This window comes from Monodelphis domestica, chromosome 3 (assembly GCF_027887165.1).
Source record: "Monodelphis domestica isolate mMonDom1 chromosome 3, mMonDom1.pri, whole genome shotgun sequence".
Lineage (NCBI taxonomy): Eukaryota > Metazoa > Chordata > Mammalia > Didelphimorphia > Didelphidae > Monodelphis > Monodelphis domestica.
This window is the reverse complement of record NC_077229.1, coordinates 47775245-47918974: the sequence shown is the minus strand read 5'-3', so window position 1 is coordinate 47918974 and position 143730 is coordinate 47775245. Positions and strand designations below refer to the sequence as shown.

The 143730-nt window shown below is 40.5% G+C and overlaps 4 protein-coding genes and 1 long non-coding RNA gene across 17 annotated transcripts in view; 2 read left to right on the top strand and 3 right to left on the bottom strand.

Annotated features, from left to right (window-relative positions):
- Positions 1-6132, bottom strand: part of SNRNP35 (small nuclear ribonucleoprotein U11/U12 subunit 35) — a 19060-nt gene extending 12928 nt beyond the window's left edge. The window contains exon 1 of one of the 3 annotated variants that reach the window (XM_001375218.4): positions 5941-6132. The gene's annotated coding sequence lies outside the window, so the exon portion shown is untranslated. Of the gene's footprint in view, positions 1-5840 lie in introns of all 3 variants that reach the window. The other 2 variants (XM_056821882.1, XM_056821881.1) reach the window with 2 other exon arrangements.
- Positions 6133-6233: 101 nt separating this feature from the next.
- On the top strand, positions 6234-16857 carry RILPL2 (Rab interacting lysosomal protein like 2). The gene is made up of 4 exons (XM_001375171.4): positions 6234-6763; positions 12431-12582; positions 14295-14408; positions 15404-16857. The coding sequence occupies exons 1-4, from the start codon at positions 6383-6385 to the stop codon at positions 15432-15434; spliced, it is 678 nt and encodes a 225-aa protein (XP_001375208.2). The 5' UTR covers positions 6234-6382; the 3' UTR covers positions 15435-16857.
- An 11909-nt stretch (positions 16858-28766) lies between these two features.
- On the bottom strand, positions 28767-57334 carry KMT5A (lysine methyltransferase 5A). Of its 4 annotated transcripts, XM_007489921.3 has the most exons (8): positions 57209-57334; positions 51553-51704; positions 49314-49470; positions 45748-45967; positions 42383-42470; positions 39789-39848; positions 35338-35528; positions 28767-34891 (listed from the first exon to the last, which is right to left on the bottom strand). In XM_007489921.3, exons 1-8 carry the CDS (start codon positions 57216-57218, stop codon positions 34681-34683), a joined length of 1089 nt encoding a protein of 362 aa, XP_007489983.2. In that variant the 5' UTR covers positions 57219-57334; the 3' UTR covers positions 28767-34680. The 4 variants fall into 4 exon arrangements, with proteins under 4 accessions (XP_007489983.2, XP_007489984.1, XP_016287923.1 ...); XM_007489922.3 differs by lacking the exons at positions 51553-51704; positions 57209-57334 and adding an exon at positions 50162-51336; XM_016432437.2 differs by lacking the exons at positions 51553-51704; positions 57209-57334 and adding an exon at positions 51038-51286.
- Positions 57335-57446: 112 nt separating this feature from the next.
- On the top strand, positions 57447-139923 carry SBNO1 (strawberry notch homolog 1). 8 transcript variants are annotated; one of them, XM_056821870.1, is made up of 34 exons: positions 85404-85546; positions 85862-85926; positions 88513-88573; positions 96745-96876; positions 97544-97648; positions 98623-98935; positions 105459-105559; positions 107353-107449; positions 108806-108966; positions 109148-109281; positions 109424-109514; positions 111173-111334; positions 113440-113575; positions 113689-113794; positions 113909-114062; positions 114572-114754; positions 115080-115177; positions 116113-116264; positions 117761-117958; positions 118223-118387; positions 118486-118658; positions 119024-119155; positions 121800-121935; positions 122360-122472; positions 122593-122664; positions 123205-123304; positions 126982-127056; positions 127422-127568; positions 127654-127748; positions 127887-127979; positions 129853-129990; positions 130715-130791; positions 131899-132092; positions 133428-139923. In XM_056821870.1, exons 4-34 carry the CDS (start codon positions 96745-96747, stop codon positions 133568-133570), a joined length of 4176 nt encoding a protein of 1391 aa, XP_056677848.1. In that variant the 5' UTR covers positions 85404-85546; positions 85862-85926; positions 88513-88573; the 3' UTR covers positions 133571-139923. The 8 variants fall into 8 exon arrangements, with proteins under 8 accessions (XP_001364848.1, XP_007489986.1, XP_007489985.1 ...); XM_007489923.3 differs by lacking the exon at positions 88513-88573 and having other exon boundaries at positions 85380-85546; XM_001364811.5 differs by lacking the exons at positions 85404-85546; positions 85862-85926; positions 88513-88573 and adding an exon at positions 57447-57845.
- On the bottom strand, positions 74041-85421 carry LOC130458227 (uncharacterized). The gene is made up of 2 exons (XR_008917342.1): positions 84397-85421; positions 74041-81551 (listed from the first exon to the last, which is right to left on the bottom strand). It is a non-coding gene; the product is annotated as an uncharacterized LOC130458227 (long non-coding RNA).
- Positions 139924-143730: the final 3807 nt, after the last annotated feature.

Genomic DNA, 143730 nt, shown 5'->3' with positions numbered 1-143730 from the left:
CACACAGTATTGATTCTAAGGCAGAAACTAAGGATGGGTTTTTTTTTAATGTTTAAATAGGAGCAACTAGGTAGCACCTGGGTTGAGAGCTCCAGGCCTGGAGTTGTAGACACTTCCTAGATGTGTGATCCTAGGCAAATCACTTAACCTCCATTGTCTATCCCTTATCACCTCGTATTAATTCCAAGACAGAAGGTAACAATTTAAAAAAGAAAAAGAAAAGATTTAGAGTTAAAAGGAAACTCACAACTCCTTAAAAATCTTGACCCTAAAACTAACGAGATCTGTGAACTTGGGCCTCTCCCTTGAGAGTCAATGTAGCCTAGTGGACAGAGTGTGTCTAGTTTCTGATCCTACTACAGGCATTTGAACTGGGCCCCCTAATTCTGGCTTAGAGCCAACTAGTGTTCTCAGTGGTGGCATCTGCCTTTATGCCTTCACCAATTCACTCACTCAATGCTTCCTCAGTCACTAGGACTTGCCTTCCCTTTTCTGTGCTATATGATGGCCACCATTCAATGGCTTCTACTCAGAAGGAGGCATCAGGATGTGCTGAGTCAAATACTTCTATATGCCCAGCTTAGCAGGGCACTGGTTGGAGATCCTTTGAAACTACTACAAGGCAGAACCTTCCATGATGAATGGAGCAATCATAATTGACATAATCAATCTGATAGTAATCAATGATTAATTAGCTTCATACAGACGATGTCATGGAAAAAATACTGGATTTGGTGTTAGAGGGTCTGCTTTTCATGATGACCTTTCTGGAGCACCAAAGACCTTTGGGCCTTTCCATTCTCTGTGAAGCTGAACCGACTTGTAGCTGTATTATCTCCGTTGTTAAGCAGGATTAGTTCCTCACGCAGGGGCATCTAGGTGGTGCAGTGGATAGAGTATTGGGCATGAAGTTAATAAGACTCATCTTCATAAGTTCAAACCTGAACCCAGACACTTCCTAGCAAGTCACTTCACCCTGTTTGCCTCAGTTTCCTCATCTGTAGAAAATGACCTGAAGAAAGAAATGACAAACTATTCTAGGATCTTTGCCCAAAAAGCCCCAAATGGAACCAGAGTTGGCCACAACTGAACAACAAAACTGCAGTATAAGAATAGGGACTGGCTTGCTGGGTGTATCCATTAACCCCGGGTTAAAGACTACACATCCCTCTTAGTATTATGCCCTTAACTAGTAAATGCTCCTTCATTCATTTATAGATAGGTGATATTGTGGAAATTACATTCTCACTCCGGCCTTCCCTCCACCTCCTTATAAAATAAGGGAGTTTCAAGGCATGATCTCTAGTAGGCCCTCTAGATTCATCAAAGCCAAAAAAAGTAGTAGGCTCTTGTCAATTAATCAATCAGAATTTATTAGGTTCTGTGCCAGGTACTTTAAGGCCCTGGAAATGCAAAGGCAGAAATTAAACAGTCCTACATTTAATGGGGTTACAAATTCAATTAGCATTAGAAAACATGTATGAAAAAATGTAGTCCCTCTTTCACAATAATTAGATTATTTTAAGCTTAGTGGGGCAATATAATGGCCCCAGAGTTCCACTGGATTCCCTCCTCTTTGGTTCTAGGGAGTTTATTTTAGATGAAAAACTAAAAGTGATTGACACAGCTACTCTGAACTCCCCTCACCTTCAAATAAAGGATATAAAAATAAATGATCATTTTGAGTGAGAAGACATATAGAACTGGAGGGATGAAGACTTCATATAGGAGGTGATACTTGAGCTGCAGTTTGAAGGAACCTAAGGATTTCTAGAGGCTTGAGGTGAGGAAAAACATTCCTGGCAAAGGGGACAGCCTTGGCAAAGGCATAGTGGTGAGTAAGGGATTAGGAATAACATTTCTCTATTTTCCCTCTTTTTTTAAAGCTGCTAAAAAAGTCATTTTGATTTGAGCAGTATTGATTTTAAGGTAAAGAGAGGTTAAGTGACTTGCCCAGGGTCACACAGTTAATATCTGAGATTAGATTTTAACCCAGGTCTTCTAGGCTCTAGGTTGAGGCTTTATCTATTGTCCACATCCCTGCCTTTATTTAGTCTAGAAAGGTATTTGGGGGGTATTTAGAGACTAGGTCCAGTGCTCTAAGTCCAGAGCTGAACACTGGAATTTGAATCCTGCTGGAGACACTACCTAGTTCTTTGACCCTTTTAAAATATTTTATTATTATTATTATTATTATTATTATTATTATTATTATTATTATATTCTCTCAGCCTTAGTTAGGGAATAGCAGCTGGGTGGGGCAGCTAGGTGGCAAAGTGGATAGAATTGCTGGGAGCCATCAGACCATGACGCCTTGACAGTCACATGTGGTAGCTGGGGAGACCACAGAGTGATCCTTGGTGAGATGTGACTGCCCACCCAACCCCCTTTTACATGACTTCTTTCATCAATGCCCCTTACCTATGAATTGACATGATTCCCCCTAGTCTCAAAAGAAATAATGCAAGAGCAAAACACCTGTACCCTAATTCCCCAAAGCATCACCAAAAGATAAGACCCTTAAACCCAATCCCCAAAAGACTATCATGGGTTAACTTTTATTTAGGTGCATAATTCCCAGTGAAACTGCAGCTATAGGCCAAGCCCAAAACTTTCTCATGAAGCCAGCACACAAATCAATCATAGAGGCCCATACAATACGTACAGGTACAGTACAGGTACACTAAGCTTCAATATGCTTCAGTAACTCAATTACACAAATCAGTAAGTCAAACTCCCTAGTAAGCCACCTGTGATGAAATCATTTATCTTGTGTGCAACCTTTATTCTGTCTGTAATTACAATACAAAAATATAGAATGTTAATCAAGTGATTTGTTAAAAGTTAATGAATCGGGGGCAGCTGGGTAGCTCAGTGGATTGAGAGCCAGGCCTAGAGATGGGAGGTCCTAGGTTCAAATCTGGCCTCAGCCACTTCCTAGCTGTGTGACCCTGGGCAAGTCACTTGACCCCCATTGCCTAGCCCTTACCACTCTTCTGCCTTGGAGCCAATATACAGTATTGACTCCAAGACGGAAGGTAAGGGTTTAAAAAAAAAAAGTTAATGTATCACTTTTCCAATTACCTCTCTTTGATTTTGTGTATCTGCATGCCAAGAAAATGGATATAAAAATAAATCCCAGGCCTGGGAATGTGGAGCAGCTCGGAGATGCAAATCAGTCCCATGGCTGTAATGATTAAGCTTTCTTCCATTTGTTATTTATTTTATGTTATCCATTTTGACTTATTGTTCATCACCTGCCGGGAACCCTGGAGTCCCGAGTGGGGCTGGACTCTGACCACGGCATAGAATGCTAGCCCTGGAATAGGAAGGACTTGATTTAAAATCAAGCCTTAGACACTTACTAGCTGTGTGACTGTGGACAAGTCACTTAACCTTATTTACCTCAGTTTCCTCAAATGAGCTGGAGAAGGAAATGACAAACAATTTCAGTCTCTTTGCCAAGAAATAGGGTCAAGAAGAGTCAGACAGAACTGAACAGAGGGGAAGCAATCTCAGAAGGGAGGCTTGGACAGTTGGGGGTAGCAGCTTCCAGAGCAGTTCTCTGTACCCCTGCTTTCCACCTTGAAATGTCCTGGCACTAGCAGTTTGTCCACTGCTTTGACTTGCCTCTATGTCTTCTTAAGGGACTTCAGAATAATTTCTTCTAGAGACTCCAAGTTCTCCTGTCTTAGGCAAGGTGACTCATTGCTAGTCATCGTCTTAATTTGCAGCCTGGACTTTAGCCAGGAGTGACATCTTGCTTCTATAAGACAGCCTGGTCCACTTTGTCCACCCAAAAGGGATGGCCACCCTTTCACCCTGGTAATGCTCAACAGAGCCCATGACTGACCCTGTCATGTTCCTGACTCCTGCTGCAACTATAAATCAGACAGAATCACATCTGGAATCAACACAGCTGGAAGTCTGACCTCCCAGGCCACCGGGTCCAACCCATACCTGAATGAGATCTCCCCTAGGTACACCCTTTGCCCAAGGTCTTCTGGTACCTCCCAAGGGAGCCCATTCCAGCTCTTCTACTTAGGGAATTTTCCCCTTACAATAAAGTCTCAGTTGTTTTTTTTTTTTTACAATTTTTACTCACTGTTCCTAGTTCTCCGCCCTCTAGGATCCCAGATTTAGAACTTGAAGAGTTCTAGAGGCTTTCTAGTACAACCCCTTCATTAATCTGGTGAGGAAAGGGAAACCCAGACATCTGAGGGGATTTACGCACCCTTAAATAGATAGGAAGTGGCACAAATAAACCCACTTCTTCTGACGTCAGGCCCAGAGGTCTTTCCACTGCCCTAGGGCCAAGTAGCACCTTCTTACATTTCAAAGATTTTGACAATTGTTATGTCTTTGATCCAAACAACCCCATGAGGTAGCACTACCTCCATTTTACAGATGGGGAAACTGAGGTTCAAAGAGGTCTTCATGTGCAGGCTAAAGGAGCACTTATTGGAGATATACTAGAAGGATCTGAGCAGTATAGAGGCAATGGTGTTGCTCAATGGATAGAGCACTGGACTTAGAGTTAGGAAGACCTGAAGTAAAATACAGCCTCAGACACTCACTGGGTGTGATAAGTCACTTAACTTGTCTGCCTCAATTTTCTCATCAGTAAAATGAAGATTAGGATACCTATCAGGATTGGTGTGAGGGTCAAATGAGATAATATTTGCAACTATCTAAAATAACAACTATCTCAAACTCATGCAAACTGCATCTTGTAAATCCTATTTGAACAATTCAAACAAAACTTTTTACTCTCCTATCGCTAATACAGAAAACCAAAACTAACTACATTAAAACTCAAAATCAATTTGCTATATACTAAATCTAAAGCTAGGAAAGGCCCTAGAAGTCATCTAAACCAATCCTGTCCTCTTATGGACTACCCTGCTTTGACTGATCCCTCTTCAGATATTCCCCTCCTCATCTAGCCCACACCATATCCCCAAAACATCCCCACTATAACTCATTAAGAAATCGCTGTATTCAGCATGGGTTGGACTCCATGGTCTGTGAGAGCTCTGATAACTCAAGAAATTCTGGGATTTCTGGCCAACAAACACCACTTATCCAGTCTTCTCTTTCCTGTTTTTTAAAATGGGGCCTTTAGCCTAGACTGGGGTTCCCACCGACTATCAAGGGGCCTAATGATAGATTTTGGGGGTCTGTGAACTTGGTTGGGAAAAAAAAGGCATCTTTCTTTTCTCTAACCTCCAAGTGAAATTTAGCATTTCCTTCAATTCTGATTAAAAATAAAAACGTGATTCTGAGAAGGGGTTCATGTGCTTCACTTGGACCAAGGTGTCCAGGACCCAAACCGCTAAAGACCTGTCTTCTCTGTGGACTCTGAAGATCTCTTATTCTGTATGCCCAAGCTTAGCACAAAGCAAAACCCTCAGAGTTTGCTTATGCACTGACCACAGATCCTCTGACGCTGAGAGGTGGCAATGAGCCTGGCTTCCCATCAGAGGAGAGACCAGAGCCCTCGACTCCTGGTCCTGGAAGCCTGGATGGGGGCCGTAGCAAAATCCAGAGAGGAAAGGGTAAACTTTAGGGGCCATCTAGCCCAACCCTCCCATTTAACAGATGAGAAAACTGAGGCCAGGGACATTCTCAGGTTTGCTCCCTCACTCAGCTAGTGCATAACAAAGCAAAGCCTTTATTTTCCAAATCCGGCCCATTTTTCCACCGCCCCAGGTGTTCTCGTGACCCCAGAGGATACACAGGAACCCAGATGTACACGCATATTTGAAAATAAGAGTTCTGTGGCTGGTCAGGCTGAATCTGGGAAGGAAAAAGTTAGGCGTCCTCCTCCACCCCCTCACCATGGGAACCTGGAGCCGCGTCCCGGTTACTAGGCGAGGAGCTGCTCCTCCCAGTCCGTTTCCGCTATTCCGAAGCGCCCCCCCTCCCCCACATCCTTACAGAGGTCACCCAGACTGGCAGGGGCGTCCTCTGCTCGGGTCTCACTTCCTTTAAGCCTCCAGTCACCCACATCCTCCAGACTTTTCCTTTCCACCCAGGAGGCCGGCTTGGAATCCCCTCCTCCTTCCGCCCAGGACCTCAGCCTTAACGGTTCTCAAGTCTCAGCCGGCCTTCCCCACTTCGGATCAGTTACCTTTGCCAGTCTAACTTTGCAGTAATCCCCTCTAGTTCCACCCCTCCGGCCTGCCCTGATTGGTCACTCCTCAGACACCTCCCCGCCCCGCCCCGCCCCGCCGCCTCCGGCCGCGTACATTGTTGCAAGATTCTAAAGCCGGAGAGAGGAAGTTGAGTGTTATTGACTGGAAGGAAGGGGCTGTCACAAGTGGAGGAGTCCGTAAGCTGGGGGGACAGGGGAACCTGGGGGACCAACACCTGGAGAGCCATGGAGAAAAAACCTCCTCCCGAGAAAGAAGAGGGAAAAGAGGAAGAGGAGGAGGAGGAGGAGGAGGGGGGGGAGGAGGAAGAGGAGGAGAGCGGTCCCGAGGGGGCCCTGGGGAAGAATCCATTCCAGCTGACCGCCGACGACGTCTATGACATCTCCTACGTGGTGGGCAGGGACCTGATGGCCATCACTGGGGAATCCAGGGATGTGTCGGCCAGGGTGACCCAGCTCCAGTTTAAAATCGTGCGGGTCCTGGAGATGCTGGAGGCCCTGGTGAATGATTGCAATGTGACCATGGAGGAACTCCGGATGGAGAGAGACAGCCTCAGGAAGGAGGTGGAGGGGCTCAGGAGCGAGGAGCAGCCCTCGACCACGGGGGAGGTATGTACATCCCGCTGAATTCAACCTGGGCCGCCGTCCGGGCACAAGCAGGGGGCCTGCCGTGGGATTCGGGCGCCAGATCAGACAAGGATTTGTTGAAGAAACTGGGCAAGCTTGGTCTGGAGAATACTTAGAGACGGGTGAGTGGAGCCAAAGGCGCCCTTTTATCATCCCCTTTCCAGAAGCAGTGGTAGTATTGATGGAGGTAGGGCAAAGCAATGAGCATTCACAGTTGATGGGGAGATGGATAGATGGATGTATACATGGATGGATGTGGAAAAACGGGAAAAAACAACAACTATTAAATAGCCAGAAAAAGGACTCTTTAATTAAGGAGAAGGGTTTGGCAAATTCCTCTCAGGCCTCCACACAATCCCACCCAGAGCCCCCAAACTCTGGTCACCCTGGCCAGGACCCTCCAAACACCAACCCCGGGAGATTGGGCAGTTCCGAAGCCCCACCGAATTTGGCCAATTTATTTCCCCTTTTAGGGGAACTGGGGTCTGAGGATGGGAAGAGTATAGTTGATTGGCTTTATAATGTCTACAAAGAAAATTAGGAGCCCCAGATTATCAGAGAGAGACTGATGCTTTACAATGGGCACAAAAGGGAAAGATCCAGGCTATTTTGGTAAAGGATGTTGACCTAGGGGGAAGAAATCATCTGGACCAAAAGGGTGCTTAACACTGATGGGAATAGCCATCCCCACTTAAAGTACTTTTTCTTTTTTTATACCCTTACCTTCTGTCTAGGAATCAATGCTGGGTATTGGTTCCAAGGCAGAAGAGTGGTAGTAAGGATAAAGGCAATGGGGGTTAAGTGACTTGCCCAGGGTCACGCAGCTGGGAAGGGTCTGAGGTCAGATTTGAACCCAGGACCTCCTGTCCCTAGGCCTGGCTCTCCATCCACTGAGATACCCAGCTGCCACACACCCCCTCCCCCCACTTAAACTACTTTAAAGTCTGTTGTTAATCTGAGACTTTTGAAGTTGAGCTTTCCCTCAGGGAGAAACTCTTGTGACTAGTCAAACTCAGGTCTTCATCGCCAAGCTAACTAGCCTGGGGGGTTCATCAGATCTTCTAGGCTACAAGTTTGGGGGTTTCTAGATTCCACATCAACGGATGCATGGAGGGATGGATGCATGAATAGATGGATGTATCTATTGTAAAGATTAAATTTAATGTTTGGATGTAGTTTATTTACCAAAATAGAGGGGAAATAATAAAGTAGAGAAATGTGAAAGCCTATACTAGTCCTCAGCCAGGAGGGCCTGTGGTGAGTAACCACATAGCCTCTTCCAATATGGAAGCTAGTCTCTTAAGAAACTAGGAAAGGAGTCAGCCTTTTCACTCTCCCAACCAAGTAGTCCAGGAGTCAGAGGCTAAGTTGAAGTCAGGATCCATGCTACAGTCTTCAGTGAAGTTCCCTTGAAGACTATCTCCAGGAGACTCAACTTTACCAGCTCTGCCAGCCCAAGGACATGTAGCTTTTATGGTGGTTTCCTATCCCCATCCCTCTTCACAGGGGCCAATTGCAGTTTCCAAAATTGTCACATCTCTCATCCTCTGAAGGTAGTGTTAACTGGGAAAAATCACAGAACTATTAAATAGTCAAAATCACTCTTTAATCAAGGGCAAAAAGGGGTTCAGCGCTAGTAGGCCTCGACAACCGAGCTGCATGACACACACAACTGCACAGAGTCCGAGGATTGAACTCTGGCCTCTCTGGCCACTGACCCCTGGGGGTGCCACCAATCTAGATGCTGACTTCAGGGAACAAAAGAATTTGGGGAAACTGTACACCATTTGGGGAGTCCTGGGGCAGGGAAAGATGACTGACATCATTATAGCTACAAAGAAAATGAGAGTGTTTAAACTACATTGACAGGATATAATCAAGTTTGGGAAAGGAATCCTAGCTAGAGGCTGGGGTGTAAGAGAAGGGGTTACTTACAATGAATACTAAAGGATGGTTCCTGCCCAGGTGTGGATCTTCTTGGGAAGGATCTCTGATACTATGGGGGTAGACTACCTAAAACAAAGAGGGTCCTTAGTATATGCTTATCTCACCCAACTAGGATTGTCATTCCCCTGAGGGTCTCCCACTCAGTCTGAAACTGCTAGCCTGAGATTCCCATGGGAACAAGGAACAAGCACAAACTTTGGGGTCTCCAACCTATAAGCTAGTCCTGAAACTTGGAGTTCACCAGATCCCACTAGGCCACAAGTTTGGGGTTCCTAGAGTCCATATTGACAGTAGCAACTCTCTTCCTAGGAGTCATACCTTTGGATTCACACATTTCTGAGTGTGAATCCTCTTAAAAGAATTCAAAAGTTTCTGGCTGAGTTAGAAAAAAGAGTGGAGCTCTCCAAGTATCTTGCTGGCTTCTCACTTCTAAGGGTGCTAACTTTCCTCCTAGGAGTAAGAGTTTGTGGACTTCCCTTACTTTAGGGTTAAGTATGGGTGTATCCACAAAAGAGTTAATCCTGTCTTCAGTCTAGTGAGGTACTTTAAGTTATTGTTATTCCAAAGTGTTAACTCCAACTAGGCACAAAGGATTTCCTTTTCACAAGTGCAAACTCAGAATAGAGGAAGAGAACCAAGAATTTCCTTTCACAATATACATGGATGGATAAATGGATGCATGAATAGATGGAAGGATGCATGGATGGGAAGCATAGTTGTCCTCCAATCTATGAAGAGCTGTTATGTGGAAAAGGAATTAGACTACTCTGCTTGGCCCCAGAGGGCAGAGCTAAGATTTTTTTGGGGGGAAATTAAAAGGGAGGGAGATTTCCATTCAGCATGAGGGAGAGCTTCCCCTTTCATTGAAGACCTTCAAACAGAGCTTGCACAACTACTTAGTACGCATGTAACCTTGGGCAATTCATTATGAGAGGGTAGGGGGTGGGGAGGGACACAGTGTCTTCTCTGCCTGGGTAGCTATCATGCTCCTTCTGTGTCTTCTCTTCTCAAGGCCAAACACTCACCCTCCCCTCCTCTCATTCCTTTAACTCATCTTTGCTCAGCAGGGAGGATCTCCACACTCCTACCACATTCATTAACCCTCCAGGTTTCCCAACATCCTTCCAAAAATACCCTATCCAGAACTGAGCCCAGAACCCCAGAGTATTCTGAAGAAGGTATAATTTTACGTCTCATACAGTCCTGATCAACTTCATTGTTCAGAAACACCCTGGACTTTGAAGAGCCTGTATGTCTCAGCAGAGCTCAAACTAGTCATTTTTCTGCCCAGGGTCAGGAGTTTCAAGATTCTGTCCAATAGTGCTAGGAAAGGCAACGAGGGGCTGATAGAACACACTTAGATTTTGGCAGTTAATCTTTTATTAATTCTTGTTTTTTTTAATAAAGGCAAAGACTGTCTGGCTTTTGTATTTATATCCTCAATACCCTGCCTAGCACCTGGCACATAAGTAAGTACTTAATAAATAAATGCCTTTTCATTCATTTATTGCTAATTAGATGCTAAGATAAGTTGTTTCCGTGAGCTGAAGGATCTGATATTGGCACATTCTTAAGTCCAGAGCCCTGAGAGAAAGCCCTGGTTGTCCTACCCTAGTTAAATCTCAACGGGGCAAGTCCTGAGACAGAGTACTTTGTGTAGGTAGAAGAGCTGTGCTAGCTATGTAGCCAGCACAGTGATGGGCTCTCAAATATCCATTCTACCACTGGGACTCCCATGACACAGCAGATGAGGCGCATGTTTTGTATCATCATATATTCATCTGAGGATGCCTGTCAGGAATAGGCAGGAAATTAGGGTCAGAGCGAGCAGCTCTGTTTATCTGAGCTTTCTGGACAGCTCATCAAGAGGTTATTTTTGCCTAGAAGAGTCTTAAGAGGGTCAGCTGGGTAGCTCAGTGGATTGAGAGTCAAACCTAGAGACAGGAGGTCCTGGGTTCAAATCTGACCTCAGACATTTCCCAGCCGTGTGACCCTGGGCAAGTCACTTGATCCCCATTGCCTAGCCCTTACCACTCTTTTGCCTTGGAGCCAATACACAGTATTGACTCCAATAAGGAAGGTAAGGGTTAAAAAAAAAAGTCTTAAGGTAAAGCCCCTTGGGCAGTCTTGTCATTCCTGAATGTACCTAAGCTAGACAATTTAGCCCAGGTAACTGGTATAAATGCCAGGCCTGGGGGCAAATTCCCAGAACTCAGAACTCTCTACTCCTTTCCTCTTAAAAAAGTATAAAGTGTATATTTATTATTTTTTTAAAAAACCCTTACATTCTATCTGAGAATCAATACTGTGCATTGGTTCTAAGGCAGAAGAGTGGTAAGGACTAGGCAGTTGGGGTCAAGTGACTTGCCCAGGGTCACACGGCTGGGAAATGTCTGAGGTCAGATTTGAACCCAGGACCTCCTGTCTCTAGGTTTGACTCTCAATCCACTGAGCTACCCAGCTGACTACATGTAGTCTGGATTGGGTCACCTGGTCCAGTCCCTGATTTCACAGATGAGGAAACTGAGGCATACAATCATGAAGCGATTTGTCTAAAGTCACATGGGAGAGTTGGGATTGGAATCTAGATCCTGGGACTCCCTAGACAGGATTCCGCTGAAGACTACCTGCCTCCAGTGTCTACCTGAAGCCTTTCTCCATCCCCTCAGCAGCCTGCCTGCCTGCCTTCCAAATGATTGAGTTTGTTAATATTTTTCAAATGCCTCTATACGTTTGTCTTCTCTACCATCCACCTGCCCCAATTACTGTTATCTCTCCTTTTAGAATGTCATCTCCCTGAAGGCAGGCCTTGCTTCCTTTTTCTGTCTTTGTACTCCCAATGTGTAGCACTGTGGGGCCTTCAAAATGAGCCTTCTAAATGCTTGGAGGTTGGTCCATTCTGTATCGAATGCAGAGAATGTTCTGTCCTGCTATCAGAGTAGAGTTAAAGGAACACTCCAAAGAGCCTTGTACCCCTCACCTCCATAAAGCCTGCAGATTTGGGGCTCCTGGAATCCCTCAGACCACAGAATGAAGACATCTTGGGGGATCTCAAAAACGGGACCCCTCTTATGAAAAAGATGCTTTCCGTCTCCAAAGAAAGAACTGTGGGAGTAGAAATGCAGAAGAGAACATATGATTTAGCACTCGGTTCTATGGGTGTATGACTTGGGGTTTTGGTTTTAAAAGATGACTCTGTGAGGGCAGCTGGGTAGCTCAGTGGATTGAGAGTCAGGCCTAGAGATGGGAGGTTCTAGGTTCAAATCTGGCCTCAGACACTTCCCAGCTGTGTGACCCTGGGCAAGTCACTTGACCCCCATTGCCTAGCCCTTACCTTCTTCCTTGGAGCCAATACACAGTATTGACTTCAAGACGGAAGATAAGGGTTAATTAAAAAAAAGAAAAAAAAAGATGACTCTGTTACAAAAATGAATAATATGGAAAGGTTTTGAGTGATAATGTATGTATAACCCAGTGGAATTGCTTGTCAACTCTGGGAAAGGGGTAAGGAAGAAGGGAGAGAGAAAACAAGAATCATGTAAACATGGGGAAAATTTTAAAATACATTTTTAAATTTTAAAAATAAAATAAAAATAAAGCAAAAAAATGGGGTCCTTTCCTGCCCTCCCTTTCTTCTTTCCCCTCATCATTTCTCTCCTCCCTCTTCCTCTTCAGTCAGACCTTCCTCTTCCTATTTTACAGGTGAAATCTGGGACCAACAAAATTATAGTGGATCTGACAGACCCCAACCGCCCCAGATTCACAATGCATGAACTCCGGGAGGTGCTGCAGGAGCGAAACAAGCTAAAATCCCAGTTGCTGGTGGCCCAGGAGGAGCTCCAATGCTATAAGAGGTGGGACTAGTCCAGTTTAAAAGGGGAGAGTGTTCAGTCAGCGTCCAAGGACTTAATATCCATGCCTTTCTACAGAGTTAGAACTAGGACTCTGTGACTGGGACTAAGGCCTAGGGCACTGAAATTGAGAGGGAGTCTTGATAGAAGCTTCAGTCTTTTAGCAATATTGGAGTATAGAATTGCTTAGTACCTAATTAGCCAGAATTATTCATTAAAATAGGATACTAAGAAGCCTAGCTTCTTCTCCTCCAATGCCCATCTCCAGCAGCTCTCCCCAAAATGATGGCATCCCTAATCCTGCTCTCCTCTGACTCTACCCCAGAATTAATTGCAGAAACATTTAGTGCCTCTGACCACAGACACAAGAATGTTTAATGATGGCCTCTGTCTTGAAATATTTAAAGGGCTGTCATATGGAAGGGAGAAGGTTTAGATTTGACCTGTTCAGCTCCAGAATTTTTTTAGTAATAGGCAGGCAAGCCACAAATATTTACGAAGTCTTGTGTGCTGTTTATTTATTTATTTTAAACCCTCACCTTCCATCTTAGGATCAATACTCTGTATTGATTCCAGGGAAGAAGAGTGGTAAGGGCTAGGCAATAGAGGTCAAGTGACTTGCCCAGGGTCACACAGCTGGGAAGTATCTGAGGCCAGATTTGAACCCAGGACCTCCTGTCTCTAGGCCTGGCTCTCCATCCACTGAATCACCCAGCTGCCCCACTGTGTGCTATTTATTAAGACAATACCAGCCAAAAGGATTATAAGATCCATAACAGAAAGGCAACAGAAAACAATTCTCCTTTCCAAGGCACAGAGACACATATTTGGAGGGAATGGGGCCGAGCCAGTTACCCATGATTCCGGCCCAGAATTCTTATCATTTTGGAGCCATAACCCACAGAGCCTGAGAAAGGGACATCAGCTTCCTGGCTGGGTGACTGCGAGGGGGCGATAAGGCAGGGCGTCAGGCCAGGCCTCCATGCTTGGTGGGGTCCCCTAGGCCTGAACAAAGAGGAGCAGGGGGCTGAGGAAGAGGCGGGAGAAATATTTCCCTCCCCGCCAGCCACCCACATTTTTAAGCTGGGCTTGGTTTGTTGAAGTGTCCTCAGTGTGAGCCACGTCCTGGGCGGGGGTGGAAAGGCTGGACGAGGACAGGGTGAAACTGCTTTTGAAGTTGGTCAATGAGTAATAGGTCTGCTGAGTGTGTGCCAGCCACATAGGAAGGAGCCGTAGCTACTGCCCTCGCAGATCTTCTAGACTCGCTTCAACGAGCATTGTTGTTTTTTAAATTTTGTCTTTTTTTTTGAATAGCATTTTTTCCAATTTCATGTAAAAACAATTTTTAACATTGTTTTTAAAATTCTGAGCTCCAGAATCTCTCCCTCTCCCCTCCTTGAGATAGCAAGCAATTTTATATAGCTGTCAAGCATTCATTATTGATACATTCATTAGTAATTCTTATCATTAATATAATTCTTTAGTACCACTACTCCAATTTGCAAAGCGTTTTACAAATAGTATCTTATCTGATTCACACAATTCCATGAGGGAGCTGCTATTCTCATTCCCACTGGACAGATGAGGAACCTGAGGCAGGATTTGAACTCAAGCCTTCTGACTCCAGGTCTAACACTACCCATTGAGCTGCCTGCCTGCCTCATTAGAGTATAGACCAAATGAAAAGTCACCCGTTTCTTTTCTCCCTCCTCTAGTGGGCTTGTCTCCCCAAGTAACAACCAGTTGGCCAGAAGAGACCCCAAAGCCCCCGTGACTGGCAGCACCACCTCCAAAGGAGCCAAACAGGAGAAAACCATCATCCGGAAGCTGTGAGTGGCGCTTGGGGGAAGTCATGGGCCAACCTGGGAAGCTCAGAGGGGACCCTCCACCCTGACGAAGAGGGTTTGGGCCAAGAGAGAGAGCAGGGAGAGGTTTCCAGTTCCTCCAAGTTGAGAGACCCATATGGATGGGGAAGGACCTCTTTGGGGCTAAGGATTCCTGGGGAGGGGACGGGGAACAAACTGCTTACGACTTAGAGGCAAGAGTTGGGGGGAGGCACTGAGCCTGTCAGTGAGCTGCCATGGCTTTTCCGATCCTATCCATGATACTCCACAACCTTGCTATAGAAAGAGCTAATCCTCTCTCCCTGCTTTTTTAGGCAAACAGGGTTCAATGACTTGTCCAGCTAGGAAGTTGCTGAGGCTAGACCCAAACTCCAATCCTAGCCCGCTATCTCCCGCACCAACTAGCTGCCCCAAAAGAGCTCATTCCCAAAATTGAGTGTATGAGCAAGAGGATGGGAAGGATTCCATAGTCTCAGAGCTGATGGGCACTTTCTTGCCCTCCTCAAATTCAGAGACCCCCCCAGGGCTGGCCTCTCTGCTGTCCTTCAAGCGCCACCAGCCATCTGCCAACTCTCCCTCCTCCCCCTGCCTCCTCCTGGCCTCCTTTAAGGGGAGAGAATGGGCATTTGGACGGGCAGGAAGACTTGGGTTCAGTTCCCACCCCGGACACCTGGCTCTGGGAATCCTGGGGAAATCCCATGTTCTCTGAGCCGAGAAGTAGAAGAGAAGGTGCCCCCTGCATCTGCCGCCTCCTCATCCTGGAGTGCTGTTTGCCTGGGCCATCCCTGGGCGGAAGCCCCTTCAGCTTGGCAAGAAGAGTGAGGACATTCAGTGGGAAGGGTCCGAGGGCCGAAGCCTGGAGAAAAGTCACCTGGACGAGGCAGCCAAAGCAGCAGAGAGGCCTTGGGCCCTGCTCTGATGCATCCTTCTGCCCAGGGCCCTGCTTTGGATGAGGCCTGACCACTGCTTTTCTGTCTCAGCTTCTCTTTCAGGTCAGGGAAGCGGACCTAATCCTGCGTGGGTGACCCGTAGTGGCCAGCAATGAAGACCTGGAAAGCCTTTCTTGTGCCATCTGTAGATAATGATATTTTTGACTCGTCTATTTTTCCCTAAAAAAATAGTTCAAGAAGGAAATATACAATTTGGTTTTTCCTTCTCCTTCATTTCTCCTTGCCTCTCAGTGAAGAGAAATGAGTAGAAGGAAAACACTAGATTTTGAGTCCAAGGACTTGGGTTCGACTTTGATCGTGTTACTTACTACCTCAGTGATGGTGGGCAAGGCCGTTCCCTTCTCTCAACCTCAGTTTCCCCAACTCTAAGGAAGGGGACTTGGACTAAGTGATCTTTGCGGTCTCCTTCCACATTAAAGGCCTAGAAGCCTATCTCACTAGAGCCTGAAGTCCCATGGGGGGGGGGGGGTGTTGGAGCAGTTAAAATTGAGAAGGCAGCTTTAGAGGACCTGGATTCAAATCCCACCTTGTGGCGTCAGAAGAGCTGGGTCGAAAGCCCACCCCTCCAGTTCTTTCTACTTGGGTGACCTCAGTCACTTCCCTTCCTTGGGCTTCAGTTTCCTCAGTGGTCAAAATGAAAGGCTGGGGCTCCAGAGCTGGCTAAAATGCTCCTCAGAGGTTTTTGGCTGCTTTGACCAAGTCTTATGGGGTTCCACTGGGAGACAGCCTAGTGCCACCCCCCCCCCCCCGAGAACTGACCCTTTACTTCCACACTCAATAAAGAAGCAAATTAAAATCAACAGATGCTTTTTAACCTTGTGGAATGTGCAGAGGCTTGTGCTGGGCATTGAAAAGACCTGGACCACATTCTCATGGTGCCAGCAGGGAAAACTATCAGCTAAAAGGAGAAAAGAAAAAGTTTACATGTAACGTGTCCATAAATATCTTCATATATAGTTACAGCCTCATAGAACCTCAGGCTGGAAGGAGCCACAGAAGTTGTCTAATTCACTAATTAAAAAAAAAAGTATTTGTCCATCAGTCATCTTCAGTCATGTCCGATTCTCCATGACCCCATTTGGGGTTTCCTTGGCAAAGATACTGGAGTGTTTTGTCATTTCCTTCTCCGACTCATTTGACAGATGAGGAAACTGAGGCAAACAGGGTGAAGTGACTTGCCCAGGGTCACACAGCTAGAAAGTATCAGAGGCCAGATTTGAATTCCAATCTTTCTGACTCCAGATCCAAGGATCTATCCGTTGGCTCATCTAGCAGCTAGAGGAGGAAACCAGAGCCGCAAAGATTGAACTGAGTTGCCCGGGGTTACGGAAGCAGTGAGTGTTAGAGGAAGGTTCGAACCCAGGCCTTTGGATTTGAGAACCTGTGCCCTTCCTTCTTCACCACCATAGGATTGACTGTTCTAATAACTTTCTTTGTAACATTTTGTACTGAGACAAATAAAATGACTTTTCTACTTTCTGTAACTCATTTTAAAGGTGGCATTTGTGTCGGGTTAAAGGGTAGGAAGAGGGCAAGTGATGCCCGGTGGCATCAGGAGGGAGAGCCTCTCCTCTTAGACTCTGCACAGATTCCCCTTACCCAGGCCTAATCCAGCACTGCCACAATTTACCTAACCCTGTTGTTCAGTCATTCAGTTTGGCTCTTCTTGACCCCCAGACCACACTATCCGTGGAACTTTCTTGGCAAAGATGCTGGAATGGTTTACCATTTCCTTCTCCAGTGGATTAAGGCAAACAGAAGTTAAGTAACTTGTCCAGGGTGTTAAGATAAAGATTCTCTGGAGATTAGGTCTTAATTTATATGTATTTATTAAATAATTTTAAAAGTGGGTCAAAGAAAGAAAAGGTGCCAACCATGTGTGGCTGGCTGTTCCCTTGGTAAGCCTCTTCAGTTGTGAGGGTCACAATAGCAGACTTTCTCTCGCTATGATCCCCCGAGTCCAACTTTGTACTCCTTATGATATCACTTTTCCTAGTCCCTCTTATTTGGTGGATTTCACCCCAATCCAAGTGGTCTTCCAGATGCCAGGAGTCACGTGGAACAAGAGATGTGTGTTCTGTGTGCCATAATTTGTTGACAGATAATGTAAAGCATCAGTCTTTTGTTAATATTAAAATTCTCTTGAGACTATATCCTAATTTTTAATTATTTCTAAGTATTCAAATTATTAATTATAATTAATTATAAATATTATATAATAATTATATAAATTATTATTATTATTAAATTAATTCAAAGTGGATCAGAGAAAGGGAAGGCACCACACGCCACACTTTAAAATCCAAGGCTGATCTTAGGGTACCAAGAGAAAGAAAAGGGGTACAGGCTAGAGTTAAATCCTCACGCTACAAGTATCTGAGGTCTGATTTGAACTCATGTCTTCCTGACTGCAGGTCCAGTCGGTGCTCTAACCACTTAGCTAGCCTGCCTAACTTGAGCTGTGTCTCAATCCCTTAATAAGACTGGAGAAGACTTCTTCAAAGAAAAGCATCCTTAGAGTTAGGACAACTGAGCCTAAGTTATAACTGTGTCTCCTCCTAGCTGTGGGTTCCTGGCCAAGCCAGCTTGGTTTCTTACCTCTCAAATGGGCATAGCCTTATTTATCACTACCTACCTCACTGGGCAAGTTGTGGGGGAAGTGATACTATAGAAATATGGGCTGTTATTATTGAGAAGTCCCTCAAAGGGGGACTTTTTATATCTTACTCCAGAATCTTGAAATTTCCCCACCATATGTTTTCTAAAGGTTTCATTTTTTGTTTTTGTAAACCCTTCTCTTCAGTCTTAAAGTCAATACTGCCTATTGATACCAGGGCAGAAGAGCAGGAAGGACTAGGCAATGGGGATTAAATGACTTGCCCAGGGTCACACAGCTCAGAAGTATCTGAGGCCAGATTTGAGAAACATCTCATTTTAATGGGCAGAGAATACATTTAGAAGTTATATTTTCTACAGAAGTCCTTCTGTGAATGTTAAAAACTGTAAAGGATAATTTTTAGTGTTTTGACTTAAAATCTAAAATAAGTGGTCACCATGGGAAATTTCCAAATATGTAAATACCCAAGTCAGTTGGGATTATGGAGATTTTAATTAATAAAGAGAGAAGGAATTAAGGGAAGGAGAGAGAGAGAATTAATTTAAATTGCTCTGGCTCAGGCTGAGCCAAGCAGTAGAAAAAGGCCTAGGCCAAAATGGCCTAGGCCTGAGCCTAAGGGAGAGCTAGTCAGTCTTTATCACTCACCATAAAACCTTCTCCAAGCTGGGTTCTTTCACTCTGAACTGAAATCCTCTCCAAACTGAATTCAATTGCAAACCCAATTCAAATGTTCCTGAATTCCTCTTACCCCTTCTTTTTGAAGAAATTTTCTCTTACTTCACCTCCCCTAAATTTTCACATCTACCAATCATAGTAGACGTTTTTTCCCCAGGACTGACCATTCTTAGTTCTCACCACTCTTTAGTTCTCACCTTCTCTGGTTAAATTAAATCTTCTGAGTATTTCACACCTCTTTGTTAAGCTTGCCTTTTGTAAATTACTTGACCTTTTTGTGATTAATTTAACCTTTATAGGTACTTAGCACCTTTTTGTATTAGATCTAAAAATAGACCACCTAGCTTAAGCTTCTAGCTTTACTATAAGGTATGAGTTGGGGACTTTCATTGTTCAATCAGGAGTTTACAACTTTATCTTCCCTGAAGGCACTATCTGAGTAGGGTGGAGTAATTTTAAAAAGTGCCCAATACATTCCTGATCAAGTATCTCCATTGTTAAAATAGGGGAATAGCTTAACCAAATCTTCTAAGGTACAGTCTGAGTAGTTTTAAGATTCACACTTCTCTGTTGATGATGCCTTTCTGTAGTGTGGTGATGAGCCTGTGTTTGTTAAAGGTTCTTCCAGAAGGGTGAAAACAATGTGTAAATTTTAAAGATTAATATCAATACTCTAAGTATTATATTTAATAATATTTAACTTGAAGCAAAGGGAAAGTAAAAGGCTAGAGAAACTGATAGCTCACCAGCCTTCTGAGTGGAAAAGAGAGTGGGAGGAGTTACAGCAAACTTAAATACAAATATGACCATTCAAAGGAAACTAGCTTTAAAAATCTTAACTATCTGTGAATTGATCCAACCATTCTGAAAGACAATTTGGAATTATGCCCAAAGGACGGTAAAAGACTGTCTACCCTTTGATCCAGCCATAGCACTGCTGGGTTTGTACCCCAAAGAGATAATAAGGAAAAAAGACCTGTACAAGAATATTCATAGCTGCACTCTTTGTGGTGGCAAAAAATTGGAAAATGAGGGGATGCCCTTCCATTGGAGAATGGCTGAACAAATTGTGGTGTATGTTGGTGATGGAATACTATTGTGCTCAAAGGAATAATAAACTGGAGGGATTCCATGTTAACTGGGATGACCTCCATTAATTGATGCAGAGTGAAAGGAGCAGAACCAGGAGAACATTATACACAGAGACAGATACACTGTTGCACAATCAAATGTCTTTTCTACTGGCAGCAATGCAATGACCCAGAACAATTCTGAGGGACTTATGAGAAAGATGCTATCCACATTCAGAGAAAGAACGGTGGGAGCAGAAACATAGAAGAAAAACAACTGCTTGATCACATGGGTAGATGGGAATATGATTGGAGTTATAGACCCTAAATGATCACCCTGGTGCAAATATCAATAATATGGAAATAGGTCCTGACCAAAGACATACATTCCAGTGGAATTGTACATTGGATATGGGAGGAGGTGGGGGGGGGAGGGAGAAGAGGGAAAGAACATGGTTTTTGTAATCATGGAAAAATGCTCTAAATTAATCAATTAAATAAAATTTTTGAAAAATTGAAAAAAAAATCTTAGCTACCACAGATATTTCTGGAATTTTGTTGGAAGATGAATTTACCTTTCCTTTTAAAAATTCACTTAAATCCTCTTATTTATCACTTTCAAGCTTGTGTATAAGGAAGACTAATTCTGTTATGCTTGTGATTTTGGTCTGTTGAGTCAATATATCTCAAAATGACTTCTTGTATTCATCAAATAAATGAAAGGACTTTATTTGAATATAGGCCAGATAATTTAAAATGCTCTTAAAAGCATCAGTTTTGGGGTCATGCCATTGCTTTGGGATGTAGGTTTTAGAATGAAAAATGATAAAATAGGGATGTAACCTTCCCTTCCTTTGTTTTCTGCCATACATAAGGTAAATTTGTCCATCACAAAAATGATACTTAAATAAATGTATTAGATTCAAGTGTTTAAACATAATTAGAGAAGCATCAGACAAAAATACTTGGCCCCAAAATTACCCTTATTCGAAACTATATTTTCCTCTGATTTTCTACTTTCTGGTTCTTAGCACTTTACATTGAATACCTTTCAGTCCTGGGGGAAGAGGAAGTGATGGTAGAGATGACAGTCTATTGTACTCTTCTGGTGGAATTGGAAAATTAAGCATTCAGGGTGACTTGGCTGTATTGTAATAGCTATGGGGTAGTGGTAGTGATGATGCTCATTGTGAATTATAGGGAGAACTACCTCTGAAGCAACCTGACCTCTTTGTTTAAGAGTACATCCTTTTCCTTCTGTAATCAAAATTCCACTTAAACAGATGGCAGGTCCTATCAAGGGCTGTCAATGGACTGACACTATGTGTGTGTGAGCTTTGCAGTGGCTTGACCTCACGGCCTCACCCTGGCACTTTCCTTGGCTCCTGGGCCTTCTAATCCTGAGACTCCCTCCACGAGGCTGACTACCTCCTCTCCCATTGGCAAGTTCCCTCCAGAGTCACCATTTTGGCAATAGGGTTCCTTTGAAATCCAGTCAATTTTACTTTGTGAATTGAAAAACATTTTTCTGAGAATAGGGCCACTGGATTCACCAGACTGCTCAATGGGTCTGTAGTGCCCCCTCTCCAAAAAAAGACTAAGAACCATTGATCTACTGAATTATAAAGGACTTGTAGGGAACCAACACCCATCAGGATTGTGGGAAAAAATCATCCTAAAGCAAATCCACACTACATTTTTTCCCCTTTAAACCAACAACATATGGTCTTACCCATTACATAAGGAAATAACAATTTATTAAGCACTTTCTATGGGCTACGCACTACGTTTAGTGTTTTTAATATATTACTTTATTTAATCATCTTAACAACCCTGGGAGATAAGTGCTAATGTGACTCCCATTTTATAGTTGGGGAAACTGAGGCACACAGGTTGAGCAACTTGTTCAGGGTCACACAGTAAAGTATCTCAGGCCAGATTTGAACTTTAGTCTTCCTAACTCCAAGCCCAGAGCTGTATCCATTGTGCCAAGTGAGATGCCACATAGGATCTGAGGTGGAAAAACAGAATGGTAGATTCTGCCACTTCATAGATGTGTGATCTTGGACAAATCACTTCCCCTCTCAATTTCTGTTTTCCAATTTATGATATGAAGGAGCTGGATTAAAAGTAGAAAAAAGGAAACGCAAGGATCTGGAAACAAAGGGAACAAGCATCAATTGTGAAATGGCTAAACAAATTATGGTACATTATTCAATAGAATATTGTTATATTCTGTTACCATAATAATCTTTTTCTTTAAGCCTTGGGGCAATCGAAGGGCCCTTAAAGTCCACTCTGTTCCCTCATCTATAAACTCAGGAAATTTGCTTCATGTGAAAAGTTGTGATTGAGGATTTTGTTTTATATGAAATGTTCTCTAAGGCAGAGTGACAGAAACCTAGTAAATGCTTAATAAATGCTGCTTGACTTGAGTCATCTCAATCACCTCCCATTCCCAGTTAGGAAAATTCTTTCTTCTTTCTTTTTCTTTCTCTCTCTTTCTTTCTTTTCCTTCCTTCCTTCCTTCCTTCCTTCCTTCCTTCCTTCCTTCCTTCCTTCCTTCCTTCCTTCCTTCCTTCCTTCCTTCCTTCCTTCCTTCCTTCCTTCCTTCCTTCTTTCTCTCTCTCTCTCCCTTCCTTCCTTCCTTCCTCCCTCCCTTCCTTTCTTTTTCTTTCTTTCTTTCTTTCTTTCTTTCTTTCTTTCTTTCTTTCTTTCTTTCTTTCTTTCTTTCTTTCTTTCTTTCTTTCTTTCTTTCTTTCTTTCTTTCTTTCTTTCTTTCTTTCTTTCTTTCTTTCTTTCTTTCTTTCTTTCTTTCTTTCTTTCTTCTTTCTTTCTTTCTTTCTTTCTTTCTTTCTTTCTTTCTTTCTTTCTTTCTTTCTTTCTTTCTTTCTTTCTTTCTTTCTTTCTTTCTTTCTTTCTGTCTTAGAATCAACACTCTGTATTGTAAACATTAAATTTTAATGGTTTGACTAAAATATATATGAAGATTATAATAATGTTGGTTACCGATTCAAAGTAGTATTGCTCAAAGTTGAAATGACTTTAATAGCTTTTATTCAGTGGTGGAAAGAGTGGAAAAAGTAAAAGCAGAGAAATACAAAAGGGTAGAGAAGACATTAGCCTATCTAACTAAAAATATTGCTCTGGTGCTTGACTCAGCCAGGGTTTGTTGACCTTCAGTTGGAATGAAGGAATTAAACTCTCTCCAGAAGACAGGAAGGGAAAGCCAGCTATCCACTCACTCAAGTTCCCTCCATGAGACAGGTCAAGACGATGACTTGACCAACTTTCTTCCTTGAGTTGACCTTCTTCTTGAAGCTGACTTCCTTCTTTAAGCCAACTTCTTAGCCCCAGAAATTCAGGGCTTTTTATATTGATTTCTTGATCCTTCCCCTTTTCACAGGAGGCAAACACAGCTTCCAAATTACTCAGCACTGCCCAGGGGGCAGTGTTTGTGGGAACCACTTTTTACCTTCTGGAGAGGTGACTACTCATCAAAGGAGTTCACAGATTCTTGGCTGATTGAGGTGTGAATTCTCATTTCCTGGCTGATTGAGTTGAACCAGTAGAGAGCTCCTCCACCTAGTGCTAAGTGGGGGTGTTCAAGCTTTTGTTGATTCAATTCAAAAGTAGAGAAAGGAGAGTTAATCCTGTCTTCACAATCTGGTGGATGTAGGGGTACTTAAATTAATGTTAACCAAAGTGTTAACTCTAAACATACAAAGGGAATAAAAGATTCCTTTTCACAAGTATAAACTCAGAGAGAACAAAGAATTCCCTTTTACAGTATTGGTTGTAAGGCTGAGGAGCAGTAAGGGCTAGGCAGTGGGGGTTAAGTGGCTTGTCCAGGGTCACATAGCTAAGAAGTGTCTCAGGTCACATTTGAATCCAGGACCTCCAGTCTCTAAGCCTGGTTCTCTGTCCACTAGAATAATTTTAATACCACTGCTGAAATTGGGTTCCCTTGCTTGACCTCACATTTCTATTTATCTATTATACTCAGAGAACCCTAGGGAATCAACTAAAAACTAACTGAAACAATGAATGACTGTAGGAAAGTTGGAGGACAAACCGACACAAATACTCAGCATGTCCATATATTGCCAACAAAGCCCAGCAGGAAGAAAGGGAGGGAGAAACCCCATTTAAAGTAACCACAAAGAGCAGAAACACAGAAGAAAAACAACTGCTTGATCACATGAGTCTAGGGGGATATGACTGGGGATGTAGACTCTAAATCAGTGGTTCTCAATCTCTCAATTTGTAGCAATGAGAATACATAATGCATATCAGGTATTTACATTCCGAATCACACCTGTAGCAAAATGACAGTTTTGAAGTAGCCAACAAAATAATTTTTTGGTTTGGGGTCACTGCAACATGAGCAACTGTATTGTGGGGTCACGGCATTACAAAGGTTGAGAACCACTGCTCTAAATGATCATCCTAGTGCAAGTATCAACAATATGGAAATAGATTCTGATCAAGGATACATGTAAAACCCAGTGGAATTGCTCATGGATTATGGGAAGGGGTAGGGGGAAGGGAGGGAGGGAAAGAATATGATTCTTGTAACCAAGGAATAATGTTCTAAATTGACTAAATTAAAAAAAAAAAAGTAACCACAGATATGATCACAAATGTATAACCTAGATCAAATTGCTTGCTGTTTCAGGAATTGGGGAGGGGAAATGAGGAAGGGAAGGAGAACGTTTGGAACTCAAAATTTTGGAAAGCAAATGTTCAAAATTGTTATGTGTAATTGGGAAAAATTAAATATATTAATAAAAATAAATAAGTGCAGATAAAGTAAAATACCCGGGAGTCTACCTGCCAAAACAAGGTAGGATTATATCTATAGTTGTATGACCCTGGGCAAGTCACTTAACTGCTACCTGCCTCAGTTTCCTCATCTGTAAAACAGGGATAATGATAGCACCTACCACACAGGGTTGTTGTGAGGATCTGATGTGATAGTATTTGTGAAGAGCTTTATATACTTTAAAGGACTATATAACAGCTAGCATTTATATAGTGCTTTAAGGTTTGCAAATATTATCCTGGAGAGGAAAGGGCGCTATCATCCCCATGTTATAGTTGAGGAAACTGAGGCAGACAGAAGTTAAGTGACTTGCCCAGGGTCACATAGCTAGTAAATATCTGAGGCTGGATGTGAACTCAGGACTCCTTGACTCTGTCCAGCGCCCCACCTAAGCTGCCATATTAATGTTCTCTCTTATGAATGCTTGGGTTTCTTTGTGGTTGAGGCAAAATTCAGTTTACTGCAAACATTTCGGTAAGGAAAGGGCAGCTTATAGTGACTTGCCTAGAGTCACATAGCTAGTATGTGTCTGAGGCCAGATTTGAACTCAGGAAGATGTCTTCCTGTCCCCAGACCCCGTGCTTTATCCACTGTGCCTCCTAGCTGTCTATGCCATCAACGTAAGAGAATATTTAATCATAAGAAAATAAGGAACACATTTACTTCCTTGCCATTACCCAAGAGAGAGGGTTCCTTTTTCTTAGAAATCTTCAAGCAGAGACTGGATGACCACTGGTTGAGTATCTGATAGTGGCTTGGACTGAATGGCTGCTGAGCTGCTCTTTCAATGGGTAACCCTTATTTTATTTTTATTTATTTATTTAAAAATAGTTTTCTATGTCGACATGATTCATTTTCTCTCCCTCCCAGAGCCAACAAGCAATTCCACTGGGTTATACAAATGTTATTGCTTGATACCTATCTCCATGTTGTTCATTTTTGCTATGGAGCGAACTTTTAAAGCCGAAACCCCAAACCACTTACCCAGCCGGTAACTTTTAGAATAAGCTCTGGAGAGCCTTATTCCAACTCATACTCACTTGGAAAGTCAAGTACCCTAGAGAACGGACACAACTACTTTTCTTGTTCAAAGGCGTGTGTGGGAGATTTCTCTAATGCTCTCAGTTCAATCTCCTATGCTGGTGTGTGCACTCCAGCATCAATGGTCAGTGATTGTCCTAGTTGGTCCTTAGCACAGTTCCTGGCACATAAAAAGCATTAAAAAAAAAAAAAGCCTGATCTTCCATCTTAGAAGCAATACTGTATTTTGGTTCCAAGGCAGAAGAGTGGTAAGGGCTAGGCAGTGGGGGGTTAAGTGACTGGACCAAGGTCACACAGCTGGGAAGTGTCTGAGGCCATATTTGAACCTAGGACCACCCCTCTCTAGGTCTGTTTCTCTATCCACCGAGCCACCTAGTTGTTCCACCTTATATCAGTAGTATAGAACATTGTCCCCCCAGTTCCACTTGTGAATGTGGCTTAGCCAATGCTCTTTTAGCTTCCCTCTGCCCACTACAGAGCAGGCCATTTGGGACTTTGCTTCTCTGTGGGCTGTACACAAGATCTTTCATGGACTTTAGTTTCCAGAGCCCCAACGGGGCTCCCCTGACATTTCAAAGCTCACAAGAGTGTAGCTTAGACCTAAAGGAAAAACCAAATGCATCAAAGCCAAGAACAGGCTCCCCTACTCACAGGGCACTTCTTGACCAAGCCCAAGGTTTCTCTCCCTGCCCAGAAACTTAGAGCCTGGCTTCTCTTGGTCACAGCCAGGGAGGAAAAAGAGGGACTGAATTACCTGGGTAGAGTCTTTAGTAAGGATTCTCAGCCAAAGAAAAGGCTCTTTTCAGTCCCATGGTAAGCAATCCTGAAACTATACCTGCACAGGGCTGCATACTTGCCTTCTCTTTGGGCTCGCTTTGGCCAATCTCTTTCTCTTGTCCCTCATTCCCCATTACAAGGAGCTGACACCCTTTTGGGCCTGGCAACTGGAAGTCATCAAAAGCAGAGAAGTGAGGTAGTTCAGTGGATTGAGAGCCAGGTCTAGAGACAGGAGGTCTTGGGTTTAAATTTGACCTCAGGCACGTCCTAGCTGTGTGACCCTGGACAAGTCACTTAGCCCCCATTGCCTAGCCCTTACCACTCTTCTCTCTTGGAACCAATACATATAGAGCCTAAGGTGGAAGACAAGGGTTTAAAAAAAAGAATAGATGTCATCTTGCAGTAGTTAGAATCATAAAAAGCAGTAGTAAAAGGCTTTTTTACTTACTTTGGCTATCCATTGCCCAAGCGCCATTTTGGTTTCATCCTTTCTAGTCCAAAGCTCATTCTACTTATCAGAGAAAAAAGAAGCAAAATAAGAGTTGGGAAGCTCTACCTTTCTTCTACCAAACATTAGCAGTTTTCCATTTAAGAGGCTTAGAATATCTACCTCTGGACCCTGGGCAAGTCATTTAACCCTGATTGTCATGCCCTTACTACTTTTGCTTTAGAACTAATACTTAGTATCAGTTCCAAGACAAGGAAAGGTTTAAAATAAAACAAAAACAATTGGCTTTCATGAACTGGCTCTAGTATAATCTTGGCTTTAGACCTTCTGACACTATTCTTAAAGGGCTATTCCATACTTTTATAGCCTTTAGCTATAAAAACTAGTGGTATAGTTGATAGAGGGCTGGGCCTGGAATCATGAAGACTCATCTGAACTTCCTGGATTAAAATCTGGCTTCAGACATTTCCAAGTTGTGTGAACTTGGTCAATTGATTGCTCAATAATCATTTAACTCTGTTTGCCTCAGTTTCCACATCTATAAAATGAGCTGGAGAAGGACGTGGCAAACCACTTCAGTATCTTTGTCAAGAACACCTCAAATGTTTCTGGTTAAGTCATTGCACCCTATTTGCCTCAATTTTCTCATATGTAAAAAGAGCTGGAGAAGGAAATGGCAAACTAGCTCTGGCCTTGGGCAAGTCACTTAACCCTGTTTCTTCAGTTTCCTCATCTGTAAAATGAGTTGGAGAAGGAAATGGCAAATGATTCTAGAATCTCTGCCAAGGAAACCCCAAATGGGGTCACAAAGTGCAGGACAAGCCTAAAATGACTCAGCAACAACAATCTGCTATCTGCCTGCCCTTGCTTCTATCTTCTATACATGTCTTTAAGAAAAACAAACAAAAAACAACAACCCCTTTACTCCCCCTTACCTTCTGTCTTTGAATCAATACTAAGTATTGGTTCCAAGGCAGAAAAGGGAGAAAGGCAATTGGGGTTGTGACTTGCCCAAAATCCCACATCTGGGAATGTGAAGTCAGATTTGAAACTTGGTCTTCTCAACTCCAAGCCAGCTTCCTTTTCTTCAAGGGCTCACTTCCCCCTCTACCAGCTTAGTCTAAGGGATTCTATCTATGTTTTCTCATAATCCTCTGAAATATGCTCTCCCCAAATCTAGACTGGGAGTCAGACTATTCTGGGCATTCCTTTCTTCTATTGCAGATGGTGCTCATTTTCCCATAAGTTCTACCCAGTTCTTCCATGTCGATGAGAATCTCATTTAACATCCTACTGCTTTCCATCCTGAATTGTTCCCACTTAGTTGTAATGTAAGTGATTAATTCAGTAGAGATGATCTCACTTAACAAAGGTGATATTAGAGCTGTGGTGGTGAACCTATAGCACACAGAGACCTCTCTGTGGCCAAGAGTGCTATCCTCGGCAGAGTTAGTTACTGGAAAGGCAGAGGGACTCTGGTGAAGCTGCTCCCTTTCCCCTCTCCACTACACCTCCCTGTACCACCGTGTTTACTCTCTCCTCTGTCTGGGGTAAAGGGTGGGGGTGGTCATTCGGTCTCTGAGGGAGCATGGCATGTGATCTCTAAAAGGTTCTAAAAGATTCACCATCACTGAACCAAAGCATTTTGTGGATTATTTCATTAGGGTGAAAATGAATGATTGCTTGAATTCAGCTTCCTATTGCCTGTCCTTTGTTTTCCTCCTCAATACCATCTAGCTGCCCTTTGGGATAACTGAGCATACATTTTCCACTGGTATATATGAAACATCCAGAAACCTAGGAGAAATTCCTTAGCATGTTGGATAGTGAAGATTAATAGGTCATGTACAAAGCTTGGATCCACACAAGAATTACACAGAATAATAAGTAGGGGACGAGTTTCAATCTGAATCTTTAGAAGCTATACCCACACCAGGGAGTTGAATGAGTGAAAGAAAAGGCATTTATTAAGCTCTTATTATGTACTAAGCATTATGCTAAGCACCAAGGATACAAATACACAATCAAGACAAGTCCCAACTCTCAAGGAGTTCAGATTCGAATAATAAGAGACAATACATCTAGGTGGCCAAGGAAGCCCGTTTTGGTTTAGGAAGCATGATGAATGGAGTCACAGAGCAGTTAGTTGACAGATCCTTTCCAGAAACAATGGTAGACCTGGACAAACCCAATAACAGTATAAGTAAGAATGAAGTCAAGGATCTGAATAGAATTTTAGAAGAGTTAGATAAACTTCTGGCCATTAAGGAATGGGAATCAATAGGAGCATACATAATTCTCAGTCTTACATTGTAACTTTAAAAAACTGACCGTGTGCTAAGCATAAAGAATTCATAAAAATGCAGAAAGCATAAATATTAAACACATTCTTTACTGACCACAATGCAATAAAAATTATAATCAATAAGAGAAATTTGAAGAAGGGATTCAGCCCCAAGTAGAGACTAAATAGTATAATCCTTTAAAAATGTGGAGGTCAACAACAAGTCATATTAACAATAAATAATTTTATCAAAGAAAACAATCATGATACAATATATGAAAACTCTTGAGTTGCAGACAAAGCAGTCCTTAGTAGAAAATTTTTATCTGCATAGTTTCAACAGAAACTATTCCCCAAACAAAGGATAGAAAATGGGGGTGAGGGGAGGGAAAGAGGGAAGGTACTCTACATGGATGGCAAGATGTCAAACCCAGATGGCTGAAAGTGATTGTAAATGGCTTGGCTCCTAATGGCTCCTAATTTACAAAGTCATAATGTACATTCTTAAATGAACAATTAAAAAAAACCTAAAGAACAAATATCCATAGTCCATCAAAACAAATCCCCACAATGGCCATAGCCACAAATACATGACTCATTCTAAATTTTAGGTTTATCATTGCAAGAAGTAAATAGCATGATTAATGTACAATCTTTTGGACTCTGGTTTATCATTGCACTAATTGGAATTCTAAAATCTTTCCAAGTCATTCCCATCTGCACATTTATTAAAGTCTTCTTACATTTCTTTGTATTTTTAAATTTCTTTTAGCAAAATAATCCCACGATATTCACATACCATAATCTGCTTAATCATTCCAGTATTGAGAATGCCATTCCCCTGCTTAAAAAATGCAACAATTTCTTGTTATCTCTAAGATAACATACAAACATCTCATGCTGGGCTGGCAGTTAACCTGCAACCTAGCTCCCACCTAGAATATCCAGAATTTTTCTTCCCCCTCCAGTCCTTGACTTTGATCTTTGTAAATTCAAGGCTGTCTTTTGTTTTACCATCACTTTCATTTCCAAATAAATCCATTTATCTTGAAATAAAGAAAAAAAAAGCAGCTTGGCAAAACTTTTGACCTCATCAACCAAATCTGTCCTTATATGGTATATTCAATGTTCCACATTGAGAGCTCCCCCCTGTCCCCTATTTGCAAGGAGGTACTTATAATTTTTTTTGCTTTTTAAAAACTCTTACCTTCTTAGAATCGATACTGAATTATCGGTTCCAAGGCCCAGAGTCTCTCCTCTGGGGCGGTTTGGTCATTAAAATTACACGGCATTCAGCTTTATTTATTTATTTTTTTGTTCTTTCCATTTGCATCATTATGCATATTATCTACCTAGTTTTCTACTTCATTCTGCATCAGTTTATATAAGTCTTCCAATGATTTTCTGAAATCTTCATACCCATTGTTTTACATAGTACAGTAATATAACATTACCAACTACCGACTTTTATTTATGCTTTTTTTCTTAACATCAGAAATCATTTCTCAATATACTCTGCCCGGAACTGAATCCTCCCTTGTAACAAAGAACAAAAATTGAACAAAACCAGCTAACAAAGCAACAATAACTGATAGTGTATGCAACATTCTATCTTCATGGTCACTACTCTTTCTTTACTAAGAAGAAACTTTTAATAATTGTTCACGGGGGTGGGAAAAACAAGGGGGAGGTGGCATCAACGAGGGAGAAATATTCTTATTTTTTAAAAAAGAATATGCATAACAACTGTAAATTAGAACAATTATTAACAACAACAACAAATCCCTGATAAATACCTAGAAAAAGAGATCATTTGGGCCAGCCCTATCTTAATAATTTGATATTTAAATGGATTTTTGGAAGTCCTGCCCCTGGGGCTTTTTCCTGATTTTGAGTGAGTTCCTTTTTTCTATGGAACAAGATTGATCACTGCAATTATTCTGAGTTTGGTGGCATTTTATTTTTGTTTTCATTTAAAGCAATACAATCATTTTGTAGATTGCTTTCTTGCTTCAATTTTTTTTTCTCTTCTGTCTCAGTTCATCCAGTTTCCCAAGTTTCTGAATTCCTCAGATTTGTCATTCCTAATAGTGCAATATTTTAGTAAAATCATCTACCACAATTTTCTCAGTCATTTCCCGAAAGATAGGTATCCTTGTTAGTTCTAGGTCTGGGCTACCAGAACCAGAAATACTGTCATGACTATCTTTGTAGTACATGTGAGGCCTTTTGTCACTGACGTCCTTAAAGGAGTTATTATTAGGATAGAAATAGGAAGGATTGACCAGTGATTTTACTGGCACAGTGGAACTCCTGGATAAGGGTATTCTATGCAGGTCAGCCCTTTTTCTGCAATTTATGGCCTTAGAGTGGCCTAAAGAATTGCGAAGTTAGCCAGGTCACCCAGAGGCAGGATTTGGGCTGAAATCTTCTTGGAGCCAAGGCCAACCATCTATCTAGTATGCCACGTAGCCTATTAGGACGATGATGATTGTCATACACAAATGTGCCATGTCCCCTCCAGGAGCCGGAGGCTCTAGGAGAAAAAGACTAGTACATAGCTACACTTGGCAAGTAGACAGGAAGCAGCCCTAGGCAAAAGGTCTCGGAGCCACCCGTGGCTTTCCAAAGGCACAAACATGTTTCTGTTACATTAGGGAAGGACTGGGATTTTCTCATATGGACAGAGTAGAGATAGCTCATTGTCTCTGCCAGGGTGACAATGAAGACAAGCAAAGGAGCCCTTACGAAAGCAGCAGCTGGTGGGGCTGCCACAGGTCAGGGGCCTGGGCTGAAGGCCTGGTATGGTACAAGAGGGACCAGAAATGGGGGAGTCCGTGGCACCTACTCCAAAGGGAAGCTTCATCTAGGAATGAAGAAATGGGGGGGGGGGGGAAGCATTTTTTAAAAAGTGCCTACTTTGTGTTGAGAATGGTACTAAGTATACTGATTAAAAAAAAAAGCAAGACAATCCCTGTTCCCAGGGAGTTTATATTGTAGTCATGTACTGGCTTGCAGTCTATGGCAAGTACAGACTACTTTCCCCCCCTTCACCAAAAATATACAAAATGAGGAAGAGAAACATGGGAAAACGTCTATAAGATAGCACAGAATGAAAAAAAGCAGAACCACAAGAATATACACAACACTAACAATAATGTTAATAAAAAGAATTAAACAAAGACAGTTGAATTCTGGTTAATTGTGAAAAAAATAAACCAACCCCCCAAATTACCATTAGTTCTAGCAAATAATAAAACAAATATATCTCCTCTCAGTAGAAGAAAAGGGGGTGAAAACTGTCTGTGTAGGATCCTAGATTTAGACCTGGAAGGGACTTAGAGGCCATTTGCAGATACTGAGGCCACAATCATGAGAGCCATGATTTAAATCTAGGATCTTCTGACTCCAAACTGAGAGCTAATTCAATGCTGTCCAGATTGTTTTCGTATAAGCGCTTAGTACTAGGAGGGGTGTGGGGAAGGGGCGTATGGTCTATCCACAAATAACTAAAACGAGAAGGGCATAGAACAGCATTCTCGGGTCTGGAATCCAAAGATCCAGGTTCGAGAACCACCGTGGCTACTCATCCAGTATGGATCATTTTCTCCTCAAGTCTCACTTTCCTCACCTGAAAATGGGGGTGGGAGTGAGATGGATACGATGACAAACAAGGTCCCTACAGTCTTAAGGAGTCATCCCCTGGCTGCCAACATTCTCTACCCTTCCAGCTCTGACATTCCATGATCTCATGAATCCCAAAGCTTGCTAGGTTTGGTTAAAGAACAAGCAGATATAAGAAAACTTTCTGAATACCAACTCAATTCATTTTCAATAGATAACATGCCCCAACAAATTTCTATGCAAACTAGAGAAAAAACCACCAAGGTTTTGGAGTTTCAGTCATTCCTACCCATCCATGGTCTTATAAGAGTTGGAAAAACAAAACAAAATCTAGGAGGCAGTTGGCAATAAATATTTTAATTTTTTTATCCTTTTTTTTGTTTTGTTTTTTTTTTTTACAGAGGCAAATACTCTTCAAGTTTGCTTTTAAAATTCAAGGCTTAACCACAAACAGGTACAACCAAGACAAATAAGCTCACATTGACACACGCCCATCTGATTGATTCTCCAACTCCCTGATGACCAGGGAAGGTGAGGGGAAGACTTTCTTAGGTAGCACCATGACAAAGCCGAGGGGAACAGAAAGGAGGAGGGGAGAGCCCTGTTTGTTCTTCCCCATTTCAGGTTTCCCTGCAGCCAGGGGGGCGTGCTGCCAAGGTCATCATTGCTCACCCACTCCAGTCCCCTGGCCGCTGACTGAAATGGTCATCGGCTCTGCTCTGTGAGAGGGACAAGCCACCTCCCCATCTCAGCTGAAGCCAGAAGTCCCATCTCGTCCTCTTTCAGCCCTGAGCCTGAAGCCCTTGCCCCCTTGCTGGAATGCCTAGGACACTGTGACCCACCAGAGGCTGGGCTCCTACTTTTCTCTCTCAAAGAGACATCTATTTCAGTTCATAGCTGTGTACTCAGGAAACCCACCAGGTTACCTGCTATAAAGCATAAGCGAATCTTGCTGATTCTATCCAGGGAAAAAAAAAAGAAAAAACAAACCCAAAATCAAACCAAACAAAAAACCAGGTATGTAGGGGTGATGGAGAAGAGGAAGATGGGAAGATTTCTGGTCCCGCTAGAGAAATGTTTTCAAACAGAATAAAGTATAAAGTACCATCTTGAATTTCTTCTACAAGAACTCAGCAACTTGACTCGCTCAATAACTTATAATACATCTAAGTAGTTATTATTGAATAAATTCAGTGTTCACATTTCTAGAGGATTAAGCCCCGGTTTAGGAAGCCCTGCTCTGGGAGAGGGGAGGAAGGGTGGGAATGGCATTCAGAGACTTTTTCCTGCCCATGTCTGGTAGGATGAGCAGCTGGGGGGTGGGGGGCCGGGAAGGGTATTGGTACCCCAAATGGGGCAGCCTGAGAAAAGAGCAGCGATGAGTGGGATGTGTGGTGGTGGTGGTTCGGGGACAGGAAGCTTTCAAAAGCAAAAGGGTGGGGAGGGGAAGGGACTGGCCTGTTATGAAACATTAAAAATATATATTATATATATATATGTACACATGTCAAGTCATTATTAGGACAAGAAGTTGGAGAAGAGGAAAGTAGGCAGGTATGTTCCATCCTGTCCTGCTTCCTCATATGGAAAGTCATTGCTATGTATGTAGTGGGAGGCAGTGGGACTACTCAAGTCCACAATTTGGATTTTCATCTCCCTATAAAACCTGCACCAAGTCTTTGACTGCATGCATGGGAAGCCCAGATTTGTCTGTTTGCAAAAACATACAAAAGAACTAGAAATAGAAAAGGTTTTGGTAACCTAAGGCCATCTGCGCAAGCCTGCCGGGGAGGGAACCTGCAGCAGATTTTTTTTTTAAATACTACAGTGAAAAGGCATTTTAATAGATTTAAAAACATCAGAAGTAATCCACTAAGATTAGGTGTAAAAAAACCCCCCCAAAAAACTAATTCCCTTCAAGGGGACTTTGTCCAGTGAAGCACGGATCAGTGTTTGAGCCACGGGTGGGCTTCCAGGGAAGCTTTGCTGCGGTCACCATAGTCATAGAGAAGTTCTTCGCCAGCTTTGATGTCCCTCGAGGCGATGAGGATGAGGTGAGGCACGCCGTCAATGTCGTGGAGTTTGGTTTGGCAGTTACCACACTTGCTGTGATTGATCAATCTCCCGAGACGATCTGTTTCTCGAGTGGCATCCACACTGGGATGGCCGTGAGGGCAAGGGGAAAGAGGAAAGAATAGAGGATTAAATTAAAATGATTTTTAAAAAGGGAGTTTTTTTCAGCCAAGTAAGAATCCTCCTCACTCTTAACACAGGCTTGGAAAACAAACGTGGGAGAAAAAAACAACAACAAAAAACGATCGCCCCAGGTAGGTCCAAGAGGGTGCCAGCAGAGTTCCTCCTCGTCGTGGCCCTGTTGAAAGGGAAGGTCAATTGGCTAAGCTGTTCTATTCAACTAGTCCAAAGTGCGTCACTCCACAGGTGAGATGAGATCCTATAGAAAAGAGAAAGGGCACCTCTACCTCATCACCGCACAAGGAGGCTTCTTTGCCTGGGATGAGGAGGCTGCTGCTGGCCGTCTGCTGCCTCGGTCTGCTCTCTCGTCGGCCTAATAGGAAATGACCTGAGGCGCTCCAAGGACTTACCAGTAGGTTTTGCTCAGGTACTGAAAATAGTACATGTAGCAGCCCGTGGAAGGGTCCTGAGCATAGAGAGCCTCGCGCTTCTTAGCATCTGTGATCTCGATGAGGTCTCCGTGATACTCGACCACAAACTCCCCTCTTGTAAACTGTTTGGTGGCGATCACTCCTCTGCCTTTGCCATCAATGATATCGATCTGGTGGGAAGTGATGAGAAAAAGGAGGCACTGTCAAGGCAAACTGAAGGCCTGTCCTTCCTCAGGAAAAAAACAGAACCAAGCCAAACCAAAGGAAGAAAACAGAGGTTGGAACTTGGATTTGGAGAGTGCAACGAGAGCTGAGAATTCTAACACGTGCTTGGTCTGCAGACAAGGCTGAGGATTCGTCACCCACTTTCACACACGTGGGCCCCAGACCGCCCCCACTCAAGTGTAAGTGGGGAGTTTACGCTTCCGGTGACTAAATCTAAAAACGGGCAGGGGACAGTTAATCCCATCTTCACACCAAGAACCCTGTTATATAGGGTTGGTGTTAGAGAAGGAGGATGACTGATCTCCCATGGCAAAAGGGTTTCCTAACACAATTTTCCTTTAGATTGACACGTCTCATCATCCTGTATGTCCATCTGATGAAAGATAACACACAGGGATGCCCATCAAATCTCATGTCTGATATCCAAACCATTGACTTCATGAGTCCAAGCGGAGGGCAGTGGGTCTTACATGGCCAATCGTTATTCTGAAAAGACTGGGGTTTGAGTAGTCTGAAGGCTCAACAGCTCAATCCTTGGAGGAAGGCAAAGTGGCGAGGACTAAAGGACTTGGTCAGACCACATCTAAAATACTATGTTTAGTTTAGGAAGGGCATATTGGAGTGTTAAGCTAGAGAGCGCCTGGGAAAGGCAAGCAGCGATGAAGAAGGGCCTCGAAGTCATGCCATCTTCGGATGACTTAGTTTATCCAAGAAGAGAGAAGTGACAAGAAAGTTGGATTCAAGAACCTGAAGGACTGTCACATGGAAGAGATGAGGTTTGTTCCTCTGGGTTCCAGAGACAGAATTAATGTATATATAGTATTCTGTAAACCTTAATGGGATGAAATTGAGGAGCAAAGGGCAGAAGTCTTTATGCAAATGATTCCCATATCTATGAATACCCAGCCCTAGGCACTCCTGAACTGTCAGACATCACTGACCAGTCTACCGGACGTTTCTAATGGGTTATTTCAAAGGCATTTTAAACTCAACTTGTCCAAAATGGAACTCATTATGTTTCCCACCAAACTTTCCTTTTTTCCCCAAACCTCTCCAGTCACCTAGGTAGAAAACCTGGAGTCATCCCTGACTTCTCCCTTTCTTGCAGCCCTCCTACCTAAGGAGCTGCCAAGTCTTGCTGACTTGCCATCTTCCACAGGTCTCCTATCTTCCCCCTTCACATGGCACCCCTCATCACCTCTTGCCTGGATTAGTATAATAATCTCTGAAATGCCTGCAGTCTCTTGGAATTCTTTCCCACTGGTAATACTGGGATTCTTAAAGCCCAGAATGGACTATGTCCTTTTCCCTGTTCAAAAAGTTTAAGTGACTTTGTCTCCAAAAACACCCATCCTCCATTCAAAGTCCTTCTTCATAGTCTGGCTGCAGGCACTGTCAGACCCAGGACACATTCCTTTCCTTCATGCACTCTGGGTATCAGCTAAGCTGGCTTCTTTGCCAATGACCTGTCAATGGAGGACTTTCCATCTCCTCTTTCCCTCATTCTGTATTATCTGTTCCCAATGGCTGGAATAAATTACCTCCCCCAACAGAAACCTTAGATTCCTTTAAGGTCTAGTTCAAGAACCATATCCTGTCTGAGGCCTTACCTCATCCTCCCAGTTCCTGGGGCTTCTTCTCTTTCAGGAAACAAAAAACTTAAATCTTTCTGCTGGACATTTAATTATCTGGGTATATGTTGTATCTCCCCAATGAAATAGCAAAATTTGGAGCCCTGGGACTTGATTTATAGGAACTAATTCCACTGAAGGAGGGGACTCCTAGATGAAGAAACTCTTCCTTATGCGGGCTGGAACCGTTTGTGCAACTGGTAGCCTCAGAGTTGCCTAGAGCCCCAGAAAGCCAAGTGACTTGCCCAAGGTCAAAATGACCAGTATTCAGCAGGGCAAGTTTTGAACTTGGGTCAATCAGCAAGCATTAATGAGGCACTTATGATAGGCATGGCTTTGTGCTACCAGGTAAGGATACAAGAAATGCAAAAACAGCCTCTGACAATTGGAAAATGATGGAGGGTCTCTCAATTGGGGAAAGGCTGAACAAACTGTGGTATCTGTTGGTGATGGAATACTATTGTGCTGTAAGGAATGATGAACTGGAGGGATTCCATGTGAACTGGAAGAACCTCAATGAACTGATACAGAGTGAAATGGGTAGAACCAGGAGAACATTGTACACAGAAAGTGAAACATTGTGGAATAATCCAATGTAATGAACTTTACTATTAGTAGCAATGGAATAAGCCAGGACAATTCTGAGGGGCTTATGAGGAAGAAAGCTATCCACATCCAGGGAAAGAACTGTGGGAGCGGAAACGCAGAAGAAAAACAAATGAATCGTCATTTGTTTATAAGGGCATTTGATTTCAGGTTTTGGTTTTAAAAGATTGCTCTATTGAAAAAATGAATAATATGGAAATAGGTATTATAACATTTGTATAACCCAGTGTATTACCTGTCAGCTCCGGGAGGGGGAAGGGAAGAGGGGAGGGAAAGAAAATGAATCATGTAAATATGGAAAAATAGGGGGCAGCTGGGTAGCTCAGTGGATTGAGAGCTAGGCCTAGAGACGGGAGGTCCTAGTTTCGAATCTGGCCTCAGACACTTCCTAGCTGTGTGACCCTGGGTAAGTCACTTCACCCCCATTGCCTAACTCTTACTACTCTTCTGCCTTGGAACCAATATTCAGTATTGACTCCAAGATGGAAGGTGAGGGATTAAAAAAAAAAGGAAAAATATTAAAAACCAAAAACCAAGCCTTTTCCCCAAGGAGCTCCCATTCTTCTGAGGCTGTCTCTCCACCCACCAAAACAGGCTCCCTCTTTCTAACAAGAGAGTAATAAGTGCTTGATGAAGGAATGAAAGGGGCCAAGAGGTCCACTAATGCATCATGGAAGGAAAAAATTTCCTAATGATATGGAATGAAGAGGATGCCTTGGAAGACAAGAGCTTTTTAAAAACAAAATTCTCAACACCAGGGCAACCAGGTGGCTGCTCAGTGGATGGAGTACCAGGAGTCAGGAGGCCCTGGGTTCAAATCTGGCCTCATGATACTTTCTGCTTCTATGAACCTAGACAAGTCACTTAACTAATTGCCTAGCCCTTGCTGCTCTTCTTTCTTAGAATGAATACTAAGTTCTAAGGTAAGGGTTTAAAAAAAAAAAGGACAAAAAAGGGGCTGGGGAAGGTTAAATGATTTATTCAAGGCAAAATCTGGGGCAGGATCTGTACTCAGATCTTTCTGGCTCTAGGCCTAGTCCTTCCCGTCCTTGTTCAATGTCTCCAGGTGGAAGAATAACAACTTGTTGGAAATATTATCGTTAGGATTTCTCAGGTCTGGGTGGCACCCGATAGTCTCTGAGGTCCCTTTCAGTTCTGAGATTCTGCCAAAGTTTGTGCAGGCTTACAGGAACTTCTCAGCCCTGGGGAAATCTGAATTTGGCAGGCCAGGCCCTTGCCCTGAGAAAGACACAGGGATGGTCTCAGTTTGCTCCCTTAATATTGTTCGCTTGTTTATTGACAGCTTCACATTAATCTCAGATACAGTGGATTTCTATCCAGCTGGCCCAAGGGTTGGGTCATGGTCTCTGTCACCCATAGACACAGACATGAAGCTGACATTCTAACAGGGGAGACAATCTGTAAACCACTATGTGGGAGAAAGAGCACTGGGTACAAGGAGTGAGAAGGTCAGCATCACTGGCCCAAAGGCAGAGCAGACTGGGATAGCAGGAAGGGGCCAGATTGGGAAAGGCTGGCAAAGCCCAGCAAAGGATTTTACAGGTGATCTTGGCAGTACCAAGAAGCCCATGGAGCTTAAACATTGGGGAGGATGGCAGAACTAGACCCCTCCTCTTTCTTGAGCCAATATCCTAAGCGACAATTAGAGAATTCTCAAGGTGGGGCCTCCACAGTAAGGCTCCTGAAGATCTTCTACTTGGACGTTTTCCCACTGACACCTTCAGATACTAAATCTTGTTTCTAGTCAGGGAGTTCTCTTTAGGAAAATCTTTTGGTAGTTGATGCCTAGAAAAAAATAACTTGGGGTCTGATGGTCTGGGTCTATCACTGATCAAAGGAAAGGTACCCAGGCCAAGGTATAAAGTGTCTGGATAACATGCCTCCTAGTGAGACCTGGCAGTCCACCCTGGGTGTTTGCCAGCTCCTGCTGACTAATCTTCATCTTACCTTCATGCCTTCTTCCTTCCCGCTTTCAATCAATTCATCCAGTTTTCTCTTTTCTTCTGACTAGACAGAGACAGAAAGAAAACCACATTAGTACTCCCTGGCCATTCCCTTGTGTAGAATGAATGGAAGCCAGTTTCTTCTTCAGGGAGGTGGGAGGAGAAAGTGAACAAGTATTTATTTAGCATCTACTGGGTGCCAGGCACCACGATAAGCACATTATGAATATTATCACATTTGAACCTCATAACAACCATGGCAGGCAAGTGCTGTTACTAATCTCCTTGTACAGTTGAGGAAACTGAGGCAGAGGTCAAATGATTGTTTTAAAGTTGTATAGTCAGTGTCAGAGGTGGGAGGATTTGAACTTGGGCATTCCCGAATCTAGGCCAGGGCTCACTACCTACCATGCCAGGGAGAGAGAGAGGGAGGGAGGGAGGGAGAGGGAGAGGGGGGAGAGAGAGAGAGAGATTCCCTATCACTCATGTGACCAAAATGGAGAAACAGTCTCAGGGGCCTCCAACTCCAGCTTCCTTCAGAGCAAGCTTCTTAGAGCACAACCTCTCAGAGCAAAACCTCTCCAACCAACCTACTCCTCAGACCCCACTATCTTTAAGAAAACCATCTAAGTTCCCTCCCTTCAGTTCTCACATCTACCAATCACTGTCCATGTCTTCCCTGTGCCAATGGTGGCTCTAGCTTAACCCAGGACCTCCCAGAGGTCTGTGGCTTTGCACATGTCTGTTGAAGGTCATATTCTCAAATAATTAAATTTTGATCTATGCTGCAGCCCTTCCTAAATCCTGTTAGGACTGAGTAGGGTGGAGATTGTAAGTTCCAAGACCTGGTTCTGTCATTCCAAGTATCTCTATTGTATCAATTCTAAAATCAATCATGACTCAAAGAACTTCCTGTTCTATGCTTAAGCATAGGTCAAAGCCCTTTCCATTGTTTAGCAAAAGGTTTCTGTCCTAAAGTAGTCTTAGGTAGGGAGGAGAAGGACCCTCCCTACCTAATGTTGGAAATGATGAAATTTCCAACATTCATAAGTCTAAGAAATTTTAAGGTTTACAAAGCTCGGGCCTACAGGAATGACATGTTCCGGGTCCCCTGGGCATTGAAGGAGCAGTGATCTGAGCCCAGTCCAAGTCTACCCTCTTTTCTTAGCACCTCCTGGACCAAAAAACTCTTCCCACTATGCCTCTGATGGAGACACCAGGGATGGTTGGGGGATGGCCAGGGCTAGTCACCTTAATTCCCACTTCAAGAGGATAGGGATGACCCAGGCAAGCCTGCCCCTCTTCAAAGACTTCTGTAAGTTGTCAGAACCTTCTGTGAGGGTATTTACTGATGTTTTTAGACTGCATTTACTCTCTGGGATGATGTGTTTAATATATGTCAATCCACACCAAGCATATCTTCAGCGGACTTCCTATGGGCTGGGCACTGTGTGTACCCCTGCAAAATTTTGTAAAATTATCCTTCAAAAAGGTGATCTGATGGAAAAAACAACAGAGTTCCAATTCTGCTTTTGATCCTTTTAACTGTTTGACTCTGGTCAAGTCTGGCCAGACTTTTCCTCTGTAAAATCGGAATGCTCTTATTCTATGTGGCATCCTTCTTTGTAAAACCACTCCTCTGAAGCCCTAAACGGAGGGGTGGGGAAAAGACTTTTAGGCTCCCAGGTTGCATTAGGGTCCTCTTCCCACTTCCCTCATCACTGACAAATTTCCATCCTCCTCTGTAGCTAGAAGTACCCCATCCTGTCCAGGCTGCTCTCCGGCTGACTGGCCTTTCCATGTCAGCCCTCCAATTCTAAGATCTCCTTCTTCAATGGTGAAGAACATATGTGCCCACTTTGCCACAGAGAAAAGCCTGTCTGCCAACCTGGAGCTTTCTGGATTTGAAGGAAAGGTCACTCTAGGAAAGGAGCAAAGGTTGGGTTCCAGGCCTAGGGAAGAGCCCTGTTTGCCTAGAGCACAGGTATCCTAAGTGGTTTCCTATTATGTGATAAATATAGTCCAAGTTTCTTTGTCTGGCATTCAAAGATTTCTACAATCTGGCTCCATCTCACCTGACTCCCTCCTTGAGCATTATGCTCTAGTTTAGGGCTCATCACTCTCATGGAGCCCTTCCTGGGGTGATTTTAAATGCATAAAACAAAACCCATGGGATTATAATAGCAACTAAGTATATTGAAATACTATAATCAAATGGGATGGTGCAATGGATTGAACACCAGACCTGGAGTCAGGAAGACATCTTCCTGAGTGCATATCTGGTTGCAAACACCTACTAGCTGTGTGACCCTGGGCAAGTCTCTTCACCCTGTCTGCTGACATTAAAATGCCCTGCCCTCAGACAGACGGTGCTGGCTTTGTTCTGGTCTCTGGCCCCAGGACCTTGGGAAATCTGGGGCATTTGAGAACACTCCTCTAGGAAACCTCAGAGATGGAAGCTGGTAGGGAGGCAGGTTTGCATTAGGGCTAAATGAGGGCCTCTGGAAGGCCCTTGAAGCTATGTGCCCAGACCAGGCAGGCCCTGGGATGCTTCAGGCCACTGGCACCCCAGAAGGAGGTCTGTCCACCCACACCTACCTGTAGCTCAGCTTTACTTCTGCGGGAGCTCCGTCTCACAGGGTAATAGTCAGTGACTTTGCGATTCTGTTGAGTTTTTCCCTGAGCTCTGTGGGGAATAAGATGTTGGAGTTAGTACAGAAGTTGCAACCTGGCAGTCCCAATGGGCAGAAGTCATTTTAATGATAGAAAACAGACCCAAGTGCCTTTTGAAAACAAAATCACCTCCTTATTAGAGTGTCTGAAGGGCAAAGCTCAAGTTGAATGCTGAATTTGTGAGCAAGGGAGATGGGGCTTGAATCCCATCTCCCATAATTATTAGCTATGGGTATGCTAACATCTGTGAGCCTCAGTCTCCTTATCTATAAGATGGAGATGGTACCCAGCTCACCGCTATAGTTACTGGACTTTAATAAAAGTTGGTGCATCTTAATATTTATGTAAATATGAGTTAATTGTGTCATTCCTTTTTATTTTACTTTAGAGACTGGTCTTACTCAAGGCTGGAAGGGCAGCAGCCACTCCCAGGCCCAGACTCACTACTGAGCAGCACAGAGGTTTTGCCCCAGGCCAGCTCACTTCTCCCTCCTTTGATAGCCTGATGGCCTCCCACTCCCAGGGAGCTCAGTGTATTAGTACAGATGCCCCATTGGGTTCAGAGCTCCCAAGGCTGATTACAAGGCGTGGGCCACCATATTTGGCTAACAGTATCCTGCCTTTAAAATGAAGTTTTCTTGATGTTTTGTTTTTACATCAAAAACATTTCCAGATATTTCCATTTTGTGAGAGGTCTCTTATAACAAAATAAAAGTTCAGTAAAACCAATAATATAATGACTTCATCTGAAAATAAAGGCAATATTTACATCTGTAACACTCCCTCACCTATTTTAAAAAATGAAGGCATATCTACTTTCTTTTCCTTTTAGTCCCCATCCTAATGAAAAAACAAAAACAAAAAAAATGCACATTCCTTGCAACAAATAGGTACTGCTGCTGCCACCCCAAAGGAACTGTCGTTAAAAAAAGATCTGTGTATCCCCAGTGGTTGGCATAATATACAGTAAGGGTTTAGTAAATGCTTTTGCATTCACTGAGCTCATTCAAGAATCTAATATTCTAAACAAACTGGACTCCATGGGAACCCCCACTCTCCCATTTTGCTCTGGCCCATGTTCCTCCCCTTCCAGGCTTCCTGCATGTGCTGCTGCTGTGTCTCAGCTCTCAGACCTCTCCTCCAAGCTGGCTCAGGGATTCCCTGGCTCCCTTCAGGCCTCAGCTCCAAAGCCATTACCCAGGAGAGGCCTTTCCCAGGTCCCCCAATGGCTGGAGCCACCTCTTCTAAGGTTTCCTTGTGTCACCTTTACTCAGATCTTCCATAATCCTAGAGAGGTGCCCATTGCTTCCTGTTAGAATAGCTCCTCCAGTACAGGAAACGTCTTACTTTTGAACCTGTAACCCTAGTACTGAGGCACGTGGCAGGGCGCCTCATGAACGCTGACTGACTGCATGTGCCACCCCAGCACGTATAGCATGGTGTGCCCCCACATCTCTGCTCCCTCCAGTACCCATTCTTAGGTCACAGTTCTCCCGTGCACACCCTCTGCTGTACTCTAGAGCAAACTGGAATAGTTCAAGCCCTTCTGCCTGTGCCCACCTTTGGAGAAACGGTACTAGTTCTCATTCTCTACTGGATTGCCTTCTTAACACTCGTCTCCCCTCTGATGGTGACACTGGCTTACTTGGTGGTCCTGGAACGAGACATTGCATCTCCAGACTGGACACGGCATGGCTCTTCCTCATGCCCAGAATACTCTCCCACCTCATCTCTACTCCTGGCTTCCTTCAGATCTCAGCCATTCTCACCTTCTACAAGAAGCTTGCAGGCCTCCCTAATCCCGTCATCCCAGGTATCTGAACCCTCCCTCATCTCCACTTTATCCTTTCTCTATCTTGTTTGTACATAGATCTGCATATTATCTCCCCAGAAGATGGCAAAGGCGTTGAGGGCAGGGAGTCTTTTGTCTTTCTTTGGTACCCCCAGCACTTAGCATGGGGCCTGGCACACAGCAGGAGCTTCATAAATGCTTATCTCACAGCAGAATAAGGTATTGATTATCTCACAACAGTATAAGGTAGGGACCATTTGATGAGGAAATGCAGGTCAAGAGAAGTACAATGATTTACCCAGGTAGGAAGTGGCAGCGGTGGGGCTGCTCAGGAGCTCCTGACTTTATGTTGTGCATGAAACAGACTTCCTCCAGGAAGTTTCCCCAGTTCCCCACCTACACTACAATCTTCCCCTCTTCCCATGCCCCAGACTGACTGTTCTGCTAAGGCCTTTCCTGCACCTTGCCACATTTGCAATTATCTGGGAACGGGGTGTCTCATTCTTCTATAAGACTGGGATCTCCCAAGGACATAATCCTGAAGGAATCTTTTGTATAGGGAGTATCTGGGATGGGATCCTACACACAGCAGGCAATTAAGAAACAATTTCTGAAGCTCTAGCTCTCATTCTGGCCATCAGGTTCCTCTATGTGAAAGGGGTCTACATCCCCGGGCTTTCAGGAGAGGTTCCAGCACAGCCATCCAATGTGAAAGAAATTGAAGAGTTTTCCAAGCAGACACATGAGAAACAAAATAAAAAGTTTGTTTATAAAGAAAAGCTTCCTCCTTGCTCAACTCCTGGGTATTTTTAGGCTAGACTGGTCTAACCAATTCCTGGGGAGACTCTAGTCCAGCTATGACAATCCATAAACCTCAAAGATGTGAGAAACCATTTGTTGGTGGCAGCAGGCAAAGGATCTCAGTTCTTCATCTCCCCGGCCTCTAAAAGACCAACTGCAGGCTACCTAAAGTACCAGGGATCACAGCTGGACAATTATCTGCTGCAACAGAGGTGCAGTCAAGGGAGCAGTGGCCTGGAGTCCAAGGGCTTGGGTCCCAACCCCATGTGCTCTACTACTCCCTGTGTGACCTTGGCCAAGGCCCCAGTTTTCTTCCTCCACAAAAAGAGCAAGGTGGCCTGAGCTGTGGGATCGGGGGTGGGGGGTTGTAGGGTTGTGACTCCATTTGCACACCAGGTAAGGCTATCCTGAGTTAAAACTACCCTGATCATATCAGAGGCCTGTGAACATTTTGGATGATTAAAAAGGGTCATTGTCTTGGAAAAGGCTAAGAAGAGTCAGAGCAGGTCTTTCCAGGTTCTGGTTGCTCCCTCTACCTATGAACTACATTGAAGCATGGACCCTAAGGAGGCCCACTTTTAGCCCGTGATCCTCTGGAAGGGCGGTTTGCTCAGAGCCCCATACGCCTTTGGACGTAGGCCTTGGACGAAGGCCACAACAGCTCCCCTTATTTCCCAAGAGAGGGTGGCATTCTTACTTTCTCCTCGAGGCCTGCTTGGTTTTGGGGGGTTTCTTCGGGGCGTGCTTCGCGCTGGCAGCATCAGCAGCATTGGCGGGCAGCGCCATGGCTTTGGGGTTTCCTGCAGCTATGGTTTTATGGTTTGGAAGGGGCTCCAGAGAATCCCTCCTCAGTTCTTTGCCTTTCTGCTCTTCTGATTTCATAGTGCTCGCCGGTGCATTGCCGCTAATTCTTTTCTCTGTAGACAAAGGGTGGACAAAGTTGTAAACTTAGCCCTATTGCCCTTCTAGAACACCTATCATGTTAGCACTTTACTTCAGATTCATTTTTTTAAAAACCCTTATCTTCCATCTTAATATCAATTCTAAGATAGATAAGCAGCAAGGACTAGGCAATTGAGGTTAAGTGATTTGCCCAGGTCATACAGCTACTGTCTGAGGTCACATTTGAACCCAAAACCTCTTGATTTCAGGCCTGGCACTTTATCTATTGTGCTACCCAGCTACCCCCTAGAAGATTCCATTTTTTTTTAACCCTTACTTTCCATCTTAAAAATCAATATTAAGTACTGATTTCAAGGCAGAAGAGCAATCGGGGATAGGCAACTGACTAAGCAAATAAGTGATTTGCCCAGGGTTATACTGCCAGGAAGTGTCTGACAAGATCTGAACCCAAGACCTCCTATTTCCAGGCCTGTCCCCAGCAGCTTCACTTTTTAAAAAGGATAAGAGAAGGAGGCTGCCTTCCTGCTTTGGCAGTCTTGTAACTTGCTATGCTGGACATCCCTCCTGGCGTCTGCACCAATGGAGGAGTGTCCATGCCAGTCAGAGCACACGTCCGGCTCTGAAATGCTCCGGGCAGCTGGCACAGGCAGCAGACCAAGAGCCCTCTTCGGGCAGGGCCCACTCTTCAGCAAACTGCTCTCTCACAGTCCCAAACGTCTCTGACCTTTAACATTCGGCTCGCACTGACATGGGATCCTCAAAACCAACCCAGGGAGAAGAGAGCTGGGGCAGAGCTCAAGGCAATTAAGTTACTTGCCCAGGTCACCCAGATCAGACATTATAGAGCCAGGCCTGGAAGCCAGGGTTCTCAATTCCACATCCAGGGCTCTCTCTTGTACACATTCCATAACTACCTAATAACAATTCAGTGGCTGTGGCGTAGAGAACAAGGCTCGGGCCTCAGAGGGTGAGTAATGAAGATGGGGTGGAGAGTGGGGAAGGTAGGGACAGGCCACAGGGCCACGGGGCCACCAGGAACTGGTCCCTCTCCTTGGCTGATTCGGCAGAGGTCTCATTGCCACAGCTAGAGAGCACGTCTCCAATTTATGAACAGGCTCGGGTTCAAAAGCTCATTTACAAGCTAGTTGGTTTGGATGGCTCACATAGTTTCTTTAAAAGTAACGTTTAAAAGGTCATTTGGGGCTCCTACCTCATCTTCAATAGTCTCTCCCTTAAGTACCTACATTATCCCATTACTGTTCCTCTTCCATTATGGGTCAAAACAGGTGTTGGCAATGTTGTTTCTTTGGGGAAAAGAGAGGGGAATGTGGCAAGTGGGCTCCTTTCAATTTCTTTCAGAACATGGACAAGCTACTTCCCCTCTGCTGGAGGGAACCTCTCCTCAATTTATCCATCTGAAAAATGAATTCTGATGACTAGATTAATCGTTCTGAAACTTTTTGGTCTCAGGTCCCCTTCAAATGGGTCCTATCAATATTTATGGCATTAGAAATGAAAAGTTTTGACCCTGTAGATGGCCTACGAGGGGCTCAGACACGTACCCTGGAACACGCTTTGAGAACCACTGGACTAGATGATCTCTAAGGTTCCCTACCTAGCATGGACATCTTTTATTCTAAATCAGCTCCTAGTTCTGTCATTCTGTGTTCTTTGGGCCCCTAGGCCCAAGTCTGCCATTCTTTGTGAAAAGGCCCCTCCCAGCTCCGCCATTCTGTAAAAGTGATAACAAACTGCCCTAAAAGCTACTTTCTCATGAGGTTGTTACTTCGGGGTTGCTGAAATAATAATGAAAATTCAGAGACCTGTTAACCAAAGACCTGTGAGTTTGGTATGATGCTGGTCTCAAAGCCTAACAGCATTTGTCCTAAGCACTAACTAACTCACTGCTACTTGTCCAAATTCTGAATGAGGGGTAATCAATGGGACAGTTGGATTTTCTCTGGTGAGATCCCACACGGAAAACCTATGATCAATACTTTTACTGAGCTTTTAAAATTCAGAAGGAAAACAACTTCTAGATATTTAAACATGTTATCCAAGCTAGATGTGTGTGTGTGCGCGCATGTGCGCGCCCTTTTGATAATTTGTTTAAATTGCCCTGAAATTGAGGTGCTTACAGTCCTTCAGAAAACCAAGAAGTACTGGACTTGGGAGCCAGTTTGAAACTTGCCTCTGCTACTATCTAGACAATCTCTAGAGTCCTCAGTTTCCTCCTTTAAAAAAAAAAGGGTTTGGATTAGATCTCTTCAAGACCTTCTAGTTCTACATCTTATATTCCACCTACAATGGCAGTGGCTATTGGCTGGTCATCTCACAAGAAGAAGGGACACAGGGACTCCCTCTCTTTAAGGGGTAGGCTTCTCTGACTGAGGCCTAGGCCAGATTTTCATATATCTAGCCACATATGCTTAAGTTAGGAGTCTTTTTATTTTTTATTCTTATTATTTACTGAAAACCCAGGTCTTGAACTTGGTTTCAGGGCTTAGATAATATTTTAAATCCCTGCTTCCTGCTCAGAATATCAAGTCCAAATCTCGAACACAGAAGGCATATGGCCTTCTCTAATGGTGAGCTGCTATTACCATATTTTTGGACTTAATAGTCTTTTTAGTTGCTGTTAGTCCCATAATGTTGCAGAAATATCCGAATGACAAGGGAGGACACAGAAGCTTAGAGGTCATTTAAGCCTACCTTTATTCTAATAACTAATCCTAGTCCTAACAAGTGCTCCCCTAGTTCATGACATTCTGAGGCAGCCCATTTTATCTCTGGTTGGTTCTGATTCTTAGAAGTATCTACCTATTGGTATGAGTTTGGCTCTCTAGAGCCAATAAGGCCAAGCTTTCTTTCTATAAAAGAGCTCTTGAACTGTCTGAAAATGACAACTTTGTCTTCTTCCCACGTGGCCTTGTTTCAAGACTTCTCATTATTCCTGTTATTTCTCCTGGGTGGGCGCCAGGAGATATCTGTCAATGTTCCTCCTAAAACACAGCGCCCAGGCTTGAGCTCTGTGGTGTGGTCTGACCAGGAGAGAGATCATCATGTCCCTAGTTCTGGACACTGAGGCCTCCTATTAACTCCCTGAGATCCCGCAGGGTGATACACAAGTGGACCACCTGGAGTTTATCAAGAGAACAGCTGGTTGTGAGCCCATTAACAAGTAGGTGGCCCATGACCACACTCCACAATGTGCTCCACAACATTACTGAGATGGAACGCAGGGTGGCATAAAGACCGAGCTCAGGATCGGGGAAGGAGAGTGCTGGAAAGAGCCTTTTAGTAACTATAGCTGGTGTGATGTTCGACTGGGCATCAGACCAGGAAGATGTTCAGTCTTACCCTCTCCTTTCTTGTGCAATTCGGTTAAGGCTTTCCCCTGGCATTTGACGTCATGATGTGCAACAGAGTTTTCCTCCTGGAGTGGAGGACGAGTTCCAGAGGCTCTGTGGGGGCTCATGTAGGAATAGATCTTTGACTGGCCCATAAATACATTCTCCTAAAAAGACACAAATATACCATCAAAAAGTAAACAGCAGGGGTCAGAGTCAATGATACCTCACAAAAGTCACCATGACTTGTCCAAGTCTTTCCCCATATGGGTTTTGGGGGAGGGGTGCATGGCATGTTACGGAGAGCATCCCCAAGTGGGAAAGGCCTCGACTCTTTCCATTGTTAGCTGCTCAGAATGATCTAGTTCCAGATCATGTGCTCCCCTTAAGGACACAAAAGTAACTGGATTAAGTGTGATTAAGAGAATTTCTGAGCAGCAGAATAAGTCTCTAATGGACTTTCAAGAGCCATGCTTTAATTGGTGGAAGAAGTCCTTCCATTCACTCTGCTGGCAACAGGTTTTTAATAAACAGCTTTACTGAACAGATTCATTAGGTCTGGTGATGCACTCCCCCCATTTTCCAGCCTGGTCCACAGCCGGGCTACTTCAGGCCTGGGCCTTTTGAAAGATCCCTTTAAGGCAGTCTGGCTAAGACCTGACAGGGCTTGCCTTCCGTAGTGACTTTCAAGTCTTGATGAGACACTGGAGGAGTCTCAAGTGAAGGAAGGTCTTCGTGTCTAACCCTAAAAGGAAGAGGCTTTGGAGCATGGTACCTGGACTAAACACTTGGGGGTCATCACACATCACACAAATAAAGATGAAGCTGCAAGACTGGAGCACCGCTGGGGCTCTTTACCTGGGAGCTGGACATGGACTCTCCTTGCCCGACTTCCACAGTACTGAGAAAGGCCTTGGGCAAACAAGGCCACCTGATCTGGTCCAGCTGGTGAGGCAACATTTACCAGGAGCCCCTAGTGTGGTAAGCACTGCCCACAATGAGCACCCCAGTTAAGCAGCTCTGACCAGATAACAATTCTTCACAGCAGCCTGGCAAAGCTGACCACTGGGGGGGGAAATATCTCTAAGCCAACCTTGGAGGGGGGCCTCCAGAACTTATTGAACATGGGACCCCATTCTCTCCCCTATGGGGGAAAGGGTGGGGTGAGGCTGAAGGGGCTAAACCCGTCACTGCTGGCCCAGGGAAAGCAAAGCAAAGGAAAAAAAGCGAAGGAAAAATCCCAGTGTAGAGCAATTTTCAGTGTGTAAGGAGTTAAGTCAGAACGATGAAAGATAAGAATACTTTTCTAGGCCACGGAACAATAGGAGGAATTTATATGGATGATAATAGGGCAATGATTGCCAGGCAGGAAGTCAATCTGGGCCTTTTAAAAAGGGACATTTTATACTTCTGCCTCTTGGGGGGGAGGGGAGGTAAGCAGGAAGAGAGCATGGGGGCAGGGGAGAGTGACACAAAGACCGTCCTTAACTTTTACATTCGAAATGCTAAAGGCATGTGACAGAGGTTCGGGTTCAGCTGCCCCAGAGCGAAGTCAGCTCTTCCGGGATGAGGAAAAGGAACCTATTTGGCCGTAAAATAGGTTCCCTGGCTGGCTAGTGGGCCGGTCGGGCTACGGACCTCTCGGGCCAGCAATTGGCTCCCCCACCCCCCACCCAGGGCCGACGAGCACAGAGGGGTTCCGGAGTTGGTCTTTGGGTGCTGCCATGGGCTTACCAGCACAGAGCGGGTTTGTCAGAAAGAACTAGGCAGCCCCCGGGGCCGGCCCACAAACATCTGCCACAGACCCCACGAGAAAGCCCCGGGGGCCAGAGGCTTCCCGGAGGGGTGCGGGGAGCAGGGGATAGAAGGTCAGCCGGGGATAGGGTGGCCGGCCCAGCACGTCCTAGCGGAGGGCGGGGAGCAGGGGCGGGGGGTGCCCACGTGCTCACCGGGGGCCCAGCTGGAGCCGGGGGCGCCGGCTCCCCCGGCCTGGGGCAGCGGGGCGTTGTTCCGAGTGGACTTTGGAGGGGGTGGGGGTGGGGGTGCCATCCTGCGCAGGCGTACGGAGCCGGGCCGAGCTCCCCCGGGTCTGGGCGGCTGCCCTTCGTTAACCCCTTCGTGCCTGCACACCGTCCCCATTAACCCCTCGCAGCCCGCAGACCCTCCGCCCCCGTGTGCACCTTCCGGCTCGGGCCCCCAGGGCTAGCTCTCTTCTGGTTGGCCCCCCCCCCACCCCCCGGTCGGCTTACCCCATTGGTTCTGGGCCGCGCCGGGGCCCTCCGGTCCGTGGTCTCCGGGCCCGGGGCAGGAGCCGCTGCTCCTCCGGCCGGGGTCGCCGCCGCCGCCGCCGCCGCCGCCGCCGCCGCCGCCTCTTCCGCGCGGGTCTTAGACATCTTCTTGCCTGGGGAGAGGAGCCGCTCGGGCTCAGGGCGCGGATGGGCGGGCTACGGGGCCAAGCGGGCCCGGCGCGGCGCCTCCCACCGCAGCCATGTTTAAAGGGCCTCAGCGCTGGCCCTGCCAGCGAGCGAGCTACGAGGTGGCAGCCTGGGCAACAGGGAGCTAGCCAAGCCGGCCGGCCGCCGCGGACGAGGGCGGCACGGAGCCGTGCGCCCGGGCGCCCCGCGAGCCCGCCCCCTGGGCATGCCGCGCTGCGCCCCCGCCCGCTGCCGCCGTGCACCGCCTTAGCCCGCCGGACCGGGTCGGGCCAGGCCGACCCCCCCCCCCAGCACCCCGCCCCCTCCGGCCCCGCGCTCTCCCCAAGCCCGGCCCGGGCCGCCCACCTCCTCCCGCCAAGCTGGGCCAAACGCCGGGCAGCCGGGGGGAAACCCTGCACCCCATCATGCCTCCTCTTCTCTTTCCCCCTCCACACCCATCCCACCCAAGGGGGTGGGGAAAGGCAACGTGGGGAGGGGGGGGCTTTGGAAAGAGCACTGGCCTGCCGAACTAACCGGGGTTCTAGACCCAGTTATGCGTGACCCTGGGTAAGTCGTTAATACTCCCCGGGCCTCAGTTTCATCATCTCCGAAATGAGGAGGTCGAACTAGACGATCTCGGAAGAATCCTTCCAGCTCTGACATTCTAGGGTATTCTTTTGTGACCTGGGGCAGAGCAGAAAATCGGGGACCTAGACCCCAGCCTGGCTCTAGCTCGAGATATTGGGGCAAGGAGAAGCAGCAGCAGCTCCTCCCAATCTAGCCCATGAAAGCGGGGGAGGAGGAAGAGCAGTTAAATTCCTTTAGACCATCCTTAAACTAATGCTCCCGAGGAGAAATTACATTAGCAAATGAAGGAAGGGGGAGTGCGAAAGAGACAAGCGTTTGACAGTACAAATGTCAAAATCCGGACTAGCTGTTAGCCCTGGATGGTAACGTTAACTAGAAGGCAAGACTACTACTGCTTGGGCAGCTTTTCTCAGACTAGCTCAAAGGACCCATCAGGAAAGGACAAGAAGGGAAATGGAGGTTGGGAGTGAAGGAAAAGGTAACAAACCCAATTGTTCATATCCTGAGGGCTTTCTCCAGCACCCATTCCCTCCTAACTTTTACTGAATCCACCTGGTGAGGGAGGAAAAGGAGACTGAGGGCTAGAAAGTAGCTGTCATTGGCTCCCATTTTTTCACTTAAGGACCTGAGGCACTAAAGGCACAAAGACTTATTAGAGATACTTGGTTATTTGGTTAATAGAATGTTTTAATAAGTTAATTTCTTTGGGTAACTTGTTAGATATGTCAACTTATCTAGTAATGGATCCACACATTGTGCCTCAGTGTTAGGAATTGATGGCTTAAGGCCAAGCTTGGATCCATGTTCTTTATTCAAAGTCACAATCACATATATGACACTAGGCACAAACATCTCATGTCCTCTCTGCTCTCATCTTTTATCACTTTGTTTCAACACAATTTACACTTAGGGGGGTCATTGTTGGTGGCTAGTGGCTAGAGAGAAGACCCTATCTCAAAAGTCTGAATACTTGGACACAGACAGGCAAAGTGACTGTGGGGTAGACTGATCCCTTTAACCTTTCAGTTTCTAGGAACTCTCTCTTAAAATCATAGAGCAGGTAAGGATCTATCTGCATTGTAGAGGGAGTCCCCTACTCTCATGCAATCATAGGTGGGTACAAACCACCAACTGGGATTATTTGATCTGTGTACTACAGCTCTTCTTTCCCCTACTCTACTATTGAGGGCAAAAAACCTGTATCTCATTCCTACCACCACCCTTATTCCTAGCACAACACAGTGCAAAGGGAAGGCACTTATTTTAATAAATGTTTGCTGAATTCACATATAGAAATCTGTTACTAAGTCTACCACAGTGTCCTAACAGGCTACCTAAAAATGTAAACACTGGGGGCTAGACTTAGGACCTTTCCTGGAATCTGTTCAAAAAGTGACTTCACTCTTGTGAAATTAAACGAACAAGTTTGTTCTCAAAGGAGAGCTCTGAGAAGATACCCTGCACCCCCCCCCCCCTAACTCCTTTGTAGAAGTGAGAGGTTTATGGGAATGGCCTAGTGTATTAATGCCAGATTGGTTTTACTTAATTTTTTCTCTTTTTTTCTTTTTTAAATTCGTTGTTAGAAGGGATGGCTCTATGGAATGGGAATTGGGAGGGGAGGAATGCCTGTAAATGCCTGTAAAAACAAGATATCAATCAAATCTATTTGTTAAACTCTTATGTTTGGTCTCAGAAACAATTCTAGACAAGAAGGGCAAGGACTGGGCAAAAGGAATCAAGAAGTTTGCCTACGGTCACACAGGAAGTATCTGAGGCCAGATTTGAACTCCAGCTCTAGGCCTGGCTCCCACTAGTGTGCCATCTAGCTGCACCTAATCAAATCTGGTTTAAAAAAAAAAGCACACAATGACTTCACTTTAAGAAGTAGGAAACAATTTTAGTAACATTGGAAAGATGCATGAGATCCTAGATCCCAGAAGGGGCCTCAGAAATATCACTGAGTAGTACTAATAATTCATATTGTAATCCTAGTTCAAGCCTGGTACAATTGTATAAGATTCTCATTGGTGGATCTAATGAAGTTAAGTAACTTCCATGGTTTTTCATTTATAGCTGGCATTTTCGGAGCAATTTCTTCAAAATAACCTTGTGAAGTTGATACGCCTAAAATTATCCCAATTTATAGAGGAGGAATCAGGATTTCAAGGGAGGACAGAGACAGGCATTTATTAAACTCCTATTATGTACTATTCTAAGCCCTTCACAAATATCATCTCATCTGATCCTCAAAAAAAACCATGGGATCCAAAAAAAAAACAAACAAACCATGGGAGGTGGGGGACTATTATTTATTCCTATTTTACAGATGAAGAAACTGAGGCAGATATTAAGTGACTTCCTCAGTATCTCACACAGCTAATAAAGTTACTAAGTCTGAGGCCAGATATAAATTCAGATCTTGACTCTTCCAGGCCCAGCCACTTAACTGTTCAGAAAGGTATAGTAACTAGCCCAGGGTCATACAGGGAGTGTCTCAGCCCAAAAAAGAGGGCAGCCTCCTTTCTACTTGGTCTTCTATTCTCTCCACTTCACCATATGATGCTTCAGATTAAATCTTAGTATAGAAATAGAGTAGGAATTATCCCAATGAATGAATTAAGAATGAAAATACCATGTCAGACATGGACAGTACAGACAAGTCAATATTGGGATTAACAATTAACTTAACACCTCTGACTACTTACAGATATTTGCAAATGGTAAGGTGACTTTTTATGTAATTAAATTAATTTCAATTATTCATGGGACCCACCCACTGCTAAAATAAAAAGAGATAGTGGTACATGAAGGTCTAGGCAGACTAACCCTAAATGGTAAATATGCTTTAAAATACAGAACATCTAAGGATATTTTAATCATATTTTTCTCCAAATATTGCCACAAAGTCTTATAATTTTAAATATTTTATAACTCATTTTTCTGTCTGTAAAGTGGACATATCTCACTTGAACATATCCTTCTAAGAGAAATCTGGGAGACTAACAATGCTGAAAGATATTTATAAAACAACTTCTATGTCTATTATGCTCCTTAACATTTCTAAAGTAACTTGCTCACATTACTCTATGAAGCAGACAAATTGAATATTACTATTCCAATTTTACAAGGAAGAAAACTGAGCTTTCTAGCACTTATGTGACTTACTTATGTAATTATATCAAATGCTACAACTAAATGCTGAAATTTAACTTGAGGTCTCGTGACTCTAAGTCCCAAGCTCTTTCCATGAGACCGTACTGCCTCCTTGGGAACAGAATAGGGATGGCTTGCTCTTGAGTACTTCAAGAGGGACCACAGATTTAGAGCTGCAAGGGTCCTTTGAGATCACCTAGTCTCATCTGTTCATTTTGCAGATGGGGAAACCGAGGCACAGAGAGATTCCATAATTTTCCCAAGATCACATAGGTAGTATGCAACAGAGCTGAGATTCAAACTGAGGTCCTCTGAGTCCAAGTCCCACTGCACAATAAGTCCCACAGGACTCTATACATGATTATGCTAACAGTAACATGGTGCCTTGGAATGTTTAGAAGAATGTCACAACTGAACTGCTTATGAAGGTGTCTGCTCCCAACTGTCTCAGTTGCAGTTGGCTTCCTAATGTGAGTTTCACTGTCATGACAACACACAATGCTAACAAAATCATTCCCCAGTTCTCCAGTATGGCTCTAAACTGCCAAGATGATTTAACAATCCTCCAATCACATTACTCTGCACATAATAGATGGGAAACTCTTTGAGTTGGATTTGAATCCTATTCCCATTCTTGGCTTGGCTCTGTTGGTTACTGGCTGAATGGCCTTGGACAGCTCACACCATTTATTTATTCTTTCAACAAGTTTATGAGTAATTACTCCTATTTTAAGAGTTGGGGGTGGGCTGGGGATGGACTACAGAGGTAGGGCATGTAAGGCTCAATTGGATTTCTTGGACCTCAGCTTACCTTTTTCTAAACTGAGTGATCTGGACTAGGTCTTTTAAGATCTCTTCCAATTTAGAGTTTTATAAAGACATCTCACAAGAAAACAGAGAAATCCTATATAGTATCTCTACTAAAAAGGAATTTACTTGTGGCCTTCTGCAACAAGCAGGAGAGAAGACAAGAGACCTCCGTACAGAACTGCTAGTTTTGCTCCACCAAGTCCTTATACATACACACAAACACATACTGGGATGTATAATAAAATATACCCAACAACTCCATCCAACTCATAACTTTCACTAACCTTCTGGACTGAGCTAGGCGTTTTCACAGGAGAAAAGAGGAAGGGGGGGGGAGGGCGAGTCTCATCTGCCTTTGAAATAAGCAGTCTAGGGATTCCCCCTTCTCCAGACAGCCTGATGATCTAGATCAAACAAGTCACTTTCCTCACTTTCAAGGTCTGTTTCATCGCCTGTCAAAGGGGAGAGAGCTGGGACTAAAGTTTTCTCAGGTCATTTCCTGCCTCCAAATCGAAGACCATGAGTTCTGTCCTCCAGCCTCAGTTTCCCCGTTTGTACAATGGGGATTACAACGCTCCCCATCCCCAGCTCTAAGGGTAAGAAAAGCCCTCCAAAAAGTCAATTATTCCCGCCAAATGCCCTTCTCCCCTAGACCCATCCGCAGGATCCCCAGCTGGTGAAGGACTATCTCTTTTCCTGGACCCAAAGGATACTGCAACAGGAAAGAAACTTTTAAGAGGAGGCCTACGGAAACCGCGTCTCCACCCCTCCCCCTCCTCAAAAGGTCCAGGCTTAGGGAAGAAACGGGGAGGGGGAACTTTGTTCTGCAAGAGCGACCACGCGAAGCCTCCCTCGCCGCTCCACCCCCCCCCCCCCCGGTCCCCGCTCCCAACGCCCAGCCGCCAGGCCAGTCGGCCGGACACCTGGGCAGCTACGCTACCTCTGGCCATGGCCCGGAGACGCGACGGCACCTCCTGGGATCTCCTGGGAAACCGAAGCTTTCGGGAAAAAAAAAAGTTTGCAACAACAGTGTAGCCAACTGCCCCCCCGAAAGCGATACATAAGCTGCTCCCGATTGGAGACAAGCGTTGTCTTTCCGGAGACACTGCACTGTGATAGGCTATACCCGAAAAAAACCCCGCCCCCAGCCTTCCAGGGGGACCGCACTTTCCTACAAACGCTTCCTCGCTCAGTCTCTCAGTTGAAGGGGGGGAGGGGGGGTTTAAATTTACCTTTCCTGCGCACCGATTGGCCATGGTGGAGGGAAGTAAGAGCTGCGATTGGAAGACCTTAGGCTCCGCCCGTCCCCGTGACAAGTTGCTCGCTGTGGGGATGTTTATAGACGCTCTGCAGCAGCAGCAGCCCCAGACGGCGCTGGAGCGAGCGCGGCTCTGGGCTCGTGAGCGCTGGCTCTTCTCCGCCTCCGCTGTGGGCCAGCGAATGAGCGTGGGAGTTCTGGCGGGGTCTTTGCACTTCTGGCCAGAGGCTGCTCTTTGACCCCTTGACCCTCCGTCTGTCCATCTTTGCGACCCGAAGCTTGGCTCGTTTGTTGTTGTTCCTCTGGGATCGTGAGCAAGGTAAGCACGCATTAATGAGCAATTCCTGAGCAGCAGGGGACCGAGCGCCTGTTGGGGGCAGCGCGGGGGGCAGATCCTCTTTCCCCACCCCCTCAGCGGAGACTTCACAGACACACCGCACCCAGTCAGTACTAGGGGGAAGCATTCAGAGCAGAGCATAAAAGTTGAATGGAGGCGGCATTTGGGGTTTGTGGAAGGAGAAAAAGTAGTGACTGGGTATTAACGCCTGTCCTAAAAATGTGTGTGTGTGTGGGGGGGGGTTGCCTCTGGGCTGCTCCCCATCGCTGAGGAGATCTGGGAAGGTCAGAAATATAGAACTGGAAGAAACTCCCGAGGCCGTTTTGCAGATGTTGAAACTGAGGCACAGGATGGTCATGTGACCTGCCCCAGGTAACAAGTAATGCCAACCGGGAGGGATTTGAACCCACATCTTACGACTAGAACCAGTGCCTTTTTTCCTAATTCGTTGGAGAGAGGATTCCTTTTCCCATGAAATTTGGTTTCTGCCACCTTTTGGGTTCCTTTCAGAAACTCCAAAGGCTCTTTGTTAATTCTAGAATAAAATTAGAAACTCTTCAGGCATGTGTATTTCTTTTCAACCCTTCCTAACTTTCTAGTCTTTACATTGGTTTTCTTCACCTAGTCTTGCCCAGGTGCTGAGGAAGCCTTCAGTGGCTGTTTTATGCCCTAGAATGCTCTATCTCTTGGTTTCCTTCAGGCAATAGCTCAACAAATCCTACCTTCTTCTAGCTTTTCCTGATTCTCTTCCAAGCTATACTGGGTTTCCCAAAAATTCTGGATGCAGTTTTAAGCTTTGTTATTCAGTCACTTCTGACTCCTCGTGACCCCATTTGGGAGTTTCTTGGCAAAGACTAGAGTAGTTTGCCCATTTCCAGCTCATTTGACAGATGAGGAAACTGAGGCAAACAGGGTACAGTGATTTGCCCAGAGTCACACAGTGTCTGTGGACAGATTTGAGCTCTGGTGTTCCTGACTCTTAAGCCTGGGGCTCTATTCACTAGGCCACTTAGCTACCAATAGGTTTAAGTTTAAGTTTAAAACTGCACCCAAACTTTTGGGGTGCCATGTATTATACGAGACACTTACATATGGCTATATATGTACAGTGGGTAGAGGGCTTCTGTCACATACTGACTGTGTGACCCTGGGCAAGTCATTTGACTTCTCTCAGCTCTCTAAATCTCTCTTTTGTTGATGCCAGTGCTGCTCTGTACTGGTAGAGGGGGTTTTCTCTTAGAATCGTTCAGGTTGGGGGCTGTCTCACTTTTCTTTGTCTCTGGCCCACCGTTCGTTCAACTTTGAAAACTTGTTTGGTTGCTTGCTTTGAGTTTCTGTAAGTTTTGGTTTGACAGGAAGGAAGGAAGGAAGGAAAGGCACAAACTTTTATTAAATTCCTTCTGTATGGCAGGCACTAAGTGCTTTACAAATGTTATTTCATAGTCCTCACAACAACCCTGTGAAGTAGGTGCTAATAATCCTCATTTAGCAGTTAAGGAAAGAGAGGCAGACTGGTGTTAAGTGGCTTGCCTAGTTTCACTCAGCTAGGAAGTGTCTAAGGTTGGATGACTCCAGTCCTGGTGCTCTGAGCATTGTGGTGTCCCTCCAGCTGCTATAGTGTAATAAATACTTCCTAGGCCAGTGATGGTGAACCTATGGCACGGGTGCCAAAGACAGCACATAGATTGCTAGGCACTCTACCATGGTGTCGTGCCCCCCCCCCCCCAAAGGCAGGGGAACTTGGAGGAGTTGCTCCCCTCTCCATATGACTGATGATAATTTTTCACATCCCCAGCAGCCCAGCAGCCAATGGGAGTGCACAGGGGGTAAGGTGGGCAGCTCACAGGCAGCAGAGTGCTTGGGCTGTTCCCCTACCCCCTCTACACTTACTGAGTACATTCCTCACTTCACCCACCCAGCAGCCCAATGGGAGCTCCTTCTCCCTTCCCTGTGTGGGGTAAAGGTTGGGAGCAGGGCATACCTGGCAATTGATAGTGGGGTAGGGCTTGGCACTCCATCTCTAAAAGGTTCACCATCACTACCCTAAGCTAAGCTTTAAGAAAGATCACTATTCTGGGGTTATCTTCTTGGGATGGTGTTTTCCTTCTAACCATGTCAGTTCTTTAAAAGCAAGGGCACTTTCTTAGCCAAACTTTATATCTGTTGCTATGCTCCATACTAGGTAGGTATTAAAATGGGGCTGTGGACTCTGCTTACTTTCCACAGTTAGCTGAGGAGGAAGGCTAGGGGTGAATTTCAGTTTCTTCCTTTGTAAAATGAGAGGCTTGCATTTGATGACTTCTTATGGTCTCTTCTAATTTGGGGATACTGTACCCAATTAAAGTTCAAACCTTCATTTCCTCTCCATTGACCATGCTTCAAAAGTCATCTCCCTGTCTTGATTTTCTTTCCTACTCGGATAATGACAAAAAAATTGGCTGGTAAAGGTTTGCAAAGTCTTTATATACATTATATTCCCTCCCATATCTGATACTGACACAACCTCATGAGTTAAATTCTCTTGGCATTATTATCCCCATTTTACAAATGAGAAAACTAAGGCTCAGAGAGGTGAAATGGCATTTTTCTAGTGTATTTTCTCCATAAAATACCTCTAGAGTCATTCTACATCTTACTGACATGTTAATCTGTCTATAACCCCATATATTCTGAGGCTTTCCATTCCCTATGGCTATAACTCTCTTCTTTAGTTGGAATCTGTTCACAGTCTCCTTACCTATCTGTGGCCTCTACAGTGACTACCTCACTGGAGAAGTGGAAAGAGAGCCCCTCCTGCCCCCCCTCCCCCCAATGCCATGTGGGGATTGTGTCCAACAAAACCAAATTTGTGACACTCCATCCCATCTCCCTCCTCTGTGCTAGAGTAGGAGGGTGTCAGCTCCTCAGGGCAGCAGGAGCCTCTGCTCATAAATACCTACCTATACAAGGTGTTGTAGGTGCCATTGGGGAAAATCTATCCCTACCTTTGGGGGCTGGGAGGAGAGATTGCTTTTGATGTTCCTGTTCTTCTATTCTTTACTTCCAGTTATCCTGCCTATTTCTTGCTTGTATATAAAGTGCTTAGTACAGTGCCTGGCATACAGTAGGAGCTTAATAAATGCCAGCTGACCAGTTGACATGGAAGTTCCATGAGGTTAGGGACTTTTTTTTGTATTCTCAGTCTTAGCACAGTGCCTGGTCCAGTGTAGGAGTTAAATAAATAGTTATAAATGGACTCCTGCCTAACTTACAGGACTCTCCTGAATGGGGAGCTTTTCAGGCACATGGGCTGCACTAGGGTCTCCCATCTTGGAGAGAATATGAAGTGTATATAATGTACCCACAAATGCTTCTTGACTGGCTCAGTGCTAAATGACAATCTTAACAGAAACAGTTACTTCCTGACTTAGGGTTATGATAATCACTTATTCAGCTAGGGAATGTCTGCGGCCAGATTTGAACTTGGGTCTTCCCAACTCCAGGCCTGGCATTCTGTTCACTCTGCTACCTAGCTACCCTTGGCCCTAGGAAGTTGTAAATTGCCCAAGGTCACACAGGCAGTAAGTGTTAGAGGTGGGATTTGAATCCAGGTCCTCTTTGACTCCAGAGTTGGAATTGGTACTTGAGCTGAGCCTTGCAGGGAGCTCAAGCCATCAATATCTATTTCAATGATGGAAGAAAAGAGTGTTCAGAATCTCTGATCTAGATGCACCCATCCCTGGAATCAGAGGACAATGAATACTTTCTTTTTTTCTTTAAACAAACAAACCAACCCTTAACTTCCACCAGTGTTTTGGTTCCAAGGCAGAAGAGTGGTAAGGCTTAGGCAATGTGGATCAAATGACTTGCCCAGAGTCACACAGCTAGCAAGTATCTTGAGGTCGCATTTGAACCCACTATCTCTAGGCCTGGCTCTAAATTCATTGAACCACCTAGCTGCCCCCAATACCTTCTAAATTTGAGCAGTGAGACTTTGGAAAGCCCCATAGAAGCTATCCAGACGACTTATGACAAGGAATTGAACTGAAGGAACAATGAAATATCTCTTAAGAAAAACTTTGCTTTCTTCCAAGATGGTTCTCAGTACTGTGAAGTAGTTTATGAAACCGACTTAGGTGTCTCTGTCCACAAATATGTTACTTCTTATAAAACCTCTATGCAAACTGATTTGTGATTAAGATTGCTTTTATAATAGGAATCCAATGATAGCTCCAGTCAGCCAGTGAGCTCACTTGCTGATCCATCTGGTGTGGGTGCCCATAGTGGGGTTGAGCTCTCCTGACACGTAACCAAAAAAGAGTGATCCATCCTCTTCTAAACTTGGAAACCCAGAGTTTATTTTGTCTCATCCCAGGGTACAGACAAGTTCTGAGAAGACTGCCATTGTTTACCATGTCAGGGAACAAATCACTCTCTCTATTGACAATCCTGGAAGTTGTTTGTTCTTTAAGTGGATCCTAAGTTTAAAATCACTTGGGGAATGGCATGGCTTGGTAGTTAGAGGGCCAGCCTTAAATTCTGCCTCTGACACATCCTGGCTGGGTGAGCTGGGGTTGGTGATGGATCTCTCAGGGCTCAAGGCAATTTTCCAGGACTGGCAGTTATCAAAAGTGCTGACCAGAGCTTCCTCATCTGGGAGTTTCCTAGACTAGTGAAATCAAAGGGTCTTTAGGGCAGCTAGGTAGAACAAGTAGATAGAAAACTAGGTCTGGAGATAGGAGGTCCTGGGTTCAAATTTGGCCACAGACACATCCTACCTGAGTGACCCTGGGCAGGTCATTAGCCCTTGCTGCTCTTCTGTCTTTGATACTGAGACAGAAGGTAAGAGTTTAAGAATAAAAATAAATCAGAGGGTCCAGCCCCGTTCTCTCACTAGTATACTATAGTATAGTATTCCTATAACTACTCTATTAAAACCAAAGATTCCTGAGCTTATATTTTATTGGGGAGTAACATAAATACTAGGCAGTTCTGGGGGAGAAGCTGGAGGATGCTTTCAAATAATTCAGAACTGAGATTCTTGGGGGGGGGGAAATGTCAAATAGCTCACCTTATGGTTCTGGAGTATTAGTGAGGAAGCAGGAAGCCAAATGGCTGAACCCAGTTGGGACTTTTTCAGGCCAGTCTTGACAAGCCCTTCTTATGGATGTTTGGGTGGCCTAGTGCTTTTTCCTTTTTCCAAATGGATACAATTGGAGGTTCTCCAAGTGCCATGGGAGCCAGGAGAGGGCATAGCAGATGAAGTACCTTGTTAACCTGGGTCTCCTTTCCAGATCCATTTCTGTAATCTTGATTACAGCTAAGTGAAAAATGTAGTGCTGGGGCAGTGTTGGACTTGAGTTTGAATCCTGGCCTGAGAAACTTAGTAGTTGCATGACCCTGAGCAAGTCAGCTAACTGCTCTCAGTCTCAGTTTCCTTATCTGTGAAATGATGAGAATAATAGCTCCTCTCTTACCGGAAGAACGGATGAAGGCTTTTGCAAACCTTAAATCAAGACATAACTGCTAGTTCTTCTCCCTGCTTTGTGTCTCTAGAACATGGGGATTCAGTTTCTAATCATTTGACCAGTTCAGCTGGGTGGTATTCTGGCTGGAGCTCCAGGCTTGGAGTGAGGCCACCTGCCTGGGTTACCCTGGACAAGTCAACTTACTTCTGAGTTTCCATTTCCCCATTTGTAAAATGGAGGTGATTTCTCACACAGCATTGCTGAGGTTTTAATAAAAGCATTACTACATAAGTGACAGGAGGGCAAAATAAATGTCAGTCACTCTAAACACTAAAGCACATGGTCTTTTTTGTTTGTTTAGGTTGGGACTTGTTTCATTAGCAAAGAAAAGGTGTTTGTGTGTGTGACATACAGAATCTACTATAAACCAAGGGTGGTAAAATTATCTCATTTGATCCTCACAGCAACCCTGGGAGGGAGGTACAGTTCTTTTATTTTAATTAATTTTTATTTTTAAATATTTTTCCATGTTTACATGATTAATTTTCTTTCCCTCCCCTTTTCTGTCCCCCCTCCCAGAGCCAACAAGCAATTCCATTGAGTTGTACAAATGTTATCACTTGGTACTTATTTCCATATTATTTATTTTTGCTATAGAGCGATCTTTTCAAGCCTAAACCCCAAATCACATACGCATATATACATGTGATAAGTGATGTCACATAGGTTTTGCTTTTGTATTTCTCCTCCCACAGTTCTTTCTCTTAATGTGGATAGTGATCTTTCTCATAAGTCCTTCAGGAGTGTTGTGGCTTGTTCCATTGCTATTAGTAGCAAAGTCCATTACATTGGATTGTTCCACAATGTTTTACTTTCTGTGTACGATATTCTCCTGGTTCTGCTCATTTCACTCTATAACAGTTCATGGAGGTTCTCCAAGTTCATACAGAAAGCCTCCAGATCATCATTCCTTATATACATGGATATATACATGAATACAATAGTATTCCATCACCAACAGATACCACAATTTATTCAGCCAATCGCTAGTTGAAGGGCATCCCCTCATTTTCCAATTTTTTTGCCACTACAAAGAGCGCAGCTATGAATATTCTTGTACACATTTTTTTCCTTATCTGTTGGGGGCTACAGTTCTTATCTGCATTTTACAGATGAGGAAACTGGGGCAAATGGACTTGCCCAGGGTTATACAGCTAGTAAGTGTCTCCGACTGGATTTGAAATCAGGTCTTCCTGATTCAAGGTCCAGGGCTCTATTCACATCTCCTCTAGCTGCCCCAAACACTAGTCAGTGCATGGGTGCAGAGTCTAGTCTTGGAGAATTTCTGAGATGATGACTTGCCCAGGGTCACAAAATCAGGATATGTAGGGGGCAGGGTTTGAATCTAGCTAAGTATTTCAGAAGCCAACTTCCTGTAGCCATCCTGCCTTTTGTTTGTTTGCTTGTTTGTGTATAAGGAACCTACTGAACCAACCAGTGTGGAAATTTCCCCAAATTCCTGAGTGTGAGCCTTGATCTCCCCCCTTAGATTTAGAGCATTATCTGGGGATCAGAGTTTAAGTGTCTTGCCCCAGGACACACAACTAGCAGGTAAGCGGGAGGACATAGCTTCATCCTTTGGTGACACTTCCTCCCAAAGGACTGCATAAATATCAATTGTTTCTACCTAGTAGATCTAAGTATATACATGGTCAGTGGGTAGGGGAGGTTCTAGCAGTGTGGTGGGAAATGAAAGGCCTCGTCTAAATAGTAGTGTTTCAGCTTAATTTGAAGTAACCTAACAAATACTGGTAGAAAAAAAGCTTTCCTAACTTCATAAAGAGCTAGCAAATTGTCCTGCATACCTACTATGTTCCAGGCTTCAGGCTAGGCCATAAAATGAGAATCTGCAACGCCCTGGGGGAGATTGGAAAGAAGGAACAGAACCATCTGAAAAGGGAAGAAGTAGGCCAAGGCCTTGAGGAGGAGGGGGAAGCCCTGAAAGGGGGTGAGGAGGGGGAACATGGAGGCATGTGCTGAGATGAAGAATGGAGTGTCCAGTTTGGGTGTTGGCCATTTGTCTTTGGATGAGAACACAGAGTGCATAAAGGGAACTAATGTGAGATAAGGGCGGAAAAGGCCAAGCCCAGGGGCTGGATGGCCTTGAAATGCCAGCTGGAGACCTGGGAATTGGGGCCCTGAAGGCTTCTCTGGACCCCAGGCTCACATAACTTCTTCCAAACCTGGATGAAGAGCTCTCTGCTGCTATCCACAGAACAATTACTATGGCTATGATAGTAATAGTACTGGCTAGTATTTATTTATACAGTGCTTTTAAGGTTTGCTTTACATAAGCTATCCTACCGGTCTTCATTGGAATCCTGGTAAGTAGGCAGTAGTTTATTATCTCCAGAGGTTAAATGACTTGCCCAGAGTCACACAGCTGGTAAGTATCCAAGTAGGATTTGAACTGTCTTCCTTGCTCCATCCATTCTGCTCTTGCCCTTCCATTATCAAATGAGATCCTATTTATAAAGCTTTAGCATAGCACTTGGTACTTGATAGGAGCTCAACAAATGTTTATTCTCATCTCTTCCTCTAGGAACAACCATTAGTGTAGCACCAGGTCTGTAGCCACAGTCCCTATTCTCTCTTGCTTTGCTGGACACTCCCACATTGAGGCAGCTAGGTGATGCAGTGGAGATGGCTCAGGTCAGGAATATTCATCTTCCTGAATTCAAATATGACCCTTAAATACTTAATAGCTGTGGGACCCTGGGCAAGTCATTTCAACCTCTTTTAGCCTCACTTTTGTAAAATGAAGATTAAAAAAAACCCCAACAAAAACAAAACTCCTAGGATTATGATGAGCATCAAATGAGTGTCTCTGTAAAACTTAAAGCACTGTATAAATATTATTATGATGAGGTTTCTCACCATTCCCCAATGAATAGGTAAAAGTTAATACATCTTAAGACAATTGACATCTCCCCCAGTAGTAGGGTTAGACTTGAGTTTTTGTTTTTGTTTTTTGCACCTGTTAAAATACATGACACATTTAGAAGGATTAAATTTGTCAAATTTGGTCAATGGGTGGCACATAGTAGGTTCTTGTTAGATCCAGTTTCCCCTTGGAGATGATTTTCATATATTAAATTCAGTCCTTCAACAAACATTTACTTGCCACCTTATGAGGAACTTCTGAGATCTGTATTTATCCCTCCTGCATTTAGCTTTCTTTTTGTTCTCTCTCATACACTTTGGGGGGAGGGGGCAAATTAGTTCATGAAAAAGAAATACAAAATGGTCTGATGATGCCTTTGCTGTAAACTAGATCCATGGTGATGCACAGAATTGATATAAGTTAGGATATAAACAATCACATCTGTAGAAAGTGATCATTTCTTCCCTCTCTTTGCCTACACTCATTCCTTGGATTTTCTTTTTCTCACTGCCAGAGCTAATATTTCTAGAGCTTTAGGAAACAGAGTGAGTGCAGTAAGGGATCCCTTTGCAAAACTAGACAAGGGGGCTTGGCCATAACAATACCAGTGGCAGGGAGAGATCTAAAGGAATTCCCAGGTCAGCTTTCCCTAGCCAAGTTCCCTGGGGGAGAGCACACTTGACCACCCAAAGGTGTATGAGGCAGTGAGATGGCAAACTGTAGAGCCCTGGGCCAGGAGTTAGGAAAACCTGAGCTCAGATCCACCTGACACTTACTGGCTGTGGGATCCTGGGCAAGTCACTTCACCTTAGCTACCTTAATTTTCTCCTCTGTAAAATGGGGATCATCATAGCATCTACTTCCAGAGTATCAAATGGGATAAACCCATTGTAAATCTTAAAGCTCTCTGAAAAAGCAAGTTGTTATTACAAAAATACATGGTTACATTGTCTCCCTAAACCAGATCTTTCCACTTTTCTTGGTGTACCACTTGGCCTCCCAATAAAAACCACCAATTAAAGGTTTAAAACTACACTCACTTTTGGAACGATGTGCATGTATGTTTGTGTGTGTACACCCAGCACTCCAAAGTTTATATCATGCTTTGAAAACATCACAGCAGAAAGAGTCAAGGGGACCTAGGTTCAGATCTCACTTGACACACTCCTGGGTGACCAGGGCCAAGTTATTTTGCCTTCCTTGGCCTGTTTCCTCATTTGTAAACTGATAGTGTTGAGTCTAAGACCCCTTTTGCCTCTAGTTCTGTGATCTTATGATTTCATCTAAGCCTTACAACATTACCCTATGTACCAAGTACTGCAAATATTGGCCCCATTTTATAGGTTTAAGTTACCTGAGGAACTTTAGGGTGAAGGAACTTGCCCTAGGGTTGGATTTGAGACTGGGTTTTCCTGAGCCAAGTGCAGACTATCTACTACATCACACTGAGCTTCAAAGAAAGGTGGCCCTACCTTGGGGTGGGGGGGAGCTAAAAGGACCACCTTTCTACCAAGGCAGCTGTCAGAAGAGCAGCTTCTCCTGAGCAGTGTTTAGGAATAAATACTCCAATTTCAGCTATTTGTTTTTGTTGTTGTTGTTGTTGTTCAGATAGGTAACAAAGGCTGTTACCATTAGCAATTTGCTATCATTGTTCAGTCTTTTCAATCATGTCTGAATCTTTCTGATCCTTTTTGGGATTTTTCAGGCAGAGATCCTGGGATGGTTTGCTTGCCATTCCCTTCTCCAGCTCATTTTACAGATGAGGAAACTGAAGCAAATAGGGTGAAGTGACTTGCCCAAGGTTACATAGCTATTAAGTGTCTGAGACCAGCTTTTAACTCAGGAACATGAGTCTTCCTGATGCCAGGCCTGACCCTCTTTGCACTCCAGTGGTGCCACCTAGCTCTCCCTTATGTTACATACCATTGATTTATTCAGTGCTTTTATATCTTTGGAAATAGCTTTCTCTGGGAGGGAGACTCCAAAAGCAGAGCCTACTGAATGTATACAAATGTGCTTCTCTCCAGAATTTATTTTCTTGCCCACACCTGTCTTACATGGAACTTGCAGGTTACAGATAAAGAAGAAACTGTTGGTCAGTTAGCATGTATGAAACACTTGATTGTGCCAGGGATTGCATTAAATGCTGAAAATGGACTCCGAGCAAAGGTGAGGATGGTCACTTGTAGATCCCAACATACTCACAGACTTGTTTTGCTGGACTCTGATTCTTTTTTCATCACTGCTCCAGTCCTACAGCTCTCAGTTCTCATCAGTGATAGTCTCAATCCCTGCCTGCCTGTCCTTTGTGACTCTCATTCGTGTCCCCCCAAAGGTCACCCCAGGGAATCCCTAGACTCTACTGTGGGAGACCTTTCTTCATCTTAGCTGTTCACTTGTCATCTCTGACTCTTACCCCAGGCCTAATCCATATTCTTTTTCTGTCTGTAATGACATACTTTACATCCACCATCCACTATTTTTTTTTAAAACCCTTACCTTCCTTCTTTGAATCAATACTGGGTATTGGTTCCAAGGCAGAAGAATGGTCAGGGCTGGGCAATGGGGGTTAAGTGACCTGTCCAGAGTCACACAGCTGGGAAGTGACTGAGGCCACATTTGAACCCAGGACCTCCCATCTCTGGGCCTGGCTCTCAATCCACTGAGCTACCCAGCTTGCCCCCCTCCCCCATCCACTTATATTTAGTTGTTTGGAGGTCCTGATGTTATAGATCTTACCGCTATATAGTTATGCCCACAAAATGCTGGGTGTTAAAAGATGAGCTTTTAAGGCAGCTAGATAGTTTAGTAGATAGAATACCAGGAGTTGGGAGAACCTGGGTTTAAATGTGGCCTCAGATACTTATCTAGTTATGTGACCCTGGACAAGTCACTTAACCTCAGTTGCCTAGACCTTAACACTCTTTTGCCCTGGACCTGATACTTAGTATGGATTCTAATATAGAAGATAAGGGTTAAAAAAAAAAAGATGGACTTTTGCTGCTAGGGGAACCTTAGATTGGTAAAAGGGCTTTAAAGTTTCCCCAAACTATCTCTTTCCTTCTCTTACTTTTCAACTCTAGGTCTATGTGTATTGGATAAAACATACTGTTGGGCAGTCTTTGTGGCTTGTACCTACAGATCTTGGGGAGGTCTGGGCAAAAGATATTCTTAATCCTTTTAGTCTTTCCTTAAAATCAGAGATGTCAAGCTTACCAACTTACCCTGCCTGTAAAACTCCACTTAGGTGCTGAGCCAACAGATTGAAATATAATTGGAAAAGTATAACAAAAGAAAAAAAATATCTAACACAATGTAGATAATGTTAACTTGTGGTTTTCTAAGATAGTCTGCGGCCGCAGAGATTGGTTTCTATTTAAGTTTGACAGCAGTGCTTTCCTTCTGGGAGACCCTGCAGTGTCTTGGAGATAGAACATCCAGAGGACATCTTTCCTCAACTTGGATTCAGAGGTGGTTCTTCTCTGTCAGAGGCCAATACTTGGTAACCTCACATTTCTCTGTTGTGTGTCTCACCTGACTGTTATCAGAGGGTCATTGAACAGGGGTGTTTGGGGTTGTTACACCTTTGAAGAAATCTTAAATGAACTTGGTTAGGAGACACATGATTGTAAAAGAGCATCTTATAACCAGTGAACACAATGGGAACTTTTGAATATCTTTTAGGCCCTTTTGAAATGGTAAAGATTTGGTTCATTGTTTTATATCACTTGGAAAAACCTACTTGTCTTCCTTCTGTTAATAGCCTGAGTGAAGATGTCTACAGTTTGTATATAGCTGACCCTCAATGATTTTGTATAGTTAATATTTTCTACTTATCTGCTATGCTCCAGGCACTGTGCTAAGCTCTGCCTATACAAAAAGGTCAAGAGTCTCTGCTCTCAAGGAGTTCACAATCTAATGTGTCAGGCAACAAGTAAACAAATATGCATAAGCAAACTATAAATCGGATAAATTGGAAATAAATTAACAGAGGGAAGGTTTAGAATTGAGGGGTTGTGGGCTTTTAGTTGAGACTTACATGAAGCCAGGCAGGCCAGTAGTCCAAATAGAGGAGGGAGAGTGTTCCAGGCATGAAGAAGGACCACAGAAAACGTCCAGTCAAATCTGACTTTGATACTTTCTAGCTGTGGGACCCTGGGCAAGTCACTTAACCTCAACTGCCCAGTCCTTACTGGTCTTCAGAAGATAAGGGTTTTAAAAAAAAGGAGGAAAATTTCAGAGCTAGTGTCCTGTTTGTGGAATAGCTAGGAAGGAAGGATATATATTATATAGGTAGTTGTTACAATTTGCATGGTTGCATTTTTTTTTTTAACTAATCTAGACTTGAGCTGTTTTTTGCCCTTTGGGAGCTTCCCTGTCTTCAAATGGCTTGTAAATTATTCTCTCAATGCCTTCTCAGTTGTATTGCCTCCACAACATGAGTCCTCCCTATATACTTGATCTAATTCAACTGCTTCCCTCAGATTTATTCTCTTTCATGGCATTTCTACTTCAGCTAGAAGCATCACAGAGACTTATATTAGGCCCCAAGTGTTGTGATGGTACTATACTTGATGGAGAAAACCATTTGGGATAATTTTTGAAAATCTTTTCCATTTTTCTTCTGTTTGTAGTGCACTTTCTGTTTTCATCTTTTGAATAAATGATCTTGGAATGACTTTGCTAAGTAGCATATCTTGCAAAACTTTTTAAAGACTGGTTTTATCCTCCATTGCTTCTCTCTATTTTGAGACTATAATGTTCATTATCCTTGTTTGTAAGACTTTTACAGAGTAATTTATAGTTTAACCCAGTGTTGCCTTTAGCATTTAGCATTTAGCTAAGCCATCTGTTGGTTTAGGAGGAGGGACTAGTTGGCTACAGAGGGCTGTTCTTTTGATAGCCACTGAGTGGAGTAGTTGTATTCTCTTAGCCTCCTGAGGTCAGGTGACTTTCATTTGCAGGTTCGTGTGATGTGAATTTATTATATATTTAGCAAATTAGGCCAGATATTTATTGACTAAAGTACTTTCTGCACACACCCCCCCCCATCTCCTCATTGTAGCAATTAGTCTACAATGGTTTAATTTCTCTATGAAATTTATTATGGTTGGTATAGATATCATTTCAGTTGTCCATTTCCCATTTTTGATAAATCTTCTTAGAAGCACCCTTCTTTTTCTTGTTCATTATAAATTATAATCTTAGCTCTGACAAGTTGACATTGTGTGTACAGACAGCTAACTTGGGAATAATCATCTGTAATAAATCGTTTTGTGTACTAAAATGTAGATAGTTCAGTCTCTGTGATTTGGTGCTTTTTATATACAGCACTTATAAGGCTTCTTTTGGGGAAAGTATAATACATTTTTCCCTCTTTTGGATTAAAGTCACTAAGTATTGGAGTGTGGAATGATTTTGTGTGGGGCAGGGTCTTACTAAATTCTCATACAATTTCTTTAGCACTGCCCTGAGCAACAATATTGCTGCATAAACCAGGACTATTATTATTATTATTAATCATATTAGAACTATACCATCAGGTGGTCAACAGGTCTAATCATGTTATCACCTCGCCTTCTCCACCACTGTCTGTAAAATGAAATACAAAATGCTGTTTGTCATTCAGAGCTCATCACAATTTAGCCCTTTCCTACCATTCCAGTTGTCTTATTCCTTAGTCACTAACATGTACTCTTTGATCCAGTGATACTGGCCTCCTGGCTTCTCCTCAAACTCCATCTCTCAGCTCCAAACATTTCTTTTGGTTTTCCCCCATGCCTGGAATGCTCTTCCCCTTCTTCACTCTGATTACTGACCTCCTTGGCTTCCTGTTAGGACCTAGCTAAAATCTCACCTTCTAAAGGGAGCTTTCCCAACCAATCCCTCTTAATTCTGGTCCCTTCCTTCTGCTAATAATGGCCCTGCCATTAGATTATAAGCTCTTTGAAGGCAGGGACTCTCTTTTGCTTCTTCAGAGCTTAGCATACTGCTTGGTTCATAGTAGGTGCTTAATAAATGTTGATGACTGATTAAAGTTTATTTTTTAAACCCATACCTTCTAAGAAGCAATACCAAGTATCATTTCCAAGGCAGAAGAGCAGTAAGGGCTAGCCAACTGGATAAATGACTTGCCCAGGGTCTCACAGCTAAGAAGTATCTTAAGTCATATTTGAACTCAGAACCTCCTGGCTTCAAGCCTGCTGCCCTGAACATTGAGTCACCTAGCTGCCCCTGATTAATGTTTATTGATTGAGTGATTGAGTTCCTCCTTGTGTGACTTGGACAAATCTCCTTTTTGTTGTACTGTAGTTTCCTCATCTGAAAAATACCTAGGTAGCCTCTTAACAGTCCTCTCCAGTTCAAAATACAGGATCCTTCTTTCTGCTTCTCCCAATTTTTGTCACATTTCAATTCTCAGTTTAGGGATCCACTGCCATCTTTGTCTGCCCTAGAAAAGGGAGTATGGTGGTGAAATACTGTACTTAGTTTATTATTTGATACTTTTAAGTATGATACTTTTATATTCCCAACTAAACTTAGCCCAACCCTTACCACAGTATCTGGCCCACTGTAGGAACTTAATACCTAGTGATTGACAAAAGTATGCTTCTTGAGAGCACAGACTGCATATCTTTGCTTTCTTTAACTTCCCTCAAGACTGTTGTAGGCACACAGAAAGCTCTCATGTACTTAATAATTGAGGGAATTCAGAGCTGTGGCTTCCTATAGTCTTACAACTAAAAGTCAAAGGGACTAGGGGACCTTTTCCAGGAGAAACCAAGATCTAGGGAGGGAAAATGACAGGTTCTAAGGCTTTGTCCTATAGGACCTTTGTCTTTTCTTTCACTGTTCCTATGTAAACTCATCATCTCTCAAAAGTATCCATGTGACTCCATTGTCTATATATTTAATCTTTTCTCCTAAACCCAGACCTGCAGCCCCTATTGAACCCTTTAATTGTATGCCCCACAGAAATTTCAAATTCAAGATGTCCAAAGTAGAAATCATTATATGCCCACCCAACCCACCCTTCTTCTGAACTTCACTGTTTCTGCCAAGGGCACCATCTTTCCAGTTACCCAGGGCCATCTTCTTCTCTTTTCTTTCTCTCTTCCAAAGCCAGGCAATTTCCAGGTCCTGTTAATTTATTTTTATGTTAACTCTTGTCCCATTCTGTTGATTGTTACCACCCCAGTTTGGGGCTTTATAAATCCAGTAGTTCTCTCTCTCTTTTTAAAACCCTTACTTTTCTTTCTTAGATTTGATATTATCAGTTCCAAGGCAGAAGAGCAATAAGGGCTGGGCAACTGAGGTTAAATGACTTGCTCAGAGTCATATAGCTAGGAGGTATAAAATTCCAAATTTGAACCCAGGACCTCCTTTCCCCAGGTCTGCCTCTATCTCCATCCAGTGTCCCTTTCATTTCAGAGTCACTACTGTGTATTGGTTCTAAAGCAGGAAAAGTGGTGTAGTAAGGGCTAGGCAATGGGGTTGAAGTGACTTGCCCAAGTTCATACAGCTAGGAAAGAACTGAGGTCAGATTTGAACCAAAAACTTCCATTCTCTAGGTCTGGCTCTCTATCCACTGAGCCACCTAGCTGCCACCCCACCCTCTACCCCCTGTATTTAAGAGTACAGATAACTCTTAACTAGTTATCCTGAGGTTTCTTCCCTCTCGTCCATCCTCTCTACAGCTGCTATAGATCTGACCAATGGCTTCCTGTTCCAATGAGTGGTGGTTCCCTCTTTCCTCTCCTTTGTTTGGTGTTTGAGGCTTTTCATCTTTTCTTTCCAGTCTCTACCTTACTTTTCTTTCACTGCTCTTGAATTTTAATTAGATTGGGCCTCCTTGCTGTTTCTCATACATGACATTCCATCTTCTATCTCTATGCCTTGGCATAGGCCAGTCTACCACTCTCTAAGTCATTGCTTCCTTCAAAGCTCAGTTCCAGTCCAATGAGACCCATCTTTCTATTTGATTTCATTGTTTTGTATTTACTTTGTATATATCTTGTACTATTTAGGCAAATGTTGTTTTCTCAATACAATGTAATCTCCTTAAGGGGAGAGACTGTTGCCTTTTTCTCTCTGCATTGCCAAAATCTAGAGCTAGCACATACTTGACATTTCAATGCTTGATGAATGAATGAATGTCCAAGGTCACTGTGATGAGAAGCAGCAACAGAGTTGGCCTTCCAGCTCAGATTCTTGGTCTGGTCCCTTTTGGGTGCTACTCTTACTTCCCTAGAGCACCTAGAACACCCTAAAATCAGCTGGCACTTCTAAGTGACCATGGTTAACATGTGCTTTCAATTTCTTCTTTATCATCCTGAAGTATTTAGGGAATACCTCCTTTAAAAAATTTTGTTTCTGCTGTGTTCTAAATTATTATTTTAAATTTTCCTTTTTATTAGAGCTTAATGTTCAGCAAGATATCATTTCAATATGGAATAATAGATTGGGAGTCAGAGAAACTGGGTTCAAATGCCAGACCTGCCACTTAGTTTATGCTGTGTGACCCTGGGCCAGTCACTTAACCTATCTGGGCTACAGTTTTCCTTGTGGCCTCTAGTATAGCTTTCGAGCTATAAATATTAATATAGATATAAAGTGTAGCTAGGTTGCACAGTGGATAGAAAGTTAAGCTTGGAATTGGGAGGACTTATGTTCAAATTTGGCTTTAAATGTTTCCTAGCTATGTAACCCTGGGCAAATCACTTAACCCCAACTGCCTAGCCCTTGTCACTCCTCTATTTTTTAATTGATACTAAGACAGAAGAGAAGGGTTAAAAAATGCACACGTACATACATACATATACATATAAGAACAGAAGAGTATTTTATATGAGACTATGAACTTGTTAGTTTTTTAAACCTGAATATTATGTTTAGCAAAGTAGGGGAAAAAATTCCAATTTGTATCTTCTTAACTTGTTTCTTCTCTCTTCTATTTTTTTAAACCCTTGCTTTACGTTTTAATAATAACTTTAAGATAGAAGGGCAAGGGTTATTAGGCAAATGGGATTAGGTGACTTGCCAAGGGTCATACCACTAGAAAATGTCCAAAGCCTTATTTGAACCCAGGATCACCTGGTTTTCTATCCACTGTGCTGCTAACTACCTGCCCCCATGGTCATTTCTTATAGAGGGAAGGAGGAAAAGGAACAAAATTATTAGATGCTTACTGCATATCAGGCAGTGTGTTAAATACACCTTTTGAAAATATCTTCTTGGAGCAGCTAGGTATCTTAGTGGATAGACAGTCAGGCCAAGAGAAGTGCTGGATTCAAATATGGATTCAGATGATTCTAAACTGTGTGACCCTGGGTAAATCCCTTAATCTGAACTGCCTAGCCCTTACCATTCTTCTGTCTTGGCACTAATACTTTGTATCTATTTTCTAAGACTGAAGGTAAGGGTTTTAAAAAAGCTAATCATCACATCTGATCTTCACAACCCTGGGAATTAAGTTGATATCATTATCCCTAATTTACAGTTCAGTAAATTGAGCTTTAAATTAATTATTCCAGTTAATTAAATTAAATTAAATTAAATTAATTAAATTAATTAATACCAGTTCAGATTTCAACCAATGACCATTAATGCTACTGCTTCTTATTTAAAAACAAAACCAAAAAACCCCTCACCATCTGTCTTAGAATCAATTACTAATATTGGTTTCAAGGTAGGAGAGTGGTCAGAACTAGGCAATTTGGGGTTAAGTGACTTGTCCAAGGTCACACAGCTAGGAAGTTTCTGAATCTAAATTTGAACCCAGGGACCTTCTGTCTCTAGGCCTGGTTCTCAATCCACTGAGCCACTCAGCTGCCCTTCCTCTAATGCTTCTTGTCCCAGATCTAAAGATCAGATTTGTAATGTTTGAGGAGTCCAGAATAATTTTGAGGAGTCCAGAATAATAATGTTAATAATAAGAGACATTGTTATTATAACTGACAACTGCTTTGCATCCATTTTATTATTTGAGCTTGACTGTACCTACTTTGAGGTTTATGTTACAGATATTATCTCCCAAAGTACTTTGCATTTATTTTGTAAATAATTATTTACATGTCATGTGTCCCTTCCCCACACCATCTTTTCCCAAAAGAATGTAAAGAGACTTTAATTTTTGTTTTTGTGGTCTCAGAGTCTCTATATCTAGCATGTAGTTGAAATGTAAATGTTTATTAATTGAGCAACATTTTACAGATTTGGAACATGAGCCTGAGAGATATTGAGTGACTGGTCACACCGCTAGAAAATGTCTGGGGCTGGATTTGAACCCAAAGCTGATTTCAAATCCAGGGCTTTCTATCTATTGCCTTGAATTATAAGGGGCAGCTAGGTAGTACTACAGTGTACTGAATGCCAGGCCTGGAGCCAGGAAGGATCTTTCTAAGTTCAAATGTAGCTTCAGATATCACCTAATTGGGTGACCCTATGCAAGTCACCTAATCCTATTTGCCTCAGTTTCCTCATCTGTAAAATGAGCTAGTGAAAGAAATGCAAACCACTTGAGTATCTTTGCTAAGAAAACTCTAAATGGGGTCATGGAGAGTTGTACGTGACTGGAAAAAAAACAAAACCCTGAAACAAAATAACATAATACTTTTATCACTCCAGAAAGAAGATATTTGTTCAAAGTATAAAACTGCATATAATCTAGATCGTTCTTTCATCATATTGTGGCATTATTTCTTCCTGAGTGAAAGAAACTGGGGGTCCTTGTTGAGAGGGCCAGGCTACCCCATCAGGCTGATCATCTAAGCAACAGACATAAACAATATGGTCTTTTTCATTCTGTGATCAATTCCTGAGCTAAAAACAAGCCCAACAAAACAAGTTGAGATCTGGAAATGAGGAGCTCCAAAGATTAAGTGAAAGAAAAGTTCATTTATTTGACAAAAAGACTGCTTTTGTCACCTGGGCAAGTTGTTTCCTTATCTGGGTACAAAAATGTATAAAGAGTAGGTTGAGTAGCAAATTCTGAGTCCAGAACTTGTTTTACAAAAAATACATCCCCTTCCACTTTTAATTTTAATTTGCGTTGTTAGCATTTTCCTAATAACTTTCTGAAGTCTAGCATAGACATTCAATTAAACAATAATATCAAGCATTTGCTATGTCACAGGAGTATAAAATCTCACAATGAAAAATTCTGCAATGAGCTCTTGGGAAACTATTCAAGCACTATGTTTTTTGTCTTTTTATTCTGAGTTCCAAATTTTCTCCCTCCCTCCATCCTTTCTTCCCTCCTTTGAAAAGTCAAAATACAATACACAAAACACATTAGTTACATATGAAGTTTTTTTAGGTTAAAGTGCCCTAGTGGACAGCTAGAATCAAGAAGATGTGAGCTCAAATCTAAGTGACCCTGGTTAAGTTACTTCTCCTTTTTTCCTCAGTTTCCTCATGTGTAAAATGAGTGGGATAAGGAAATGGGAAACTACTTCAGTATCTTTACTAGAAAACCCTAAATGGGGTCATGGAGAGTCAGATAGAACTGAAAAACAAAGCAAAAACAGAATTGTTAAGTATTTTTTGAAAACTCATTTGATAGGAATAGCATTGGTGCAACCAGAGAAAAAACAAAATATCTGATTTTTTGTATTACAAGTAGATGAAGATGAATACAGTTAGTCACAAAACTGACAAGCTAATGAAAAATGATATGTTGTTGGAGAAATATATTGCACTCTGAATTTAAGAGATAAATTGATTTCTGAATGAAATACTTGTCTTCAAACACTAGTTAAAAATGTGATCCCTCTTACAAGAGTCATCATATTTAGTCACAATAGTCCATCAAAAGGAAGGTTCTTAGCAAAAGTGTTTTGCTGTAGGAGCTGACCAAAAAGAGGCACGTAGGTAGTGCAGTGGATATAGAGTGCTAGGCCTGGAGTCGGGAAAACCCAAGTTGAAATATGGCCTCAGACACTTCCTAGCTGTTATGACCCTGGGTAAGTCACTTAACATCTGTTTGTCTTCATCGTCTGAAGAAGGAAATGGAAAACCACTCTAGTATCTTTGCCAAGAAAACCCAATGGACAGTAGTACTGTTGTGCTATTGTCATGGGGTTAGAAATAGTTGGACTCAACTGAACAACAATAAAGTACATCCATGTTATTATAAAAGATGCTGGATTTCTCTTGCCAAACTACTTCCATAAAGATGTTTAAGCTCAAAAACAAAATGGATAACAAGGGTTAAGGACTGATTTCTATGGTTTGAGGAACTTCTGGGAATGAAGGAACTCTTTCTACCAATTAAGATCAGCATCTTCTCTATAATGTGGTCATTAATTACCCAGAACATTAAGAAGTGAAGAGGCTTACTCTACAGTCATTACATGGCTAGTGTGTGTTGGAGATAGGACCTGCCCTGGGTTTTTTGGCTCACAGAACAACTCTCTCATTCCATGTTGCCTTTCATTGATAATAAAGGTGAAGTAAATTCATTTATAATAAATTTCTTCCTGAAACTTTTACTTTTATTGGATAATTTTGGAAATTTGAGTGCTCTTAATTCAAGGTCTTCAAATGAATATTTCCCAATACATGCCTTACAGAAGTAAAGAGCTTATTATTAAGCACTTGAGACTAGGTTACAGGAAGCAATTCTCCTTTTATCTTAAAGACCTAAAATATGAATGGATATGAAGTCAGACAGATGAATCATTTTTGTTTTTGCTGTATTGGAACAAATTGATTTAATAGATTTGTTTAGTGACAGTTTGTTGAAATAAGCATTTGAAATCTTGGGTTTGGAGCACAAATACAGTTCTTTGGAGAACATGAATTTTACTTCTGTTCATAGCCTTTCTCTGAAACTGATTTACAATGAAATTGTACAGCATTTTCTCTACAAATACCTGCATGATACTTTTATTTTAGCATTGTGAAAGAGATGATTTAGTAAAATATAAGCTAAGGATTATTTGCAGAGGTAATTTGATGGAAAATGTTGAATGTAGCAGCTTGATTTTTTTTTCCCCCAAAGAAGAGAGTGTCCCAGCTTTGTGGGGCACAAGGAAAGGGTTGGTTAATATCAGTAAAATACTCTTAAACCTCAAGATAACAGTAGTTGAATATGATCAGAATTAGCATACCCTCCTTGAGAGAAGGAACTGTCTTTTGCCTCTTTTTGTATCCTAGCACTTAGCACAGTCCTGGCACAGAGTAGGCATTTAATATGTTTATTAAATGAATGAATGGAATAGCTGGCATTCTCAGGGGATGACTTAAGAAGTGAAACTTCTTCATAACTTCATAACAGAAACATAACTCATTGCCTATATAATATGTATAATCTTAGAACACTAGTTAAGAGAGACAGTTTGGACTAGTATATGAAATGCTGTTTTGGAATAAGGGAAGGAAAGGAGGGTGGATGGAAGGAAAGGAGGATAGATGAATGGAAGGGAGGGTGGATGAAAGGGAAGGATGGATCAATTGAAGGAAGAACATTGTGTTTACTTCTGTGCAAAGCCCTGAAGATCTAAATAAAAGGTAAGACAGCTTGTATTCTCAGGGAACCCACATCCTAATCAGGAAAGGCAGCACATATGGGAAGTTTCATGTATAAGTTTGATAGACAGGCTCCATAGTCTTGAGGGTGAATGTGCAAAGCAGACACTCTCTTCTTTTGCTCATTTTATTAATAAATGCTTATAACTCTAGCCAGACCACCATTCTTATGTTACAAATGTATCTTCTCTAATGTCATTTTCATTAATAAAAACAACTTTATTACTTATGATGTTGAACCATTTGCCTACCAACAAGGCCTTTGAGAACTTTCCTTTTCCTTTTTCTCACAGCAGGGTGGCCACATCTCCACAAGAGTTGTTTCCTTGGACTGTGGCTCTAGGAGCCAGGCTAGAAGCAAGGAACAGGAAACTGGGGTTCATTCCTATTATTAGGATTCTTAGACTCAGGGTCCTGACCTATCTCCATCAGGGTAGAAGGTAAGGTGGTAGTTGAGGTGGTTTGTCCTGCCTAGCACATTCTATTTCTACATTTCCTTTATGTTGTGCCTGACTGACCTTAGATATACTTCTTAGTGGTATGATCCTAGGCAAGTCACCAAAAGCCTCAGTTTATTCATCTATAAAATAAGGATAACAACACCTAACTCATTTGGTTGTTATGAGGATCAAATGAGATAATATATATAAAGCACTTTGTCAACTTCAAGTGTTAGCCATTGTAAGGATAATTTTAGTGTTGTGACCTAAACTATATTTAATTGGTCGCCAGGGAAAATCCCAAATAATAAAATACCCAAGTCAGCTGGAAATTTTGATGATTTTAATTAATTTTAATTAATATAGAGAGAAGGATAATATAGAGAGAAGGAATTAAGGAGGAGAGGGAGAAGAAAGAGTTAATTTAACTGCTCTAGCTCAGGCTGAGCCAGGCAAGAGTTAAAGGCCTTGGCCAAAGGGGCCTCCCCTGAGTCCAAGGGAAAGGGAAATCAGTCTTATCATTCACCAGGTGACTGTCTCAAGGAAGCTGTCTGAGGGAGCTCCTGTAGGCTCTAGTTCCAGGATAGATCTGGCACCCAGGCTGCTCACAGGAAGTGATCAGCCAGATCCACCTCTCTGGGGAAAGAGATTGAAGAGAGAAAGTGACACGCCCCATATAGACGGTTTTACATCACTTTCCTGCATCTTATCTGTACCAGTGGTAGCTTAGCTTGAGCCCAGGGGTCTGTCAGCTGTTTCTGCACATGTCTATCAAAGGCCATCCCCCTAGATACTTAATCCTTAAGTATGGGTGCAGACATTCCTGACCTTGTTAGACTAAGTAGGGTGGAGCAATGTAGAGTTCCCAAGACATTCCTGATTCTGTTAGACCAAGTATCTCCATTGTTACAATCAGGAAATAGCTAAATCAAATCTTCTAAAGTAGGGTCTGAGTAGGGTGGAGTAGTTTTAAAATTCACACCATTCCTATTCTTACTAGTATTAACATTCAGGAAAAGTAATTCATCAAGTTATAAGTCTTGTGTGAAAGACCACCATGGGCTAGTTTAAGATCCAGTGCCTTAATTTTCATTGGAAGGGAAGCTTTTAGAAGGTATAGTAAAGCTCAGTGAAATTAGAAACATAATTGAACTTGACTTGTTAAAAGGCAGACGATAAATTTGAGCAAATATGGGGAAAATCCTTTTCCTAGTTGGTTAACACTGAAGGCATTTGCAGTGATGAACTCTGTTCAAAAATGTGACTAATGCCCTTGCCTGATCCAACTCTTCCTCTGCTGTAGTAGCTCCCTCTTCCCTGGGTGCTGCTGGAGGAAGGAGAGATTTATCAAGTCAATAACCTTTATTAACTGCCTACTGGGTATCACTGAGGGTACAAGGAAAGGCAAGAAGATGATCCCTGCCCTCAAGTTCCTAACAGACTTACAGAGGGGGCGGGAAGACAACAGGCAAACAACAATTTTATACAAACAATATAGGATAAATGTGCCAGGGGTCATCCTTGAATTACAAGGCTCCCCCTGCCTATCCTTCAGACCTCCTTTTTGCTACATAACTCGCTGCTTCTTCTGGTCATGGACCTCTTTGTGTTATTTGTGCCCCCAATCTTCTTGGCAAAGCTACCAGAGTGGTTTGCTATTTCCTTTTCCACATTTCATTTGCCACAGGAAACTGAGGCAAACAAGGTTAAGTGGCATGTCCAGGGTCATCCAGCTAGGAAGTATCTAAGGCTAGATTTGAACCCAAGACCTGATTCCAGGTTTGGTGCTCTATCTCCCATAATACCTAGCTGCCTCTCACTAATTTATTTCTTTGGTTTCTCCATAACATGTGCCTTTCCCCTCTTTTTTTCAGCATTATTTTGGGTGTCTTCCATTTTATCATATGCACTTTGTGGGCAAGAACTAGCTCTTTTTTCCTATTTGTATCCCTAATGCTTAGCATAATGCCAGGAATACCATAGGTGCTTAATAAAAGTTTAGTAAGCATGATATTGTAAAGTTCATATAATAAAAACCTGATTTATTATTATAGATTCCTAGATAGAAGGGACCTCAGATATCATCCAATCCAAACTAGAGTTGAACAGGAATTTTCTCCATAATGTACCAGATTAGTAGTAATCTCACCTTCATATGTTGAAGAACCCTAGTGAAGGGTAACTTATCTCCAGAGATAGTCCATTCCTGTGTTTGTTTGGATGGTTCCAACTACCTGAAGTTTCTTTTCCTGGTATCAAGCCTAGATTTGGTTTAAGTTTTTGCAAACTTCTTATCACTCTTTAGTTCTGCTCCAATGGCCAAAAAGACCTCCCAGGTGTTAATCAATAAGCATTTGTTAAAATTAAATTTTATTTTGTTTTGCCTCCTCTCCCAAATGATAAGCTTCTCCTTCCCTCCACCTACCCACTGAAAAAGCAAGAAAAACAAAAGCCCTGTTACCATTTTGTTCAGTTTAGCAAACCAGTCCCCACATTGGCCAGGTTTAAAAAATCTATCTTAAACTGGTCTCTCTTCATCAGGAAGTGAGAAGCACGTTTCATCATAAGTCTTCTGAAATTGTAGCTTGGTCACTATGTGGATCAGTATTCTTAAATTCTCCCAAGTTTCAACCAGCATTCAAATGTCTACTATATGCTAGGTTAGAGACACACAAAGCCCAAAATGAAACAATCCCTGCTGCTCTCAATGGACGACATGCATGTATTTAAAATAAGTACATAAAGCATATATACAAAATAAAGACCAAGGAGAGAGGAAGGGCACTAGCAGTAGAGGTGACAGGGAATGGTTTCATGTGGAAGATAGTAATTATGCTAAGTCTTGAAGGAAGGGGAGTGCATGTAAGGCATGGGGGACAAGCATGCAGAAGTTCAGGGACAGGAAATGGGATACTATGCGTGAGCAAGAGAAAAAGCCAGTTTGGCCCAAGTGTGAAAAGAGTATGAAAGCTGACTTAATTATACAAGGAGATGGAGGTGATGCTTATGAAGGGTTTTAAATAACTGAGAGAGGAATTATTTCCTTTTAGGGAAGCCACTAAAGTTTAAAAGATAGTTGTGGGTGACATGATCAGATGTGTGCCTAAGGAAGATCTGACAACTATGTGGACAATAGATAAGAGCAGTATAGAGATCAATTGGGAGGCATTAGCAAAGGTCCTGGCTTGAGAGGAGGAATGCTTACAATGAGGTGGGAACTACATGAGTAGTGATAAAGGGATTATGGATGGAAGAGTTGTAGCAGTAGAAAAGCCTAGATCTGATTTGGAAATATGGGTGAGGAAGACTAAGACTAAGCTATTATTATGCTCATTTTACAGATGAAGAAACTGTGTCAGAAATTACTTGCTCAGGGTCAGTGTCAAAATCTAGATTTGAACTAGGGTCTTCTTTCCCCAGTGCTACCAGCTGCCTCAATAACAGTAAAGGATAATCCCAAGATTATGAACCTGCAAGACTAGAAGTCATTCGTTAAGGGGGGGAGGGGGCAGCTAGGTGGAAGCTAGGTGGCTCAGTTGAATTGAGAGCCAGGCCCAGAGATAGGAGGTCCTGGGTTCAGATTTGAGGTTCCTGGCCTCAGACACTTCCTAGCTATGTGACCCTGGGCAAGTCACTTAACCCCCATTGCCTAGTCCTTACCACTCTTCTGCCTTAGAACCAATATACAGTTTTGATTCTAAGATGGAAAGTGTTTAAAAAAAAAAAAGTCATGCATATCCTCTACCTTCAAGTATTTCCTTTCCCAGGCTGAACACCCCTTCCCCCCCATTCTTCCAACTAATGCCCATCTCTAACAGTCTCCAGCTCCCTCAGAATCCTGGTCTTCTTCCTGGCTGCTCTTTTCTGACCGTCTTGCGTTGTCAATATCTTTCCCAACATATGGGGTATTCAGAACAGGATACACACTAGTCCAGATGTAAGACCCAGGAGAGAGTGTAATGAAATTAGCGATTGATTCCTTTTCTCATTCAGTTTGTAGAACAAACACTAGAACCCCCACCCCAATCTTTTTCACATGATTGTTTTCTTGCAATGCTTAAAACTCGAGGATAATACTTTATGATTGTTTTGATTAGATTTTATCTTATTAGCCTGGGACATAATATTCCCATTCTCTTAGGTCTTTTATGTCTTTCACCTTGTTAGTTTACCTCTCCCAGCTTTGTTTTCATTTTCACATCTGATAAGCATTCCTTGTGCCTTCATCCAAGATACACATCTTAGGTCCAACAACAGATAGATCACTGGGGTATTCCACCAAAGACCTTCCAAGCTGATGTCATTTCCATTAATGTCTGCCTTCCAGGTCCCATTTAAGAGCAAACTAGAATTTATATAATGTCTTGCAAGAGAAGCCAAAGGATTCTGTTTCAGAAAGTTTTTAACATAAAATACATAGGATGAAAAAGGAAACCAATTATAGCAAATTACTGTAAATCTCATTTATAGTCCTTGTTGTAGGGAAGGTTTTTAAGGCACTAGTTGGACTAGGTCTCTTAATTAAGATTCTAGTTCTTCTAGTTCATTTTTGGAATAAGTGAAAATATAAAAGCAGGATTTGCCCTATGTAAGAATTAGCAAAGTCAGAATTCAAATGCGGGTCTTCCAACTGCCAGCCCAAAATTGGCAATGTCCCTTGCCTCTTGAACCTGACTATTTAAGACTGGAACAGTCCCTGCCTTTGGGGAGCTTCCATTCATTCTAGCCAGCTGGTCGTAGAAGAATTTGACCTAACACCAGTCCCTTCTGCCTAGGCAAGAGGGGGGGGGGGTCTTCTTCCTCCCTCTCCCCAAATAAACTGCAGAGTATGCAAGAATAGCCTAGCGTTATCACCCACAGGTGCATTCCCATCAGGGCACGAGTTCCCGCCAGTAGGGCTTGGGAAGCATGGGAAAGGATGGGCTGGCTCTTCAGGCTTTTAAAGTGGAATAGATCTAGAACAGCTGATCTGAGAGCATGGGGCCGGGGCGCGCCTGCGCGCCTGCCGACCTCCTCATGGAACCACGAGTTGTTTGAGACCTTCTTCCCGGCAACACTTTCGGGGGGAGTCGTGGGGGGGGGTAAGAACGTGGTGAAACTGGGAAGGGGAGGAGGGTGTAGAGAATACTCGCGAGATCCGCTGCTGCGTCGTCGGAAGCGGTAGCCACGTGACTATCCGAGGCGGCCTTCGCTAGCCCCCCTCCCCCTTCTCGAAAACGCGGCGCCCCCCCCCCCCCCTTACCGTTCGCCCATCCTTAGGCCGAAGAGATGGACCCATCTGGTTCTGGAGTTCGCTTGTATCCAGCCACTGGTTCCAGGCCGGTGGGATTTGGGATTTGGGGGACTCGGGTGGCGGGGTTTTCGGGGGTGTGGGGGGGGGCACCTTACCCTTTCTCAGCGGCGGGAGGCGGGGCGAGGCGGGTGGGCGGAGGCCTCATCGGAAGTCACGTTGCCTTGCGTCGGCGCGCTCGCGCCCCCTTCCTGCCCCTCCTCACCCCTCGCGGGGCGGGCGGGACGGCAAGGGGGGGGCGGTGGTGCCGGGGGGAGGGGGGAGGAGGAGGAGGGGCGTCAAGATGGCGGCGGGGAGGTAGGCAGAGCCGGACGCAGCCGCCGACGCCGCCGCCTCCGCTCCTGCAGCCTCGCCGCCTCCGAGCCCTAGCTGCTTTCGCGACGCCACCGGCTCGCCGGATCCTGAGGAAAAGGTGAGTGCCCACGGGCCTCAGCTCCCTTCCCCAGACAGCCTTCCCTGCGCTCCCCTCCCCCCAGCCCTCGACGGCGACTGCGGTTCCTGAGGGGCCCCGGGCCTGATGCCGGGACCAGAGCAGCTGGCTCCGGCTCCGGCCACCCGGCCCTCCCCGGCCTCGCTCTCTTACTAGCCGCGCTGGGAGGCGTCTTCTCGCCTCCGGCCCGAGGGAACAGCCATGCATAAGAAGAAACTGAGGCACGGCCAGGAGGAGCGCAGGCCCGCGTTCCCTGCACTGGGCCCTCGGGACCGCGCTACCAGGGAGGTTAGGGACTTGACTTCTCCTCTCCCGGCTCTTGGGGTGTTCTTATCGCTGTTCTGGCCCTGGTGAAGGGGGAGGTCGGTATCGGAGACACCCTCCTTCCGCGGGGAAAGGCCTGGAGGGGTAGGAAAGAGGGTTTGCACGAATTCCTTCTCAGAGCCGGTGCCTCCTTTCTGTCTCCTAGGCGGGAGTGTCAGAGGGGGATCCTCAGCACATGGGGGATATCCTGCCCGAGACAGCCCGAGAGGGGCTGTCCTGGAGTGGGGAGGCATCCCTTTCTCCTCCAACCCCCCCCCCGCAAAAAAAAAAACCACAAAACAAAAAAAACCTTGAGGGTCCGGGTGTGGGTAACAACTGCGCTGGCCTCTTGGAGGACAGGCCCGGAGGTAGGCGCCCGGCAATGTGCTACCTCTTAGAGTGTCTCTCACTAGGTACCGAAACTTCCCCATCTATGGGCTCCTGTGGGGGGGGAGTGGCTTTGGCTGCGTCTCTACAGCTGAGGACCCTCCGGTGTCTAGAAACCCTTGTGATTGTTTCTCTTCTGACCCGGGCTTTCAGCTCCTCCCCCTTGCATCTCTGCTTTGTGCTTCAGCTGGGAATGTTTGCAGTCTCTCACTTGGTTCTATTCTAGAGAATTTTTAGGAGAGGAACCTTATTTTTAAATGTGAGAGTCTTATTTGGGGGGGGGTATGCTTGGTTAGGGAAGAATAATTTGGCAAAATGAAAGGGAAAGAAAACAGGGTCAAAGGAAGCTAGGTTTTTGGCCGTTGAATTCCGCAGCCAATTGTAACTGCACCCGGAAGTTTGTGCTGAACACGTGTTGTTGGGGGAAGGTTAGAAAACTAGCCCCACTGACCTTTAAAAGTTGATTATTAGCAAGTTCTCTGTGGCCAAGTGTTTAAAAATTCCCGAGGTCGAAACATTTAGTATTGAAGATGGAGTTTCCAGAAGTGAGCCTAAAGGATCCAGAATGTCTAGCACTGATAGCAGACCTATCTAGGTCTAGTATAAGCAATCCTACAATGCTCTTAAGCTATGAACCTGAGTAGAACTTTTTCATCAGTTGTCAAAAACTGGGTTTCCCAAAGATCAACCATTTTTGTACAGGCAATAAATATTTATTCAAAGTTTCACTTGGGAAACTTATAAATTGTCTTTCTTTAGAAGAATATACAAAATTGGGAAATTTCTCCCATTCTGTAGTTTTGTTTTGCCCCAAAACTTTGAGAAATCGTCTTTGCCCTGTACTTTTTCACGACTCTAATGGAACAAAAGCAAGGAAAGAAAATCCACCATTTTAATTTAAATATGTGATCTGGAGAGGCAAAATTGGCAACCACCTGGTATATGCCATAGAAACTGTGTGAAGCCCTGGGGATACAAAGAAAGGCAGGAATAAAATAAAAGAATTTGCTCTTAAGGAACTCAATCTAATGGTAAGACAAATGTACAAACACAAGGAAGGGGGGAAGGCTTCTCATCAAAGAAGGGTAGCATTTTAGCTGGGACTTGAAGGAAGCTAGGAGCTAGAGTTCCCAGGAATGGAGGACAGTCAGTACCTAGAGTGCTAGAAGTTTGTGTGTGTTTGTTTTAATGCAAGAAACCATAAAGAGATCAGTGTTACTGGTTTGGTAGATATAAGAACATTGGAAAGGTAGAGAGAGAACCAAGTTAAAGTGGGGTTGGGGGGCAGCTAGATGGCTCAGTGAATCGAGAGCCAGGCCTGGGTTCAAATTTCATCTCAGACATTTCCCTAGGCTATCATCTTGGGAAAGTCACTTTAACCCCCATTGCCTAGCCTTTGCCTCTCTTCTGCCTTGGAACCAATACACAGTATTGATTCTATATCTCCTTCTTTAAGAATTTGATGTTGATGGCATTTTTTTTAACTATGCAGTTACAATTATCTTTTTCTTTTTTAATTATTTTCTTCATTATGATTTTCTTAGTAATTGCAATTACAATTACAAAAATTATTTCTTCATTTGACTTTAGTTCTGTGTAAAGGAAGAAAATAATACAAGAATTTCTAAACCAAAACTCCCTGGATTCATTCATTCTGGAGGGAGGTGTTTTTAAATGAACCCATTTGTGGGGGAGGGGTACTACTAATTTTACTCAAAATTTATTTATTTCTTTTTTAACTAATGGTCAAATATATGCAACTTAAATTAAGATCCCTTAAAGCCTTTATTTAGATACTGATTGGGTGCATATACAATTATCTGAACATCTGCTGATTTGATTTCAGGAGAGCATTTTTTTTTTCTTTTACTAATACAGGTTTTCATGTAGGAAGAAAAAAGGGGTTAACACTATTGAAAGGAATTAAATTTTGGGCAGGGTAAGATTTTCAGATTTTTTTTATCGGTATGTCTTGTTTAATGAATGCATGATAGAGAAAGAGAAGTGTCTTGGGTTCCCAAATATAGAAATATTTTTAAAATCTTGCTTAATTCCTATTTCATAATTTTTTTCACATTAGTAATTACAATATTTAAAATTCTGAAACTACATACTTTATTCACTTGGACATAAAAGTTTTGCCAAGAGCACACATTTTAAGTGTAGGAATACTTTATAGTACAGCTACTCCCTTGAGGTAGTTAAAATTTGAGGAAGTAAAGAGATTATTAGACAGATTGCTTTCCCATTTTAGGTAAGGGATAGGTAAATATTTATATTTTAACTTTCTTCTGCTGCCTCTAAAGAGCTATCACTCATAGTAAGTTTTTAATAATTGAGTAAATTAACTAAATTATAAGCATATGAAATAATATACCATGATAAGTCCTCCATAGAATCTTTTTTTTTTTTACCCTTATCTTCCATCTTAAAATCTATACTAAGTCTGGGTTCCAAGACAAAAAAAGAGCTGTAAGGGTTAGGCAATTTCTGGTTAAGTGACTTGCCCAGGGTCACACAACTAAGAAGTTTCTGAAGTAAGATTTGGACTTCTGTCTCTAGATTTGACTCTCAAGTGTAGTGAGCCACCTTATTCCCCCCCTTGGTAGGATTCTTAACCATACTGACATGACATTTTTTCTGTGTCTACAGAGCAAGATTATGAGCATTGTAGTGTATTATATGCTTGGGTTTTTTTTAGATTTTTTAAGTGTCTGATATTGGTTTATTAAAGAGTTTTTGCTTTGGTGCTTGACTAAGTGATGATTACTGCTTATTTAAGGATTTCTGCATCAGTTTTCTCTAAAGTGGGCTCTAATGATTAATGATATACTGGATACATCATTACATCATTGAGGTTCACTTCATTATTTCAGACATTTAAGTCAATGATTACATTGTATAAAACCTAGATTAAAGTTTGTTTTAAGTTACTAACAAGTGGTATATGTTACAATATGTAGTCTAAAAATTAATATGAAAGTAATATGGAAAGGAGAAGATGAACAAAATCTTAGTTTTTAGTCTCCTCTCACATTTTATATCAACCCAAGACAGATATAAAAGAGGCTATGAAAACCTGCAGTAGTAAGCATTGTGCCTATCTAGAAATATAGAGATGTGACGGATCACCACAAAGAGAACCATATTCTTGTTCTTTTGACACATTTCACTGTAGGGTTATGAGTGATAATAATAGCTAATTTTATATATCTCAGAGGTTTCCAAAGTACTTTACCTGTATTTTTTCATTTGATAAGAATAGAAATTGTATAATATATCTTTGTATAATGATTTTTCATTTTCAGTTATGATTAATAACTGGATATTCCATACTGAGGGTATTTCATAACTTTGGGGGGGGTATTGAATCTATGCATTTTTAGTTGATTTCTATTGAAAGGTTCCAGTACTTGATATAGAGAGTATACTCAATTCTCCAATACTCAGGGACTATCATCAGGTCAATAAAGTCCTTTATTTCTTTTTCTTCCCTTTTTAAGGTTTCTTTTACTGCTTCATGACATCTTTGCTAAAGGAAATAAAGATAGTGGAAGAAGTAAAATGAAAAACTAAGATTTTTCTACTTCTTCACTTTGGTAGTAGATAGGGAAGAAATTGAAACCAGTGACTTAAATGAATGAGATTGTTGTATTCATTGTGTATAGTGAATCATTGCTCTCCATTTTCCATTAAAAGGTTGTGAAAATTTGTTAGTGATATTTCAGGTATTGATATTTTGATTATGACCTAAGACCACTTATACCCATTACATTTTTTGTTTTTGGTACATCCATAGTGCATGAAGCAGTAATTTAACACTTTTTTTGTTGAAATAGACTGAGGACATCAAAATACCTTCATTGTTTGACTTGTTTAAACTCATCACTGCAGTTAAAGAAGTTTTTACAAATTATTTTTAAACAAATGCTTTAATATACGGTAGTTGAAAACTGACAAGTTTTTAGGAGTTTGTGCTAATGGAGTTTTTATTTTTCACCATTTTCCTTGATGTGTGAGAAGTGATTTAAAACGTGCTCAAAAAAAGCCTGTTGCCTTCCCTGAAAATGACATCACTTTGCCTCTTTTCCATTGTCATATATCCTTGCTCTGCAACTCCAAATTTATAAATATATTTTGTAGCAAAATTACTTTTAATGGGTTAATACTTATATAAATAGGGACCTAGGAATACATTTTTTCTATAGGATAATTCTTTAACTTGAATTAATTGAAACCAAGCAGCAAAGCCCTATTACTTTGAACCATTTTCTGGGACAAGAAACCAACCAAAAAAATTTTTTTTTTAAATTCAGACAAATTGTCTCCTGAAATTCTTGTTATTTTGGGAATTATCCTTGGTGAATTTACCAAATGGCCCTATACTTTAAAAGTTTTTCAAGTGTATCAGTCAGTTATTAAGAGTACTGGCATTTATTATGTTGTATTCATTTGCTCCATATAAGAGTGTATAGTTCTGAAGATATTCGTGGTTATTAAAACTAAGCTCTCTTGTTGGGGCAGGAGTCACAAGTCACGACAAAAGCCTGAACCATTTTGGTCACTATTTTATACAATACTCACAATTATGAAATATGACAATCCATATATTCCTTTGGGCACACACAGTGACACTCTTCTGCTCAACTTACCATTATTGTGTGTGTAACAATGTTTTGTGCTGCTTTTGTGCAATAACTTACTAGTTTTAATTTGAAAGAAATTCCAATTGTACCTGTTCTATGGATGATATGGAGAGAGCTGCATAACTAGTATTTGAACTGTAGGCCGATTGCCAGCCTTTCTGCCCCTCCCCCTTCTCTTAACCATATCCTATTCTTAAAAGAATAAGAAATAGTAACTGAAAACAGAATGGATATTTGAATAAACATTTTTGTTGCTTCATTAAACATTAATGTCACCTAATTAGGAAAACCTCATTTGCTAGATCTTTAAAATATTGCTGTTGTATCTCTAAAGCCTTTCTGACCATAGATTTTGAAATGGTTTGGGAGTAGGCAGGAATATCATTTAAATCACTTCAGTGTCAAGGATTTGGTTTGTTGATTTGCTACCAGCAATTTGCCACCCAAGAGCTGGAGTTCATGCCTCGTTTCATTTATGTATGCATTTAGCATAATATTTATTATACATTGACTATGCAGGTTGTCTATCTCTTTTTTTCACTTTGATTATGCACCACTAGAAGGGAAAGGCTGCCTAGATTTCATTATGTAGATGAAGATTTTTTGCATAATATTTCTTGATATTTGAGGTTCTGAGTGAACTCTGTAACAACCTAAGAGTAGGATCTGAGAATCATTTGTACTTTGAGCTTATCTATGATCTAATTGATGTGGGTATTCCTCCAGTGATAATTGTAACCCGACCCATGCCTGTTTGTCTCTTAGTGTAGTAATGAGCATGAAATACAATGTTTATAATTTTGTCTTTGCCAAATAAATATGATTTCTAATACCTAATAAAACCCAGCTATCATGCCATCCATTAAGTGTTTGTATTAATATTGATGAGGTTTATGGGGATGGGGTGGCATAATGATTGGATTCGCAGAACATGGGATCCTTGGCTTTGATGAAGTAGCTTGCCTATTGGACAAGTTCTTTGAACAACTTTTGGCTTAAGTCTCCAGGAAACCTTAATGTTGGAAGCTGTCAATTACGATCAATTTTTCTTTATAAATAAATAAAAAAGAACTTGAAATAAAAAGAACTTGAATGGATCCTGTTGTGCCTTACAACTACCTCCTGTTTTTTCCCCACTTTTTCTTTTTTATTTAAAATAAATTGTCTCTTCCTTTATCCTATTTCCTTACCATTTCGTCCAGTGATGGTGAACCTTTGAGAGACAGAGTGCCCAAACTGCAACCCTTGTGCCTAATGTGAGCCCTCCTGCCTTACCCCTGACAGAGGAGGAAGTGCTCCCATGGGCTGCTGGGCAGAGGGGTGGATGATGTGACAAATGTCCTGGGGCCCAGGTGGAGAGGGGAAAGGGAGCAGGCTCCCTCCAGCATGCATGCCATAGGTTCACCTACACTGATAGTCCCTTCTCTTTAGTCTTGTGTTTTCTAAAAGGTTCCTAACATCTTATGGGCAGATTTTGATTTTCTTCCTTTCCACCTTCAATTATGAATTTCAAAACAAATATCTGAGGCATGGCAGCTTCAATAAGACTACCAAAAGGGGAAAGGGGCAGGGCATGACACAAAAAAGAATAAGGACTCCTGAACAAATGATCTCTTGAGTGTTGGTTCAGATTATGATTCTGTGAGGTACAATATAGCACAAATTTGTTCCTTTGGATTATGTACACAAATTCCATTAAGTCATGCATAATGTGTAGTTACATTTTCATTTCTATAGGAGCAATTAATATCTTTGCATGACAGTTTCTATTAAGCCATGAGATCTTCCTATATAGATTTACCCATTTATTTCAAAGTAAATAGTTGGCCTTCTCAACCCCATCCACTTCTTACAGCCTGTCTCCTGTCAATCACCTACCCTTTTCTGACAAGGTATGACTACTTTTTTTATCTCCTCACACTCCACTCCGCCCCATATTTGGCAAAGAAAGCTGCCACCTTTTCTGCCTTAAAGGGGAATTATAAATTGATATTGTATACATGGAGTTTTGAAGATTATTTCTAAATGCTTGTGAAATTGTGAGCAGTTATTTGAAACTGTTGAAGAATCCACCATGGCCAAATTGGATGTGACTAAAATATATGGTCAGAATCTGATTCCCTATGATTAATGGCAGTGGTTTAATGAATGAGACCAATATTTCTGGATCTCTGCCACATAGATAGGTGATGGTGAAGTTAACCAATTAGATCTTCTCATGTTCAAGTCTGCCCTGGGCATGTTGAGATGGCGATTGGAAAAGTGGACCTGTACCTTGGAAGACAAAAACAAAACTAGAGAGACAAGAGTGTGAGAGTTCTTTCTTGGAATCTCAGAAACTATGTTCTACCCTTAACTTGGTCAGATTGACACTTGTGCCTGCCTCTCATATCACTCTTCCCTCAATTTGACAAAGTCTTTCAAAGGTTTGAAAATTCTAAAAAGGAACTTCCATCAAGGTAGTAGTAAACAACATGCTCTGATGAAGAAAGGGAGGTAAAAGTTTTTGTCAGAAAAACCACACTGATTAAAGACAACATTCTTATAAGAAAGATTACCAAGTATTACTGGTTACCTAATAATGATGGCTAACTTTTATCTAGTGTCTATTTAGCTTTGTGTATATAACTTTCTTATTTGAGCCTCCTAAAGTAGTCCTATAAAGGAATTACTGTAGATGTCATTTTCATGTTGCAAATGAGTAAATTGAGGTTCAGAGATTAACACATGGACATACCACTAGTCAATGTCAAAAGCAAGACTCAAAGCCAGATCTCTTCAACTCACACAGAGAACCTTTCTCCTTTGACTCAAAAAATATTTGCTGAGCATCATTCTGATGGAGTGGAACTTGTGGCACTTGAGTCCAAAAACCTGTGCTGTTACTTTGTTATCTGTGTAGCCTTGACCAAGTTACTTAACCTTCTGGGACTGTTCCTTCTGTAAAAGAAGAGGATTGACCTACGTTTCTGAAAGTCTCTTCTGAATAATTCCTTGTATGCCTTTGACCTACATGACCTACTCCCAAGCTATAATAAATTGGAAACAAAATTACTTAAAAGGATGTAAACCAGATGAATGGGGAAGGTTTATGTCTTAGAAATACTTCTCAGAGGAACCGTAAATTAAGCCTTTTTTTTTTTAAAATAATGAGCATGGAGTGATGGGGATTAAAGAAAAGATTCAAGGTGAGGATAAAAACTCTTGTTCTATGTGGACATTGGCAAAGAGAAGACATATTGTAGTGAAATAGATTTGTGGGATGAAAACAGATTGCCTAAGTTTAAAAGAGGGTCAAAAGGCAATAGGATTTTTTCCTTGGGTGAAGAGGCAAAAGAGGTTTGGTTTTTTTTTTTTTTTTAGACCAGTATTCTTCTGGCCACACTGTTGGCTACAAATCTGAATATCACATCATGTCCAAGGCATTGTTAAGAAGTTATTAGGAAATTAATTTAGGTTTTTGTTGTTTAGTTTTTCAGCGTATTGTTTAAGTCTTGTCTTGACTCTTCATAACACATGGGATTTTCCTGGCAAAGATCCTAAAGTAGTTTGCCTTTGCCTTTTCTAGCTCATTCTACAGATGAGGAAACTGAGGCAATCAGGGTTAAGTGAATTTCCACGGTCACATCTAGTAAGTGTCTGAGGCCAGATTTGAACTCAGAAAGATGAAGCCTGGCACTTTATCCATCCACTCTGCCACCTAACTGTCCTCATTAATTTAGGTAATTATTCAGTAATGGAAAAGGTGCAAACAGGATGAAACTTACTACCAACATGACTTCTAAGAAATCTATGACTGGAAGAAGTAGGCTAATTATATATTGAAAGCAAGAGATGGAAGAAGTAGCACTGTCCTTGTATCTTCCTCTTACATTACAGGGGGGGACTCCCTAGGTATGCTTCATAGAAGAGTATGGACAAACTTCCCACAGATTAGAAGCCTGGCATTCAAGGAAATACTAAATATCATTTAGAGGTTAGATCCCAGTTCTACCTACATTTTGTCACTTTGACTTGCCCCAGGTCAAGATTCTTAATCTAGTCAACCTGCATCTGAAGGAATCTCTTCTATGCCTAAAGTATTTTTTTGTAGAATTCTGTGTGTCAGGCTCCCAGGGCACCAGGCTAGTCCTTACCCTCCAGACCTTGATTGCTTTCTATCTAAGGAGACACTATACTAATGTAAATATGTAAAATAAATATAGGTTCTCAGGAACAAGGAAGGTAACTGGGGTGAAATGGGAAAGGATTCTCAGAGGTGGAGTGCATTTTTTTTTTACCCTCCCATTTGTTCCTTGTCTTCTGTGACACCTTGCTCCCCTAGTTTATTCTTTCAGATCATTCCTTCCTTTTTTCTTTAACAGTGAGCACCTGTTCAGTCTTTGAGAGTTGGCATTTTTCACACTTATTAAATACCCTTCTTTAATGTCTTTAGCTACCATCTCTACTGTTTCTGTGTCCTAAGGAATACATGCCACAACCTAAAATTAAACTGTATAATCTTTGGCTCCCCATATAGTAAGTGTTCTATGATTTTCCTGTTACTACATTGTTAAGTGCTTCAAAACTATATAGCCTATCCTAGGCATGGAGGACAGCTCATAGAAAGAAAGGTGTGGGGACAAGGACCATTTAGTATCTGTAAAAAACAGCAAAGAAGGTTGATTTGATTGAAATAACTGGCAAGTAGGTTATTTACATTTAGTCTTGACCTGATAACCTCTACTAGGGGGAAACCCCATTCAGCTTTTTTAAGTAGCTCTATTTGTTTGGAAATTTTTCCTCATAGTAAACCTAAATTTGCCTCTTAACATTGTCTCCCAATTGTTTCTTGTTCTGCCTTCTGGGGCTAGGCCAATCAAACAATTCTTCCCCCTGACAGTATTTTAGTACCTTTGCCTATGTCAATATGACTGAGTGTTTTTTTTGCCCATCCTTGGTGGGGAATGTGGTTCAGGAGCCCAGTAGCTACTCTTAGTTCTGAGAGGGCAGAAAGAGAGACTAGTGGGGAGAGAATTGAGACTTGCTAGTTCTCAATAAAATCTATGCAGTGGAATGTGGTCCTGACACTTGACTTCTTTCATTCTCTTCCCCCAAATTGTGTTTTTTTGTTTTGGGGAAATTTTTTTGGTTGGTTGGTTTTGTGTATGTGTGTGTGTTTGTTTAAGGGGTTGTTGTAGTTGTTTAATACCTTTTGTTGGTTAATGGTAGGAAACCCCCTTTCTCATTTTTCTCTTGTAAGCCCTTAGACATCTTATCCTCATGAGTACTCAGTGCCACACATGGGTCTGTTCCTTCTCTGTCTCCCCAGCATGTGATACTCTGGATACTCTGTAGTACTTCTTAAAGGTTTGATGATTCCTGTAGAAATACATCTTCAAAAAAATCTGTTATGCTAAAAAGAATAATAAAATTAAAAAAACAAAGTTACTTATGTTCATGGTTTTTACTTTTTTTTCTAAAGATGGTGGAGCCAGGACAAGACTTGTTGCTTGCTGCTTTGAGTGAAAGTGGAATTAGTCCAAATGATCTTTTTGATATTGATAGTGGAGATCCAGGCCTTGCAACCCCAACACCCACTCCACCTGTTCAGCAGGTAAGATAATTCTCCAAAATTTCATGAATTTTGTTAATGTTTCCTTTCCTAAATTTAAGATATGTTTTTTGAGGTTTACATGCAGAAGGAATTCTTTAGATTTTGAACTTCAAATCTTAAGTTGCATCTTAAATAATTTCTGTGTATCCTTATTCTTTCAAGAATTCTATTATTTCTGTTAGTACATGCTGTTACATTTTTAAGAACAAAATAAATGTTTAGACTTTAGTAAGATCCATTTAATAGATTGTTGATCCCTATAATGTCGTTGTATATGTTCTCTTTTTAGCAACTTATATTTATGATTCATATGTGCATTTTTTTCTATAAGCAATCTAAGATTATAAAATTGATATTCAAAGCAGCTATTTGGAAAGATTTTTTTGCCTTTCAAAGTTCATCATGTTCTCCATGCTGATCTAAGATCTCATTGAGATCCCAGCTGTATTGGAAATAAAAGGCTTTATTATAAGATAGTGAATTTTTTTTTCCTTTGTGATATATCGTTTTAGTTAAGGACTTGGTTTTCAGTTTAAAAGTAAGATTTTTTTTAATTTTGGAAAATTATAAGCAACCTCAACAATTCCAAAACTTGCACTCATTCTTTCTCTATCTTTTGTCTACTGCACACGCACTTTTCTTTTCTCCTCTCTCTCTGTCTCTCCAGTCAGTGCCACTTAGTGCATTAGAACTAGGCTTGGACACTGAGGCAACAGTTCCTGTTAAACAAGAACCAGAGACTGTATCTACTCCAGCACTATTAAATGTTAGGGTAAGAATGATTTAGAATTGTGTATGATAGTATGAGGGTTTAGGGTTCCAGAAAAAAAGGGGGTAAACAGAATTGGATTGATTTCCTCACAGAAATGTAACTTCTGTTGAACATGTCAGTGAGGTTCCCAAAACTATTCTATAGTTCCCTTCAGAACTGAAGATAGGGCCTTCAGTTTTATTATTAAGACAATGCACAAAGAGAAACTGTTATTTAAACTTTAAGCATTCCCGAGTTTGCTTTTTAAATTTCCTCTGATATATTTTAAAACAAAATCTCATAAAGCACATATTAACCAAAGGCTAGTAACATAGTCATTGGACTGGGTGGGTATCTGATAATGAAAATATAGGATTTTAATTTGTTGTGAAAAATCATTGAAACCTTCCTGTCATTTTTTTTTTAAAGATGATAATTGAAATATAACAAAATTGTTCGAGAAAATAGAGGTGTAGTTGCTATTATTACTTTCAAGAAAATGCCCATTCAATTGTTTAAAGAGGAGAGGTAGTCAGATTGTAAAATTTAACCCTTACACCAACAACTGATTAATTCCCTCTCCTCCAAATCCTATGATTACATGGTTTCATGCTGAATTCAAAATGATAACTTAGTTGCTAATGAATTATGTTTATTCACTAAGGCACCCTCTTGTGATATGCAGTTTTGTTTTCAATTTCCCAGGTTCTGCACACTAAGCATTTATATTATGCAGGTGAATTCATTGTGATCCAGGGGAGTGATAATATATCACTAATAGTGATCCAGGGAGCAAAAAGTCATCCAATCCCAACTTACTTTGTAGATGAAACCAATTGTGGACTAGAGAAATTAAGAAAAATGAACCAGAAGTTGTCAGGGACCTGGCAATTAAAACAGCCTGCAGAATTTCAAATCATATAACATTTGTATCAGAGACATATTAAACTAGCAACCTGATGTCATTGATATTACTTGTTGTTTTTTTTTCATAGCCACAACCACCATCTACTACAACTTTTGTGCTTAATCAGATAAATCAGCTTCCAACTTTGGGAACCACAATTGTAATGACTAAAACCACACCAGTAACGACTACAAGGCAAACAATAACTTTAACAAAAATTATCCAGACTAGCACAAACACACGGCCTTCAGTTTCAGCACCAGCAGTCCGTAATGCCTTGACCTCTACACCTTCAAAGGACCAGATGCAGCTGAAAGATCTGCTGAAAAATAATAGTCTTAATGAACTCATGAAACTGAAGCCGCCAGCTAACATTGCTCAGCCAGTGGCAACAGCAGCCAGTAAGTCTTCTCATATTCACTAATAACTTTATTTTCCAGGAAAAGAGAAATTTAAAATATCAGGTTTTTTTGAGTTGTATAGTCGAATATTAAAAGTTGGACATGGGGAAGTTTTTAACTACATGAATTGGTTTATTGTATACGGAATATATAATTTAAAGCTTTGCTCTAAAATATCTAATATTTAAAATGCTATCACCAGGATATTCATTCAACAACCTTTTATTGAACCCTTACTTAGGTATAAAGCCCTATGCTCATTATTTTGGGGGATTTTTGAAAAAATTACCCAGCAACATGGTCTCTTGTTTCTAGGGACTAAAGAGGAAAGGAATTTCCCCTTTAGTGGGGAATAAGTGTACATTTAACTGCAATCAAAGGTAAAGTATGAAAAGTGCAGTAAGAAGTACAAAGTATTCACAGGAAGGAGAGATTACTCTTCCCTGGGAAAATCGTAGGACATTTCATTTAAGGAGTAGTATGGAAGAAGAGCTTAGATTTGGATCAAGGAATCTAGTTTCCAGTGCCAGCTCTAAAACTTATTACCTTTGTGACAACTCATTTGACCTTTTTTAACCTCTTTCCTGTTTATAAAATGTAGTTAATAATACTTGAAATACTCACCCATCATGGTTTACTATGTCAATGTAAGATGTTGCTATTCATGAGGAAAAGAGCCTTTCCTAGAATGAGTTGAAATGGGACCAAAGGGATCATCTGGTCCAACTTGTACTCAACCTTGAATCCTATCCATTGAGAACAAGTGGTCAATATATTGCCTTTTCTTGAAGACCTTCTGTGACAAGGAGATTGTTATCTTCAAAAGCAAATCTATTCCCTACTTGGATAACATCAATCAGTCAGTTTCTCCTTTTAATTGAAGTGGTAAGGGAAGACATGGACTATGGGCAGATACAAAGAGGGGTTTAAGGCAACTGGAACAGTAAAAGCAAAAATATGGATATAGCTCCAGAAGACTTTCAGTTATGTATGTACTACAAAAAATGTAATTAATTTCAAACTTTTTTCCACAGATATAATACTCTTTAAAATATTTTTTAATTGACTTTCTCAAATGAATACATTACCCATGGTATTGGTGCTGATTATATATAAGAGTTAGGATGTTTCTTCTAAGAAAATCTAATCAAAAATTGAAATTTTAGGAGAGAGATTATCGTTGTAAAAGAATTCACCACAGTTTCGTTAGTTTCTGTAGTGCTTTTAAGATAGTTTATCTTTTTATTTTGATGATAAAAAGAATTCATCTGTTAGGCAAAGCACATTACCTCTTGTCTATATTGATACTGCTTTTGTAGTTGTATTTTTAAGGTTATAGTCATACTTCAAATTATTTTGTGAGTCCAATTATGCTGTGTAAGATTAAGGAGGTGGCTATTAGAGGAAAACAGGATTAGCCAGTCCATTATGTTGTGTCTTAGCTTCACAATACTATAATTCCATTTAGAGCTATGGTAGGGTCATTGGCTTAGTCTTCAAACTTATGACAAATATGAATGCTTTCTAAATGAACAATATCTGTGTTAAGATATCATTGGGAGGGCAGTGAAAGAACACGAATCTTGTAACCATACAGCTGAGAAGTGTCTGAGGCCTGATTTGAACCTAGGACCTCCTGTCTCTAGGCCTGACTCTCAGTCCATTGAGCTACCCAGCTGCCCCCTCATAGAAAAATATTCTAAATTAATTAATTAAAATCTTCAAGGGAAAAAAAGGTAAAGGTTAAAAAAAAAGATTATATTCAACCATCTGTGACTTTCCTAAACTCTAAGATCCATGAAGACAGAAACTATTTAAACCTATCCAGACTATAACAAATCTAAGTTTTGTATCTCCCCTGCTTAGCACAGTACTTAAACATCTATAATGCTTGATAAATGTGTTTTTGATGGATAGATAAATGGATGGATCTGTTTTGGAAAGGAATTCATTCTTTTCACTTGAGCTAGTTTAGGAAAGTTGTAGAGGGGATAGAAGAGAAAAGTGACAGAAAGGAAAGAAGTTACAAGATTGTTATATCATTTGATTTGCAACTTTAGAAATTGATTTTTATTCTTTATTCACTTATGTGCATGTTAAGGAAGCTGTCACTGGGTTGTACCACAGTCACTTGATTCAAGATAAAGGCATATGTGCTTTCTAAGTTTTAAAATGTGACTTTTTACCAATTATCCCCGCCAAATAATAATGATTTGAGGTATAAATGAATATATTTAGAATATTTTTATTAAAATGAATAAATGTAACCAAACCTTAAACCAACATTATGCAACATTATGTTCATAGAAGATAATGTTGAAGTCAAATAAAGTCTTTAGGCAAAAAAAAAAACAACTATCCAGTTCTGTTCAAGAAACATGATAGCTATTTTAGGGGAAATAGTAATGTCTACTGACATTAAATTTTTTACTGTTTTGATGACCTCTATATTTTATGACTAGGCGTAGGAAGAGGTCTTTATTTGTTCCCCACAGTAGCCTTCAGGACCTGGGCTTTTAGTTGTGCTGATGGTTATGGGACAAGGGGATAATACTATAAGAAGAGGTAGGGAATTGATTAAATTACTAATTCACTGAGGCAGCTGGGTGGCTCAGCGGGTTGAGAGCCAGTCCTAAAGATGGGAGGTCCTAGGTTCAAATCTGGCCTCATACCCTTCCTAGCTGTGTGACCCTGGGCAAGTCACTTAACCCCCATTGCCTAGTCCTTACTGCTCTTCTGCCTTAGAACCAGTACATAGTAGTGATTCTGAGATGAAGGTAAGGGCTCATAAAATAAACAAATGAATAAATGAAATTACTAATTCACTATGAAAATGAATTTACTATGTTAGATTATTTGGGATCATTTGGAGCCACTTGAGGTAAAAGATTGACTTCTTCCTTCAATGAACTTGTAATCTAGTTGCCTCAAACTATACAAACAGTACAATATTTGTATTAAGGAGAGCATTGCTAATTAGAATTGCCAACCTCTTCATTACCATTTTGAATTCTGAGGATCTTTTTTTTTCCTATGCTTTTCCCCTGGGAATAAGAGTTATATGGAAGTCTTTAGGTGTTCTCACTGAATATATAGATAGGATCATGGACGTGATTGATCTAGGAAGCACACAAGAGAAGCAAGGCAGAAGGGGAATGGTTCCTTAGGCACATATATAACTCACTTGTGGATAATCCAGTATTGATTGTAACTGGGTTTTTGTGGTGTGGTTTTCTCTTCCCCCAATTTAAAAAATGAGAATATAGGCTTTTTGCATGTTGATCTATGGTGAGAAAATTAAAAAACATTGAGTTTTGGAGTGCTAGTTTAGAAAGCTAAGAGTCACTAATCTCATGCTTACTGAAGCAATTTTGGCAGGAAAAAAAGACTGGTAAGAAAAGGGCCTACAAAGTCAATAAGGGCAGCTGGGTGGCTCAATGGATTGAGAGCCAGACCTAGAAGTGGGAGGTCCTTGGTTCAAATCTGGCCTCAGACACTAACTAGCTGTATGACCTGGGGCCAGTCACTTAACCCCCATTGCCTAGCTCTAATTGCTCTTTTACCTTGGAACCAATACACAGTATCTAAGATTCTATAGTAAGGGTTTTTAAAAAAGAAAGTAAGTGGTATGGTCATCTATATAAGAGGTCTTATTTTTGCTAAAATGGGAAAACACTAAATTAGAAATTAAAAAGAGAACTGTGTGTGATTTTGCTGACTTCTTATCTTGGCATTCTCTAGAATTCTTTTCCCTCCTATTTTTCCTCATTTTTTCAGTGAAATTATTTTTTTTTTTGGTACAGTGTCAGCTGTCTTTTATATTATGTCCGTTTCTGATATCTTAGAGGCAGTGTATATAGAACTAGATTAAAACTTCCAACTTCTCACTTCTCTGTCAGGATACCATCATTCTATCATTTAGGCTTAAAAACCTTGGTATTTTGATTCTGTCCCAGTGCACTCAGTGCCTTATAAATTTTGTCATTTATCAAGGCTTCTTCATAGTATCATAGATAAAGAATTTAGAAACCATCAATTCCAGACCCTTGATTACAGATGAGGAAATGGAGGCTCTGAGATAATTCTGTCCTCTGTCACACTGATAGGAAATAGTATTCAAGTTTCAAGTGCCAGTCTCTAGCACTATTTTCTCACATAAAAACTGTATATTTCATTCAGGTCATTCTGCCTACCATTTGTCTTTGAATAGACTATAGAACATTTTTATTCTTGCCTCTCCTTGTTCTTTCTGCCATGAATGCCCTACATTCTTTCTCTTTCCATCTGTTGAAATCCTGCCTTCTACCTGATCTTGAAGGCATAGTTCAGTTACCATCTTCTCATTCTATGAGTGTATCTGCCCCTCTAAACACAACTTTTTAACATTAACTATTGCATCCTTCTGTCTTAGAATTAATACCAAGTATTAATTCCAAGTTAGATGAGCAGTACTGGGTAGGTTAATGGGGTTTTAAGTGACTTACCCAGGGTCACACAGCTAGGCTGTGTCTGAGGCCAGATTTGACCTCCTGTTTCCAGGCTTAGCGCTATCCACTGAACCACCTAACTGTCCCTATAAGACTCACTTTTGAAACAATCATAGGTTTTGCTGTAACCGTTTTCTCTTTGTCTCTTTAGTGCTTAAAATACCTGAACCCTATGGGGCAGTATACTTGGTATACTTGGTATACTCATTTGCTCCTTCCCAACACCAAGTGTTTAGTTGAGTGAGAAAAACAAAGTAGGACTAGCATGTTGCCAAAATTGTTGGTTTATAGTAATTGGTAAATATATCAGATTAGAGATGATTCTTTTTAACAGGGAGTTGTTACCAGCTCCAAACTGTTCCAATAGAGCCAATATAAATTCCAACTCCAAATAAAATATCCCTAAACAATGCATCCTTTCTTTTTTACTTACTTTACAGATGACTAAAATGTTATGTAGCATCCCTGTCAACCACCCTAAGCAACATTAATTTGCATATCTTTGAATTAGATTAGCTTTTTTCCCTTCTATTTTTTCTTACCAATTTAAGAAGTCACTGTGCTGTCCTCTGATGGTGTCACTGATTTCCAGATCTTGGGTAGAGAAAGAAACTCTTGTAAATAGTAACCTGGAGATATGGCCTTTGCCAGCTAACCCCTTTATATGTTATTGTGTGGTGTTTCACTTGTCATTTTTTCTATGATTTGACTCTGGTACAAAGGATAAATAATAGGCTTCCCTGTCACTGGAATCTAGGCTTCTCAGGGTTCCCTGGTTTTCTTCCCATGGGGGAATTAAGGGGACAAGGGAGGAGAATCAAGCTTTCTGATCCTCATTTTTCTGACTTGTCATTTAACCTAGTGATGGAGACTAGTCCTGTGATTTTATTATCATAGAAATAATAACAATAATAGCTAACATTTCTATTGTGCTTTCAGGTTTGGAGGTCATTTTGTGTGTGTTAACTGCCTTTTACCAATGAAGGTTGCCTTCTCTGCAACTTGAGAGTTTTAGAAGGGTTTGTAGAATATATAGGTATCTTAACATGCTACCCATAGGCTACCTACTGTGCCCAAACCACTCTAGAGTATGGTGCAAATGTATTCGGGAAATTACAAACTAAGTTAAAAAATGTAAGAAAAAATAGATAACACTACATTTTAAAACTAAGTCAACATTCAGCCCATAGAGATCCTTCAGTACTATGAGTGGGGCCTCTCCCCTCCCCTCCCCTTTTTCTATTTGAGTTTGATACTACTTGGATAGAACACTGAGAATTTGAATGTCTTATCCAGGGCCATGTAGCTTTTTGTGTGTATGTCAGAGGTACAGCTTGTACTCCTGTCTTACTGTCTCCAAGGCCACCTCTTTATCAATGATGCCATGCTGCCTTAGACTAATGATGATATTTATGTGATTTCTGCATCCCATCTACTTGTCAGGCTATTCTTACTATAGGGTAAAAAGACAGCAAGACCACCCTTCAGCATCAGGCACAGAATTGTTTAAATCTTACGTCTGGGGAGGGAAGTGGGGGGGGGGGGGTCCCAAATTGAATTTTTGCTTCTAGAAATAATTGTTTTGTCTCCAAAGGTAATAAATGCCATCAATTCAGGTAAGGATGATTCCACTTTGGTGATAACACTGGGTTTGTGGTGTCTCAAAATAAAACTATCATTTATATATATATTCTAGTTTTTCATAAAGTTCTTTTCTGAGTTTTTATATTTGGGTTTTTGTTATGTTCATAAACTCTTGTGTCCACATTTTTTCTATTGATAAACCAATTAATTGAGGTTAAAATTGTTATTAAAGGATTCCTTGTTATAAAAGTATTCTCCTATCTAGTAAGTTATGGTAGTAAAATTCTAAGGTGTAAATTCTGTAAGAAATAAATATTGAGAAACCAGTAACTGTATGGCTATAATGATATCTTAAGTCTTTATAGGGTAGACAAACTTTATAGCAAAATCATAGAAGGGTAAGAATCAAATTGATATTTAAAAACCTACAGTGACTTTTTCTTTTTCTAAAGCTGATGTCAGCAACGGAACAGTCAAAAAAGAAGCTTCTAATAAGGAAGTTGCACGAATATGGATAAATGACATAAAAATGAGAAGTTTTTCTCCCACTATGGTGAGTTTTCAAGGAATATCTGGCTATATTTCCTTGGGGTTATGAAAATACGTTGAATAATCATTTGTTCCTAGCTGACCTCAAAAATGAATAGAGTATGTTATTTTGAGCTCCATAGACCTTGCATTTGCATTGAGGGAGGTGAAGTTCCACTAGAATGGACAGATACTAAAGGAGGGGAAGGGAGAGATTAGGTTGATACCATTGTTTTGGAGTGGCAGGCTGAGAAGGAACTTGAACTTGATGCTGTGGAAACCTTGGATATATTTTGAGTAAGAGAATATGGATTAGATTGTCTGTTTTTAATCAGACCTGTGATTTCATTTGGTCTTAATAAGGTATCTTCTATTTCCATGGCAGACCAGCATTTCTACAACTGTTAGTTCTGACCCTGAGGCCTGAAAAGAGCAGTGACTTTCCTAGGTTTTACATAGTCAGTATGTGTTGGTGACTAAAATCTGAGCTTTGTACACTAACTACCCTTCTGCCTCTTGAACAAAATCAAACAAACACCCCCCCCACCCACCCACCCACCCCCCACCACCCCGCCCGCTGTGGGTGCTTTAGTAAAATTTTAGACTGGTAGTATGCAGACTAATGGACATAGGAGGGGGGTGAAGTTTGGCTATTGCAGTAATTGTAGAGATAATGTGTAATGGACCAGAATAGAGTTTTGACAATGAAATGGAAGAAAACACTAGGCAGAAAAGAATTGAAAGTACTTCTTTAGTTTTGTTGTTATTTTGTCATGTCCAACTCTTTGTGACAGCATTTGGAGTTTTGTTGGCTGAAATATTGGAGTGGCTTGCCATTTCCTTCTCCAGGTCATTTTACAGTTATGGAAACTGAGACAAACAAGGTTAAATGACTTGCCCAGGGTCACACATTCAGAATTGTCTGAAGTCTGGTTTGAACTCAGGTTTTCTTGACTCCAGGGCTGGCACCCTATCCACTTTTCCACCTAGCTAGCTCTCCTTCTTTAGTTATTCAAAAGCAAAACTCTATAAAGATGCTAATATAGATAATCCCTCTTTTAAAGGATAGCTATTTGATTTTTAAACTGATGGTTTAGAATTTGTAAATGATTTTTCTCTAGAAACTTATGTATTGATTAGGATCCCAGGAAAAAGCTTATTGTGAATTTCAGTTCCAGATGTCTATAAAGCATAATGGCATTTTATCTTTCAACAATACTTTCATGAGGAAGAGCTTTCAGAATAGTGATGGGATAATAACTGTTATCTATGTGGGATAGGAAAAATTGTCAGCTAGTTGAAAGAGTTGAGATAGAATAAAGGAAAAGGAAACTTGGACTTGTTTGCTTTCTGTTGCCATTCCTACCTTGCCAACCCTGGCCCTACTCTGAGAGGGTCAGGGACCTATAATGTAGCAGCACATCCCAGGTAAAAGTCCTCCATTGCAGATGAGAGATAGTTGGGGTATTATGGTCAATCCTAGCTCTGCTCCCTTTGCAAGTCATTGAACCCCTTGGATTTCAATTTCTTTCATCTGTAGATGGGTTAGATGATTGCTAAGGTCTTTTATGCCTTTCACTCCTTGGAGTAAAAAAACACCATGATCATCCAGGAAGAAATCTCTTATATAAAGAAGTATGAGGTTTGGGATTTTGAATTGGATTGTGGGGGAGGAAGAGAAGGTTCAGATGGCAAGATTTTTAGTAGTGGTGTGGCTTTAGTACGTGGTGTTTCCAGGAATGAGAACCTATAGTTTCCATAATCAGTAGTCTAGAAAATGAAAATCACTCATTGATTAGCAAATTTTTTATGTTGTAGAAAGTACCAGTGGTTAAAGATGAAGAAGAACCAGAGGAAGAAGATGAAGAAGAAATGGGCCATGCTGAAACCTATGCAGAATATATGCCAATAAAATGTAAGTCTTACTGGTTTGCCATAGAATTGGGTTTTTGCCAAATGATTTAGATTTCTTTTGAATATTTTGTCAATTATCAACTCAGATTTCAACTTGGCACTTGATATTTAGTCTGCTTTATATCCTAAACTAAAATCCTCTTCATGATCTGGAGGTGATCCTGTGAGCAGAACAGGAATTTTGAAAGTTCTTACCAACCTGGAAAGGCCATCCAATGACCATCCAGGAGCAGACACTGAAGTGCAGAATTGTATATGTTGAATGATTGTAGGCAGGAGGCCAGAATAACTAATCAGTTCATCACTGATTTGTCATCCTAGGATTGGAGGAGACTGAGTTGTTTGTTTTAGTTTTAATTTTTTGGTTGGCATCCATGAAAGGTGTACCATAGTTAAATCATGAGCCCACAAAATACCAAAAACTTTAGATCATTCCTGTATAACTACATATATATATATTTACTGTCATACTTCACAATGAAAGTAAGTTTATTGTGAATGGTTTTAAAACTTGGCTCTTAGAGCCTTTTAAAACTAAGGCTAAGGGGGCACCTGGTGGCTCAGTGGATTGAGAGCCAGGCCTAGAGACAGGTGGTCCTGGGTTCAAATGTGATCTCAGACACTTCCTAGCTGGGTGACTCTGGACAAGTCACTTAACCCCATTCATTGCCTAGCCCTTACTACTCTTCTGCCTTGGAGCCAATACACAGTACTGACTTCAATATGGAAGGTAAGGGTTTAAAAAAAATAAAACTAAGACCAAGACAATATATAATATTGTGTTGTTTTACCATGAAACTGATAGTTATGTGGCTAAAACATTGTAGAGCAAACAGTATTCCGATCTTTATTTTCCAAAGTTTTATTAAGCTGGTTTATTTCTTTCTCTTCTTTTTTTTAAACCCATACCTTCCATCTTAGAATCAATACTATGTTTTGGTTCTAGGGCAATGGTCACACAGCTATGAAGTATCTGAGGCCAGATTTGAATCCAAAAACATGTATCTCCAGGCCTGATTATTTATCCATTGAGCCATCCAACTGCCCCCTTTAATGTAATTTCTTATAGAAAAATAAGCTTGTTTGTCCTTGATGTCATTGTAGCAGTTTAGTAGTTTAACAGTTTATCTCCCTTATTAACTAAAATGCCTTTTTAAACAATTTTCCATTCAGTTAATTTTAGATGGTTTGTCATATTTAAATGTTATTTCATAGCAGAAGATGGAAACATTTATAAATTATGCTCTACCATTCTTAAGATGTTTCTTAACAGCTAACAAGACATAGTGCTCTTTGATAAAAATGGTAACAGTTGTGCTTAGAATTATTAATACTTTTTTTTTTTTTTTGCACTTAGTAAAAATTGGCCTTAGGCATCCTGATGCAGTAGTGGAAACCAGCTCTTTATCCAGTGTCACACCCCCTGATGTTTGGTACAAAACATCCATATCTGAAGAAAGCATTGATAATGGCTGGTTGTCAGCATTACAACTTGAAGCTATTACATATGCAGCCCAGGTATGATATAATATTATGTAAGGCTGTATACTTTTCAAATATAAACCTTGATTTTTTTAATTTTTTTTTTACAATAGGGCTTTTTAAACTAAATTATTGTGGATCTCATGTTGTCTGAAGACAGTCAATTTTGTATCATTTAAAAAATGAAATGATTCATTAAATACCTATTCTCTTTCAGCAACATGAAACATTTCTACCTAATGGAGACCGAGCTGGATTCTTGATAGGCGATGGTGCTGGTGTAGGAAAAGGGAGAACTATAGCTGGAATAATTTATGAGAATTACCTTTTGAGTAGAAAAAGAGCACTATGGTAAGTGTAATGATTATCTAAATATGTGGAAATGATTGGGCTTTCTTTGAGTTGGGGAGTCTAAGCTAATGTGTTTCTAAAATTCTTTTAGAATAAGGTGATTTCTATTTAATTTTTGTTTGTATTTTTTTCCTTTTTACAGGTTTAGTGTATCAAATGATTTAAAATATGATGCTGAAAGAGATTTGAGGGACATTGGAGCAAAAAACATTTCGGTTCATTCATTAAATAAGGTGTGGAAACTTTTTACTATGTACGATTGAGGCAAAACTTTAGGTATGCTTGTGTGAGGAGACCAAAATGCATGCTATATGTATTTGTGTTGTTATTTACTGAGTGTAAATACAAGTGTTTTACATTTATTATAAAATGTTTTAAATTTCTAGCAAGATTATGGCTTTAGATAGAATACTTAATTATTGAGTGGTTTTGAATATTATTTTCCTCAAAGTCCAATGGATATGCCTTGATAGAAGTTCTATGTATTTTCAGCATCTACAGAATATGGCAATATATGAATCATTTACTTAGAGTTCAAATCTCTTGAATGACTAGCCAAAAAAGAAGGGTTCTATAGATAGCAGAAGAATTTTCATGACTTAATATATAGTACCTTGCCCAAAGGAACTGATTACTATGAATTCTATATCAAGTCATCTTAGCCACAGGTGCCACTTCTTGCACTGTTCAGCTAGCAGTTATCTCTGATTCAAAAAGTACCTGAAAGTGTGTCTGTGATGAAGCTATGGCTAACAGGTGGTAGATGAAAACTCCCATCAGATGAGGAAAGCTCTTTGCAGTTGAACTCTTTTCCTTATTCCCCATCTCCATCTCTAATAAGCCTGACACCAGAATAAGACACTATACCCACAACCCAGACCAAAGAATAATACAAAAATATCCTGTTTCTTTTAAGGAACATTGTCTTATACGTAAAGCTTTAGCCCCTTACAATACTTTGCTGTCTTCACATTCTATAAACGGGTATTTCCATTTTATAGAGAGGAAACCTATGGCACGCCAAGATTAGTAAAAGTATCTTGTCCAGCATCAAATGCAAGTTTTTTTCAGTGGATGAGAGAAGTATATGTGTTGTCACTTGCCTCACTGTGCTTTACTTTTTTTACTATTGAGATTAGAATTTTATCATTGATGCTAGTATACTAAAAAAAAACAAAACATTTGGGAGGTCTTATAAGTGTGGTTGTGATAAACCTTTGACCATGTTACTTTTATTTTTAAGTTTAACTTTTTAAAAAATTCTACAAAGGGAAAACACATTTTGAAAAAGATTTCATAATGGAATTTTAGAAATGACAAATAAGCTAGGATCATCTTTACTGTTTACTGCTGGCAATATTTAGTGTTTTCATATACTTTTAGTTCAACAAAAAGATAGAAGGGGTTTGGAAATATTTTTCAGAGGGCTTTAAAACGTTTTATAGCTATTGGTGGTTTTTTTTCCCAATTAAATGAAGATTTAAACACAAATCACTTAAGAGCCCAGAATCCGTGGCTAGCATCTATCTAAAAGTATTGTTTGACTATCAAACTCATGTAATTAGAAGAAAAAAACCCTACTAGTAAGTACAGACTCATCTCTTAGACCCTGCAGGTAAATACTTACATAGATTTCCAAGGAAATCATCCACCTAGATAAAATAGTGAAATGTTCATTCAGAATGTGGTAAAATGGAACACAGCTTAGACTGAAAGTCAGAAGACTGTTTCTAGTTCCACCTCCACCCCTCAATCTAACTTTGTTTAATGGACATAATTCCTACCCTTCCTTTCAGTCTGAGTTAGCTATAAGGATCCAGTGAGATGCTGAATGTAAAAGTGTTTTTTGAACTGTAGAGTTAATTGTGAATTTTTTCCCTTTCTCTTACAGTTTAAATATGGAAAAATTTCTTCCAAACATAATGGAAGTGTAAAAAAGGGCGTTATTTTTGCTACCTATTCCTCTCTCATTGGTGAAAGTCAGTCTGGCGGTAAATACAAAACAAGATTAAAGCAGCTTCTACATTGGTGTAGTGATGACTTCGATGGAGTGGTATCCTTTATGTGTTTGAAAAAAGTGGGGCTAGGCCGGGAGGTTATGTAAGAAGAAATCTTAAAATTGTATTACCAAGTAAAATGAAAGGAGAGTATACACTAAGGAGGGTTTTCATTGATTGTAGAAGTGAAGGAATGCTATATTTTTCTCAGAAAATATAAATGTGCAATCTATAACTATGAAGATAAGCATATCTTTGGGACAACCTGATCATGGGAACAAAAATAGTTAATATGACTCCCATGTGTATTCTACAAATAAAATGGGATTCCCTAAACTGTATTTCAGAGGATCTTCCTCCCCACTGAGACTTTGAAGGTTTAATTGGTATATCTTTAAAACATCTGCAGGCACAATCCCCTATTCTCACTCATCTAGGCACCAAAACAAATAGAGAACCTTCATTTAAATGCCTCCTCAAATTTTATTAAATAAATTCAGCCCTTTCCTCCCTTCCTCATATCACAGATGGCATCATCTGGTAGATCTATATAGATTATGTGTTTCTACTCAGTTCATTCTCTGGAGGTGAATGTTCATAAGTTACTCTTCAAATAGTAAATCTGGCTGTATATAATGTTCTCCTAGTTCCACTTGCTTCACTCTATCTCAGGTAGTTCTTTCCAAGTTTTTAAAAAAGTAATTTGCTTATTGTTTCTTATGGTGAGGTAGTAGTTTTCCTTCACAGTGATATATCACAATTTGTTTAGCCATTCCCCAATTGATGGACAGCCCCTTGATTTCCAGTTCTTTGCCACCACAAAGAGTGCTACTATAAAATTTTTGGAATAAAGAGTTCTTTTCCTTTTCCCCTGATCTCCTTGAGAACTAAGGATATATAGAAATTTGTAACTCTCTGTATTTAATTCTGAATTGCTCTCCAAAATATCTGGATCAGTTTGGAGTATCCCCATTTTTCCACATCCCCATCACTATGACAAATCACTGCCCAATCTGATGTGTGAGATGATCAGAATTTTTTTGGTTTGTGTTTCTTTAATCAATAGATTTAGGTTTAGAGCATTGTTTTATCTACCTACATATGGCTTTGAATTTCTTCATCCAAAAACTGTTCCATATCTTTTGCCTGTTTATTAATTAGAGGATGGCTCTTATTCTTAAAAGCTTGAAAGAGTTCTCTATATTTAGATATGAGACTTCTATCTGACTTTCTGTGAAAAAATTCCCCCAATTTTCTGCTTTCTTCTAATTTTGACATTTGTTTTATTTGTAGAAAAGCTTTTCAATTTAATATACTCAAAATCGATTTTACATCATACTATGCTCTCCATCTGTTGTTTCCTCATAAATTCTTCAATTCATTAGTCTGTACCTCTTTTTTCTGATTTGCTTATATCTACTTTTCTGTCTAAATCATGTATCCATTTTGATTTTATCTTAACGAATGATGTAAAATATTGGTTTATACCTAGTTTTTGCTGAACTGTTCTCCAGTTGTCCTAACAATTTTTACCAAGTAGTGATTTCTTATCCCAATAGCCTGCATCTATATTTCTGTCAAATATAAGGTTCCTATAATCCTTTAATATTGTTTGTTGTCCATCTATTCTGTTCCACTGAGCTACATTTCTATGTTAGCCAGTAACAGATAATTTTGATAATTACTACTTTTATCATACAATTTAAAATTGGTGCTTGTAGGCCTCCTTTTATGTATTTTTTCATTTGTTCTTTTGCTATTCTTAATCCATGGTTCTTCCCAATGAATTTTTTTTTATATTTTCTAGCCCAGTAAGTTAATTTTTCTGATAATTTGATGGCATTGAATAAGTAGATTAGTTAGGGTTGTTATTTTAATTTTATTCGTTTTGGTCATCCATGAATAATTACTATTTCTCTAGTTACTTAGGGCTAACTTTATTTGTGAAAAAAATGTTTTATACTTAAGTTTGTGTAGTTCCTGGGTTTGTTTTGGCATTGTTTGGCATATTTTCTCAGCTATTTCTCCCCAATTTTAATATTCCTTCCCCAAGACAAGAATTGTAGAAACTTCAGAGACTTAGAATGGGTAGCTCTTTTTCTCCTACAAGGCTAGTGATTGTTATTTTCATGATGTTAATTTCTTGACTCATTCCTCAAAGATAGTATTTGATGAATGCCACAAAGCCAAAAATTTATGTCCTGTTGGTTCTTCAAAGCCAACCAAGACAGGCTTAGCTGTGTTGGAACTGCAGAACAAATTGCCAAGAGCCAGAGTCGTTTACGCTAGTGCCACTGGTATGGGTAATTTATTTTCCACCAATATTCCTACTATCTTCTTCCTTACAACACCCTTGCCCCTAGCACTAATGATTGGGTATCGGGGGGCTTGTCTTTTCTCTTTCCTAAAGGTGCTTCTGAACCAAGGAACATGGCCTATATGAACAGACTTGGAATATGGGGTGAAGGAACTCCATTTAGAGAATTCAGTGATTTCATTCAAGCTGTAGAACGAAGGTAAATATAGAGATTCCACTTCATCATTTTTTTATAAATGAAAATAATTTTTTGTATTAATTTTTTACTCTAATAATGTTACTGGGTTACTTTGTATTTTTTGGTATTTTTCAGAGGTGTTGGTGCCATGGAAATAGTTGCTATGGATATGAAGCTGAGAGGCATGTACATTGCCAGGCAATTGAGCTTTACTGGTGTGACTTTCAAAATTGAAGAAGTTCTCCTTTCCCAGAGCTATGTTAGAATGTATAATAAAGCAGTGAAACTGGTACGCTTGACTTTACCTAGTAGTTTAAAATTCATATTTGCTGTTATAGTCATTTTGCTTAGTGTGGTAAAAGTCTCTCTACCCATATAGCTCCTGAATTTGTTAGGTTTTTTTTTCTTTCTTTAAAAAAATGAAATTAACAAAAGTGCTTATTAGCTAACATGCTAACTGAACCAGTAGCCTTATTTTTTAAAAGTAGCTTTTAAGTTTCTACATACTCAGTTAACATTTTAAATTTTATTTATACATTTAAGCCTTATAATTGTCCTGAGTTTGGTGTATTTTTTTCTCAACTAAAAATACATTACTCTGATAGAATGTTATATAAAATTAAATGTACTTACAAATCTGTGAAAACAAGGAAACTGGAAGAAAAATTGACTATATTTGATCATTGATGCCATAGTCAAAAATTCAAATGTAACCTGGAAAAGCTCTGAGGATCTTCATTTATAAAACTTTCTATTTAGCTGTGCAGCATGTAAACTTTTGCTATTTCCTCTATTTAGTGGGTAAATGCCAGAGAGAGATTTCAGCAAGCAGCAGATCTTATAGATGCAGAGCAGCGAATGAAGAAATCTATGTGGGGGCAGTTCTGGTCTGCTCATCAGAGGTTTTTCAAATACCTGTGTATAGCATCCAAAGTTAAGAGAGTTGTGCAGCTGGCACGAGAAGAAATTAAGAATGGAAAAGTAAGTTATTAAAAGATTTCAGCTAATCAACCTCAATTTGTATGTGAGAGGTGGTGGGGAGGCTTTATTTCTATTTTCTGTAAAAAGAAGAGGCAACACTAAATAGTTTGGAAGGATCCCTTTGGCTTCTCAAGATTTTAGGTGTCTTTTGGTGGGTCTGAGATTTTTCATATTGTAGGGTTTTGATCTGTTTTTCCTGTAGAAATCTTCAAAAATATAAGTAGTTTTTGTACATCTCTATGTCCAATGTTTAACCATAAATTTCCTACATTGTCCCAGCCTCTTGTATTTTTATCTTGCACTTAATATATTTCCTTCTCTCTAGTGTGTTGTCATTGGTCTGCAGTCAACAGGAGAAGCTCGAACTTTAGAAGCCTTAGAAGAGGGTGGAGGAGAGTTAAATGACTTTGTGTCAACAGCCAAGTAATATTTTTGGTTTTATTTTTGTACTTTTAGTTATACTTGTATATTTTACCCTATAAAGTAGGAATTTTTCAGTAATTGAAATGGTTTCCTCTAATGTTTGCAGTAAAACTAATGTATAAATTCTTCACTTTTGGAAGGTTTTTTATAATATCACTCAGGTTTTATGAATTAATGTATAAGACTTTTAAGCCATGGAGACTCAATAGGTTGCCTCATTATTTTGCAGCCTGAGATTATTTCATGCACCAGCAATGTTTAATAGACTAATGATTCTGAAGCTGCAGGGGCAGGAATCCTTAGCAAAATCAAGTGTTCCGCACGTCAACAAAAACCTGTATAGCCTCAGAAAGATTGTAGGGACAAAGAGTGTTTGGGTGTGTCTGTGTCCATCTTCTGTCTGTCTCTTGGGGCACATAGGTGGTATGTGAGGCAAAACCTACAATGTGCCACAGGATAGTACTTTATGTCTTCTCTATGCTATCATCTGAATATTGTTTCATTTTCATTCAATACACAAAATAATCACTTTGGAGCAGAATATGATTTCTTGTATATTTTTACATTTATTAAATGGTTATCATGTTTTACTTGAGCTTTATTTAAAATATTTGAACATAGAGAATTAGACTAATTGGTTTACCTTATAACAATCCTGGGTGACTCAGTGGATTGAGAGCCAAGCCTAGAATCAGGAGGTCCTGGGTTCAAATATGACCTAAGATACTTTCTAACTATGGCGTGACCCTGGGCCAGTCATTTAACCCCATTGCTTAGCCCTTACTGCTCTTGTGCCTTGGAACCAATACACAGTATTTATTTTAAGATGGAATGTAAAGATTTAGAAGAAAAGAAAAATTGGTAATTGCCATTTTATTAGTATATCCTAAGTAGAGTGCCAGTTTTTAATTATTTTTTTTCTTTTCCTTAAACAGAGGGGTATTACAATCACTCATTGAAAAACACTTTCCAGCTCCAGACAGGAAAAAACTCTTTAGTTTGCTTGGAATTGATTTGACTGCTCAGAGTAACAACAGTTCACCCAGAGATAGTCCTTGTAAGGAGAATAAAGTCAAGAAACGAAAAGGTAATGCTTATAGGACATTGGAAAGTAATAAATAAACTTTAGAATCAAATAGTCCTTAAAAACTGAAGAAATTTTGAAAGCTTTTTTCACATGTCAATCCTAATACTTGCTTATAATGTACTAAATACAATTTTTAAAAACTCGTTTGGCTATTATTGGGGGGAGTTTACTACACCCATGGACCTGAGCCAGTGTCATCATCCTGCCAGTAAAAATCCAACTTTATTTACTTGATACATTGAATATCAAGGACATTTTCTAATGATCCCCAAGAGATCCGCTTTGCCTCCTAATTTGGTTCAAAAGCTGTTGAGAACTCTTAAAATGTGAAGATCCTGGCAAGATGGAACTTCCAGAACTTAAATGATCAAATTAGTTTTGAAGAGGATTGTAGTAAAACCATTCATGTATCAAGTTATCACATTGTTGAATTTGTATTTCATAACTGTTGGCAGGATCTCTAAAATCCAAAATCCTGATAGTTCAGTCACATGTCATACAGATAGGAAACATACTTTACAAAGCAATATGAAGTCCTTCCATTGGGCTCAATATTTAAGTGTCAAATACCTTCATTTGTCCTTTTATTAAGGCTATTGCTTAGAAAGGCAGCATGGCAAAAAATGGCTATCCTTGCGGTCATGAACAATTTTTCCCTCTTAAGGTACTGGCTTAAATCACAACCTCTCACTGATTGAGACAGATCTCTAGGTTACAGAAAATGTGATCTCTGTTATTGGGGGGAGTTTACTATACCCATGGAATGATATGTCTGGTCATTCCCCACTCCAATCCCCCACCAAAAAAAATTAACCATTACTTGTGATAAATCGATAAATAAGGATTTATAGCCTCAGGTGATAGCCAAAAATTTCCCAATAGATCTTGTTGCCATCTGCATTAGCAGACATTGTGTTCCATGTTAACTGAGAAATGAAAATTACTTAATTTTATTGACCTTGCTATTGTTGAAACATAATTCTACTCTGTTATTTAAACTGGTCAGATTTGTTGGACAATTGAAAATTATTTTTAGTCTTTCTCAAAATTACTTGTTGATCATTATTTAGAATTCACTATTTCTTGTCTTAAGATGAGTAAGTGTAAAGTTTTCAGCCTCTTTAATGGATTCATCAAAGAGAAATTTCCATATACCTGGATGGTTGGCACATATAGTTTAATGTGGCTGACATTTAGAAACCTCTTTTAAATTACTTCAGAATGGTAGATTATTTATCAAGATTCCATTTCTCTATAAGAATACATGTGAGTTATTTGAGGGTAGAGGCTGCTAGGCACACAGTAGGTGTTTAATAAGTAATGCATGTAGGTTATATTGTAACCTGATATGAGGGAAACTTGAGCAAAATTATGTTTGTCGTGGCAAATGTATTTAAAACGATCATTTCTTAGCATTAAATATTGAATCTGGTGTTGGGGAAATTTTAAAAATCTTTTAAGCCAACACATTTTGTTTGTTTCCTGATGCCATATAGGGGAAGAAATTAGCAGAGAGGCCAAAAAAGCACGGAAAATTGGTGGCCTTACTGGAAGCAGTTCTGATGATAGTGGAAGTGAGTCTGATGCCTCTGATAATGAAGAAAGTGACTATGAGAGTTCAAAAAATATGAGTTCTGGAGATGATGATGACTTCAACCCATTTCGGGACGAATCTAGTGAAGATGATGAAGATGGCAAGTTAACATTATTAAATCCTCAATACATTTAAAAATAATGTTGCTGTGTTGTTTGAACTTTTTTTAAAAATATAATCTTTGTGCAAGGCAATAATATAATAGAGTAAAACTTGACTGTAAAGTTTTGTTTGACCCGAGTGTTTTAGAAATAGACCTTTTACCAGTAGCCTATGTATTAAAACTGCTCAGCCACAAGCTCATCTGATGGGAATAAATTTAATTTCATTTTATCTTTGAATTTATTTCTTCTATTATGTTTAGATCCTTGGTTAATCAGAAAGGACCACAAGAAAAGCAAAGAGAAAAAAAAGAAAAAAAGTATTGATCCAGATTCTATTCAAAGTGCCTTATTAGCGTCAGGTCTAGGATCAAAACGACCAAGTTTTTCTTCTACATCTCTTGTCACTACTCCTAATAATACACAAGGTATGATTATAATTTCTCTAGAGGAAATATACATAGTTTTAAACATAATTTTTAATGAAGATTAATACTGATTCTACTCATTGACTTTCTAAATATAGCTAACAGTAATAGTAACAGCAACAGCCTTGTAACAAGTCAGGATGCTGTTGAAAGAGCCCAGCAGATGAAGAAAGATTTGTTAGACAAATTGGAAAAATTAGCTGAAGATCTTCCTCCTAATACGCTGGATGAACTAATTGATGAGCTTGGTGGCCCAGAGAATGTGGCAGAGGTAATTAGAGAGCTCTCCTGTAAAGAATCCACCTTTTTTTTTTTTTAATCTACTTTTTTATATCTTGGTTTTTTCTTTTACAATCTGGGGAATTCTTATCATTCCTTTTGGGGGGTCTTTCATAGTAGGAGAGTGAAGTGGGTATGAATCCTTCTGTAACTTGAGACAAGTAATGATTTCTGCCCTCAGAGCTCCTCCCCCCTTTTTTCCTCTCAAGCTAGTTGACCTCTTAATTCTGTTTCCATATAAATACCCTATGAGCTCCCTCCAAGTTGATGATTAAAAGTATGGTCCTTTGTATTCAACAATCTTTTACCACATGATCTCTTGCCTCAGTTGAAAGTAACCATTTTGTATTTATCCAGATGACTGGCCGAAAGGGGAGAGTAGTAAGCAACGATGACGGAAGCATATCTTATGAGTCGAGGTCTGAAGCTGATGTGCCAGTGGAAATTTTGAACATAACAGAAAAGCAAAGATTCATGGATGGGAATAAGGCAAGTTTGTCAGCCATCACTTTCTCCCAAGTTTAAAGTGCTTTCTGTGTACAAGGCATATTACTTAAATCTCAAGGGATGGTTTTATCTGGACAAATTTTGCTATTATAAATAATGGCTTAAGTAACAATAGTAGTTTTGTTTTTTCAGATAATAATGTAATGGAACTGTTTTCCTAGGAGTCCTTACAATCATTAGGGTTAATCCTTTTTTATGCCTTTGGCATATTTTCATTTGATAATGATTCATTTGAAAACTGATACTTTCCCTTTAAGCTTCATATAGAAAATCCAGGACTGACTTCTCTGAAACCACCTAAAAGCATGTTATATAACCATTTTCACTTTTTCCACTTAAATAAGGATTTTTTAAAAATGGATTCATTTGAGTCAATTGGCATAATATGTAGAATGCTTTGCAAATCTTACACCATGGGTTTTTTTTGTTTGTTTGTTTTTATTTATTATTCTTTGCCATGGGTATATTATTTAACAGTATTGTAACTGACAAGTTTGGGTACTAATGGAACTATTTTATTCCTGAAGAGATTTTATTTCATGATAATTTTTTAAATTCAAGATTAGATAAGTACTAAGTTCTTCACCAACTAGTTGTTACTGTAAGTGTCAGACATGTTTCTATCTGTAATATGTGATCAGAAAGAAAAAGGTAACAAAAATTTCTCTTTTCACACCAAATCAGAGCACCAGACATATGTAATAGCATCAATAAGGGCACTAAATGTGGCACTAAAAAGCTTCTATGCAATGCTTTCAAGGAAGAATTTATAGGAAATCAAAATTCTGTAACAATGGAGATATGATTGTTACAGAAGAAGCCACTCTCAGAATTCTGTGGGCACCTGAACACATTGATAACCATTTAAAAAAATTAATTTATTTATTTTGGGAAATGTTATTTAATGAGTTAATTTAGAATATTTTTCCATGTTTACATGATTCGTGTTCTTTCCCTCCCCTCCTCCCACCCTCCTATTGTAGCTAGTGAGCAATTCCATTTGGTTTTACATGTGTCATTGATCAAGACCTGTTTCCATATTATTGATATTTGCACCAGGGTGATCATTTAAAGTCTACATCCCCAATTATCCCCATCGACCCATGTGATCAAGCAGTTGTTTTTCTTCTGTGTTTCTATTTCCACATTTCTTTCTCTGGATGTGGATAGTGTTCTTTCCCATAAGTCCCTCAGACTTGTCTTGGATCATTGCATTGCTGCTAGTAGAGAAGTCCATTACATTCAATTGTACCAGAGTGTATCCGTCTCTGTGTACAATGTTCTCCTGGTTCTGCTCCTTTCACTCTGCATCAGTTTGTGTAGGTCATTCCAGTTCACATGGAATCCCTCCAGTTCATTATTTCATTGAGCACAATAGTATTCCATCACCAACAGATAACCACAATTTGTTCAGCCATTCCCTCATTTTCCAAGTTTTTGCCAATACAAAGAGCATGGTTGTGAATATTCTTGTACAAGTCTTTTTCCTTATTAGATGATCATACCTTTTTGAAGAGGAAAATGCTATCTTTTCTATAGTGCCTTTTAGGAGAAAGAACAATGTTAAATTTGAAAACTATATGATTATATCAGTTCTTTAGGGACACGATTAAATATTAAAGCTGAATTAATATATCCAGGACATGGTTCAGTCATCCATGATGTCAAAGCTAAAATTTTAAGAGTACATTTTTCACAGAAATACCCAAGAATATCAAATTTTCACAGTAATGTTGGAAAGGTATTTACTAAAATGGAAGTTATAAAGATTATTGATAAGAATACTCCTAAGATTTATATAAAGCAGCTAAAACATAACTTTCATTTGCACAATTTAGAAAGAGATGGAAAAATATCAAGCAAAGTGACTCCTAAAAAGAAATGGAAAGCTAGTCTCGTTTTGTGGTAGTGAATGAAGAATAAGGAACACAACATTTTTACTGAGGATGTATGTACTATAGGAGAATTATTGAAAAAGAAACCAGCTACAAATAATACCACATCTGCTTATCAAAAATATGAGAATATTATATATTTAACGTATAAACTTTTATTATAATCCATCTAACTGAATTGTTAATTCTTAAAGGACTAATGAAAAGTTCCATACTTTAAAAATAATAAATCAGTTTATTATTTTTTGATGGTATGATTTAGACAAAGAAAAATTACTGGATGATTGGGGAGAGGTGTTGATTTATAATTTGGATAAGAAAAAAATATTCCAGCTTTTTTTTTTCCTCAACCCTATTTTCTATGTTAGAATCCTAAATATCAATTTCAAGGCAGAAGAGCATAAGGATTAAGTGTCTCCCCAGGATCATACAGCTAGGAAAGTTTCTGAAGTCAGATTTTAATCCAGGGCCTCCTGTCTCTAGGCCTGATTCTCAATCCCCTAACCCATCTTACTGTGTCCTCTTAGCTGTTTTTAGTTTAAAGTAGGTATGACAAATTAATTATGAGGTTTCTGAATGTTGTTATATATACTTTGAAGTGAAAGTTTAATAAGTGCCACCAAATTCTCATGGAGATTTTGAATTTTGTAGTTCCTTATTGAGTATTCAGAGTGCTACCATCCTCCTTTTGCTTGCAGAGATATTTTATACTTTGTGTTTATTTGTTCTAGAATATTGCCATTATCTCAGAAGCTGCCAGCTCAGGTATTTCATTACAAGCAGATCGTCGAGCTAAAAATCAAAGGCGAAGAGTACATATGACTTTGGAATTGCCTTGGAGTGCTGATAGGGCCATTCAGCAGTTTGGTGAGTTATACCATATTTTACTTCCAAGTAGCAAAATTGTTAAACTAATGATTGCATAGGACAATAGTGTCAGGAACATTAATTTTTATGTTTTAGCTTGTTTCACTAACAGACTAATAAATCAGGAGACTGAATTTCTACACTTTGATCCTCTTACAGATTCAGCTCATTACAGATTCCCAATGAGAAAGAGAATGCTATGATTCAACTGCATTTTTATTTATTTACTATTGAATATTCCTACTGAAAGAATAGTGTTTCCTACCCCTAAGTTATTGTGTTGATTACAACAGAAACAAATAAATCTTTGGTTGAGTTTTTTGTTTACTTTTTCAAGTCTTACTGAATACTAACTCCACTTGACGTTAAGGCTAGACCTAATAATCTTAAAAGACATTTTTTGTTTGTTTTTTAATATATACAGGAAGAACTCATAGATCAAACCAAGTTACTGCTCCAGAATATGTATTTCTGATTTCTGAATTGGCTGGAGAGCAAAGATTTGCATCTATAGTTGCTAAAAGACTAGAGAGTTTGGTAAGTTCCTCTGAAGTAATTTTTTGGCGGGGGTAATTTCAATTTGGTGAATTCTATCTGGCTATCTACAATAAAAGGAACTTACTGTGCTATGATTTTGAAAATGTGTGTTTTTGGTAGGGGGCACTTACACATGGTGACCGAAGAGCAACAGAATCTAGAGATTTGAGCAGGTTCAACTTTGATAACAAGGTATATTTTGCTTATAATCTTATGGGGTGGAGGGGATCCCACTTTATTTCAACAAAATTAGTGAAGTCAATTTAGTATGAGAAGAATATTTCATGATTTTCATTTTAGTTCTTAAACTATGCCAAGGCAATGTATTGTTAAAACATATACTTAGTATCAAATTATATAGTATAAATTATAATTAATGTAATATGTGATACATAAATAATATAAAATATAAATTAGGATAAGTGGTAAAAATTTTGTCTGTTTTCAGTTGTAGTTTTTGAGGGTAATGCAAGAGTCTAAATCTTGTATTAAAATCTTTCTTACCTACTACTTATGCATCGACTTGTAATTCTCAAAAATTTATGGTTGAAAGCCCAGAATTTTGAGAATTAATGACATTGCTTTCAAAATAATTTGGAAACTCTGGTCAATTATACATGTTACATCTCTGATTGAGAGGCTCAATAATATGTCACAAAGCAAAATGCTAATTTTATACTAGTTGTTAATACCTACGTGTTATTTTTCCTTTTTTTTTTCTTTTCCCTCCAGTATGGTAGAAATGCTTTGGAAATTGTTATGAAATCCATTGTGAACCTAGATTCCCCAATGGTATCACCACCTCCTGACTATCCAGGAGAATTCTTCAAAGGTAAAATTTTAGTTATAGTAGAATTTAGATACAAACAAATATAAATTTTTTAAAACTATTTGAGTGAAAACAGCAAATTAATTTAATACATATTTTTCCTCTCATTAATCAGTTCCTTTTGAATTCTACCTCAAACAATTTTATTTGTATAAAAACCTTTTAATTTTCTATAATCAGAATTTGGCATTTGATCTTTCATAGTCTTTTCTTTATCATATTTGGTCAAGAACTCTCTTCCTTGTCTTTGTTAGGCATGAAAGTTATTGCCTTTTTTCTCCTAATTTTATTTCCCTTGAGATTCTTGAATTTTGTACAGTAAAATAACTTTTTGGCAGATTGATATGACATTCACTGAATTTAGATAACATTTTCATTAGATAAGCACTGCGCAATAATGGTAATGATCTCTTCCTCTGTTAAACCTATTTTATTTTTTATTTTAATTTTGAATATTTTTTCATGTTTACATAATTAATTTTCTTTCCTTCCCCTCTTCCCTCTCCTCTCCCAGAGCCAACAAGCAATTCCACTGGGTTGTACAAATGTTATCACTTGATACCTATTTCCATATTATTCATTTTTGCTATTGAGCAGTTTTTTCAAAGCCTAAACCCCAAATCACATACCCATATATGAATGTGGTAAGTGGTGTCATATGTTTTTCTTTTCATTTCTCCTCCCATAATTCTCTTAATGTGGTTAGCATTCTTTCCCATAAGTCCTTCAGGAGTGTCGTGGTTTGTTCCATTGCTACTAGTAGCAAAGTCCATTACATTGGATTATTCCACAATGTCTTACTTTCTGTGTATAGTGTTCTGGTTCTGCTCATTTCACTTTGCATCAGTTAATGGAGGTTCTCGCTGTTTATATAGAAAGCCTCCAGATCATCATTCCTTACAGCACAATAGTATTCCATTACCATCAGGTACCATAATTTATTCAGCTATTCTCCAATCAAGGGTCACCCCTTCATTTTCCTTTTTTTTTTGCCACCACAAAAAAGAGTGTGGCTATGAATATTTTTGTGCAAGTATTTTCTATTTTATTCTTTATGGTAAAATAATTCCAGTATATTTCATTAAAGCAGGTATTTTTTTGTACATTTTCTTATTTTTATGAAAGGAATTAATTTTTCTCCTGCTGGAGTTTCATGGGCAACATTCTGAAACCTTGGTTTTTGTGGGCTTATTCTGTATCTTTATTTGAAGTTATTACTCTAATTTCTATGGTTCTATAGATCATATGTGTAAAAAGCAATAACTTTGTTCCTTCCTTGATTGGTTGTTTTTATTTCTTCAGTTTCTTTTTATTGTTTTATTGTTATGACTAGCAATTTTAGGACTATATATGATACGGTCATCTGCTTTGCCCCTGTTCTTATTGGAAAGGCTTTTAAGGTTTCACCATTAGTCATTGATCTTCACTGATATATGAGAGAGAGGGTGTGGTGTGGTGACATTTTAGTCATTGAGAGCAGCTCTGTGGCTTAGTGGTGGATAGAGAACCAGGTCTGGAGTCAGGAGGACCTAGGTTCAAATTTGGCCTCACCTCCTAAGTGGAGGTGGAGATACTTCCTAGTTATATAACTTTGGGCAAGTCACTTAACCCCAGTTGCTGCCTAGCCCTTTTTGCTCTTCTGCCTTGGAACTGATAATTACTATCAATTATAAGACAGAAGGTGGTAAGGGTTTAAAAATGAGGGCAATCATTAAATTTCATCCCATGAGTCCTGAGTGAGAATTAAATTTTGCCTCTGCTTCATTAGCTTCTCTAGTTCTTCTTGATGTGGTTCATTGCTTATATGAAAGCATAGATATTCTTATTAGCTCTTTTCTTGGATATTTTTTCTCTTTTGAACCACTATGTCTATTGTTAATCTTCCATCTATTGTAGTCCCTTTTGGTATGCAAAACCAGTTTTCTTCTTTCCTCTTTCTCTTCATTTTCAAGCTTGTCCTTTTCACTGCAAGCCCTTCTTGCCCATTGTACTTTTTGAACTTTGCCTAAATTATGTTCTTTATTTTGTTTGACCTATGAAACTTGATCAGAAATAGCTGTCTGTGTTCTAACTCTGAAATAGTCACGAATCAAAAATGATCATAACATTTCTCAGTTCACTTTACCATTTTGTTATAAGCTTCTTCATCTAATTAGGCATATTTGAAATTTCCCTAAACAAACTTTGGCATAATATTTTTCCCATTTCACTGTCATTTTCCAGTAATCAAAATAAAGCAGTGTGTTTGTCATATCTGACAATTTCTCATTTCACACATAACTCTTTCTGAGAGGTGAGAAACTTGCTTCAATGTCAAGTCTGTGAAGTCACCATTGGTTCACGCAGTGACGAGCACATTATTGTGGCCTTCATGTAAACTTAGCTCTCCCATTTCTGCTTATTCTACATTACTTATACACAACTTTTCCAGGTTTCACTGAGTTCTTAATATTGATCATTTCTCAGGGTGAAATAATTCATTGAATTCATGCCACCTCTTTTTTTTAGCCATTCTCTAATCTCTAGGTCCCCACTTGACTGCCTGTTTATTAGATGGGCACATTTTAATCCCTGGGAGTAAATGCAGATCTAGTCTTATTAACTGGCTTGAAAATGAATAAACAAGTAGAATGATTCAGAGTAAATAGATATGTTCCAAATTAGCATTAACTAAACCCAAGTCCCAGAAGGCCAAAATGTTGTTATTTCATGTTTATTAAAAATCTTAGTCTTTTAGCTCAAACATATCAGAATATGCCTTTTTTTCCCCCTTTTTTTAAACCTTACCTTCTGTCTAAGAATCAATACACTGTGTATTGGTTCTAAGGCAAAACAGTGGTAAGGGCTAGGCAATGGGGGTTAAGTGACTTGCAGAGGGTCACACAGCTAGGAAGTGTCTGAAGCCACATTTGAACCTAGGGCCTCCCGTCTCTAGGCCTGGCTCTCAACTCACTGAGCCCCCCAGCTATCCCACAGAGTATGTCTTCTTGAGTATTACTTGATGGGACCAAACAAGTAGGTAGAGAATAGAATGTTGTGTTGGGAAAATGTTTATGACAATTTAAAAATATAAATGTTAGTATGTCTCTCTTGAGATATTTTTTATGGAGATTTTTGTTAATCATCTCAATTTTCTCCATTATTCTTTTCATCTCCCCCAGAGCCATCTCTTATTCTCATATAACAAATATTTTTAAATAAAAAAGGCAAAAATCAGTAAACATGATCAGTACATTGAGGGTGTCTGAAAAGATACGGAATGCGCATGTTCAGAATTTTTCATTTGTCCCTTTTTTTGGTGACTATTTTTTGCCTTTATATTGTTGTAGTCACTGTGTATATTTTCTTAACTCTGTTATCATTTCATGTGGACTGTTCCATGCTTAGACAGAGTCCTGTGTGGATTACATTATATATCCAGATTTATTTCCAAAGCTACCAGAGTACAGAAGAAAAGGACCTTTCTAAACACTAATCATTTTTTCCTTTTAGGCATCTAACCTTCACATATCAGACGTATACCAATCATGTTAAAAACGTTGTGGCCATTGTGTAAAACTTATTTTTCTAATGGAGGCTATAGGACTCTAGGATTTTAGAGCAATAGTAGATATTGATGGCCTGTGGTTAGGTAATAATTTATCAAGGATGCAGACCACAAGATGTTTATTTTCTTTTAGATGTCCGACAAGGATTGATAGGAGTGGGCCTTATAAATGTTGAAGACCGCTCTGGAATTTTGACTCTTGATAAAGGTACTTCTCTTGACTTTGTTTATATATATAAACTAGAATTCAGTATTTTAAGTTAATAAATATTTCCGAAAACAAAAGATGTGCTTTTGGCAAATGCTTTGGGAGAATCCAAGAATAAAATGTTCTCTTTTTATTCTATGTACACTTATGGGTAACTTAGTTAAAATTTTAAGTTTTCTGGCAAGTGGGTTTTATTCCATTGTCTTTCTATAAGGCATTTTCAGATGAGAAGGGGGTTGTAGAAGTTAGGGAACTATATATAAGAAGAAAGTGAAACTTCAGGTGGTTCCTGAAGAATGACTAATGTATGTTTTTGTCCCTTATTATTTAAATTAATTGGGAATTTATTGTGACTTCCTTTTCAGATTACAATAATATTGGAAAATTCCTAAATCGTATTTTGGGTATGGAGGTCCACCAGCAAAATGCCTTGTTTCAGTATTTTTCAGACACACTTAATGCAGTTATACAAAATGCCAAAAAGAATGGTAGATATGATATGGGTATTTTAGGTAAGTAAGTTCAAAGTGAAGTTATTAAATAATGTTGCATTTAGTGTTAATTTTTTCTTAAGTTAATTTTGTTACTCTTTTAAAGATCTTGGTTCTGGAGATGAGAAGGTGAGGAAAACGGATGCTAAGAAATTTCTAACTCCAGGATATTCAACCTCAGGCCATGTTGAACTGTACACAGTAAGTGTAGTATACACATGTATGTTAAAGTTGAATATAGTACATAGAGGAATATCCATGGAAGACTTTATTAAAGCATTTTCAGATATCTCACAGTGATACTCATGTTACTCATGTTTTTACCTTGTTTTTCTTTAGATCAGTGTAGAAAGAGGAATGTCATGGGAAGAAGCAACCAAGATCTGGGCTGAACAAACAGGACCTGATGATGGCTTTTATTTATCGTTGCAAGTAGGAAATTTTAATAAGTGTGAATAATTGTAGAATACTTTTATGAAACTTTTGACTTCCTTTTTGTGGCAAGACAAAACAAAAAACATAATGAGCTATGACTGTGTTATAGTAGTTGTCTGAATACTAGGGAAACAAATAATAAGAAAATATCTCTACGCTCAAGGAGGTTACAATTTAATAGGGAAACATAATACACAGAAAGGAGATTGGGAGGTTAGTGTTGGATTAGAACCAAAACTCTGGGTCAGAATGTCAAAGTTTAGAAAGTAGCTCTGCTAAAAGTGAGCAAGAGATTTTTAGTCATGAAAAATAGTCCTCTCGAGGGTCTATTTTTTTAATAGTGGCAGAACAGAGGGATGGTACAGATTGAGAAGGTCACTGGCTCTGTTGGATAAGAAGATAGATGAGGCACAGCCAGCAATAAGGCCCAGAAGGGAAAGTCATTGTACTCTTGACCATATCAGAATCAGATTTCCAAAATGGAAAGCAAGATCCCATTGTTTTACAAATATCCCTGTTTAATTTCTGAAACCTAAAGTGGCATAAAGTTGAGGCTAAAGTGATATTGCTGGAAACCAATTTGTTGGGAGGAGAGCCGTTGTCCCAAGGATAAGAAAAGAACTCATTATTCTGACTGGCTAATTAAATCTCTAGTGAGACAAAACCTCAGAAACCTTCCAGTCATGCTCCTTTCCCTGAAATGACTGAGTGCTAGCCAACTATACCCTCTACAGTGGTACTTACCCAGTTTTTGAAGTGGGTTCAGGTCATTGGATTATGAAAGTGTGAGATAGCTTGCTGGAAAGAACCAGAATTATAGACTGACAAATGATGATGAAAGCTAGAGGATACATTGATATTTGCTTCTAGTTTTGTTTAAAACTAGTGAAATCAGAAGGAACTTATTAAAGGATTCATTTTGGGCCAAGCACTAGAAATAGAAAGAAAAACAAGAATAGTCCCTGCCCTTGAAAAGCTCCTATCTTAGGTTCTCAGCAAACGTAAACAGTAAAAGAATTTATGTACACATTCTGTCTGTGGCATGTTCTTAAAGGCCGTGGTCAGACCTTCAGTCTACTTTCACTTATTTGGTAGTGTCAGGAAAAGGAGCAGCAGATGCTCACAATCAGTCAAAATTTCATTTGGCTGTTTAGTTCCTTTAAATGTGAGATTTTTCTCTAGTGATTTTAAAATGGACCTGTTGTTAGTGGACATAAATCATATTAACCTTGTAATTCTTGATATAAGTAAAACCTGAAGAAAGATGGAAGATGATTCACAGGTTCTCCTTCGAATAACAAAGAAAGGAGTCCATTTTATTGTATGTCCGAAAGCTTCAAGGAATATCTTTGCATGAGACATTAGGTCATCTTGTAGTGCTATACTAAGAATAAATATTTGCAGAAAGATTACCATGGAAGTAATAATTGGTTATACCCCAGACCAGTGGAAAACAAAAATGTGGAGACATTTTGTGAAGAACATGCTAAAACCATCCAAATCAATCATTGTTGCTTGGAAAATGCATAAGCATGAGCAGATACCCAGATGCTTCCTTCCTAGATTACTTAGTGGAATAGTCCCAGTCCTAGAGAATACCATAGATGAAATGATCCCTTTTAGTAGAGAGGAGATGTTATCCAGCACAGCAGCTAACCATTTGGGATGGTTATAGCATAAGCAACTAAAAGGCCAAAGTCATTTTATTTTTTAAAATGATGTATAAAGCACATATTTTATATAAATGGTTTAACTAAATTCAGTGCATCTTCCAAATTTGGCTTCAAGGATCAATAACAATAGAACAAGTATTTGCCTTTATGGCCCTAAAATATTTTATTATAATGATGTATCTTGACTTTTTTTATAGATAAGAAATAATAAGAAAACTGCCATCTTGGTGAAAGAAGTAAACCCCAAAAAGAAGCTTTTCTTAGTTTATAGACCAAATACTGGGAAACAGCTGAAATTGGAGACTTTGGCTGATCTGAAAAAGAAGTATAAGAAGGTAATTTTCTTACATGTTTATCCATGAGTTTGGAGACTTTGTGAGCTTTCCTAAGTAATTTATTTTTTAAATGGCAATTCTAGTTTTATTAAAGATATATGAAGTGATCATCATGAGATGATTGAGATTTTAGAGTAACAAAGGCACCTTAGAAGTCATTTTGTTTTACCTATTTTTACAGATGAAGAAACTGAGGTAAGACAGTTTGCCAATGGTCATTCACTAATTTCAGATTATAAATTCAAATTATTTTTTATCTATCGTGGATGCTGTGGTGCCAGCATGTTATACCCAGGAGCCTTAACTGCATTTTACATTGTGATTGAAGTTCCACTAATTGCTGGTTTGGATGCTTTGGAAAGGGTTCTTGAGAAGAACGTTATTGGTTTCTAATACTGGCAATTTAATCTTTGATAAACCTCTTTGGAGACATCAATTAATTCAGTTACCAGTATCTACCATAACTTTTTGTATGGCAAAAATAAAGAAAGCTATTTCACACATCTGTTGCATAGTGGTTATTAAGTATCTACTCTGCCCTCATTACTCTGCTAAACGTTGGGGATATGCAAACAAAACAGTCCTTCTCTCTAAGAGTTTTCCCTCTAAGACACAGGAATCAAGAAAGGCTTCATGTAGAAGGTATTCTTTGACCTGAGTTTTGATGCAAAATGAGAGTAATTGCTACTATTACCTAATGACAAATTTTGTCTTAATTTTGCAGGTAGTTTCAGATGATGCCTTGGCTCACTGGTTAGATCAGTATAATTCATCTGCAGATACATGTACTCATGCATATTGGTTAGTATTTGAATGATTTTTTGAATATTTGACAATGTAATATCATCGCTATTTTTCAATTTTCCTTTTTCTTTGTATTACTCTTGTGATTTAAACCACAATTTCTGAGACATAATCCACATAGAACTGTGAATTTTAGTAAATAGTGCTTGAGTAAGTAAATGAATTGCAATAAGAATATAACAGAGTTTCTAAGCTATTATATGTTGAATTTTATTCTGCTAGGTGAGTAAATTGCATTTTCTAATGAGGATGAGAAACCATTCCCCTAGGTTACTATGTATATTTAAAATTAAAATTCAATGGTTTCTACTGTTTCAAATGTATCTTTTATGCCCTAAAATAACCTGCCAACTTGGGAAAATGTGGCCCATTTTGTGAAAAGTGATAGAAAAAATTAGGCCTAATTTTTTATCCACTCATTTTTGAACAAATGACTTCCAGTGAGCAAAACATTTCTTTGGGAAAATGGTACTGTGTTGAGTGTTAAGAACATCCTTCAGATTTTACATTGAAAGAAACTAACCTAAAAATCGGCCTTCTGGTAATTTCTGCTTTTTTGAATGATCCAAATGCTATAAGTTGACTTCAGTGCTTTAAGAATCTGAAGTGTTGTCATTGTGAATATAAAACATCAATATTATCTCATCTCTTGTGCACTGGGCTAGCTCCTAGTCTCTGAACAACCCTAATCTTTTCATCTACTCTTTGCTATTAAAATGATATTCAGAACATTGATTTTGAACTCTTTCTACCTATAATTTTATTATGCATTATTAATCAACTTCACACCTTGATATGATTTACCATAGGCGCACTTGAATAGAAACTAGTTTTTGCATTTTTAAATAACTTCTCATCTTTCACAATTTTATGAACTATATATAATCTTCCGCAGGAGACTGAAATTGTCTTATGTCTTCCTTATTTGAATTTCTTTAGTTTTACTAATAACTAGTGTTTTAAATAATATGTCACTACTTATTAGGCAATAGCAGAAATTGCAAAACAACATTTATTCCGTAATGTTAACATTTGAAATAATGAAGGCAAAATAAAAATGTATTAATCTGTTTCCCTCTCTCTTCCTCCCTTTCTCCCTCCCAGGAGAGGCAATTGCAAAAAAGCAAGTTTGGGATTAGTTTGTGAAATAGGTCTTCGATGCCGCACCTATTATGTTTTATGTGGTTCTGTGCTGAGTGTTTGGACAAAAGTTGAGGGAGTTCTAGCATCTGTCAGTGGCACAAATGTGAAGATGCAAATAGTTCGGCTACGAACTGAGGATGGACAACGAATTGTGGGTAAGTTTTATTTATATTGCTACTTTATGTGGTATAAAAGAAAACCCATTGCTTTCTGGCTTTTTAATTTTAAATTTTAATTATTTTTTAAAAATAAATGCTCCAGAGGCAGCATGAGGTAATAAGAGCACACTGGCTTCTGCTTTGCTTTCATTCCTCCCCTTTGGTACATAACTGACTTTGTATAGACCCTGAACAAGTTACTCACTGCTAGGAATAACAAAAGGAATTCCTGCTAGGAATTCCCCTACAGCTCTGTAGGCTTAGGTCCAAACTACCATATAAAAAGCCTTCAAAATTAACTTTAATTTCTAGCAAGGTGATTAAAAAATGGACCTGAAATCACAAAAACCTAAGTTCAAATCTGGTCTCTGTCTCTTACTAGACCAACCTCTCTTTGTTTTAGTTAACACATCTATAAAGTAAGGATAATAATAGTGCCTACTTATCTGGATCAAATGAAATAACCTACATAAAAGGAAACATTGCAATTATTATTATGTATGATACTAGCTGCTATTATCACTATTTTTCCAGCCAACATTGCCATTTGGCCCCTTTTTTTCTGCTTTTCCTGCCAAGTGTAGAATAGACTCCTGCTAGCTCTGTACTTCTGTTATAGTTGGAGTCCTGATCTGTCTCCCTTCTCTTTCAAGCGTCTGGAGTCTCCTTTTCTTTGCTAGCCTTAATATAGTGTGGAATGGAGACACAGCCACTTGGCTCCACTAATTATTCCCTGGTAAAAGGCATCATGTTGAAGGGAAAGTGTTGACTGGAAGTTTGGGAAAATGTCATAGTTATTTGCACTTTGATTTCTCTGGGCTTCTTACTCTTTTGTAAAATGAGGCTAATGGTATCTATCCCATCAGGTGGTGAGGCCTGAACTTGAAAGCACTGTGGAAATTAGCTTTCTGTTATTGTGGTTCTCAATAAGACAGGAGTAGTTCTACTGCTGCCTTGATAGTACTGCTGTCTTTGGGCCAAATATACCTTAAATGTGCCAATTAGAATCCAGATATGGCCCAGAGAGGTGATTGTGCTAATATAGTCCAGTTTTTGGTCTTCACTCTTATTGAATTATGTTGCTACCCAGACTTGAAGGGGAGAATCCTTCCTCTTAGGTATGTTACTGAAGAGATAAAATAGCATCTCCATCATCAGCTTTTTTAGGTATTGTGATCTTTGGAGGAAATCATGATTGATTTTTCTTTACTTATTTCCAATCCACAGTAGGTAGGTGTGCGTGCGCGTGCGCGCGCACACACACACACACACACACACACACACACACTATGAATTTTTCAAAGCCAACCTCTGGTTTATTTTCAATTACAGGTTTGATCATTCCTGCAAATTGTGTGTCTCCCCTTGTAAACCTTCTGTCAACATCAGATCAGTCCCAGCAACTTGCAGTTCAACAGAAGCAGATATGGCAGCAGCATCACCCACAGAGCATCACCAATTTGAACAACTTGTAAAGGAATAGACTTACAGGCTTTGACATGGATGTTTCTGGAAAAGCTATCCAAGCATATCATTTGCATAAAAATCAGGGACAGATTCCAAAGAATTTTTTCAGTTGCGCTCTCTCTGGTAATATTTTGAGAATGAGGAGGTACCTGGAAAAGATGGCCAAACTGAGACTCAAGCGATGCTGACGGTGGTGCAAATGTCCTTCCCGACATAGGCTTTTCCTCTAGTACTTAACTTCCCATTTGCTTTGACTTTGGGCAAGCTGGGTTTTTTTTTTTAATGGACTGTTTGTTTGTTTATTTGTTTGTTTTTATTTCTCAAACTAAGACCATAATTCGTGTGAAAATGTGTGGGCTTTCCCAAACTGGCTTTACCTTGATTTTGTCCTTCTGCGCTCAGGGTTTACGCAGGACATCCATGCCATGGCTGGGAAAGACCTCCCAGGATGCATGTCTTTTGAGTCTATAGAGAAAATCTGTTGGTTTTTCTTTTCAACCTGTGTAAAACAGGTTTAGAACTAAGCATGAAGTGGAAATGGTTGCATATCATGCATTCAGGTTCTTTCCCAGTTTCTGTTTTGACAGTGCATGTCTTTGAAAGCATGCCATAAGCAAAAGCCCACCAGAGTTAGGGAGCAGAGAGAAAGCCAGTAGAACATACAGCTATGGTTAGTGTATTGTTAGAGGTTTTAGACCCAAGTACTGCTTTTCTCCCCTCCTCCTCTAAGGCAAAGTCCACCACACGGATGCCCTTTTTTGTAACAAAATTCTTAAATTAAAAATTAGTTCATTGTAATGTATTAATATTCCTAATGTGCTGCAAAAACGGCTCAAAGCCTGTTTTTCTCAAGATGGCATTTTTCCTTAATTGGAGATGGTTATGGAAACTTAAGTGCAAATTGACCTCTATCTCGCAAAACAATCCTCTTATTTTTTACTTCATTAATGTAATTTAATTTGTCACTTGTAAGATGAAACCTTACTTGAGCTGTAAACTAGACAATGGGGGAAACACTTGAGGCTTCTGCTGTATGTGCTCTTTGTTACCCAGTAACTTGAATACTGTTTAATATGTTGTAAGACATTTGTAGAGTTTATCTGGAGCTGTTTAAAATGGTAATGTACAAATGTGAATAGTCACTTATCTATAATATGGGTAAGTTTTGTTTTGCTTATAATAGTAAATGTTTATAACAAGTGAGGGACAATGTTTGTCTTTTTTTTTTTAATTTGCTTGCACAGGTTGCACTATTGAAAACTTTTGAGATTGTATAAACCTGTCCAGAAAGCTGCAAGACACCAAAATCTTGTAGATGTCAAATAAAAGTTATTGTACTAACAAGAAGTGGCCTCTTGCTTAGGCAGTCATCCTTTTAGCAACTAGTTGTACTTTGGCCAGCCTACAGAAATAAGTGTTGCTTCAGCACTCCATTTAGTGGTCTATTCCAGTGTAAATAAGCTTTTCCTGCTGGGACGTGATGATAGTTGGTAGCACTGATCCATACTTGGACAAGGGCAATTTCCACATTGTTTCTTTTAGTCTTCTGGCATTCACCTGAAGTAGAGAATTTGTATTGATATAAATAGTTTGGTGCTTTGGTGGAGTGCAACCATCTCTTTGGTGCCTGGTGTATTTTCTTTAAGCTCATACTTGGTTACTTGGACATTTCATCTGAGTTTACTTAACATGCCTTCTAATGGTATTAAACTGGGAAGAATGATCTGTTCTCTTTTGGTCATTTATCTGATTGAAGAAGTCTTTGTACTCCAGTGATCTCCTCTTAGGAGCACACAAGGACTTGAGCTTCTGCCTAGCACTAGAGAGCTAAGAGCAAGATGGCAAGATTGCAGGGCCCAGGGTGGGGCAGGCCCCAGGGTGACTAGAGATGAGAGATTCTGAAATAAAAACAAACTCTTCCAGCAGAAAGACACTGTAAAAGAGTAGGCCTCTGCTGGCTCCTAGCCAAATTTCCAAACAGTTTTTTGTTTCTTTGATGGTGGTTTTTAAGTAGATCATGTTTTCCTCTAAGGCAACACTAGAATAGATCTTCAGTATGTTGTTAAGTGACACTATAGTTGCTGTATTTAAGTTTACTCTTAGAGCAGTTAATCTTGCTGCAAAGGGGTGTGATTTGTGATAGTGTTTCTCAATTTCTCTGTAGAATGGTGTATGTGGGTGTGTGTCTGTCTGTCTGCACACACGTAAATACACACATACATTTTTTAAATGACCAAAAAAATTGTCCCCTGAAAATTTCAGAAGTGATTGTGATGCTGAAGGTTCTATATTTGAATCCTCAGTGTGGCAAAACAAAAAATCTCAATTTTTGCAGCCCATAACTTTTGTGTTATACTGTAATGGTGACATTCAGGTAGATCAGCCTCAAGGGTAGGTAAGGATCCTCAGCCCCCGTTCTAAGAATTGATTTCCAAAGTCTCAAAGTTAGATGAGTCCTTTCTTAGCCAGAGTAGCTCAGCCTACCATGTTGGAGAGGATCAATTATCTGATTGCTCTTCCTTTTCACCAGCATGATATTGAGCTCTGAATTTGTGTCCTTTAAAAAAAATAGAATTATGGTTTAGGGTGTTTAGAGCTGTTTCTATATTTTTGAATTCCAGACCATACTCCTGTGCAAAAAAAACTTTTAGATGCTTTCTTTAAATTTCCTCATTGCCAGAGAGGTCTGTAATTCAGAATGTCCAAATATGTCAACCAGTGATTCATATTTATAAGAAAATTAGCAAAATATCTCTTAACAAAAACACAGCTTCATTTTCTCTTTTATGATCTTAGACATCATAACGTATACCGTTTAATTTTCCAAAGAATTTCTAGTTATCCAACTCCAGGTATAAGCTCTCTCTAGACCCAGTATTAGTTCAAAGCTGCTATCAGAGGCTAGTAACATTTGGGACAAATAAAGGCCACTACCTTTAAATTGTACAGCATTAAAGCGGTTGCCAGTGGACAAAAGCATGCTTTACCCCTGTGACAAGGAAACTGTCATCTCTTCAGGTCAAGACCAAGCTTCATATGTGTCAAGATGGCTAATTTAGATGATTTAATTGGATTGGGGTTGAGGCAGTTAAGAGGACAAGTGTTCTCTAACCTTGACAGTTACTTTGTCTTTTGGCAGGCAAGCCAAAAAGCTGCCAACTTAGTAAGGAGCAGAGCCTATCTGTCCAGAGAGGTGTGAAGGTGTAAGGTGCCAGCAAAGAGCTTGGCGGGGAGGGAGCAAGCCCAGAACCCTGAGGGCCTCTCAAATAAACCCCTCATTTCTGCTTGGTTTTCTTTCTGCCTTGCTAGGAAGATGGAAGCTGTATAACTATGAACTAAAATGGATATAATTGGAGATTCTGTGAATTAATTAAGGTATTGTTATGTTCTGCACTAGAAAAGCAATGACTATTATACCACCTGAGTGTTCAATATCTCCCTTGATCTTCTACCCTCTGGTCACCTGAGGCCCTCAAGGCCAACTGCTTTAATAGCTAAAACTTGAAAAAGCTACCAGTTCTCTGGTCAGAATACAGTGTTTTTTAAGGGCACATAAATGAAGGAAACTTGTATCTATAAACATGCAGCTCAAGTTAGCAATTCCTTTCCTGAGTACTTGAGGTGAAATCCCCAAACCCACTCTTAAATCCTCCCCTCTACTAGATGTGTACAGAACTCTGTGTATATAGACATGTTGAAATTACTCAGTTGAGGAATGTAAATATTTTTTGTAAATGGAGACATTTTTCCCTTCTAGTTTTGATTTCCCCCTTTCCTTCCCCCCTTTGTCCTATTTATTCACTTGCTGTACTACAGGGCATGGGAGTTTTTTTAATCTAGAAAAATGTGAGGTAGTCTTAGCTGAATTTCTCCAAATACTTTTTAAGATTTCTGTTTTGCATCCTTACTTCTAGAACTTCAGCGGTTTTCGTGTCTTAATATTTTTAAACATGCCTGTTTCTCATTTTTGTTCCAAAATTTATACTGTGCAATGCATTGGGGGTGGGGGGTGGACTCGTGCAATTTCTGATATTGTCATCACGTGACCATTTATGCTCCTTTATGTTGATCTTTTAATGCCATAATAAGCTCTTAGATTCACTCTTATCACAGACTTCATTTTGAGCTCCTATCTTCGGGGCATTTGGAGTGTTCAGACTTCATTTTTAAGCAAATTAGGCTTATTCCTCTAACCCTTGCACTTTAGACCCTTGATTCAATTTTTACATCCCTGATGTGCAACAATTGAAGAGTAAGGTTGACAGTCTAAAAACAAACCATGCATGGCCCTTTTGTCACCGCCATCCTCTTCTAATTCTTTAAGGAGCCTCCACAATCAACACTTCCATTCTTGTGAATAGGAGGAAGAAAATGGTGGTCACCTTTTTTCTGCTTGTGTATGTAGATGCATATTGGTTTTTAAAGTTTTGAGCTGATAATAAAGTTTGAGTTCTTTGAGAAGCCAAGGGTCATGGCCTTCTATAGTAGCATATTATTGTGCTGTCCAGCTGTACATACTAGAGACAAAGCCTTAAATTCATGATTTTAAGTGGTTCGGTATAATGAAGAATGAGTAGGAAGCCATTTACGGCTATGTTAGACTTTTCACCTTAATGGGCCTAGGAACTAATAACTGCATTTGGAACAGAAATGGAGGCATTTAGCATCACCAACCAAACAACAAATCAAAAACTGGATGTTTGTTTTTGCCATTATGGACTCCTTACCAGTTTTTCCATGTGGAGAGAAGCAGTGTTATTGTTGTTTTGGTCTTCCATAGCAAAGGCTACCACCAAACAGGTGGTTTCTGGCATAGTGGGATAAGAAAAGCCCCCTCAGTAAAACTGCCCAATTTAGATCTTTATTTAGTGCTGGGAGAATTGGAGGAGAAAAGAAATCACTACCTTGGAGGTGAAACAAGCCCAGTGTACCAACACGCCTTTTTTTTTCCTGGTAAGAAAATAATTTTAGCTGTTTTTAATGTATAGCAAAGGCTTTCATTCATGACTGGATTTTAAGTAGGGCATTAATATCCCAAGAGTCAGGAAGATCGTATACTTCTTGACTCTTACGATGTTTAGGAAATCTGTTTTAACAAGATTGGGCTACTCCTTTTATTTGATAAAATCCTTTTACAAATACCTCCGGTGCCTGACCTTGTTTAAACACTTTCCCCCGCTCTTGTCTCTCTGCCTTCCATCTACATACAGTAAAATTGAAATCTTGTGTTTGTAGCATCATAAATCCCATTTGTGGCGATGTCTGACAGCACAACTATAGCACACTCTACCTTAACTACAGAATCTAGCAAAGAGGAGGAAGCTCAGAGAGAGAAATCAGTTGAGTTGTCATAGAGAAGAGGGCCAAGGGCAGGGAACTGAATTTCTGGTGGTCATCACATTTGTTAGACAGATTCATATTCAGGGAAGTCTGCAGTCTAGGGAACTTTTCACTCCTAAACTCAGTGTTGCTAGGAACTAAGATGCTTGTGCCGAGTCCTGGGAGGGGCCCCTGCTTGCCCAGATGAAACATTTCTAGTCAAATGCACCCTGGGAGTTGGGGGTGACAGGCAGCACTTTTGATAGTATTCTAGCACTTAAGAGGATAAAGAGACTTGAACTATTGAGATGTTTTTCTTTCTGGCCTTGACTTTTCCAGGCAGAGAGAACTTTTCATGAGGTACATTAACGGTCTAACTGTTGTGAGAAAAACCATCCATCTCATTGGGTTATAAGGAAATTGCAAAACTGCTGATCCTTCTCAGTGACCACTTGTATCTACCATCATTCCATGAGAGGTGGGAAGAGGTACTTGTATCTCTGCAGTAAGATTTGCCCTGGTTCTACCTCCAGCAAAAGAGATTTTTATATGTAGGCCTAGAACCTCCTTCTGATTCCAAAATGGTGCATCTTAGAGATGACAAGTGATGGATTCCAAAGATGACCTTCCAACCAAGGCAGATTGTGACTTTTGCTGACTTCTTGTTTTGGTTGCTTGTTGTAGTTGTTTTTTGTTTTTTTTAATCACCCTTTTTATATTTCTACTCTGTTTTTGGAATCTGTCATTATGTAAAGATTTCTCACTGTTTTGGTGATGCTGCACTGCTCCATGCAACTTTCTCATGGTGAGACAGTTCTCTGAGTGTCCAGAATCTGCTGTTTGCACCATTTTCATTTTTAACTTAACAAAATTGGAATCTCATGCAATAAAACATGTACTGGATGCATTTAGCAGGGTTTATACTTGTAAAGTGAAAAAAGATCAACAGTGGGACATTATGGAATCTGTATTTAGTTTTTTGTTGGGGGCTTTTTTTGTTTTGGGGTTTTTTTGTAAAATTATTAAATTAAACTGGCTAATACTCTGGAGTCTTTGGTGTCCTTTATGAGGGAAGAATATTTTCAGTAGCACCTGTTTTTAGATTGGTGGTTGCCACAGTTACCTTTTCATTTTTAACTGGTAAATGAGCATCTGTAGCATTTCTTAGGAGGGGGGGGTCAACTGTCTCAGATTAGTTTGTATCAGATTAAGCTTGATGAATTATAAGATATCTCAGAATCCTTGGATCTTTAATGTTAGAAAGGATCCTAGAGATTATCTAGCCCAATCCCCTGATTTTACCAAAGCATAATAGCTCTTTCCATAGCATAAAGGATATATGAAATCTGCCACACACAAGGCTTCTGGCATTGTAAGATCTGGAGAAGGAAAACATTTCCCAGTTCCTCAGCATGACTTGGGCATCATCTGTGGTTTTTACTATGGTCTCACCTCAAATTAGCCCTGCCTAAGTGGTAGAAGCAGTTAGGAGGCTCGATGGATATGGATCCCAGGTCTGAAGTCAGGAAGACCTGAGTTCAAATCTAGCCTCAGACACTTCCTAACTGTGACTCTAGGCAAGTCACAACCTCAATTCTCTTGCCCTTGCCATTCTTCTGCCTTGGAACTGAAACACGGAGTATTAGTTCTGAGGAAGAAAAAGTAAAAAAAAAGAACCAAGTAGGCATGAATATTAGATAAGCATCTTGAGAGTAACAGGTAAAGGAAGCTTTATCTGTGGAGTATCTTAGAAAGGGGAAGATTAGACCAACAGCATGAACAGGGCATGTCTTTAGATTCCAGGTCTCAAAGATGGTGACAAACCTGAAAAACGCTCATTCTTATCAGACGCATTCTTGGGATTCAGAGGCATTTCAATGATTGATTGAGGAGTTGTCCATCATCTTTCTAAGTGTAAGGCTCCTCATGGGTTCTTTATAATGACAGCAGTGTTGGGAGATTTGGGGAAGTTGAATAGAAGACCACTGGGCAGTCACACTGAGGATTCCAGCTTTGGCTTCAGATCCCTTATTAAAAACCAGGAAAACCTTATCTGGGGAAGGAAAATCCACTGGTGGCAATGAGCTAATGGTGCACTCTTGCTAAAGGAACAGAGTCATTTCATCTCCATTATTGAGCTATTTTTTTGGCCTGGACTTAAATATATTTTGACTAACAATCAACTATGAGCCCTAGTATCGTATTGATCTTGATTCAAAGGCTATTTTAGGGTTTGGTCAACATATTAAAATGGACTTTTCATATGCTTTTATAACTGAACCATTTGGCCAGAAATCACCTTTCTCTCCTAGATGTTCCATTCTTATTGCAGTTTAGTTTAGCCTTTGTTTTGGCTGCCACATAATACTATTGATTCATTTCACCAAAATATCCCAACATTTTCCAAATGAATCTCAGAAATAGAAAACCACAAGAGTGGAGGAAGCACAGTACTAGCATCCAGAAATTGCTTTTGCCTCCTGATAGACGATCCTCTATGTTCTAGGTAATGTGCCAAGTTTGGGGCATAAAAAGAAAAATTAGAAATACGTCCATGTTCCTTGACCTCATTGGACTAATGGGGAAGACAATAGTACAGCAATTGGCACATGCCAGGTATGCACTAAGGACACTGGCAGCTGGAGCAATAAAAGCCTTCTGGAGAAAGTAGTACTTGATTTCAGGTCCTTATATATAATTTATTTTTCCAATTAAATTGGAAATGACATGAAAAAACAATTTAACATTCTTTTTTTTTTTAAACCCTTACCTTCCGTCTTGGAGTCAATACTGTGTATTGGCTCCAAGGCAGAAGAGTGGTAAGGGCTAGGCAATGGGGGTCAAGTGACTTGCCCAGGGTCACACAGCTGGGAAGAGTCTGAGGACAGATTTTATTTTATTTTATTTTATTTTAAATAAAATCCTCACCTTCTGTTTTGGAATCAATACTGTGAATTGGCTCCAAGGCAGAAGAGTGGTAAGGGCTAGGCAATGGGGGTCAAGTGACTTGCCCAGGGTCACCCAGCTGGGAAGTGTCTGAGGCCAGATTTGAACCCAGGACTTCCCCTCTCTAGGCCTGACTCTCAATCCACTGAACTACCCAGCTTCCCCCTTTAACATTCATTTTTTTAAAATGTTGAGCTCTAACTTTTTCCCCTCCCCTCCTTACCTTGTGCAGTCATGCAAAACATTTCCATATTATGTTGTGGAATAAAACAGACCTAAATAAGGTACCTTTTGATCTGCATTCAGATTTCATTGATTTTTTTCTCTTTTCATTATAAGCTCTTCAGAATTGCTTCGAATAGTTTTTTTTTCTTTTTGAGAAAAGGTTAAGTCTTTTAACAGTTGGTCATTGTACAACATTGCTTTCATTGTATATATTGTTCTGCTTCAGACTTGAGCTCAGTTTTGAAGGAAGCCGACTATTGGAAGTTGGGAAGAGAATTCCTGTGGGAACAGCCAGTGTAAGAGGTGGAGTGTTGGGTGGGAGGGAGAGTAAGTGGGCCAGCTTTACCAGACTCTAGAGTTTGAGCATAGGTAAAGAGATGGAGAAATAGAGGGAGGGGTATGTTATGAAGAGTTTTAAAAATCAAACTGATATTTATGTCTCATCCTAGATAATAAATAGTCATTGTAGTTTGAGTAGGAAAGTGACACGGTCCGGTCTGCACTTCAGGAAAATCAGCAAGGTCCAGGACTTTGTGAAAACCCACTGTGGGTCTAGCTTCCTGTCTCGGGTGGTCACTCGTGAACATAAAAGGTTTTGAATGCCTTTTTTTCTGCTTCAGAAAATGAAGGGGCAGCTGGGTAGCTCAGTGGGTTGAGAGCCAGATCTAGAGACAGGAGGTCCTGGGTTCAAATCTGACCTCAGACACTTCCCAGCTGGGTGACCCTGGGCAAGTCACCTGACCCCTATTGCCTAGCCTTTACCACTCTTCTGCCTTGGGAGCCAGCACACAGTATTGACTCCAAGACGGAAGGTGAGGATTAAAAAAAAAAAAAGCTATTGAATTTGTGATTCTTCATAGAGTATCAGAGCTAGAAGGGACTTTGAACTTAGTCCAACCATTTGCAGCTTTAGAAAGGGACACTTAATAAAATTATTTAAGCAAGATTGGAACAAAGCCATGTGATTTGGTAATAAAGGAACTCTGACTGGATTCAAATCCTGGCTTTGTCATTGTGTGACTTGACCTACCAGACTTCACAGACTTAGAAAGGATGTTGGTGGTGGTTGTCTGAAACAACCTTCTTATTTCAAAACTGGATAAACTGAGGCCCAGATAGGTCAGCTGACCTCTCCAGAGTCACAGGAAATAAGTTGAACAAGCCCAGGTCCTGATCAAAGACGATCCTCTTTCCCACTCTACTTCCCACTTCTAGAATAAAGGTGGGGAAGAGAAGGCTGAAGTAGACAGAAGAACCTTCCCTGAACCCATAATCCTAACCCAAGTCCATCCAGTCCTGGGCCGCTCCGCTACATGGAGACTTCATTTACTCCATCCCACTTTCCTTGCTCCCTAGCAATGCAACTTAGGAAATGCCAATTAAAATAATCACTAACGAGCATCTCTGGCTGATCTCTAAACCGAGGATAGTCACAAAGCCTGGTGCATGCTTCTCTGAGCATCTGCAATTATACTTACCCAGCGCTCTGGCGATCCACTGGCCATGCCTTGCCTTTGCAGTCCTTGAGAAATCCTCTCCAAAGATAGGCTTCTTGAGTGGCAAAAGATTGGGTGCCGTCAGGAAATCGCCTATCGGTGTCTGCACAGATGGGGAGAAAATCGTTGCATTTAAGGAGATGGCTGAGCCCTGATGGTGGATCTCAGAAAGACCTAGGGTG

Excerpts from the sequence above, each read along its gene's own strand:
- SBNO1 (XM_001364811.5), top strand. The coding sequence starts at position 96,745 with ATGGTGGAGCCAGGACAAGACTTGTTGCTTGCTGCTTTGAGTGAAAGT. Across the intron at positions 115,178-116,112 it reads GACTTTGTGTCAACAGCCAA|AGGGGTATTACAATCACTCA; the intron begins GTAATATTTTTG and ends TTCCTTAAACAG. Across the intron at positions 118,659-119,023 it reads GCCCAGAGAATGTGGCAGAG|ATGACTGGCCGAAAGGGGAG; the intron begins GTAATTAGAGAG and ends GTATTTATCCAG.
- RILPL2 (XM_001375171.4), top strand. The coding sequence starts at position 6,383 with ATGGAGAAAAAACCTCCTCCCGAGAAAGAAGAGGGAAAAGAGGAAGAG. Across the intron at positions 6,764-12,430 it reads AGCCCTCGACCACGGGGGAG|GTGAAATCTGGGACCAACAA; the intron begins GTATGTACATCC and ends CCTATTTTACAG. Across the intron at positions 12,583-14,294 it reads GAGCTCCAATGCTATAAGAG|TGGGCTTGTCTCCCCAAGTA; the intron begins GTGGGACTAGTC and ends TCCCTCCTCTAG.
- KMT5A (XM_007489921.3), bottom strand. Across the intron at positions 39,849-42,382 it reads GAAGTAAAGCTGAGCTACAG|TCAGAAGAAAAGAGAAAACT; the intron begins GTAGGTGTGGGT and ends GTCTCTGTCTAG. Across the intron at positions 34,892-35,337 it reads TACCTGAGCAAAACCTACTG|TGTGGATGCCACTCGAGAAA; the intron begins GTAAGTCCTTGG and ends CGGCCATCCCAG.